General features: G+C 34.6%; 5 protein-coding genes across 9 annotated transcripts; all 5 read left to right on the top strand.

The window, feature by feature from the left end:
- Positions 1-16,614: 16,614 nt before the first annotated feature.
- Positions 16,615-29,150, top strand: LOC142619589 (disease resistance protein Roq1-like). 3 transcript variants are annotated; one of them, XM_075792740.1, is made up of 11 exons: positions 16,615-16,784; positions 18,041-18,300; positions 18,461-18,586; positions 18,865-18,992; positions 23,297-24,392; positions 24,514-24,789; positions 24,885-25,775; positions 25,862-26,483; positions 27,554-27,749; positions 27,878-28,256; positions 28,762-29,150. In XM_075792740.1, exons 3-8 carry the CDS (start codon positions 18,551-18,553, stop codon positions 26,471-26,473), a joined length of 3,039 nt encoding a protein of 1,012 aa, XP_075648855.1. In that variant the 5' UTR covers positions 16,615-16,784; positions 18,041-18,300; positions 18,461-18,550; the 3' UTR covers positions 26,474-26,483; positions 27,554-27,749; positions 27,878-28,256; positions 28,762-29,150. The 3 variants fall into 3 exon arrangements, with proteins under 3 accessions (XP_075648855.1, XP_075648856.1, XP_075648854.1); XM_075792741.1 differs by having other exon boundaries at positions 18,485-18,586; XM_075792739.1 differs by having other exon boundaries at positions 16,617-16,784; positions 18,461-18,992.
- Positions 29,151-31,069: 1,919 nt separating this feature from the next.
- Positions 31,070-103,114, top strand: LOC142619592 (uncharacterized). Of its 3 annotated transcripts, none has more exons than XM_075792743.1 (7): positions 31,070-31,499; positions 32,415-32,525; positions 32,771-32,905; positions 33,039-33,178; positions 101,335-101,453; positions 101,531-101,588; positions 101,671-103,114. In XM_075792743.1, exons 1-7 carry the CDS (start codon positions 31,358-31,360, stop codon positions 102,865-102,867), a joined length of 1,902 nt encoding a protein of 633 aa, XP_075648858.1. In that variant the 5' UTR covers positions 31,070-31,357; the 3' UTR covers positions 102,868-103,114. The 3 variants fall into 3 exon arrangements, with proteins under 3 accessions (XP_075648858.1, XP_075648860.1, XP_075648861.1); XM_075792745.1 differs by having other exon boundaries at positions 101,558-101,588; XM_075792746.1 differs by having other exon boundaries at positions 32,828-32,905.
- Positions 34,199-36,139, top strand: LOC142619593 (uncharacterized). Its single transcript, XM_075792747.1, has 2 exons — positions 34,199-34,661; positions 34,781-36,139. The coding sequence occupies exon 2, from the start codon at positions 34,880-34,882 to the stop codon at positions 35,888-35,890; it is 1,011 nt and encodes a 336-aa protein (XP_075648862.1). The 5' UTR covers positions 34,199-34,661; positions 34,781-34,879; the 3' UTR covers positions 35,891-36,139.
- LOC142619591 (TMV resistance protein N-like) lies at positions 90,658-99,788 on the top strand. Its single transcript, XM_075792742.1, has 7 exons — positions 90,658-90,806; positions 91,838-92,368; positions 96,521-97,616; positions 97,738-98,013; positions 98,109-98,999; positions 99,108-99,515; positions 99,666-99,788. Exons 2-7 carry the CDS (start codon positions 91,866-91,868, stop codon positions 99,708-99,710), a joined length of 3,219 nt encoding a protein of 1,072 aa, XP_075648857.1. The 5' UTR covers positions 90,658-90,806; positions 91,838-91,865; the 3' UTR covers positions 99,711-99,788.
- Positions 103,115-124,492: 21,378 nt separating the features above from the next.
- Positions 124,493-140,272, top strand: LOC142620674 (TMV resistance protein N-like). Its single transcript, XM_075794004.1, has 4 exons — positions 124,493-124,995; positions 137,677-138,769; positions 138,899-139,174; positions 139,274-140,272. The coding sequence occupies exons 1-4, from the start codon at positions 124,493-124,495 to the stop codon at positions 140,270-140,272; spliced, it is 2,871 nt and encodes a 956-aa protein (XP_075650119.1).
- Positions 140,273-144,179: the final 3,907 nt, after the last annotated feature.

Raw genomic sequence — 144,179 nt, forward strand, 5'->3', positions numbered from 1 at the left:
TGTTTTTTGAGACCCATGAAGGAGTTTCGGTTTGGTTGGAGGATCTCCTTTCAAATAAATGTATCAGACGTAAACTCATGATATTATCTCAATCACGTGCCATTTTAGAGAGAGAGAGAGTAGTACATCCTCTCAGCCACGTGCCATTTTGGCGCCCAAAATTTCCCCCTCATACCAAATTTCCAGACCAAAAAAAAAAATCTTCAATTTCTCGGAAAGAAAAACCCCAAACCCATCTATATATATAAAGGGCGTTTTCATTTACGTATCAATGAAACGACGAATTTCCAAAACTACCCATAAAGATCCATCAACGATCATCGGAGCAACTCTACCATAAACAACGGCACCGTGGAGTTCGGAGCTCCGATTTCCGCATTCCAAATCCAACTTCCTAACCAACCATAGGTTTTTCTCCTATTTCATTCATTTTTCTGTTTGTTTCAACTAACTCAAATTGGTTTTTCATTTATGTTCCTTTTGCTTCAAATTTGTTCCAATAAGAAAAGGTACTAATAATAATGGCAATCGTATTATCAATTGTAGTAGATTAATTAACAGGTTCTAATCCTTTTGCTTTTTTCTTTTTTTTTTTTACTAAAAACTTTTTGACACGTTTAATCTTTGGAATCGGAAAATGGATTTTTATATATTTAGGGATTAGAAATTTCGTAGAGAAAAATTAGGAAACTAGAATGTTGGTACGTTAAGAAACAAAGACAAATGCCTATCACTAAGACACTAACTGCTAAGTACTAACTAGGCCATTTCACTTGCTTGCATGTGATACTGATGCATAGCCAATATGACACACCAAAATAATAGTTGTTGTTATTCATACCTTAGTTAGAATACTAATTTAAGCTAGAATTACTCTTTTCGCCTTGAAATACTGATGCATACTTAACAGATTTGACATGGGCATTTTGGCATATACATCGTGATTCTTTTTCTTTTTTCGATTTTATTGCTTGTATGAATTTTTTTTATGGATGTGTTATAGTCATCCCTTGTACAATTTATTTGTTTGAATGAAATATATTACTCTTATAAAATAAAAATATATTTCTTTGCTTTTCTGAATATGCATATTCTTTGGGTTGTCGGTTTTCATAGAGTAAAAATATTTTTTCTCTTTGTGCTAAATGTTACAATATATACAAGCTGTATTGTTGTAATTATGTTGTATTTCTAGTGGTACCAATCAAAAGTCATTGGAACTCAGCCGATGACCCCAAAACTTCTGAATCTGCATTTTTTAAGAAATTGAAGGAAAACTCAGGCTGCAAATACCAATCCCATACATTGCATAAAGAAGAAAACCAGTCAAAGAAGTTCAAAATTAGTGACTGTTCTGGAGGTAAATGTACAAAAATGCATCTCAACTGCAATTTGGGTTTTTTTTTTTTTTTTTTTTTTTTTTTTTTTTCAGTCTTAAAGGCTGTTATGAATTTATTTCTTTTTCTAGAAAAGTTCTATGGATATGAATCAGCCATACTCAAAATATTTAAAGGAAATGCACTTTCCTGGACATGATTATTTACATGCTTTCTCTGTACTATGCAGAAACACCAACAGTGTCAAATTTAGCTGTAAGGACTTTGGTTCCTCATTGCTTGCTGAAAATCTTACACCTAGTAACTTTACCTCACTCCTGTTACCTCTTGGTGGAGCATCAAAGAAATCAGATGTGTGCTATAAAGTGGCCTTTTTTTTGTTCGTTCTTTCTTTTAATGGTATGTTTCTGATTCTTAATTGTTTATTCTATCAATAAAAAGGGAAGAAAATCATGACGACAAATTATTGCTCCCAATTTTGGAATAATGTTATGGTAATCTTCCTTGTAAATAAATGGAGTTTGTTCACTCTAATTTGCACGTGCAATCTAGTTTTTCCTTTTTGTGATTTTATTATAACTTTTTAATATTGTGTGAAAGCTCCTCTTCTGTTCTCCAGAATGCACTGGCTTATCATTTCTAACATCTTTAAAAATGGCGGATATAAATGCAGTTATACTGACTTATAAACTGAAGGGAAAAAAAAAAGGTGAGATTGTACTGTCCTGAGACCAATTTTAGGGATATCTCTTGGTATTCTGAATCCCTAGCAAAAATTATGCCAATGCTGCGTAGGAGGTGAATGCTGCTTCCTTCATTGTTGACCACTTGTTTCTTGATAATTGATTCCTTGTGATACATATCTGTTGCTGCCCATGCACTATGACACTTGTTGGGGGCTATTTGACACAGATAGAATTAGAAAAGCATCTAGGAATGCTCTTTTTGTAGGCTTGGGTTAGACTAATTTGTGATTTTAAAGGTGAGAGAGTTCTTAGGCTTCAACATTCTTAAGTAATGTATTCACCACCACTTTATTTAACCTTATTCTACGTATGGTGTTCTGCTTCATAATCTAATGTTACTTGAAACTGTGACCTATCGGTTTTGGTGGAAGGCATGTGCTACGAACCAAGGCTTGACTTTAATGCCTGAAAAAATCTAGCACCACACATTTTTGCGCCACAACTTGGTCACAACTCTGACGTGGCAAGCTGTGAGTAAAGAAGAAAAAGTGGTGAGTTCATAGGACTGTAAAAAACAATCAGTCACAGTCTATCACAAAGGACAGTTATGGAAAGGGTGTCATTGAAACGCATTCTCTTGCTACTTAACAGATTTGACATGGACTCTTTCACATACATATCATGATTCCTTTTCTTTTTCTTTTTCTTTTTCTTTTTTGGATTTTATTGCTTGTATGAATTTTTATGGATGTGTTATAGTCATCCCTTGTACAATTTATTTGTTTGAATAAAATATAGTACTCCTATAAAATAAAAACTATAGTAGCGGTTGTTGTTAGGCAAATGGTTGGGTCTATTTCCCTAAAATTTTCAAGTGCACTTACTAAATTGTCATTATAGTCATCCCTTGTACAATTTACTATGGCATACTGCTACAGAACAAAATCATTTAAATTAAATTGCCATTTCCTACTAATTTGTTTCATTTTTCATTTCCATATCGATACCAGCTGCAGGAAAAGAGTAAAGCTTACAGATCTTCATGTCAATATTCCCTTAAGTTGCAGAATAAATGCTTCTTCCACAGCTTTAGAAGGAAGACAGAGTCCAAGATGTAAGTTTCTATTGCTGCCCATACATTGCTTTGCTCTTCTGGAGCTGCATATTCTTTGGGTTGTCAGTTTAACTTCTTATTTTCCTTTTCATAAAGTAAAAATATTGTTTCTTTTTGTGCTAAATGTTTAAATATATGCATGCTCTATTATCATAATTATGTTGTATTTCTAGTGGGAACAATCATAAGTAATTGCCACTTGTGTTTGAAAATTTTAATCATTCCATTTGAATGTAAATGCAGCCGATGACCCCAAAACTTCCAAATTTGCATTTTTAAGAAATTAAAGGAAAATGTAGACTGCAAATACAAATTCTACACATTGCATAAACATGAAAACCAGTCAAAAATTCAAAATTAGTGATGGTAAGTGTTCAAAAATGCATCTCAACTACAATTTGGGTCTATTCATATATTTTTTTCTTCTGGTCCTAAAGGCTGGTATAAATTTTTTTTAAGACAAGTTCTATGGATATGAATTAGCCATACTCAAAATATTTAAAAGCAATGCACTGGTCTGGACATGATTATCTGTGTGCTTTCTCTGTACCATGCGAATGGGTTTTGGAGACCTCGTATCCTCATATTGAAGAACTCTGCTCAAAGGGGTTAGACACATAACCTTAATAAGTTCTCTCTCTCTCTTTTTTTCTTTTTCTTTTTTAGCCTCATATCATGGACTTTTAGAAATTTTCTCAGGTATGACTTTGTTTCTTTGCTTCTCAGTCTTCTGTTGGTGTTGGTGATTAAGCTGAAATTACATGTCTCTGCCAGGGTTTAAGCGAAGTAGATATTGATACCAAATCTCAGTTTCTTGCTTTTTGGACTTGCATAGTCAGCTCAAAAAATTAATTCATATGCCTGCAAGGAACTATATGGAACTTGATTATGGTTCACACTTGGATGATGGTCCTTTATCTTGTTGGTTGAATAGATTTCCATAGGTAGCTCTCTCAAAATTTTACACTCCCCCAAGCAATGCTAGTATAGCATGTCTCAAGTATGAAATGATGAAACCCAGATTTGAAGGAGGAGGAAGAAGTCCTACTCTATGTACTCAGTGTGATTCCACATATGTTTTCAATCTAAAAGATATGGGATCTCTTGAATATAATCATCTCAAAGAACTGGATGACTTGCATCCAAAACAATATTTGATTGAAAGTGAGTCACATCCTCTTTTTCTGGGTTGGGCTTTCACAGGAATACAGAGGAAATAACCTTGTCTATTACTTGTCAAAATATAGAGCTGAGTGTTTATTCACCTTCATTATGTTCCTGGGATGATTATTATCAGCACACTCTGGATGGCAGGATAGGTGCAAAAGACTTGAGTGAATTTTCCTTCCTGTCCACATATTCTCCAAATTTTATTTCATTACCATGGTCCCATTCAGCCAGCTATAATGACCTTGATTTTGGAAACCAAGTTGAAGTCAAGAAAGATATAAATGCTGATTTTAACCATTTTCCTTTAGCTCTTACACTTGCACCAAAGTACTTACCTCTGGCTGAAGATTGCAGAAATGACACTAAATGAAAGGATAGCAGCATGTTCCTTTCTCCTTATAATCTCCTTATAATGAGCAAGGTTTTCTGTGAGAGATATCATCATCCTGGTTTAGAAGGTTTCCTCCTTCGCTCTGGACTCGATATTGATTTAGAATGGGATTGTCCATCATAAAGTGGTTCCTCAAGGAAGCATCATATGGTTCAAGTCATAGAGGAACCCTTAGTCTTGCCAATGATATTGTTAACATCCAAGACTTGCCCTTTGCTGCTCGACAAATCAAGCTGGGTTGGAACTTGAGGAAAATGTATTATGATGATAGTGAAGATGCTTCCAAGCACTTTGGACATGCTCGTCTTGATTTCATTATGCTTATCTGTGGCTGCACATCATTGTTAATGTGGCTACTTTGTTTGCTGGAATTTTCCAATGTTTAAAAGTTTTTGGTATAAGGAATACTTGGATGTATGGTGGTGAGTTAGATGGTGTATACGGTCAATCAATTGATTACTTTTGAAATTGACTGTTTATACTCGTGGGAGATAAGATAGTTCTTACTGTTTAAGGGGGGAAAAACTAAGGAAGGAAAACTCAGGTTTTGATTCTGCTACCTCCACTGCATTGAAGCAAGGGCAAGGTGAAAGAATTTACTGTACAAAAAATTATTAGTAACATGCTAACATGCAAATTTAAACAGGGTCTTGATTTTTCTACTTTTAGACCATGTACACTACTTGACATTTTTTGCAATTCAACACGTTCACTAAAAAGACATTGGAGACAACTAAACTGAGAAAGTGGACCTGAACCCGATAACCTGTTCAAATTCGAAACCGTTTCCCTTTCTTATAAGATAAAAGACAAGAGGCAGAAAATAAATTGAAAGCTTTACCATTTTTATTTAATTAATAAATAAATAAATAAAAACTTCACCGATAAAAACATATATAAAATAAAAATTACTACACAAGTCAAATAGGATACTCAAATGTTTTTCATTTTTAACCACCAAGAAAAGAGAAAAAGTTACAAAGCAACATGCTCATAATGGTTTAGAAAAATTCCCATATCAAACTTAACAGTTAACACCCTATGATCAGCTAACGGACAAGAAAAAATGAACCGCTCTTCTCTTTTGTTGTCTAGGTCTACTGTTATTAGTGCTGAGCAAGTTTATTCTCATAAAAGGTGTTAAAAATACTAAAAAATAACATTTAGCATTTTTAACACCTCAAATCATAAAAACATACTTACAATAAAGATGTCATATGCTAAAAAATTTGACATCATGCTGCAGGGAGCTCTCATTTTTTAGAGCGCATTGTAGCAAGATGTAATAATTTTTTAATGTTTTTTTCAATTGTGGGAGAGAGAGAGAGAGACAGGGAGAGAATAAAAAATGAATAAAGAAATAATATTTAAATAAAATGGTAAAAAAAAAATAGAAGTTTTGATGTTAGGGTTATTGTAAAGTGATATATTAAATGCTATAAAGTTAGGTTTTTAGATGCTAACTGCAAAAATTTTACAACTCTTGATGAGAATGCTAGTCTTGTCTTTAATGGCTTTGGCACGCTTCTAGCTTGGTGTAAAACTTATCTGACAGCAGCTAGTGTGGCATTTATTTGGCGGAGATCTGAGAGTGTAGTGATAGTATAGTACAAGTGGTTTTTATTTTGTGAAGCACACAAATACACAAGGGGATTAAACGGTTCAAAACTTCAATTTTTATACTCCCACCCATTGTTTCATGGTATCAATGCCAAATACTTGTTGAAGAAACTGCATACACAAAAGAAGTACTTGTAGTACACAAAAAAAACATTGAAGCAAAGCTCTAGGAATCAATTTTAGCACTCTAGATAACAGAGCCAATACTTTTACTTACTTCCAGCAATAACTGTTCATGTTTAATAGATATTCACCACATGTTCATAGAGACAGATTTGCAAATGAGCTGTGTAGCTCAAATGGGATTTTTCAAATCATAAGACTTGCCCTGCTCATGAGCCTCTGAGAGTTGGCTTGGAACGTCAATTAACAAGGCTAGGCAAATTTGGTTAACAAATACAGGAGAAAAATGTAAGGTGATTTTTATAACGAATCTAGAACATTGCCTTGCACATAAAGTAGAGAAAAAAATATCTTCATCATACTCTGTCATAGTGAAAGGCCCTTCCTTTGTTCAAAAGGTCAAAGATTAATGGAAACATCACTCACAAAGATCAAAAATCAACAAACAATGCCATTACATACATCCTTTGCAGAGAATCACCCAATATTATCCCATATGGTAACATTTTTACTTGCCTCATATATATATAAAAATTGAAGCGTAACATTTATTGTTATTACGCTATTGTTAAGCCACATTAGCGACAACATCATACAGTCATTTTCAACATTTACTCCACCGCTCACCCTTGGTGTGGTGGTCACTTCACAAGTATAAATACTTGTGGGGTGTGGGGAATAAGGGTCGGGGTTCAAGTGTCCAGGAAGGAGTTCTACACACATATATACTTAGATTAAGCTAGAGTAGAAATTTTATCTTGTATAAAAAATAAAAAAAAATCACTCTCTTATTTTTAACTCTCATTTTTCTTATTAATTTCTCAACTTAATATTATACTTTCTCCAACTTTTTCTTTTCCTTTTACCTTTTCATCTCTCTACTACTATCTATCTTAATATCACTTTTCCTCTATCCATTTATCTTCCTTTATTTTTGGCTTTTCTAATTTCCCTCCTCTTACTATAAACTTACAATTCTCTATTTCATTCTAAACATAGTTTTCCTACACACAAAAATTTATTTTTCTCTCTCTCAATCTCTCTAAAAAGAATTTCCATTTTTGGTGGATTTTTTTTCTTGCATCTCTACTTTAAATTGATGAGATTTTTTTATTATTTGGAACCTTACTTTGGATTAATGAATCTCTACAAAAATGGTTACTCTCTCTCTCTCTTATTTTTTATTCTTTCTTGCAACTCTACTTTATATTGATGAATTATTGTGATTTTTAAAACTCTATTTTGGATTTATACGTTTTAGTGTTGAATTTTTTTAGTTCCTCGTTACAAGTAGTATATCTCTCTCTCTCTTATAGTCCATTCATTCTACTGCAGTCCAATTTAGCCCATTATGTCAATTTAGTCCACTTCGATCTATTCGGTCCAATTTGATCCATACGGTACACTTAGGTCTATTCAGTCCAATTCAGTCTTCCTAGATCAATTCGGTCTATTTGGTCCATTTCAGATTACTTCGGTCCAATTCGGTGTACCTACTTAAGAATGACAAAATACAAGTTTGGGTTGAGAGTACTATAAATTATTTGAGTAATATTAATTGTAATTATATGATAAGTTTTGGTTATCATAATAAACTCCTTAAAAGAATGAGATTTGAATAATAACTTTGAAAATTAAAAATTTAATTGTACCAAAAGAAATTAGGAAAATATAATGCATAATAAAAATAGTTAGAAGAATATGACAATTTAATAAAAGAATAATATCAATCAAAAACATCAAAAATGATAAAATTACATATTTGGAAAAATGATGGAAATTATTTTTTGGAAATTATCTGTGGGGGGTAAAAAGACCTTGATGGGAATATGGGCCGTTGGGTCTTGCTAAGGAAGGCCGACCTGCTCTTGGATTTAGGGCTTGTTAGTATTACAGGTCGGCCCATACGCTGAGGATCCGAGGATCCAGCCGAGGATGTTTTTCCCCTCGGACTGACGTCGGAGAACCCGGGACTTCATGGTAAAGGTTAGGGGATGACACGGTCAAGACCAATGGTTAGAGGGAATGAATTCTTGAATGTCCTATAAGCACCGATGTTGGAGAAATATCAAAGATAAAGGCTGCTACCTCCACATTAAAGACCTTGCACCAACTACCCTGGCCGCATTAATGGGGAAGTGACACTTGAACAGTGGAAAGGAAACTTCTAGTTACTGTTCAAAGGCACTAAGAAAAGAAATATCTAGGCTAAGGGAGGAGTTGGGGCAACACGTGTATAAAGTATTAAAAAGAGAAGTATTTAAAGAGGAACCTGGAAGAGAAACGGGGACGGACTATTTTGGTAAGAAAAAAAAGAAACAGAAACAAAAAGAAAGGGATAATTTAAGAACAACATTTGGCTTAAGTCCGAGGAGGTTGATTCATAACATTCCTTGTTGTTTCCAAGTATTACTAGTCTTTGGCTTGTCATTTAATCCTCACATACTTCTAACCTGGGTTTCAAGCCCACACTCTACAAATTCATATTGTTTAAGGCTCATTGGGCCTGAGCCCATAACTGTTCTTGGGGCCAGGTGCAATTGTGCACTTACATTATCTATAATAAAATTTAGAGAATAAATTATGCACTATTGAATCTAATTTATTTTATAAACTGATTGAAAATGATCAGCAAAGAAAGCGAATGGCAAAAATGAAAGTATATATAATTGCAAGTGGATGCTCATTCCAGCCCTGAAGTTATTTTTATTTTATGAGAAGTGTTACGTCTATAATATTTTCACTATGTCATAGTATTTTAATTAACAACAAATTATAGATGATTAATTGTTTTTGATTCTAATTTAAACCTATTACTAAAATTATTTTTTTACCCAACCAATAGCAACCCTTAACAACTTACTATTTAAAATTTATTGTTAAAATAATGTGAAATTATTGTAGAAATAGTATTTCTTTTTATTTTCTCTTCCTATACGCAGAATGTGTAAAGAAGTCTTGTCTTTATTTATTTATTTTATTATTATTATTAGTTATTTATTTATTTATTTTATTATCAATTTGATAGATGACTGGAAGATGCCTGGAAGAAAGAAATGGTATGTTGACAAAAGAAAATGAAAAAGAAAGATTTGTTGACTTGACCCATAACAGTTAGAAGGTGTGATTCGTGATTCCTTAACCCTTTAATCAACCAATTACATGGGGATGAGTTTATCTTTTCAGTTATTAATAATTTCCTCTATGTATATTAAAAAAAATCGTTACCATTGTTACGTCTATAATATAATTGTTGTCGCTGTTTTGCTAGGACAATTCCTGGAAGAAATGGGTGAATTGCACACCTACTTCTGTTTAAAGGAAAATAAAAAGGGGTTCTATTGTAACAGAAAAACAACAGATTGAAATGCCGCGTTATTTCAAGTTGCTTTTGAGTAATTAATTATGTATTGCTTGTACCCTTTATTCAGCTAATTTACGCAATGCTAAACAAAATTAATTAGAGGATGAATTACACATAAAGTTTGCAGATTTCACTAATAAACATTTATACACGATGACGTCTTTATTTTGAATAAACATAAAGAAAACAATTAGAATAGAACTTTACAGTTTGTTAAAGAACAGTATAATCAAGACTTACAGCTGACTACCAGAAAGTCATCTTCATTTTCTTTTTCTCAATGCAGAATGCGTTAAGTGTGCAATTGTCATCAAATTTACACTAATACTTATCCTCAAAGTAATAAAAAGTTTTTTAAAAAGGAACTTACTCTTTCTTCTCTTTTCATTTCTCAGTGAGGAGTAAATTACTTGCGTAAGTTCATCCCATTTGCCACTTTGGTGGGCCTATTCGGTGTTGACACAATGACACATATCCAGCCCACCTGCTATGATCTGAGGAAAATGTAAGAGACTTTAGAATTGATTTACTTGTCCCTATGCGTGACAGATCACGATGACTTGTCCCTATTCTGAATAAACGTAAAGAGTGCAATATGAAATTATCAATACAACTTTTAAGTCGGTCAAAAAGCAATATAAACGTAACTTTATAGCTGGCCACTGCGAAGAAGTAATCTTTCTTTATCTTTTCCTGATGAACACAGAATATGTAAAGTGTTATTTGATTTCCATCTAATTTCCACCAAGGTACTTCTCCTCAAAAAATAAAAAATTTTCAAAAAAAGCAAAATAAAGTGTACACAAAAAAAAACTTTATACCAGTTATCAGGAACTTTCTCTTTTTTCTTTTTCTTTCATATTTTAGTAAATTACTTGGGTATTGCACTTATTAAGTTAGATAATTATTTATAGGTATTAGTGCTTAGGTGTGAGGACAAGAGTTGGGATTCAAGTTTCTAAAAAAAGCTTCACATATATACACTTAGATCAGGCTAAAGTAAATTTTCTATCATATATATAAAAAAAAATTACCTAAACAAACTTATTTATATTCTAAAATTGCAACTTCACTCAATATCTTTTTATTGGATGTAAATTTTGATAAATTCATGGTTGAATTACATTTTTTTTTTTTCTCATATCTTTCATGTTTGCAAAATTCCCAAAAAGATAAAAAAAAAGAGTATATTATTAATCAAATGTTTCAATTTTAAATTTTTATAGTCTAAAATTATACATAAAAAAAAAAAGTTTATAAATCGAATAGTAAATAAAATCCAATTGACTGTTAAAAATTTAAAGAAATACCTGATACAACGGTTAAATTTTCAAAAAATATGGTCATATTAAATTTTTAAATAAAAATTGTAACCTAGGCTACAACTAAGTTTCTAGTCAAACTTTGTCCAATTAAATTATCTCATGTGCTAGGCTTAAAGGACCTAAAAAAGCAAAGTCAAGACTCAAGAGTAATAAAGGCGTTCAAGAATAGTCAGGACTAGTAACCAAAAAAAAAAAAAAAAAACAGTTGGGGTAGTGAGGATAAAAGAAAAAGTTTGTAATCATATTTTGAAAGCATTGCCTAAGAACAAAAACAAATACTAGTATAAAATAAAAAGTTTGTTCTTTAAATTAGAACTGTATCCAGAAGCGTTGTTTTAAGAAGTTATAGAGCTTCACAACAACAAAAGTTCTGCAATTCTCCAAATTTGTAAGTTATTACTTTTCTTGCACACATCCATGTCTTCTACTTCCCTCCTTGAAATAAAATATCCACAACAAAGTTTTTTTTTTTTTGCACCTCTAATTTATTTTACTTCAATTTGAAATTGCAATGGAACTACTTAGTGGTTCAAGATTTATCAAGAATACGCTACGATTTATTCCTTCGCACAGATGGTGGCCACTAGGGTCATTAGGATATTGAACTTGCCTGCATTCTTGTCCTAAGAGTAAGGGAGTAGCAAGTAGCAACACTAATTTAGAGTCTATTTGCTGGACACACTTAAGTTGTTGACATTTTAAAGTTCTAAAAACAAAAAGGAGGTTTGGAGATTGATCCTCATGCTTGATCTGGTTCCTATTGTCAAAAAATAAAAAGGGGTTTTGAATTCGTAAAACACTGTATAAATGATGTCAAAGCTTCTTTCTATGGATGTTTTTAACCCAAAACTAAATAGTTTAACCCAAATATAATAAAATTTCATACTTTTCAACCCAAAAATTAAGAAAAAAAAAATTGAGCTAAACCTAAAAAGAATCAATTTAAGGTTCAATTAATCCAAAATGGGCCGAAAGGGACTGAAATTGACTGAGTGGACCAAATTGGACCAATGTAGACTGAAGTAGACCTAATTGGACTGAATGGGAACAAAGTAGACCTACTTAGACTGAATAGCAATTGTTTAATTTTTAGGGGAGTACAAATTATGTTCAACAAATTATACATTATATTACAATTATAAATAATTATTTATTTCCACATGTCGCATTAGTCTGCAACTAGTAAAAATGTAAAAGCTTTGCTCTAAAAATTGGAAAATCAACAAACAATTCAATGAGAAGGATTGGAACCAATGAAAACTAAAGTAATTATTATGTATTGCTTCTAGCTAATTCACCACTACTTATACAAAATTAATTAGAGGATGAATTACTCATAAAGTTTGCAGATTCCACTAAGCATTTGTGCGTGATACATCACGATGACATCTCGATTCTGAATGGACATAAAAAAGCAATACGAAGAGAACTTTATAATTTTGTCAAAAAGCAATATAAATAGAACTTTAATTTATAGCTAGCCACCAAGAAGCTATCTTTATTTTATGAGAACTGCTACATCTATAATATTTTCACTATTTCATAGTATTTTAACAACAAATTATAGGCAGTTAGTTATTATTGGTTGTAATTTGAACTTACCGCTTAAATTATTTTTTTACCCAACCAATAACAACCCTTAACAACTTACTACTTAAAATTTATTATTAAAATATTATGAAATTATTATAGAAATAGTATTTCTCTTTAATTTTCTCTTCCTGAACGCAAAATGTGTAAAGAGGTCTTCATTGGTCTTTATTTATTTATTTTATTATCAAATTGATAACCTCCAGCCATCCTTTTGACTGGAAGATGCCCGGAAGAAAGAGATGGTATCTTGACAAAAGAAAATGAAAAAGAAAGATTTGTTGACTTGACTCACAATAGTTAGAGCCTAGAAGGTGATTCTTGAATAAATTTTGCGAATTCAATAAATTATTATATCCCACCAATAAGTAATGTAAGATCCTCCATTTAAGAAGATGATGTAATTATGGAGATGTAATTATGGTGATGTGATATATTTTATAATCTTAAATTACGGTAATATTATAAAAAATTAAATGAACTAAACACTTTAATGTCACATTAAGGTAATATGCATCACAAGGACACATCATAACGAACCAAACACCCCTAAAAGTCTTAGTAGGTCTCTTTTATTTAGTATTATTATTATTATTTTAATCAATTTGGTAACTTTTGGTCTTCCTTTTGACTGGTAGATTCCTAGAAGGAGAGGCAACATGGATGAAAATTGATTTCTTTTTAATTTTTCTTTTTATAAATCAATAATTGGCGGAGAAAGGATTTTAATCCTCAACATTTTAATTAAAAAAAAAAATGTCAATCAATTAACTTCGAGTTAAAAGAGTTTATTGCCATATATAAGTAGATATAGTCCTGGTTTTTAGGTTAGGTTCATACCCTTTTGCAGATGGGACATTATTGCTGCGTGGGTGACTTTGGTTGTACATGCCAGGATTATTTTTTAAGCTTAGATGAATTGACACGCTTAAAGATGATGAACAATATATTTTATAAACTAGTAATGGCAGTTGGAGGTTTGTCCAATGCAACTAGGACACCTCAAGGCGATAGTTATTGTATATAAAAAAAACAGAGAGAGAGAGAGAGAGAGAGAGAGATATATATATATATATATATATATATATATATATATATATATATATATATATATAAAATTTAACTACTTGCTTACATTATTGAATCTAATTTATTTTATAAACTGATTGAAAATGAACTGCAAAGAAAGCGAATGGCAAAAATGAAAGTATATATAATTGCAAGTGGATGCTCATTCCATCCCTGAAGTTATTTTTATTTTATGAAAAGTGTTACATTTATAATATTTTCACTATTTTATAGTATTTTAATTAACAATAAATTATATGTGATTAGTTATTATTGGTTCAAATTTAAACATATCACTAAAATTATTTTTTTTACCCAACCAATAACAACTCTTAACAACTTACTACTTAAAATTTATTGTTAAAATATTATAGAAATAATATTTCTTTTTATTTTCTCTTTCTCTGTGCAGAATGTGTAAAGAAGTCTTGTCTTTATTTATTTATTTTATTATTATGATTATTATTAGTTATTTATTTATTTATTTTATTATCAATTTGATAACCTCCAGTCATCCTTTTGACTAGAAGATGCCTGGAAGAAAGAAATGGTCTGTTGACAAAAGAAATTGAAAAAGAAAGATTTGTTGACTTGACCCATAACTGTTAGAGGGTGTGATTCGTGAATCCTTAACCCTTTAATCAACCAATTACATGGGAATGGGTTTATCTTTTCAGTTATTAATAATTTCCTCTATGTATATTAAAAAAAAATCGTTACCATTTAATATAATTGTTGTCGTTGTTTTGCTAGGACAATTCCTGGAAGAAATGGGTGAATTGCACACCTACTTCTGTTTAAAGGAAAATAAAAAGGGGTTCTATTGTAAGAGAAAAACAACAGATTAAAATGCCACGTTATTTCAAGTTGCTTTTGAGTAATTAATTATGTATTGCTTGTACCATTTCTTCAGCTAATTTACGCACTGCTAAACAAAATTAATTAGAGGATGAATTACACATAAAGTTTGCAGATTCTACTAATAAACATTTATAGGTGACGCATCACGATGACGTCTTTATTTTAAATAAACATAAAGAAAACAATTAGAATAGAACGTTATAGTTTGTTAAAGAGCAATATAAACAAGACTTACAGCTGACTACCAAGAAGTCATCTTTATTTTCTTTTTCTCAATGCAGAATGCGTTAAACGTATAATTGTCATCAAACTTACACTAAGAGCACTCACAGCAGTTGTGGTATATTGATATATTGGTATTTTTTAGCTCTTCAAACACCAAAAAGCATGCTCCAGTAGTGGAGTTAAATCTATTTTTTTTTAGCTCTAATGAACAGTGCATATCTATCTATAGATATGCACTGTTCATGAGAGCTAAACAAAAAAAATATTATTTTATTGTAGTTGGTGTTGTGAATGTTTTTTGAGTTGTGGGATATATTATTTTATTGTAGAAGATATATTATTTTATTGTGATGTTTATATTATTTTATTGTGTTGAAAGCTAAAATAGATCCACTGCTGCAGCATGTGTGTAGATATGTATAGATAAAATAGATAAAGTAACTTTTAGTAGAGTTAAAAAGTTAATTTTTTAGCTCCACTGATGTGGAGGTCTAAGGTACTTATCCTCAAAGTAATAAAAAGTTTTTTAAAAAGGAACTTGCTCTTTCTTCTCTTTTCATTTCTCAGTGAGGAGTAAATTACTTGCGTAAGTTCATCCCATTTGCCACTTTGGTGGGCCTACTCGGTGTTGACCCAGTGACACATATCCAGCCCACCTGCTATGATCTGAGGAAAATGTTAGAAACTTTAGAATTGATTTACATGGGTTTCACGTTTTGTGGTTATGCGCGACAGATCACGATGACTTGTCTCTATTCTGAATAAACGTAAAGAGTGAAATATGAAATTATTAATACAACTTTTATGTCGGTCAAAAAGCAATATAAACGAAACTTTATAACTGGCCACTACCAAGAAGTAATCTTTCTTTATCTTTTCCTGATGAACACAGAATGTGTAAAGTGTTATTTGATTTCCATCTAATTTCCACCAAGGTACATCTCCTCAAAAAATTAAAAATAAGAAGTTTTTATAAAAGCAAAATAAAGTGTACACAAAAAAACTTTATACCCGTTGCCAGGAACTTTCTCTTTTTTCTTTTTCTTTCATATTTTAGTAAATTACTTGGGCATTGCGCTAATTAAGTTAGATAATTCTTTATATGTATAAGTGTTTAGGGTGTGAGGACATGAGATGGGATTCAAGTTTCTAAAAGGAAGCTTCACACACATATACACTTAAATCAGTCTAAAGTAGAATTTCTATTATATATAAAAAAATAAAAAAAAATTACCTAAACAAACTTATTTATATTCTAAAACTGCAACTTCACTCAATATTTTTTTATTGGATGTAAATTTTGATAAATTCACGGTTGAATTACATTTTTTTTTTTCTTATATCTTTCATGTTTGCAAAATTTTTAAAAAGATAAAAAATAAATAGGTATGTTATCAATCAAATATTTAAATTTTAAATTTTTAGTCTAAAATTATACATAAAAAAAAATTTATAAATCGAATAGTAAATAAAATCCAATTGGCTGTTAAAAATTTAAAGAACATACATAATACAACGGCTAAATTTTCAAAAAATATAGTCATATTAATTTTATTAAGTAAGAATTGTAACCTAGGCTACAACTAAATTTCTAGTCAAACTTTGTTCAATTAATTAATTTATCTCATGTGCCACGCTTAAGGACCTAAAAAGGCAAAGTCAAGACTCAAGAGTAATAAAGGCGTTCGAGAATAGTCAAGACTAGTAACCAAAAAAAAAAAAAAACAGTTGGGGTAGTGAGGATAAAAGATAAGGTTTGTAATCGTTTTTCGAGAGCATTGCCTAGGAACAAAAACAAATACTAGTATAAAATAAAAAGTTGTTCTTTAAATTAGAACCGTATCCAGAAGTGTTATTTCAAGAGGTTATAGAGGTTCACAACCACAAAAGTTCTGCAATTCTCCAAATTTGTAAGTTATTACTTTTCTTGCACACATCCATGTCTTCTACTTCCCTCCTTGAAATAAAATATCCACAACAAAGTTTTTTTTTTTTTTTTGCACCTCTAATTTATTTTACTTCAATTTGAAATTGCAATGGAACTACTTAGTGGTTCAAGATTTATCAAGAATACGCTACGATTTATTCCTTCGAAACAGATGGTGGCCACTAGGGTCATTAGGATATTGAACTTGCCTGCATTCATGTCCTAAGAGTAAGGGAGTAGCAAGTAGCAACACTAATTTAGAGTCTATTTGCTGGACACACTTAAGTTGTTGACATTTTAAAGTTCTAAAAACAAAAAGGAGGTTTGGAGATTGATCCTCATGCTTGATCTGGTTCCTATTGTCAAAAAACAAAAAGGGGTTTTGAATTCGTAAAACACTGTATAAATGATGTCAAAGCTTCTTTCTATGGATGTTTTTTTCTCCCAGCTCTTATTTTCAAATGCTTTAGTTAAATTTGTAACTCCTCTCAGATCTTTAGTTGTTTGTTGTAATAATATGCGCTCCTTGCCTGATTCTATTTGGGATGTGTGGAGCAAGGAAGAGAGGAATGGCCAATTGTATACCCTACTTTTACCAAAAGACTAAAAGTCTTCGTAGGTCTCTTTTATTTAGTATTATTATTATTATTATTATTATTTTAATAAATTTGATAACTTTCGGTTTTGCTTTTGACTTGGGAGATGCCTAGAAGGAGAGGGCAACGGGAATGAAAAATGATTTCTTTTTAATTTTTCTTTTCATAAATCAATAATTAGGTGAGAAAGGATTTATATCTTAATATTTTAATTGAAAATATTTATTAGGATCTGATTTACCTTTAGTATTTTTTTTAAATGATATTTTTTTTATTTTAAATAACAATGACAAGTAGTAATAGGTTTTAATCTTCATTTTTTATGTAGTTAGTGGGTGATGTGATAATTTTTTATTAAAAAAAATGAGATTTTAATTAAAAAAGTACTGGAAGTAAGTTAGATCTTATAAAAAAATTTTAATTAGTTGAGCTACAATGCTTTTAACAAAAAATTAAAAAAATATAAAGAATTTGTTGATTTAACCCATAACAGTTAGAGGATGTGAATGATCAGCCCTTTAATGAACCAATTACATGGAGAATATCATTTCAATTAAAAATAATTGAGTTAATCCCCGGTGTATATATTTATAATAAAAGAATCACTACATTTAAAAATAATTTTTGATCATTGTTTTGACAGGAAGATTCCTGGAAGCAAAGGACCACTTGCGCACCTACTTTGTTTAAAGGAAATGAAAAGGGGTTCAATTGTTACATGTTAGTGGGAAAGGAAAATGAAAAGGGGTTCAATTGTTACATGTTAGTGGGAAATAAATACTTGCTTTCAAGAACAACTGGTTTAGTTAGTACTTAGTAAGGGAAAAAGAAAAGGTTGGAGAAGGCCGCGTTGTTTCAAGCTGCTTTTGAGCTTTACACCTACTGCTGCAATTCCTTAAATCTGTAAGTTTTCAGACACATCTTATCTCTTTTATTTATCTTTTCTCAAAAAATCCACGTTAAATCATATTCTTCTTCCCTAGTAATTTTACTTTCTACACACATCCTTCAAATTGTTTTTTTAACTTTTTTTTTTTTTTTTTTATCCTTATTGTGGCTCAAGAATTTACCAACATATTTCCATTAGCTTCAATGAGTACCCAAGGAGCCTCACCGTTGACCTCATCATCTTCTTCTTCAAGACGGTGGATATATGACGTTTTCCTTAGTTTCAGAGGCATGGACACACGTAATAATTTTACAGATCATCTATATGCTGCTTTGCAACGCTCGGGTATTTTCACCTTTAGAGATAATGAAAGGCTTGAGAGAGGAAAATTTATTTCAGTAGAGCTCTTGAAAGCAATAGAAGAATCGAGAATTTCTATTGTTGTTCTCTCAAAAAACTATGCATCTTCGACATGGTGCTTGGATGAACTTACAAAGATCATTCAATGTATGAAAGTGATGGGAATGATAGTTTTACCTATATTTTATGATGTGGATCCATCTGATGTACGCAAACAGATTGGAACTATTGCACAAGCCTTTGCTGAGCATGAAGAATGTTTGAAGGACAACATGGAAAAGGTGCAAACTTGGAGGGCTATGTTGAGTGAAGTGGCCAATTTCTCCGGATGGCATTTACAAGATAGGTAATGGAATTTGAAATTTTTGGAATGTTTCAAATGACTTTTGCTATATATACCATGAATTACATCATCAACAATACAATATTTTGACTATAATATATGTTGTGTTAAATCCACCCTTACAATGTGATAGGTAATTTTTATTACTATAAAGTATAAACAGAGTAAGATTCGATGGTTTCATCCTTTACTTTACCAAGAAATACCTCATTACATAGTTTGAAATAAAATGATAGAATTTGAAGTATAGAATATGATAAGGTTAAAATTGTTAAATAAGAAGATTCACAATAAATCTCAAGTGTTGGAAAGTGGGAGAAAAAATAAGAATGATAAAGAGGGTATCGTTTTTTAATTTTTAAAAATTTTTAGAATAATACCAAACATAATTACTAAAAATATGATTTGGAACCAAATAGCGTGAACAATGGATTAATATGTTGACCGTAATCAAATTTCATATAAGTTCAGAGTTAATAATTTGATCTATTGTACAGCCACTACAAGTATCACCAAAATCTAAAAGCAATGAAAACGGTAAAGAGCATACAGATTTGGTTAAAAAATAATAAATAAATAAAAAACAAACCAGCCAATTCAACAAGCGAACTTGTTTCAAATTATCAAAACTTTGATGGTCTAAAGTCTAAAGAACTTTTTGGATGGAAAAACTGATGAACACACTAGTTTGGTTAACAACTTTTGTGGTTTTGCAATAAATCAAATTAGGATCAAGATTGTAAAAGCATAGGGAGGGATTTTTTATTTAGGCTTAATGCAAGAAGGCTCTCTTTAAATAGTTTTCCCAGTATCAAGTCAGGGAGTAGTAACATTGAAAATTTTAAGTTGCTAGACTAGAAAAGAAAGTTGACTTCTTACTGAAATCACAATTGAGCAAACTTACTTAAGTTTGGGCCGATAGAATGTCAGGCGAGAGTTCGTAAACTTTTGTATGAAGTTCGCTCGAGTGAGTCTTCTCAAACTTGATTTCTTCAACGTTACTCCTTGGCTTGATACTAAGAAAACTATTTAAATACAACCCTCTCTGACACTTATCAAAACTTAACACAGGAATTAGCCAACACAAATGTAGAACCTAACAATCAATATATATATAAAAGTAGAGACCTCATGTAGGAGAGCATTGGGTTGTGCCAAGTGGCGCATTCCTTAAAATTCTTTTTATTTAGGCTTCTACTTCAAAGAGATTACATTTATATCAAATTATTAGTTCATTGAATTAGCTAATAGAGTAAATGTATATACTTATTATCTGTAGTTGTGTATTAATTATTTATTTTAAATGAATTTATAAGATTATTTTTATAAACTTTATTTAAGAAATAATTTTTAGTTGGAATAAGAATATTAGATTTACAATATGACATTATTCCTCATGTTTAGTTGATTTGACATTTTTTTTTTTTGAGAAAGTGCTTTGACAAAAATTTAAAAAAAATTAAATATTTGTGAATTCATTAAAAATTAATCTTAACCCTTTAAATTTCCTAATTCCTTTCAGTGACATGTGATATACACACACACACACACACACACACACACACACACACACACACACACACGTGTGTGTGTGTGTAGCTGACATTGTAGTATTTATTTTTGTAATTAGAAAGATAACATTGATTTTTTTTTTTTTTTTTTATGTGAGGAACAATTGATTTGAAATATGGTATTCTTACTAAAATTTTAGTTGTCTTTGCAACTATTGAAACCATGTCCAAAAAAAGGGGAAAAAAAATAAATAACTTTACTAACACAAAATCTAGAATGTAAAAAACATAATTGAAGGATATTTGCATTTTTTGTAGGCATGAAACATGCCTATTTTTATAACCCAATATATCATGCAATTTTAAATTTAAAAACACATATATATACTATGATCAAATCACTACACTATTCTTAGTGTCTTTATAATTTGTGTATAAAAAAACTAAAGATTACCTTTTTTTTTTTTACAAGGAAAGTTATTGAAATTATTTTTATATACATCGATAGTTGAGAGTGAGGGATTTGAATATAAATATCTCTATTAGAAATTGAGATGCCAACCAATTAAATTAAATCTTATTGAAATATTGGAGAAAACTAATAATGAGTTACACCGCACATTGTGCGTGAACTCAGCTAGTTACAAATAAAGTAGCAATAGAATTAAAACCCATTATTACTTATTATAATTAGGCAAAATAAAATTCTATTTAAAAAATAGCTTTAAAATTGAATTATGTAAAATTACAAACATAGTGGTGAGGGCCTTAATTTAGCCAAATAAAATTTCTTTTTTTAAAAAGAAAATAGCCTCTAAGATTTATAAAAATAAAAATAAAAGTCATGTTATACACGCTGTATATGTATCTTGTTGTTCACTACATAAGAGCTTAAATTACTTTAAAATTTAAAAGAATTTCTAGTTAATTTTTTTTTTTTTGATAAACAATTTTCAAGTTACTTTAATCATCTATCATAGTTTTTAAGCTATGTAGTAAACTTAGTCTTGAATAATCAATTATCACAATGTAACTTAAATTACTTTTCATTTTATTTCTATTACCTATTTTCTTATTCAATTTAATGATAAAAGTGAAATATTTATGGGAGAGGAGATTTGAATATTATTTTGAATTGTAAACATCTCTATTAAAAATATCAAGAGATGCTAATTGAACTACAAACCTCTTTAATATATAAGTGAAATATTTTCTTTGATAACATTTATTACTTTTAATGAACTTCAATCAATGCGCACCAATAGTACATATAAAATAGAACATAGTTTACGCATCAATAGTTTGAGATGCACTTGGACTTTGTGGAGCCCTGAAAAGATTAACCATGAAAAGATCAACCAAAATATTTGCTTCATGTACAATTTTTTATTGCGTGATTAATTTGAAATGTACAGTAGCTCAAGCAATTACAAATTCTTGTGGCCGCTCTAGAAAAATTAAGCAAAGCAATACTAGACACAAATGTTAACATAATTTGACAAACTCTATGCTTACATTCAAGGGCAACACTAATAAAAAAAATGAAAGGCTGCATCCACAACAATAATTTCACAATAAATTCTAGGTAACAAGTTATAACTGGTTGCCTTATTTTAGTGGTGGACACAAATTGGAACCAATAATAATTTCTCACTTAGAATTTGTTGTAAAAATATTGTGAACAAAACATTATTTACAAAAAATCTCACTAACAATTATGAGAAAAAAAAAAAAACTGCACTCCCAACTCTCATAAAGATAATGTAATACAAGTTATCATTTCAGCCAAACTATTCTTACAATAAATCAATAACACGCTAGACAAATTAGACAAAAATTTGTCATTTAACTCTCAAATTCACCAAAAATTATAGGTTCAAACTCTTCGCAGTGCTGCTTATATATAAAACTTTAATACCTATTCTTTGGTGAAAGAAAAACATAAAATTATTCTTGTTGACAAATAATAAACTTTTATTCTATTCCAATAAAATTCAAAAAAGCAATCATGTTAAACTAGGAACCTTTAAACTATTCGTGGGTTGGACTTTTCATCATTTTATAAGACATTGATTATTCCTTATGGACAATGTTTAACTCAATTAAATGCAACGGAACACAATGTGACATTTGTTTTTATTTATTTAGTTTTATATAATTTTAACATATGACATCTATTTCTAATGATTTTTTTTTCAATCATCAAACCAAGATATCAATTAATTTTTGAAGTATCTTCTAAAAAAAATTGGTTTTTGGGATAGATGGAGTTCGAGCTCTTAATCTCTTATTCGACGATAAAATACTTTACCAATTAAGTTACGTGGAACTCCAAGTAACTTTTGTTTTAAGATAACATATTGTGCTATAAAAGCAAACCTTGCATTCAAAATATCGTTATTTATTTATTTTATTTTTTGTTAACAGAAGGGAAAAAAATCCTGGTGTTGCTACTTGCTTGTACTATCTAGGTTGAAAACTTATCAGATTCAAAACCCACCCAAACAAGGAAGCATAGGTAGCATGAAATTAGATTAATTTTATTTTAATCTAGCTAATATTCATATTTTAATATAGAGTATATATTGTATATGTCACAAATTAAACCTAGGTTTCTTAAAGAATGAAACTAAATTAAATGATACATTCAGATTTTATATTATAGGTTGTATATACATTTATTTGTTCAGATTTCAGTTTTAATAACTAAATTGCTATATATCTGCAAAAGTTTCTACTTTGGGTCCCTTCATGGAAGGTTCAAACTCACTGCTTATTATTCTCTCTTCATTGCAGGCTGGAGGCAGAAGTTATTGAAGACGTTGTAAAAGTGATATTAAATAAACTAAGTTATACACTTTTCATAGATACCAAGGAACTAGTAGGAATAACTTCCAAAGTTGAGAAATTAATGTCACATTTAGCTATAGAGTCAAATGGTGTTCGCATTATAGGAATTAGGGGGATAGGAGGAATGGGTAAAACAACTCTAGCAAGAGTTGTTTACAAAATGATTTCCAATCAATTTGAAGCATGTAGCTTTATTTCTAATGTCAGAGAAGTTTATGAAAAAGGTGGCATACTTCAGTTACAACAAACACTTTTGAATGATCTTTTAAATCTTGGAGACATAAAAGTAAAAGATGTTGATGATGGAGTTTTCATGATCAAGAATAGGTTACTTCACAAAAAGATTCTTCTTGTTCTTGATGATGTAAATGAATTAGACCAGTTGAATAAATTAGTTGCGAAGCATGATTGGTTAGGCCCAGGTAGTAGAGTTATCATAACAACAAGAGATGCGCATTTGCTAATGTCATATAAAGTAGATGATACATATGAGGTTGAAGGATTGAGTAATGAGGAAGCTCTTATTCTTTTTAATTTGAAAGCTTTTAATGAAGAGCATCCACCTGAAGATTATCTAGAGCTGTGCCAAGCCTTTGTAGATTACGCTAATGGTCTTCCTATAGCCATTGAGGTTTTAGGTTCCTTTTTGTACAAGAGAAGTTCGTATGAATGGAAAAGTGAATTGGATAGGCTTAAAGAATTTCCTGAAAGAAAAATTCTTGATGTACTTCAAATAAGTTTTGATGGACTACAACAAACAGAAAAGGAAATTTTCTTGCATATTGCATGTTTCTTGAATTATAGAAATCAAGAAACTATTATAGCAATATTAGATTGTCTTGAGCTTTACCCCGAAATTGGATTAAGGGTTCTTGCTGATAAATCTCTTATTAAGAATCATGGCAATCAATTGTGGATGCATGATTTAATCCAAGAAATGGGTCGAGATATAGTCCGTAAAGAGTGCCCAAAAGACCAACCTGAGAAGCGTAGTAGATTGTGGTTGTCTAAAGATATTGACAATGTGTTCACAAATAATACGGTAAGAGCTTATTGAAAGAACCCAAGAATATACCTAATTAATTCAACATAGTTTAACATAAAGTAGTTTTGGTAATTATACATTTTACAATTCACTAATCCACTTTGTTCATGATTATTAGGGAACAGAAGCAATTCAAGGCATCGTCTTAACGTTTCTAGGAACAGGAGGGGCACACTGGAATCGTGAATCATTTTCAAAGATGAATCGTTTGAAACTCCTCATAATTGAAGATTCTCACCTCATGTATGATCCCAAATATCTTCCTAATGACTTAAGATTTCTTAATTGGCATGGATACCCTTCAAAAAATTTGCCAACAAGTTTCCTACCAAATAAGTTGATTGAACTTCACCTGTGTTTTAGCAACATTGAACGACTTTGGACAGACACAAAGGTAATAATTACCCTTCTACAATTTTTCTTTCAATAGTTTCATTAAACTATAAGATTTTTGAAGCTAAAAATTATTTTGTTTATGGCTTTTTGCAGTCTTGGGAGATGTTGAAAAAGCTTACTGTTCTTAATCTAAAAGGTTGTAAAAATCTCAAAAGTCTTCCAAGAAAATTTGAGATAGAGTCTCTAAAGATCCTTATTCTTTCTGATTGCTCAAAAATAAAAACAATTCCAGAATTTGGAGAGAATATGGGACGTGTAACAGAGCTTCACTTTGATGGCACTGCTATTACAAAACTACCCACATCAATTGGGAATTTGAGTGGCCTTGCTTCATTGAATGTAAGGGATTGTAAAAATCTTATGTCTCTTCCTAGCACATTTTTTAATATGACGTGGCTTAAAGATCTCAATCTTTGCGGCTGCTCAAAACTACTAGAGAACTTGGGGCGTGGTGAAAGTATTGATGTGAACGGACAGATGCCTTCTTCTAGTGCTATTTTTGAAACTTTTAAAAAAATAGCTTTTGGTGGATTTCAGCTTCTCCCTTTTAATCCAATGTCGAGAAGTTCCGAATCCATGGGCTTGCTATTGTCTTCTCTATTTGGTTTGTCTTCTTTGAGGAAATTGAATTTAAGTAATTGCAATCTCAAGGAAATCCCCAATGATATTGCCTGCTTATTCTCTTTACAACAGTTAGATCTAAGTGGAAATAATTTTGGTTGCCTTCCAGAAAGCATCGCTCAACTATCTATTCTGAAAGATTTGTTCGTAAATAATTGCACAAGTCTTCAATCCTTTCCAAAGCTTCCTTTAAATATAGGTTATATTTTTGGAATTGGTTGCTCCTCATTGGAAACGGTACCAGATCTGTTGAGACCAAATTCTTCATTTGAGGCAAAACTCTTACTTTCAAATTGCAGCAAACTGACTGGCAATCAACGATTCATTGACTTGTTTTTTTCAGTGATTAAAAAGTCCACTCAGGTCTCTCTCTCTCTCTCTCTCTCTCTCTCTCTCTCTCTCTCTCTCTCACTCTCATAGTTCTAAGGGTCATGCTTTGTATGTTTCAGGGACTCTCTCCTAACTATCTTGAGGAAAAATATGATGTTGTTTTTCCTGGAAGTGAAATTCCAGAGTGGTTTAGCCATCAATGTATGGGGAATGAAGTGAATATAATGGAACCTTTTTCTCATTTGTGTAATGATTGGATTGGGATTGCTGTTTGCATTGTATTTTGCCCTCTTCCACATCATCAAATTCGTCACAACCTAGTTTGCTACAACTTGAGTGCCAATGGAAAATATATGGCTGTAAGGAAAAGAAATGATATTTTGAGAGTAGGCATTAGCGATAGATTTGTTGCTTTATCGAATCATATTTGGCTGTCGTATGTGCTTCCTCAATTCTTCTTGGAGAAGGATGAAAAATCATTGTGGGAATATGATGCTAATGGATTCCGTGAGATTGGAATTAAAATTAGCAACTGTGATTTAAGCTTGGTGCAGAAATGCGGGTTGCGTATGGTATACAAGAAAGACATTGAAGATCTCAACCGTAATGTAGTTCAGTGTAGCAACAACAGCATCATTCCTTATGAGGGCTTGAAAGAGTCCCTGAATTTATGGCCCATGTTAAATATTGTGAGGAGTGAAGTCAGTACAAGGAATGTGGTGAAGAGCTAAGCAATTACATGTAAGTCATTGCATTATCATTTTCTCTTCAGTGTACATTTATTAATGGATTGCCCACCTTATGTTTGATTAGAGTTGTCAATGAGACTCCTAGCTGTTTGACTATAATGAACAAAGAATGGCAAGAAATTCCTTTTAAATGCAGAAGAATATATCTGCTTAAAACAAGTAAACATCAAAATTGGTAGGTTTTGGTTGCCAAACATACTACTTTATTGTTCTATCTCATGTTGTTTTCTTCCAAAAAACAAATACTGAATAATAGATAGTATTGAATAGTAATATTTCTAAACGACCTTAGAAAAAACATCTTACACCTGATCATCCCATGTGACGCTTCTGCAAAGGCATGGGTGAGACCTGCATATTATCTGAATCTCATCTAAATTTGACAAATCTTTTTCCTCTGTATTTTGTTGGTTATATTTTTCTTTCTTTTCTTTTGTGTTTCCCCCTGTTACATTTTTATTGAATTGATGCTACACCTTTATAAATATCCAATTATATGCATATGGTTCCAATTTTATTAGATTTCCCCAAAGGGATGTTCAATGAAATTGCTTAGGTTCTCTAAAAGTTGTGGCAATTGTCCTAGTCAAAGATACTTTCGGAGGGAATTCTATATTCATTTGAAAACTCTATAGCCATAATGATGCTGAGAGAATTTTCCTAATTCCTGTTTGTGTTGCTCACAAGCTCATAAAGCCTCATTCCATAAGTATGGGTCTTATTTTGTTGAAAAAGGAAAATGGATGTTGCATACCAGGAATTGTAGAAACCAAGCTGGTAGGTCTTTTATTGATCTTATTGGCACAACCTTAATTGAGAAGGCATCCGAGGACTTATGTCCTTTGTGTCCAAGAAGCTGAAAGCTTAGACCAGATTTTCCTCCCCCTTGTCATGTAGAGAAATCTAGCTTTTTGATCTGTCCATTAGAACGGATTTCATTCAGCATTACTTGATTCAGGCTTGGATGAAGAGCTGTATGAAGGGCATCAGGGGCCATTGTTGGAACTTAAAGTACTTTTTTTTGTCTTTTGTCTCTAATTTATGGTCTATTTGGACTTATAGGAGCGAGGCAACAGTGAATAAAGAACCTTTGTCTGCCACTATTGTGGTCAAAGTATTGTAAAATTACTTTTTGTTGTCATTGGTAACTAACAGTTCAAAAACAAAGAAAAGCCTCCACAGCAGCAGGATAAGCAAGTCCACACCTTTAGAGAGTGTTCCAACTGGCAACCAACCATGTTGGATGAGAGCTACAAGGGTAAGAGAAGGAAAGGCAATCCAGTTTTTTTTTTGTAAAAATAGAGGTCCATATCTGTGGCTGGTTGTTTTAGCTGGGTTGTTAAAGATTCTATTGTGACAACAGCTTTATTGGCTTTTTTTATGAAGGATTGTTGAAGATTCAGCTTTGGGATTTCTCTTTGTTAGTATTCTTAGAAGCAACAAAGAGGTGGCAGAGTTACCTGATAGAGAGGCTGTGGTGATGGACATTCAGCAATTTGCAAATGTTTGGGATTGACAGGTAGACGGACGTTTTGGCAGAGCCTTGATCTCTAGCAACCATTGCCCCTAAGTCTTTATGAACATTAGTTTGGATAACAAACAGAGAACTCCTACTCTTTTCTTATTGTGCTATTTTGACACCTTTGTTTCAATTTACCAAAAAAGGAATGGCAAGAAAAGGTTTTTGTTGGTGTTTTAAAGGCAGTAGAAATCATGTGCTGGAAAGCAAGTAAAGATCAAAACTGGAAAGCTTTTACTGCCTAAGGTATTATTAATTTATTGTTTTGTCCCATGTTTTCAATTCAAAATTATGCATATGGGTTGTCCTTAATTTAGAATTCCATAAGCACAAGCTGATTGGTAAGAAAAGGTATGACAAATTGACAGGTAATTCAAAATGAATAAACTAGAATTCTAATTCTTATATTTTTCCTTGTTTTCCTTTACGTATAATTTGGCTTGCTTTAATTTGAAGTATGAAAAAGGGGTATTATTTGTTTGGAACTATTAAAATGCTTTCTTATTTCTTCTTGTCATCTAGAAATCTAGTTTGGTTAGATCTGTCCATAACTAATGTGGTCGTGTATAGTAATAGTTTGATTTCTGTTAATGTCACATATAAATGCTTGTTGATGTTGATGGTCCTCTTCCTTCATTGGTGGAGCTCCTCCGTCGACGAGTGGTCTCATATTCCATTGCTTTGTGGAGCAGCATTGCTGCCTTTATTTATCAAAAAAAAAAAAAAGTAATCGTTTGGTTTCTATGTGCAGGTTAGCTAACAGTTCAGATTAAAGCCTTGACAGTGGAAAAATAAGTCCAGACGTTTATAGAGGAGTCTTCCAAATGGCAACCAATCCTGAAATGGAGAGGGGATTCAATTTTTTTTTTTTGTAAAAATAGAGATAGATGTATGGTCATGGCTGTTGTTTCAGCTGGGCCGTTAAGGATTCTATATTTCTATGAAAGCAGCTGTTTTGCATTTGTGTGAAGGAGCAAGGATTGTTGAAGCTGCAAGACAAGCCTGCAAGCCTTGGGATTTCTCTCTGTTAGTATTCTTAGAAGTAATGTCTTCTCATAAACTATATTACACTACAAAAATTAGTTGTCATGTTCAAATTGATATAAAAATAAAAATAAAAAAATCGAAGTTTTTTGGAGAGAATTAGTTCCATGTATCTTTTAGAACTTTGCTTGCAGATGTCATATTAGTCAATCAAGATTATCTACCTTTCTAAAAAAAATTAAAAATTCTTATCTAGTTGAATAATTTTCGGCCAAAATTTGAACACTTGAACTCCTACTTTATTTATATAATAATTGAGTTATGAACTTTATTGAAAACACTAAGTTATAATGAACAACTGAATGCTTGCCTCTAACATGATCATGATTATAGAAAACAATGGAAGAATACATGAAAATCATGTAGAAATACTGGATTATCTTGGCCCTTACCATTAGGGGTTCTTATTGATAAATCTCTTGTAAAAGTTAATGACGATGGTTAGTGGATGCATGATTTACAACATGAAATGGCAAGAACATAGTTTATCAAGAGTTCCCTAAAGAGTTTTTTTTTTTTTTTTTGATCCTACCCTAAAGAATTTGGAAAGCATAGTAGATTGTGGTTATATATTTGTAGACATTAATAATGTTCTTACAAAAAATATACTTAGAGGTTATCTTCAAAACTTGAGCAACGTACCATTTTATATAGTTCAATAGACTTGGAACGGTTTTGGTAATCTTAAATTTTGCAATTCATTAATCCTTTTATTCACGACTATGAACAAAAGAAATTAAAGATATAGCCATAAAGTTGCTTGAACTAAAATAGGCATATTAGAATCCTGAGAGTTCTTTTAAAAAAAATATCATCTTAAATTGCTCATAATTGGTAATGTTCACTTATGTGGCGTTTGGTACGGAATAATGTTTTAGGATTCTTAGAAATGTTTAAAGATTCTCATATTTGGTTGCAAATCACGCTAGGGAATCAGATGCCAACGGAATCTGGATTCCCCCCTTAAACCCCTCTCAATAGGAATGTGGATTCTCTTTAAAACAGGTGGGAATTCAGATTCTCAAGTTTAAAGGAAATTGTATTTTTTATAAATTGACAATTCTAACCATTTTTCCCTATTATTTAAGCAATTAAGATACAATATAAAGCAAATTATTATGGATTAAACTCTTTTAAAAATTATTATTAAGAATAAAAACATTTGAGAATTTAAATAGTTATTTTTGTATTATATTTGTCATTTTGAAATGTTAAACTATAATTTTAATGAATTTGCCATAATTAATAGTTTATATTTGGTTTTTCATTATTTATTTAGAGGAATTTTTTTTTTTAAAGACTTGGTAGTTAACATTCAAATCTAAGGATAGAATGAGAAAAATAAATAATTCATTTAAGATTCCTCAGAATAAACAAAATATTATGATCTCATATTCCTATGAATTTTAAGAGATTTCCAATTAAATCAAACATAGGAATAGCTACATTCTTACTAATCTGGATGCCAAGAGTAATGTGGATTTTCCCGTACCAAGTTTCAATCCGATTAAGCAATTTTGAAAAACTTATTGAAATTCGAAACTTCATTGGAATCCTAGTCCTAAGAAATTGGTCCTTAAAGATTGTATAAATTTACCCAGATGCACACATCAATTGGAGCTCATAAAAAAATACAAAAAAAAATAATTAAAAAAAAACTTAAATTTCCTAGTTGTAAACTCTCGATATTATCACAATAAAATTTCTAAACTCTTCACAAAAAAAATTCTAATAACAAAATGTAAAATTGACCTTCTAACTTTCATATTTTTTTTCATTTCAATCCTCCAACTTTGAGTTTTGTCGTTTCAGTCCTCTAACTTTCAGTTTTTGTCAGTGCAGAACTCTGTTACAACTTAGTTAGTAGCTGCCTTTAGAGCTTCTAAAATGACCCTCTTTTTTTAATTCGGAATTAAAAGAAAATAAGAAAAATTTGGAAAAAAATAAATAAATAAATAAAAAAGAAGAAGAAGGAGGAAAACATTAAGGGGAATAGTGACCGGAACAGAGCAACATCCAAAACAAGCAAAACCCAAGAAATTAAACCATGAAATTAAAGTCTCTGATCCATTTTAGTTCAGCTGAGACAGAGAGAGAGAGATCGCAAGAGAGAGATCACGAGATAGAGAGGTCCAAAACTGACCGGAACAGAGCTGGACCTCGCCGTCGGACCTTGTCATTGCTCCTTGCCACAGAAACCTCATAGCCTCATCCTTTCTTTCTGGACCAAGTGCTAGCTGCTCAGATTTTAGGGATTTTAATCCCAAATAGACAACAACTAATCTTTACGTATCTGAAACACAATGAAGCGACGCATTTCCAAAACTACTCGTAAAGATCCGTCACCAATCATCGGAGCAGCTTTACCACAACAACCGCGTCGTCTCCGTGGAGTTCGGAGCTCCGATTTCCGCATTCCAAGTCCAACTTCCCAATCAACCAAAGGTTCTTCTCCTAAATCATTCATTTTTCTATTTCTTTTTTTTCTTCGTGTAATTGGTTCAAATTTGTTCCAGTTGAGATTAATTAACAAGTTCTAAGTTTCAATTAGGTAAGTTTTTTGGCACGGAAAATGGATTTATATATAAATAGGGTTTAGAAATTTCATAGAGAAAAATTAGGAAACTAGTGTAGAATGAGGTGCACTAAGAAACAAAGACAAAAATGCGTATCACTAACTGGCCCATTTCATGTTCTTGCTTGCATTGATATTGATGCATGGCTTAAATGACTCACCAAAATGAAGATTGTTGTTGTTCATGCCCTAGAATACTAGTTTAAATAAATAAATAAAAAAGGTGTATCCCGAGGTAGATTCCTAAACTTGAAACTGTGACTTGTCAATTTTGGTGGAAAGCATGTATGCACCAAGGCTTGAACTTTATGCCTGAAAAAATCTAGTACCACACCCTTTTGTGCTAGAACTTTGCCATAATTCTAATGTAGCAGGATGTGAGTAGTGAAAAAGTGATGGATCCATATGAAAGTGATAGGTAATCAATCACAGTCTTAGAATTACTCTTTATGCCTTGAATACTTATGCATAGTATTATTTTCATATTAGTTATTGAAATGCATTCTCTTACGCTAATCAACAGATTTGACATGGGCTCTTTGGCATATACATCATGATTCTTTTTTTGGATTTTATTTCTTGTATGAATTTTTATGGGTGTGTTATAGTTATTCCTTGTACAATTTATTTGTTTGAATGTTATTAGGCAAATGCTTGGGCCTATTTCTCTAATTTTTTTCCACTGCTCTTACCATTATGCACTATGGCATACTGCTTCACGACAAAATCATTTAAATTAAATTGTTGTTTCCTAATAATTTGTTTCATTTTTCATTTCCATGTAGATATCAGCTGCAGGAAAAGAGTAAAGCTTACAGATCTTGATGTCAATATTCCCTTAAGTTGCAGAAGAAATGCTTCTTCTACTCCATTGGAAGGAAGACTGAGTCCGAGATGTAAGTTTCTACCGCTGCCCATACATTGCTTTGCTTTTCTGGAGCTGCATATTCCTTGGGTTCTTGGTATAACTTGTTGTTTTCCTTTTCTTGAAGTAAAAATGTTGTTTCTCTTTGTGCTAAATGTTTAAATATATACAAGCTCTATTTTCATAATTCTGTTGTATTTCTAGTGGTACCAATCAAAAGTAATTGGAACTCGTGTTTTGAAAATATTAACCATTCCATTTGAATGTGACATGCAGCCGATGACCCCAAAACTTCCGAATTTGCATTTTTTAAGAAATTGAAGGAAAATGCAGGCCACAAATACCAATCCCATACATTACATAAAGAAGAAAACCAGTCAAAGAAGTTCAAAATTAGTGACTGTTCTGGAGGTAAATGTTCAGAAATGCATCTCAACTGCAATTTGGGTTTATTCGTTTTTTTATTTTTTATTTATTTTTTATCCCATTCTTAAAGGCACTTGTCTGGACATGATTATTTACTTGCTTTCTCTATACTATGCAGGAATCCCAAACAGTGTCAAATTTAGCTGTAAGGACTTCAATTCCTCATTGCTTGCTGAAAATGTCACACCTAGTAACTTTAGCTCACACCTGTCACCTCTTGGTGGGGCATCAAAGAAAGCAGGTGTGTGCTGTAAAGTGGTATGCTTCTGATTGGTATTTCTTTCTTGTTTATTCTATCAATAAAAAGGGAAGAAAATTATGACAACAAATTATTGCTCCTAATTTTTGAATAATATTACAGTAATCTTCCTTGTAAATAAATGGAGATTGTTCTCTCTTATTTGAATGTGAAATCTAAACTTTACACCCTTGTTGTGATTTTATTATAACCTCTTAGTGTTGTGTGAAATAGCTCCTCTTCTGATGTCCAAAATGCACTAGCTTATCGTTTCTAACATCTTTAAAAATGGCAGATATAAATGCAGTTATACTGACTTATAAACTGAAAAAAGAAAAAAAGAAAAAAAAAAGGTTATATTGTACTGTCCTGAGACCACTTTTAGGGAAATCACTTGGTATTCTGAAACCCTAGCAAAAATATTAAAATAATGCTAATGCTTTGTAGGAGTTGAATGCTGCTTCCTTCATTGTTGACCACTTGCTTCTTGGTAGTTGATTCCTGGTGATTCATATCTGTTGCTGCCCATGCACTATGACAATTATGGGGGGCTATTTGACATGGATAGAATTAGAAAGCCATCTAGGAATGCTATTTTAGTAGGCTTGGGTTAGACGAATTTGTGATTTTAGTATTTTAAAAGGTGAGAGAACACTATTAGGCTTCAACATTCTTAAGTAAAATATTCACCACCGCTTTATAGTGTTCTGCTTCATAATCTAATGTTACATGATTCGTAGTATCTTTAATCATGATTTTTTGTACATTGTCATAATATCCTCATTAATGTTCTCATTTTGTAAATGACGATGCCAAATTAGAACCACTAATGAACTTGCTCAGTTTGCAATATATCCCGTGCATTTGGAATCCGGAACTTTGAAATGATATTTTGACTTTTTTATTGGTTGGCAGAGGGAAATTCACCGGAAGCTTATACAACCTCAGCAGGTATATGCTGCCTGCATACATGAAAATATTGAGAAATATAGCAATGTGTTGAATACTGGGGTTATGTATGCTTTATTTGTTAGCTAATATCATGGAAGGAAAGGATGAAAAAAATATAGATTTTTTCAACTTATTAAGCATTTTTTTTTTAAATTCCAAAATTTATTTTATCCTTGGCAATCCCATGGAGTTCTATTGCTTGTTTAAGGTAGATTATAACAATCTTTTTCCACTTCCAAATCTCACAACTAGAGATGCTGGTGCAATGCTTTGCTGTATAGTCTTAAATGCTTGCGAGTCTTTATATTTAGGGGGCCAGCATGGGCATGGAGAAATCTTTTCTAAAAAGAGACATAAATTACGCAAATGGGTTGTAGAGACATCATATCCTCATATTGAAGAACTCTGTTCCAAGGGGTTAGACACATGACCATTTAATAAGTTTTCTCATTTTATTTTAGCCTCATTTCATGGACTTGTAGAAATTTTCTCAGGTATGATTTTGTTTCTTTGCTTCTCAGTCGCCTGTTCCCTGAGAGCAACAAAAAAAGCGTATGTTCCTTTTGCTTTCCATATGGATGTCACTTCTTCTGTTGGTGTTGGCGTTAGTGTTGGGTGTGGGTGTGGGTGTTGGTGTTGGTGATTAAGCTGAATAATTATTTCTCTGGCAGGGTTTTAAGAAATCAAAATCAAGGGAAGTTGATATTGATACCAAATCTCAATTTCTCACTTCTTTGGAATTGCATAGTCAGCTCAAAAAATTAAGTCATATGCCTGTGAAGAACTATATGGAACTTGACCTTGTTTCACACTTGGATGATGGTCCTTCATCTTGTTGGTTGAATAGATCACCAGAGTGGGTTCTCTCAAATTTTTACACTCCCCCAATCGATGCCAGTATAGCATGTCTCGAGTATGAAATGAGAGAAACCGATTATGAAGTAGGAGGAAGAAGTCCAGTTCTATGCACTCAGTGTGATTCCACTTATGGCTTTCAATCTAAAAGATATGGATCTCTTGCATATAATCATCTCAAAGAACTGGATGACTTACATTATCCAAAAAAATGTTTGATTAAAAGTGGGTCAAATCCTCTTCTTCTGGGTTGGGACTTTGGCAGGAGTACAGAGGAAAGAAACTCTTCTAATACTTGTCAAAATACAGAGCTGAGTGTGTATTCACCTTCATCAAGTTCCTTGGGTGATTATCATCAGCACATTCTGGATGATAGGATAGGCACAAAAGAGTTGAGTGAATCATCCTTCCTGTCAACATATTCTCCAAATGTTATTTCATTCCCATGGTCCTATTCGGTCAACTATAATGACCTTGATTTTGGAAAACAAGTTAAAGACAAGGAAGATATAAATGCTGACTTTAACCATTTTCCTCTAGCTCTAACACTTGCACCAGACTATCTTACTCTGGCTGAAGATCACAAGAATGACACTAAATGCAAAGATAGCAGCATCTTCTTTTCTCCTCATAATCTCAATATAATGAGCAAGGTTTTTGGTGAGAGATATCATCATACTGGTTTTGAAGGTGTCCTCCTTTCCTCTGGACTTGATTTTGATTTAGAATGGGATTGCCTGTCATTGAGTGGTTCCTCAAGGAGGCATCATCCACCTGTCAATTATGCTTTTCAATCTCCCAGAAATGAAGGAACATATTCATGCTTTTTACTCAAAGACAAGAGTGAAAGTTTCCTAGATGGTTCAAGCTATAGAGGAACCCTGAGTCATGTCAATGATATTGTTAACATCCAAGACTTGTCATAATTTTATTTCCAAATGCCGCTAGAAAAAGACAGGTCATGCCCTTTGCTGCTTGATAAATCAAGCTGGGATGGAACTTGAGGACAAATTTATTATGATGATAGTAAAGATACTTCCAAGCATTTTGGACATGCTCTTCATGCTTTCAATATACTTAGTTGTAGCTGCACATTATTGTTAATGTAGCTACTTTGTTTACTGGAATTTTCCAATGTTTTAAAGATTTTAAGTATACGGGTCTAGTAAGAGATTACTTGTGAATTTGACACTGCCTTGTCTATTGTCATATGTTGGGGGCAAGTTCAATCTCTCTTGTTATCTCTCAAAAGTTGTTTCTTGAGCCACACCCTGGCACAAGAAGCTACACTTGCCACACAATCTCAAAGAGTCCCACCCCTTAAATTGCAGTGACGTGGCAGTTTGTACACTGTTAAATAAAATCTGAACTGTGAGATGGACAAGACTAGGTATGAAGAGGATATCAAAGAGGGTGGTGAAGCTTTTGAAGTAACCTTTAGAATCTTAACTTAGGGGGCAGGTGGACTCTAGCTCACATTTTTTTTTCTTTGAACTACCAAGAAAAGATAAAAAAAAAAAGTTATAAAACATGCTCACAATGGTTTACAAAAGTTCCTGATGCATGTTTAGTCATATAGTTACAAAAAAGGAAGCCCTCTACTCTCTTGTAGTCCATGTCTGCTATTATTAGTGCCAAGCCAGTCCATGGGGTTGTTTGTAGTCTAGTCAACTATTGCTTTGGCATGCTTCTTGTTTGCTAGGATTACTACTCTATCAAATCCCCGGCTTCTAGCTTGGTTATAGAGCTTCTCTGACAGCAGCCAGTTTGGCATTTATTTGTTGGAGATCTGAGAGTATAGCGATAGTACACATGGTTTTTGTTATGTGAAGTTTAAGCTACCAACTAATGTCAGAATAAAACTGTTTAAAACTTCAATTTTATACTCCTACAAAATGTTTGCAGTTTAGAAGGGTTAACTAATCTTCACAATAGCAACACAGGGTTTGAGTTGATTTAGTGCACAAGGATGATATTGCATAAGAAGCTGCTCTCTCTAGACCTCTACCTTGAAAAATTATATTGTTTTAAGATGTATGCAACAAGCTTCTCACAGTCTATGGTTTGTTCATGTTTGGGATCTTGTGTTGATTCACCATGTGTCCAAATTCGATTAGAAATGGGCTCACCGGCAGCTCTATAACAAAAATGAATTGACACCTTGGTTTTTCTGGTTTGCCCTTTGCAGTACCACTAAAATTAAGCCGCTAAAAACGAAGTCAATACCACAAAATAAATAAATACAGAAGACAATTGCATGGTTTATATGGACTTAGACTACGACCCTAATAATAATAATATACTATAAATTTAAAAGTAACATTATTATGATTCCCTAACTATCAACAAACCCTAATACTTGAGTGTGGAAGCTGGGAAATCTAATGGTGAATCCGGTAGCCTCAACAACCAAGAAAGCTAGCGTTAAGGCTTGTGAGAATTGTGTGGAGGGAGTTTGTAAAGCAAGAAAGTGACATGGGTTGTGGGTATTTAGTCCCTACGAGGTAAGTAGCTCATAAACCCAATGATAACACGTTTGAAAACTCGTGAGGACCTACTCAAGTTTGGGCTAGACAATGGTCAAGATAAGAAAATTCCAACTCCAAGTAGACCAAGCCTAAAGAAAGAGGGTGGCAAGAACAAAGAGTCCACTGACATGATAGAAGGTGGCGGAGATGATGGGTTTGTTAATGGAAATGAAAATGTGGTGTTTTTTTTTTTTTGGAATTTTTGCATAAAAAAGTGGGAGAGGCCTCTGAAATTTGGTAAGGGAGACCGGTCCTAAAGGCTAAAAGCACATAATAGAAATTTGGTTTGCCTAAAAATTCAATTGCCCAATTCCATATGCTTAAAAAACTAGTAATTGTGTCAATTACATTTGCGGTTCGAACAACATAATAGATCAAATAAAACAGTGTCCCAATCAGAAATCCTACAACACACTTGCAGTTCGAACAATATAATGGGCGGTGCACTGGTGCCCATGCTAAGGCTTGTTATAAGAACTTTCAGTGTACTCATACTAAACTCATTGCCATGCCTCTATTTTTTTATTTTTGAAATTCACAATTTTTCATTCATCCCAATTTAATGTTTATACATTTATCTGATGAATTTTCTGCTTTTGACAATCATGAAAATAGTAAGAAGTGAGATGAGTCCTAACACAAGAAAATGAACACCTAAATAATATTGAAGTCATTATTAAGTATGGGTATGTTGCAATCATTGTTCAGGAAATTATTCATTCTATGGCCAAGAAGAAAGGAAGAGGGGCTAATGGCAATCAAGTTGGACCTTGAAAAGGCTTACGACCGACTTGAGTGGAGCTTCATTAGAGACACTCTTATGACCGACTCGCCTTATATTTTCATCCTTTGCATGGAGGTTTTGGGAGCTCTTATTGAGGATAAATGCCATGAGAAGCTTTGGAACCCGGTTAAATCATCTCAGGGAGGCCTCGCCTTTTCGCACTTATTTTTTGCGGACGACTTTATGCTCTTTGCTAAGGCTGACCGGAAAAATTGTGTTGCAATAAGAGAGGTTCTTGACTCCTTTTGTACCTTATCAGGGCAAAAAATTAGCGAGGAGAAATCTCGGGTCTATTTTTCTCCAAATGTAGATCAGAACATGAGGGAAGAGCTTTGTGAGGTGTTGGGTTTCCGGTCCACCCCCTCCCTCGGAAAGTACTTGGGTTTTCCCATTGAACACAAGGGTACCCCTCAAGATTTTAGTTTTCTATTTGATCACATTTAGAGCAAACTAGCTGGTTAGAAGGCAAACTTGCTATCTTTTGCGGGCAGAGTTGTTTTGACCCAAACAGTGACCTCTACCATTCCTAATTACACGATGCAATGTGTGGCCTTTCCTCCTAAAATTCTTGAAGGTGTGGATAGAGTGAATAGAAACTTTTTGTGAGGCTCATCGGATAGGAGGAAAAAGCTTCACCTTATAAGATGGTAGAAAGTCACGAGAGAGAAGGAGGCTGGAGGCCTAAGTATTCAAGCAGCTAAACCAAAGAATGATGCATTGTTGGCTAAGCTATATTGGAGGTTCAAAACTAAAAAAATCTTCTTTATGGGTTCGTGTCCTATCCCATAAATACTGAGGATTGAGGAGAAGAACCACCAATCTTCTCAAACCCACTTCCTGCTCTTCCACCTGGTCTGGTACCAAAAAGGGAGAAATCATTGTTAGTAAGGGTGCTAAGTGGGTAGCTGGGAAAGACAGTGAACTATCGCTTTGGTTTGACAAATGGCTGAGCATGGGTACCCTTAGAAGCCGCATCCATGGCCCGCTTAATAGAGGAGAGGAAGAATTCAGATTGAAGGATATAGCTAGCTTCCATGGATGGAATTTGGATGGGATCTCCGTCTCCTTCCCTAAGGATATTCTTATGGAAATGAAAGCCACTCCTATTCCCTATTCTAAGTCAAGAGAGGATAGTTTATCATGGAGCTTATCTCCCAGCGGCGAATTCCAAATTAAGGATGCATATCGGTTAGCCAATGCCTGTGATAATTAGCTAATGGATCGTCCATTCAATGGAGTGTGGGTGTGGAAAATTCCAAGTATTCCTAAAATCAAGTGCTTCCTTTGGCAATGTTGTCATAAAAGTATTCCAATGTGTGGCCTTCTTGCCGAAAGAGGTATGAATATCTCTCTGTTGTGCCCCCTATGTAATTTAGCCCTTGAGACGGTCAGCCATGCTCTTAGGGACTGCTCAAAGGTACAAATTTTCTAGAATTATTTCTCTCCCCCGTTTTCTAGTTCTAGTTTTTATGGCACCCATTTTCTGGACTAGTTGAGGATAAACTGTAAGTCTAAGGAGCAGTGTGGTGTTTCTGAGATAGATTGGGCCATTGTTTTCCCCGTAGCTGTCTGGTGTTTATGGTTGCATCGGAACAGTGTTGTTTTTGGGAAACCAAACATTTGCAAAGACTTAAAGGCTGAGACCTTAGCCAAAGCTACTAAGATGGCCTACCTGGGCATCACCGAGAAGTATAATCAAACAAAAACAAAGATTCAAGTTAGGTGGCTGCCTCCACCCCTCAATTGGTTTAAGTTAAATTCTGATGGTTCGTCCATAGGCAATCCCGGCCTGGCTGGAGGAGGTGGTTTGCTTAGAAATGAAGATAAAGGATATGCAAGAGCTATAGGTTGTGCCACTAGTGTTGCGGTTGAATTATGGGCTTTAAGAGATGGAATTCGCCTATGTATCTCCCTTAAAATCCTAGCGGTGGTTTTTGAGCTTGATGCAAAGCTGGTTGTTGATCTTCTGAAGAAAGACTTGGAGAAAACTAATGGCATTGATGTGCTGGTAGCTAATTGCGGAGAAGAGCTTAAACAAATTCCTTTGGTGCGAATCCAACATTGCTATAGGGAGACAAATACGTGTGCTAATGCTCTAGCGCGTAGGGGAGCGATTATGGCTCAAGATTTTACTATTTTTATGGAACCCCCATCTGATGTTGTTTTTTTGCTTAGCTTAGATTCTGCTGGAACTTTGTATGATCGTTTTGTTTCCTCTGTTGCAGAGGGCTTTTAGTTGTTAATGCAATATCCTCTTTACCTAAAAAAAAAAAGTTCTTTTCTTTTCTTTTTTCCTTCTTCTTTTTTGGGCATGAAGTCTCACTACACTCCCAGATCTTTTGATAATTGCCGAATGTATAAACCTCATAGTTGTGATAAATGAAAATTTGTGAAATTTAAATTAAAATACCAAAAAAAACCCCCTTGAGAATGCATGTAACATGTGTGATGAGGTTAGTATTAAGTATATTTTATATTATTCCAATTGAAATATATTTGAAAATTATCCTTAAAGACTGAAATCATTACAAAAAACTATATTAATAGTAAACCCTTGTGTCAATATTCAAGTGGTGAGTTAATTGTTCTAAACTTGAAGGCTATAGGTTCAATTCATTATACTATTTTTCCATAGGGTGTTAGGAATATCTCATGAGAATGAAGGGAAATAGTCAGATAAAAAAATAGGTCACCAGTTCCTTAATAAAAAATAAAAATAAAAATAAAAAACAATAATTATAATATAAAGGATAGCTAGCTAGTAGGAGGCATGAGCTCTGCTCGTGACCCACTCCTCATTCCGAGAAAGTATTTGGTATCAAATAATATTATGTCAACGATATCAAAGTCCAATAATAGCTCTATTATATATTTGCTATCAATGAGAAGATAGGTAATGTAATTTGACTCTTTCTTTTTTTATTAATGTTTCGAATAGCTCCTATATATACCATGAATTACATTATCAACAATACAATGTTTTGACTATAACATATGTTGTGTTAAACCCGCCCACATCATAAATTACCCATATAATGATAGGTAATTTATGATACTATAAACAGAGTAAGATTCCATGGTTTCATCTTTAATTTATTAAGGAATACCTTATTAAATGGGTTAAAATAAAATTATAGAATTTAAAGTAGAGAATATGATGATAAGGTTAAAATTGTTAAAATAAGAAGATTAAAAAGAAATCTCAAGTGCAGCGAAGTAGGTAAAAAAAAGGGATGATAGATGTTTTTTTTAAAAAGAATAATACCAAACATAATTGATAGGGTACGGATTTTGCCCATCTCCAAGTCGTCCATAATGGTCGTCCGTAACCCGTCTGGAATCGTAAGCACCCATTAGAACCTACCTGCAGCTATCTCGTCCAAGCAAGAAGAGCTCTGGACGAGATAGGCACCACCAGGGAACAGGCGCTCGTCCAGAGCGCAGACAACCTCGTCTTGAAGGAGTTTGTTTGTCAGACGAGATAGCCCCTGCGCAAGTGCCAAAGTGTACTCAACTAAGGAATGCCAGGACGAGAGTAAGATACTTAGGAAAATCTCCGAATATAATGTGATAATTCCTTATCCCACGCATAACTGTCAGGTGTCCGTTGTGAAATAGAAGCGATAACTCCTAAACGGTTATGGGAGTTACATTTGACCCTTGCGCCTCCTTGAATCCAGGGGAGGTTCCAGTTTCGATAACCGTCTATGAAGGCACTATATAAAGACTGATTCAGACAAGGCAAAGGTATGTGAATTTTACTCCCAAAAAGTTGGAACTCCAAAAAAATATAGAGAGAAAAACTAACTTTACCATCGGAGGGGTTTTGGCCGGCAACCCCGGTCACCTTTGATTCGCTTTTCCTTTTTTTCAGGCCGCAGAGAGAGCCAGTGGTCCTTTCAAGTCCGAAGCATCCAGCCTACTGATCTTCTTTGCATCATCAATAATTACAATAAGTTTATTTTGGAGAGATAAACATCTTAGGGAGACTACTTGAATAATTAATATAATATATAAGACACACTTTAACCCAAAAGGCCTAAGCCCAAATGAGTATGTGCTTATTATATTATATTAAGCACTCATTCTTCTCATCATTATTCAATGTGGGACTTTACTCACACTTGTATACCCAACAATCCCCCCCTCTGTGAGTCTCTACCTCTCTGTAGGCTTCAAGACCTCTCCATGGGTCATGAAAAAGTCCTACTCGCTCCCCCTTACCTAATGAGCTTTTTCCTTCACTAGTGCATCATCCATGGGCCTTCATATGTCAACGCCACACGTCTTTTATCCTCCATAGGAACCTCGCACCTTATCGTTGTTTAGCACAATTGGAAATAATACTCATTTGTTGGGTTTTTTTAAAGATCGTTTGTGTGGTCTTTATGGGCTTGCTTGGTGCAATATACCCGGCCTAGTCCATTTGCGAAAGGACTTCAAGTACACACACCTCGTTCCAACTCTAAATTAGGATCAAGGTTGTAAAAGCATAGGGAAGGGTTTTTTGTATAGGCTCAATCAAATAAGTCTCTCTTTAAATAGTTTGCTTAGTATTAGGTCAAGAAGTAACATTAGAGAAATCAAGCTTGAGAAGACTCACTCGAGCGAAATTCTTACAGGCAAACCCTCACTTGACATTCTTTTGACCCAATTTTAAACAAATTTGCTCAATTGTGATTTCAATAAGAAGTTAACTATATTTGCTAGTCTTTGATCTCTTTGATGCTCTAGGTATGGGATCCAGTTTCTTTTTGTAAAAATAGAGGTCCATGTCCGTGGCTGGTTGTTTCAGCTGGGCTGTTAAAGATTATAAAGTTGTAATTTACAACTATTTTGTGTTGACTTTAATTTCGTGCCAAATTTGATTGTAATTTTTCTCAATCTTTTGTACCATGTATTTTTTGTGGGATTTATTTGTAAGGGTTGTGTGTGAGAGAGAGAGTGTGAAGACTCAAGGCATCTATTGAAGACAAAAGGAGTTTTCGCGGGTAACTCGCGACTAGCCATCCCACGAAGTGATGCATGTGCCCAGCACATGACTGGAATGCGAAGGGTCATGACAGATGGTGACAGCTGGTTTTTGCGAGTGTCTCGCGGGTAAGGCCTTCCCACGAGATACCTGCGAAACAGTCTGTTTTGCTATTCTATTCTATCTGCTCCACTACATCCTCATACACACTATATATACCATCATTAACCACATATTGCGTAGAGAGCTTTTTAGAGAGAAAACCCTAGCCTCAAACCCTTGAGAGTGTGAGATTGTTATACCCACAATTCTCTACACCATCCATTGTGGTTTTCCTCTACTCCTACCTCTCCATTTCTAAATTCTTGAGAGGTTGACAGCCCAAATACTTACCACACTCATACTGAGTGTCTAGTGAGGTTTTGGTGCTGCTAGGAAGTATTGGAAGAAGCCAACTTTGGTGGATGCAGTCGGGCACATTGCGGGATCCGGAAAGCTAGACAAGACATGGTTCCGAGAAACCTTGTTGGAGTAGGAGCTTGGAGGGCTTAGGTACACTGGGTAGACTAGGCTTGGAGGGTTTCATGCTATTCGTGTATTCTAACTTATTGTCTAGTGGATTGATTTACCGCTTGGAGGGCGGCAGAGAGGTTTTTTGTCGAGTTCTTCGGTTTCCTCTTCAATAACATATCGACGTGTTATCTTGTGTTTGCATCTCTCTTCCCTACTCTTTTAGCTTTCATTTTACTGTTATGATTTGTTGAATATGGCTTAGAGTAGTTGTTTTGTTCGTTCGCTCGCATTTACTCTATTCCGTACTTAGTTTAAGTTAGAGTAAAATCAATCGAGCCTTAATTTATTAATTTGGGGTCTAAATAGCTCTTGTGTTTTTAACACAAATTCGAGTATTCAAAGATTCTTTGACAACAACTTTATTGGCTTTCTATGAAGGATTGTTGAAGATTCTAGCTTTGGGGTTTCTCTCTGTCAGTATTCTTAGAAGCAACAAAGAGGTGGCAGAGTTACCTAATAGAGAGACGATGGTGAAGGACATTCAGCAGTTTACAATTTTTTGGGATTGACAGGTAGACGCACTTTTTGGCAAAGCCTTGATCTCTAGTAACCATTGCCCCTAAGTCTTTATGAACATTAGCTTGGATAATAGACATAACTCCTAATCTTGTAATCTTTTCTTCTTCCGCTGTTTTGGTTCCTTTGTTTCAATGTACCAAAAAAAGAATGGCAAAAAAATTTATTGTCTTTTCCTATGTTTCCATTTAAAATTGTGCTTCTGGTTTGTCCTCATTTTAGAAGTCCATAAGCGCAAGCTGATTAGTTAAGGCATGACAGATTGACAGGTAATTTAAAATGAATAAACTATAATTCTAGTTCTTATATTTTTCCTTCTTGTCTCGTTTACATATATTTTGATTTGCTTTAATTTAAAGTATGAAAATGGGGTTTTACTTGTTTGGAACTATTAAATTGGCTTTCTTGTTTCTTCTTGGCATCTAGAAATCTAGTTTGATTAGATCTGTCCGTTAGAATTGATTTCATTCAGCCTTACTCGATTCAGGCATGAATCAAGAGCTGGCGGAAGGGTATCAGTGGCAATTTATAAAACCTAAATGTACTTCTCACTGATGCAAGTCTCTATTTTATGGTCTATTTGGACTTGTAGGAACATGGCAACAATGAAGGGAGATCCTTTCCCTACCACTAATGTGGTAATGTATAGTAAAAGTTTGATTTCTGTGTGCAAGGTAGCTAACAGTTCAGAATAAAGGAAAGCCTCAACAGCAGAAAAATAAGTCCAAACCTGTGTAGGATTCTTAGAAGTAACAAAGACATGTAGAGCTGATGAAGGACATTCAGCAATTTATAAATGTTTGGATTCGGATAGGTAGACAGATCTCTTCTGGCAGAGCCTCAATCTCTAGCAACCATTGCTCCTAACTTCTTTATGAACATTTGCTTGGATAGCAGACAGTGGACTCCTAACCTTCTACTCTTTTATTCTAGTGTTGTTTCTTGTTCCTTTTTATCAATATACCCAAAAAAAAAGTTTAATCATATGAATTGAGTGCTTTTGATGGAGAAAAAATCCGACTTACATAAACTATATTGCACAATGAAAATTAGTTGTCATGTTCAAATTGGTATTAAAATTTAAAAAAAAAAAAAAATCAAGCTGTTTGGAGAGAGCTAGTCCCATGTAGCAACTAGCAGTTAGTCCCATGCATCCTTTAGAACTTTGCTCCCAGCTGTCATTTTAGTCCCTCAAGGTTGTCTTCCTCTTTTTTTCTTTTTTCTCTTTTCTTCTTTTAAGATTCTTATGTAGTTGAATAACTTTCTGTCGTTGTTTACACTTTACACACTTTGTACCCCTACTTTGTTTAAATAATTGAGTTGTTGACTTTACTGGAAACACTATGCTAATATTAACAACTGAATGCTTGGCTCTAACATGATCATGATTATCGGGATCAATGAAAATATTCATTAAAATCATGTAGAAATACTAGATTATCTTGGTCTTTATCATGCAGGGTTCTTATTGATAAAACTCTCATAGAAGTTAGTGACAATAGTTTGTGGATGCATGATTTATTACAAAAAATGAGCAAGAACATAATATATCAAGAGTGCGCTATAAGAACCTAGAAAGCATAGTTTACTGTTGTTTGAGGACATTAACAAAATTCTTACAAAAAAATATGGTAAGATGTTATTTTGAAAACTTGAGCACATGCCCTTTTATATTATTCAATAGACTTGGAATGATTTTGGTAATCCTACACTTTGCAACCCGCCAATCCCTTTAGTTCATGATTATGAACATAAGCAATTCAAGGATAGTCTTAAAGCTGCTTGAACCAAAACAGTCTTATTGGAATCCTAAATCCTTTGGAAATATGCATCATCTTAAATTGCTCAAAATTGATAAAATTCACCTTTTGCATGATCCCCAAACATATTCCAAATATCGTAAGATTTCTCAATTGGAGTGGATACTCTTCAAAATCTTTTCCATCAAGTTTCCAACCAAAGTAGTTTAGGTAGCCTTATACAACTTTATTCTTAAGTTTCCTTAAACTACGAGGTTTTGTAGTAGCTAATTGATTTTTTTTTTTTTGGGTTGCTTTTAACAGTCATTTGATAGGCTAAAATCCATTCGATTAAGCAAGTCTCAAAAACTTATTGAAACTCCCAAACTCCACTGGAATCCTAGTTCTTGAGAAATTGGTTTTTGGAGAATGTATAAATTTATCTAGGTGCACCCATCAATCGGATCGAGTTCATAAAAATCTTAAATTTCTTAGTTTAAAAGGCTAGAAAAACCTTATAACTCTTCCAAGCAAGTTTGAAATGTTTCTCTTGAAATTCATAATTTTCCTACTTGCTTGAAAGTTAATAAAAAAAAAAAAAAAATTCCAGAGTTGTAAGGAAAACATGGAACGTGTATCAAAGTTTTTATTGGATGACACTACTATTACAAAAATGCTCACATCAATTGCATGCTTGACTTGCCTTGTTTCATTGAGCTTAAGAGATTGTGAAAATCTCATGTCTCTTCCTATGACTTTTTTTAGTGTCTGTTTGGCTTCAACTTTTTTGTTCAACTTTTAACTTTTAACTTTTATGTATAATTTTTAAGCCCTGATTATTATTATTTTTTTCTAAGTATAAATATACTTTGACACATTTTCAACAAAAAGCATTCAATAACAAGCCAAATAAGCGATTGCAAAATGCACACTTAATATAAAATCACTTAAAAATCTCAATCTTTTGGGATGCTCAAAACTACTAGAGAACATTGGGACGGTTGAAAAGTATATATAGAGTGTTTGGGAGATAAACATCTTGGAGAGCTTTTTTGAATAGTTAATATAATATATAGAGACACACTTTAACCCAAAATACCTAAACTTAATGACTATGTGCTCAGTTTTTCTCATTATTATTCAATGTGAGACTTTACTCACATGTGTAACCCAACGTAGAAAAACTTGATATGAGTGGAACTATTAGACTGATGCCTTCTTCCAATACCCTCTTCAAGACTCTTAAAAAACTAGCTTTCATGTGTCTCATTTAAAGTTTTAAATAAGTCACATTACCCATTAAAAAAATTATATGATTGAAACTATATATAAATGATTTTTTCAATTGTCACATGGTAAGTGTAAGCGCACAATTGCACCTGGACCCAAAGACAATTACGGGCTCAGGCCCAATGAGCCTTAAACAATAAAATTTGTAGAGTGTGGGCGTGAAACCTAGGTTAGAAGTACTGAGAACTTGATAACAAGCTATGAGTTACAAACACATGTAAATAACAAAAGATAATTGTAAATAGGCCTCCTCGGACGTAAGCCGAGGACTACTTCTGTATTATTTCTATTTCTTACTTAAAAGTTACAATTCTTAGTTTCTTTTTTCGTTCCAGAGATCTCTCCTCTCTTTGGCCTTCACCCCCCCTTAAATACTTCCTTCCCTGATACTTTTTGGATAGTGACTAGAAGTTTCAGCCCTACTGTTCAGGGGTCACTTCCCCATTAATGCGGCTAGGGAGATAGATGCAGAGTCTTTAATGCGGAGGTGGCAGCCTTTGCTCTTGATATTTTCTTCAACACTGGTGCATCTAGAAGGTTCAGGGTGTCCCTCTTTAACCATTAGTCTTTCCAGAGTTGTGCCTTGACCTCCATAATGAAGCTTTGAGTTCTCTTGGATCAGTCCGAGGAGAAACTCGCCCTCGGTTGTATCCTCAGATCCTCGGCGTATGAGCCAACTTGTAGAGTTTAATTCTGGAGCAGGTCGGCCCTTCATGCTACAGTTCAAAGGCCCATATGCCCATTTGGGTCCTTTTACTCCCCACAATAGCCCCTCAAAACTCTATTTTTCATCATCCGAGGAGAAAAAATAGGGTTTTGATTCAACGAGGACTTACCCCACATGTTTTGTAAATAACTGCACGTGTGGAAATCGTTTCGCGTTCCAGAGGATGCCACTTGGCGGTTTTATTTTCAAAAACGCGCGCATTTATTACCGTAAGTTACACCTTGTCCCCCACGTTCAACGGTGAGATGAGCATCCAACGGCCCTTGTTACTCCATGAAAATTTGGGCGGGACAAATGTGATTTCGAGGCCGCTTCCCGCACGTCGTGACGCTTCGGGAACCTGCGCCTTCATTTATTTCCCCAGAGGCTAATCCCATCAAAACATCAGTAATCACCTTTTGTCTGCAGAAGTCCGTGGAAATTCGCACAACTTGAAATTTGTAAGTTCTTATTCCTTTTCCTTAACCCTTTCTCCTCGGATCCTGTCCTCGGCCCCCCTTTTAACTGTTCCTTCTCTTAGAACTTAGTCTTTCGTTTCTTTCTGATGAGAAAGTTTAAGTGTTTAGTAGATACCGCTGCTGGGATGGAGGGTTTTAGAGCTAAGTACCTCATTCCCAGCGATGTAGGTTTAAGATACTGCTCGGCGGAAGCCGTGGTCGGTTCTAGGAAAGCCGGAGAGGTCATCATCCCAATGGTTGCCTTCGTAGAAGGTGGGATGACCCTCCCAATGAAACCCGTTACCAGGGAGTATCTCCGCAACCACCGATTGTGCCCCGATCAGTGCGTTCCCAACGTTTTTAGGGTCTTAGGAAGCGTTGATGATCTAAACGAGCAAATGGGTCTGAACCTCACGTGGCATGATGTCGTCTTTATGTACGAATGCCACAAACTCACTGGAGTAGGTTATTACATCAAATCCCGCTCTAGCGTAGTTAGATTGATCTCCTGTTTGCCCAAGTCCAATAAAGGCATGAAGGATGACTACCTCATCGTCTCTGGCAACTGGCACGACGGCCCCCACTACCCAATTGAGTGGGGAGATCCAGGTGCGACACCTTAGGATTTAACTTCCCACTCCATAACTCCCTAAATCATCTAGGCATGTGCATTCGCATTTACTTGAGCGTCTAACTTTAATTTATTATATGTTCTACGAATCTGACCATGTTTGTTTATTTGGTTGTTTTTCTTTACAGATAAGCAAAACGTGCGCCCACGCTTAAGCCACTGCAACGTTGCAGATTTGAATAGAGTGCTACGCTCCGAGGTGTTCGTCAGCAGAGACTTACAACTTAGGGCGGCCCACTTGATTCTGGGGTACGATCCCATCTTCTTGGACTTCCAGGAGATCGAGAACGCAATAATCGCGGGTGACCAAAGGCGTAGGAGAATTCACGTAGCCAGACCCCACTTTTTGGCCGACCACGACATCCCTGACGCCCCACACACAGTGTTGTACACACAACCCATAGCGGCAGTTCCCCTCGCTGTGCACTCTCAGGCAATTGCTGTCCCAGAGGAACGAGTGTCTTCTTCGAACACGTTGGACGAGGAGATAGAACAATTTCAGTTCGAGGACTCCCCATGACCTCGCGGAAACCCGTTCGTTGTTCTTTCCGATGAGGAAGAAGAAGCAGCCGAGGCCTCTGGGATCGAAGGTCTAGTGATAGCGCGTCCAGACGACAGCTCCATTGAAGAAGAAATGGACGAGCTGAAGGGCCTTATGACCGCGAGAGGCGCACGAGTGGCGAAGAAAGGGACGAGGGGGTTCCAGGTTCCCCCGGCTTTACCACCACCTCCTCCTCCTCCAGCCGACCCCAAGCCTCCAGCCGAAGATCCCAAGAAGAAAAGGAAAGCGGAGGCCGAGGGGGCTGGTGGTGAAAAACAAAAGAAGATGAAACAGCCCGCGCCGGCCCAGCAGCAGAAATTGGACAAGGGCAAAGGGCGCGCCCGCTCAGTTGAAAGCGGGGAGATCAGAGACGTGGCCGAGGTGCGCCGAGCACCAGCTGCCTGGTCTCCTGACTTGAGACTGGACGGCGCACCCATTCCCTGTCACTCCAGCATTAGGGCAGTCCAACAAGGCCACGCCCACCATTTGGCCGAGGTGTTGGAGCGTCCTCTTCTGCTGCCCAAGGACATGGAAACTTTGGAGAAGATGGGCTAGCCGCAGTTGTTCCTCTCATTAAAAAGGGGTTTAGCTCTGGTAAGTTCCACCTCACACTCGTACTTTATATTTATTTGTAAACACTTTACCGTATTTAACCTCCTGACTTTTTTGCAGTCCATCCAAGAAGTTTTCGCGGCCGAGAAGTTCGTGGAGGATTCTCGGAAGCGCGCTGGGATGGAGCAAGAGCTAAGGCAAGAGGCAGAAAGGTCCCTAGGCCAGGCCCTAGCAGAGAACGGGAAGATCACGTCACAGCTGGCCAACTTGAAAAGAGAGAGAGATGGTGACAAGGCCAGCTTGAAGACGATGGAGGGCCAAGTGGAGGGGCAGCGTAAGCTTCTCCGCCAAAAGGATGACGAGCTTGCCCAAGTCCAACAGGCACGCTCTGACTTGGAAAAGGAGCTTACGCGGGCGAAGGAGGAGGCTCGCGCCCACAAGCACGCACTGGAGGCCGAGAAGAGGGCCAGCTATCAGGAGGGGGTGACCAGAACGCAAGAACAGCTGACAGAGGCTTTTGCGGCCTTGTGCCGAGAGTACTGTCAGCAGGTCTGGGGAGAGGCCATGAATGCAGCAGGGGTTCCTCAAGCTTCCGAGCTGAGGAAGCCCGAGAACATTTGGCTTCCCCTAGACATACAGGAAATTGAAGACCCTCCTGTTGCTGCCTCTCCTGCCTTTCCTCCTGTGGTGCAAGAACTTGTTCCTGATCCTACAGAACCGGAAGGTTCCTATAAAGAGAAGGACAAGTGTGATGGCGCCGAGAAGGAGCAAGTTCAAGACATGGAGCCCCTCGTCCTTTCAACAGACAAAGGGAAGCAAGTTTTGGCCACCTTTGAACTGGAGCTGAAGAGTACCGAGGCTGGCAGCAGCTCCCTCCAAGACCCCCCTGCACAAGCTTAAGGCCTAGGATAGAACCTTTTGTACTCCTCCCCCTTTTTTGTATATAATTAATGAAGAATATTTTTATTCAACTTTCGTTCATGTTGTCTTTGTTTTACCTTATTCTTTTTGTGCTTGCCATGAAAGTTTTCAATAACAAATAGTTAAAGGGAAAACAGAATAAATAAGTCTAACTCCACCATACAAACAACTATGACTTCAAAACAGCCACATAACTTAGTTTAGATATTAAATGATGCCATAGTTAGACAACTCACATGATGGTTAAACCTTTGTAATCTGACGTATTGCTTTCAGTAGGATGTAAGGTCCAAAGACCATTCCTTATAAAAATTCGTTTAACACTTAAAAATGTAGAACTTGAGATCCAAATTAATGAATGGTGAAATACTGATTTCCACAAAACGTGTGATAAGAATAAGAATAGTGACAAGGCATTAAGAACAGTGACAAGGTTTGTGGTCCGAGGACTATACTTAACCAAGTTTCTGTTTGACTCTTAAGAATAGTAACTCCAAATGTTAATTTTCCCAAAGTAGGAGGTCCAAGGACCCGACATAACTAAGGTTCTGTTTAACAGATGACAAGATATCAATTTCCACGAGGTTTGTGGTCTGAGGACTACACTTAACCAAGTTTCTGTTTAACTCTTAAGAATAGTAACTCCAAATGTTAATTTCCCCAAAGTAGGAGGTCCGAGGACCCGGCATAACTAAGGTTCTATTTAACAGATGACAAGATATCAATTTTCACGAGGTTTGTGGTCTGAGGACTACACTTAACCAAGTTTCTGTTTGATTCTTAAGAATAGTAACTCCAAATGTTAATTTCCCCAAAGTAAGAGGTCCGAGGACCCGGCATAACTAAGGTTCTGTTTAACAGATGACAAGATATCAATTTTCACGAGGTTTGTGGTCCAAGGACTACACTTAACCAAGTTTCTGTTTGATTCTTAAGAATAGTAGCTCCAAATGTTAATTTCCCCAAAGTAGAAGGTCCGAGGACCCGGCATAACTAAGGTTCTGTTTAACAGATGACAAGATATCAATTTTCACGAGGTTTGTGGTCCAAGGACTACACTTAACCAAGTTTCTGTTTGATTCTTAAGAATAGTAGCTCCAAATGTTAATTGCCCCAAAGTAGAAGGTCCGAGGACCCGTCATAACTAAGGTTCTGTTTAACAGATGACAAGATATCAATTTCCACGAGGTTTGTGGTCCGAGGACTACACTTAACCAAGTTTCTGTTTGATTCTTAAGAATAGCAGCTCCAAATGTTAATTTTCCCAAAGTAGGAGGTCCGAGGACCCGGCATAACTAAGATTCTGTTTAACAGATGACAAGATATCAATTTCCACTAGGTTTGTGGTCCGAGGACTACACTTAACCAAGTTTCTGTTTGATTCTTAAGAATAGTAGCTCCAAATGTTAATTTCCCCAAAGTAGGAGGTCCGAGGACCCGGCATAACTAAGGTTCTGTTTAACAGATGACAAGATATCAATTTCCACGAGGTTTGTGGTCCGAGGACTACACTTAACCAAGTTTCTGTTTGATTCTTAAGAATAGTAGCTTCAAATGCCAGAGGTACTTATAACTTTGAAATGTTAACTAACAAAAGCACATTTTATTAATAATAATACCTTCTAAGGTTATTTACATTCCATGGGCGTGGTACAATTCTTTCATCTAGGTCAGCTAGCCGATATGACCCTATGCCTGCTACTGAAACAATGCGATAGGGGCCTTCCCAGTTGGGTCCTAGCTTACCCCAAGCTGGGTTCTTAGAAGTGCCCACAACTTTTCTTAGTACAAGATCACCAGGTGCGAGTAGCCTTAGCTTCATGTGGGCATCATATCCCCGTTTTAGCTTCTGTTGATAATAAGCCATTTGGACCATAGCTGCCTCGCGTCGTTCCTCAAGTAAATCGAGACCTTTCTCTAGGAGTCCATTGTTATTCTCCGAGCTAAAAGAACTTGTCTTCAGGGTGGGAAAACCAGATTCCAGGAGTATAACCGCCTCGGCTCCATAAGTCATAGAGAATGGTGTTTCTCCCGTTGACCTGCGCGGCGTAGTCCGATACGTCCACAGAACATGTGGGAGTTCTTCTACCCATCTGCCTTTCACATCGTCCAACCTTTTCTTGAGCCCACTAACTATGACCTTGTTAACAACCTCGGCTTGCCCATTTCCCTGAGGATAAGCTGGGGTTGAGTATCTATTTATGATGCCCATATCACCACAGTACTTCCTAAAAGCCTTGCTGTCGAATTGAACGCCATTATCTGAGATAAGTGTGTGTGGAATACCAAATCTAGTGGCGATGTTTTTCTAGACAAATTTCTTGGAGTCAACGTCTCTGATATTTGCTAAGGGCTCGGCCTCAACCCATTTAGTGAAATAGTCTATCCCCACAAGAAGCCATCTTTTGTTTCCTACAGCTTTCGAAAATAGCCCCACTATGTCTAATCTCCATTGTACAAAAGGCCAAGGACTGGAAAGAGGGTTGAGAGCCCCTCCAGGCTGATGAATATTAGGGGTGAACCTCTGGCATTGATCACACTTTCGAGCATAATCCTGGGCCTCCCTCTACATATTAGGCCACCAATAACCCTGAGTCAGATCTCTATGGGCTAAGGACCTTCCCCTAGTGTGGCTTCCACAAATCCCCTCATGCAGTTCCTCCAGAAGTGCTTCCGTTGATTCAGGGTACACACACAACAAGTACGGTCCTAAGAAGGATCGTTTGTACAGTTTCTAGTCCTCGGACAACCAGAAACGTGGCGCCTTTTGACGTATCTTATCTGCTTCAAATTTGTCCTCAGGAAGGGTGTCATTCTTAAGAAAAAATATAATCGGGTCGATCCAACTAGGTCCAGGCCTTATCAGATGAATGTGAACTGCGCTGACAATGGTAAGAGTTGGCTCTAACAAATCCTCCACGAGGATAATCCTGGGTAAACCTTGAGCCGAAGACGTTGCCAACGTAGCCAAAGAATCTGCATGAGTATTTCCACTCCTAGAAATGTGAGCTAAGACGAAAGAGTCAAATTCGGCTTGCTGACGCTTGACCTGGGCCAAATATTCCTGCATTCTGGGGTCTCTAGCCTCCATGGTGCCCGTGACTTGGCCGACCACTAACTGAGAGTCCGAGAACGCCTGGACTACCTTTCCACCCATCCTATGCACCATCTTCATGCCCACCAAGACTGCTTCATACTCGGCCTCATTATTAGTAGCCGAGAATGCCAATCGCAAAGATTTTTCGAAGACAATCCCCTCAGGGGACATTAGGACAAGTCCAACACCAGACCCTCTCTGATTAGCTGCCCCATCCACATACACTTTCCAAGTCGGAGGTACTGCAGCTGTGATCACACCAACTAGTTTTTCATCCATGTGTGCCTCTTTCAAGGTTTCTTCTAGCAATGGTTCGGTAAACTCTGCCACCAAGTCAGCGAGGACCTGGCCCTTCACCGAGGTGCGAGGCTTGTATTTAACATCAAAGGCTCCCAAAATGGTTCCCCATTTTGCCACCCTGCCAGAGTAATCGGCACTGCGTAACACCGCCTTAAGAGGCAATTGGGTCAGGACCACCACAGTGTGAGACTGGAAATAATGAGGAAGCTTGCGCGTGGCGTGAACTATGGCCAGAAGCGCTTTCTCCAAGAGCTGATAGCGTATCTCAGCCTCATTCAAAGACTTACTAACGTAGTAGATCGGTCTTTGCACCCCGCTTTCATTCCTTATAAGGACCAGGCTGACCGCGTGGACGGCCACTGCGAGATAAGCGAACAAGACCTCGTCCACCTCGGGGCGAGACAAAATGGGTGGCCGAGAAAGATATTGCTTAAGCTGTTGGAAAGCTAACACGCAGTCCTTGGTCCATTGAAACCCTTTCCACTTATTCAACAATTGGAAGAAAGGACGGCATCGGTCAGCTGAACGAGAGATAAACCTATTCAATGCAGCAATCATTCCAGTCAATTTCTGGATCTCTTTTGGGTTCCGAGGCGGCTGCAAATCCTGAATAGCCTTGACCTGCGTTGGGTTCACCTCTATGCCTCTGTGAGTAATCATGTATCCCAAGAACTTTCCGGACCCCACGCCAAAAGAGCACTTTAAGGCGTTAAGGCGTAGCTTGTACTTTCTTAGCACCTGAAAGGTGTCGGCCAGATCTTTCACGTGTGAAGGTATTGTTTTACTCTTCACCACCATATCATCCACATATACCTCAATGGTCTTCCCTAGTTGCTGTTCAAATATTCTGGTCATCATTCTTTGGTAGGTAGCCCCAGCATTCTTCAACCCAAATGGCATGACCTTATAGTGGTAGTTCCCTGTTGGAGTAATAAAAGCAGTCTTCTCTTGATCCTCCAATGCTAATGGAATCTGATGGTAACCCTGGAAGGCATCCAAAAAACTCATACGAGGATGCCCGACAGTGGCGTCCACAAGCTGGTCAATACGCGGCATTGAGAATGAATCCTTGGGGCAGGCCTTGTTTAAATCCGTAAAGTCCACACATACTCTCCACGTTCCATTCTTCTTTTTAACCACAACCGTATGCGCCAACCACTCGGGGTAGAAAACTTCTTTAATAGCCCCGGCCCTCTTGAGTTTAAGCACCTCTTCCTTCACAGCCTCAGAATGTTCTTTGGAGGAACGCCGAGGTGGCTGCCTTCTCGGGACAATGGCAGGGTTGACGTTTAAACGATGACAAATGAAGCTCGGATCTACACCTGGAGCCTCATAAGGATCCCACGCAAAAACATCGATATTGTCTTTCAGAAATTCCAACAACTCCATCTTCTCCTGGTGCGGCAAGCGTATGCCGACCTGGAAGAACCTCTCTGGGTCATCTGCTATTAAAAACTTCTCTAACTCCTCATAAACAGCCTCATCTCCTGTCACCGCTCCAGGTGCATCCGGAGCTGTTAACTGCTATGACTCTTAGATGGGCAAAGCTGATGACTCGGCTTCTGACTGATGAAGTATTGCGGCCGATATGCATTGCCTAGCCACTGATTGGCTGCCGAGGATTTCCTCAACATACTCCCCTGAGGGAAACTTAACCTTAACATGAAAGGTAGAGGAGACAGCTCCCAGAGCGTGCAGCCATGGCCTGGCGAGGATAGCTGTATATGGGGAGTACGCGTCGACCACAATGAAGTCCACCTCAACCGTTTCTGAGCCGGATTGGACGGGCAAACGAATCTGTCCCTTCGGCATAACGGCCCTTCCTTCGAAGCTTATGAGTGGCAAGTCATAAGGAGTAAGATCTTCCAACTTCAACCTTAGCCCTTTAAATAAATCAGGGTACATGATATCTGCACCGCTGCCCTGATCAATCATAACTCTCTTGACATCATAACTCCCTATCCTGAGAGTGACCACAAGAGCATCGTCATGGGGTTGAATGGTACCAACCTTATCTTCCTCCGAAAATCCCAAGACGGGTAAGGTCACCTTCAACCTCTTCGGCCTGAAGCCTGGTTCCTCGGCCTGAGAATGGGAAACCGCCATCACCCTAGTGGGACTTAAGCCAGTCCTGCCAGGTGCAACGAAGATAACATTAATCGTTCCCAATGCGGGCCGAGATGGATTATTCTTCTGATTGTTCGAGCCAGATTGACTGCCCTGTCCACCAGATTGACATAAGTGCTGCTTTAGTTTCCCTTCACTGACCAGCTGCTCCAAGTGGTTCCAAAGGGTCCGACAGTTCTTAGTAGTGTGGCCCACATCCTGGTGGTACTGACAAAAGAGGTTCTGATTCCTCTTCGCAGGGTCTCCTGCCATCTTACCAGGCCATCTGAAGAAGGGCTCCTTACGAACTTTCTCCAGCAACTAATGTACTGGTTCTCGGAACACAGTGTTCACGGCCTGAGGTGCTGCCAAGCCGGACTGCCCAACATAATCTCTCCTCGGCTTGTTGTTGTGGTACCTGTCCGACCTGAAATCCCTTCTCTCCTGCGGGATAACCTTCTCCTTACCCTTTCCTTGCTGCTGGTCTTCCTCCACTCTCTTGTACTCGTCAATGCGGTCCATAAGGCGACGTACGCTGCGGACGGGCTTTTTAGTCAAAGACTTTCTCAAGTCATGATCAGTAGGAAGGCCTACCTTAAAAGTATTGAGCGCCACCTCATCAAAGTCACCATCTATTTCATTAAACATTTTCCAGTACCGATCAGAATATGCTTTCAACGTCTCCCCTTCCCTCATGGTCATGGATAGCAGCGAGTCCAATGGCCGAGGTACTCTGCTACACGTAATGAACCGTGAAGCGAATGCTCTAGTGAGCTCCCCAAACGAACCTATAGATCCCGATTTAAGGCCGTTAAACCACCTCATAGCAACAGGTCCCAAGCTAGAGGGTAAAACTTTACACATCAAGGTCTCGTTGTGAGAGTGCACCGCCATCCTCTGGTTAAAGTGACTCACGTGCTCCACCAGATCAGTCCGGCCATTGTAGATGGTAAAGGTGGGCTGGGTAAACCTCCTGGGAAGCCTCCCTTTCTCAATCCTCCGTGAAAACGGAGATTTGGAGAGTTGATGCAACGCCCAACTCATAACATCGTTCCCTAAGCCCCTAGAAGGAAGCTTCTTGCGTCTGCGAGATGGCTGGTCGTCCTCCTCACCAGAGGACATTGCACTGGGGGGTGAGCATGACCTTGAGCTGTAGCTACTTCCCCGGACCTCCTCTGAGGAAGGATTAGATGAAGACGGCGAAGACCTACGTCTGGCGCGGCGTAGCTTCCTCTTCAAATGATTAATCTCCTTCTGCATGGCTTTAGCACCATCCTCATGGGTGGTGCCACCCCCACCATGAGTATGGCTAGCCCCTGGGTATTCTGTATGGACACTTCCCTCACAATCCCTTCGACGCTCAAGACGCTCGAAAAGATCCTCCGGTTGTGATCCCTGTGACTCTGCATGATGAGAACCCAGGCCTGCCATAGTGTCCCAACTCCTTCTAGACTAGATTTCCCACAGACGGCGCCAATTGTAAGCGCACAATTGCACCTGGACCCAAAGACAATTACGGGCTCAGGCCCAATGAGCCTTAAACAATAAAATTTGTAGAGTGTGGGCGTGAAACCTAGGTTAGAAGTACTGAGAACTTGATAACAAGCTATGAGTTACAAACACATGTAAATAACAAAAGATAATTGTAAATAGGCCTCCTCGGACGTAAGCTGAGGACTACTTCTGTATTATTTCTATTTCTTACTTAAAAGTTACAATTCTTAGTTTCTTTTTTCGTTCCAGAGATCTCTCCTCTCTTTGGCCTTCACCCCCCTTAAATACTTCCTTCCCTGATACTTTTTGGACAGTGACTAGAAGTTTCAACCCTACTGTTCAGGGGTCACTTCCCCATTAATACGGCCAGGGAGGTAGGTGCAGAGCCTTTAATGCGGAGGTGGCAGCCTTTGCTCTTGATATTTTCTTTAACACTGGTGCATCTAGAAGGTTCAGGGTGTCCCCCTTTAACCATTAGTCTTTCCAGAGTTGTGCCTTGACCTTCATAATGAAGTTTTGAGTTCTCTTGGATCTGTCCGAGGAGAAGCTCGCCCTCGGCTGTATCCTCAGATCCTCGGCGTATGGGCCAATTCGTAGAGTTTAATTCTGGAGCAGATCGGCCCTTCATGCTACAGTTCAAAGGCCCATATGCTCACTTGGGTCCTTTTACTCCCCACAGTAAGTAAACATGTTTAGGACCAAACTTTTTCGTTTTCATAATTGTTGTTTTTAAGTTGGTTGTATTGCTTCAAATTGCATAGCTAATCAATTAGCTTTGTTTTTTGAGACCCATGAAGGAGTTTCGGTTTGGTTGGAGGATCTCCTTTCAAATAAATGTATCAGACGTAAACTCATGATATTATCTCAATCACGTGCCATTTTAGAGAGATAGAGAGTAGTACATCCTCTCAGCCACGTGCCATTTTGGCGCCCAAAATTTCCCCCTCATACCAAATTTCCAGACCAAAAAAAAAATCTTCAATTTCTCGGAAAGAAAAACCCCAAACCCATCTATATATATAAAGGGCGTTTTCATTTACGTATCAATGAAATGACGAATTTCCAAAACTACCCATAAAGATCCATCACCGATCATCGGAGCAACTCTTCCATAAACAACGGCACCGTGGAGTTCGGAGCTCCGATTTCCGCATTCCAAATCCAACTTCCTAACCAACCATAGGTTTTTCTCCTATTTCATTCATTTTTCTGTTTGTTTCAACTAACTCAAATTGGTTTTTCATTTATGTTCCTTTTGCTTCAAATTTGTTCCAATAAGAAAAGGTACTAATAATAATGGCAATCGTATTATCAATTGTAGTAGATTAATTAACAGGTTCTAATCCTTTTGTTTTTTTTCTTTTTTACGAAAAACTTTTAACACGTTTTAATCTTTGGAATCGGAAAATGGATTTTTATATATTTAGGGATTAGAAATTTCGTAGAGAAAAATTAGGAAACTAGAATGTTGGTACGTTAAGAAACAAAGACAAATGCCTATCACTAAGACACTAACTACTAAGTACTAACTAGGCCATTTCATGTTCTTGCTTGCATGTGATACTGATGCATAGCCAATATGACTCACCAAAATAATAGTTGTTGTTATTCATACCTTAGTTAGAATACTAATTTAAGCTAGAATTACTCTTTTCGCCTTGAAATACTGTGCATACTTTACAGATTTGACATGGGCATTTTGGCATATACATCGTGATTCTTTTTCTTTTTTCGATTTTATTGCTTGTATGAATTTTTTTTATGGATGTGTTTTAGTCATCGCTTGTACAATTGATTTGTTTGAATAAAATATATTACTCTTATAAAATTTAAAAATAAAATCCTAGTAGTCATTATTATTAGGCAAATGACTGTTCTGGAGGTAAATGTTCAGAAATGCATCTCAACTGCAATTTGGGTTTATTCGTTTTTTTATTTATTATTTTTTTTTTCTAGAAAAGTTCTATGGATATGAATCAGCCATACTCAAAATATTTAAAGGAAATGCACTTTCCTGGACATGATTATTTACATGCTTTCTCTGTACTATGCAGAAAACACCAGCAGTGTCAAATTTAGCTGTAAGGACTTTGGTTCCTTATTGCTTGCTGAAAATCTTACACCTAGTAACTTTACCTCACTCCTGTCACCTCTTGGTAAAGCATCAAAGAAATCAGGCGTGTGCTATAAAGTGGCCTTTTTTTTTCTTTCTTTCTTTTAAGGGTATGTTTCTGATTCTTAGTTGTTTATTCTATCAATAAAAAGGGAAGAAAATCATGACGACAAATTATTGCTCCCAATTTTGGAATAATGTTATGGTAATCTTCCTTGTAAATAAATGGAGTTTGTTCACTCTAATTTGCACGTGCAATCTAGTTTTTCCTTTTTGTGATTTTATTATAACTTTTTAATATTGTGTGAAAGCTCCTCTTCTGTTCTCCAGAATGCACTGGCTTATCATTTCTAACATCTTTAAAAATGGCGGATATAAATGCAGTTATACTGACTTATAAACTGAAGGGAAAAAAAAAGGTGAGATTGTACTGTCCTGAGACCAATTTTAGGGATATCTCTTGGTATTCTGAATCCCTAGCAAAAATTATGCTAATGCTGTGTAGGAGGTGAATGCTGCTTCCTTCATTGTTGACCACTTGTTTCTTGATAATTGATTCCTTGTGATACATATCTGTTGCTGCCCATGCACTATGACACTTGTTGGGGGCTATTTGACACGGATAGAATTAGAGAGGCATCTAGGAATGCTCTTTTTGTAGGCTTGGGTTAGACTAATTTGTGATTTTAGTATTCCAAAAGGTGATAGAGTTTTCAGGCTTCAACATTCTTAAGTAAAGTATTCGCCACCACTTTAATTAACCTTATTCTCAGTATCGTGTTCTGCTTCATAATCTAATGTTACTTGAAACTGTGACCTATCGGTTTAGGTGGAAGGCATGTGCTACGAACCAAGGCTTGACTTTTATGCCTGAAAAAATCTAGCACCACACATTTTTGTGCCACAACTTTGTCACAACTTTGATGTGGCAGGCTGTGAGTAGAGAAGAAAAGGTGGTGAGTTCATAGGACTGTAAAAAGCAATCAGTCACAGTCTATCACAAAGAACAGTTATGGAAAGGGTGTCATTGAAACGCATTCTCTTGCTACTTAACAGATTTGACATGGGCTCTTTGGCATATATATCATGATTCCTTTTCTTTTTCTTTTTCTTTTTTGGATTTTATTGCTTGTATGAATTTTTATGGATGTGTTATAGTCATCCCTTGTACAATTTATTTGTTTGAATAAAATATAGTACTCCTATAAAATAAAAACTATAGTAGCGGTTGTTATTAGGCAAATAGTTGGGTCTATTTCCCTAAATTTTTCCAGTGCACTTACTAAATTGTCATTATAGTCATCCCTTGTACAATTTACTATGGCATACTGCTACAGAACAAAATCATTTAAATTAAATTGCCATTTCCTACTAATTTGTTTCATTTTTCATTTCCATATAGATACCAGCTGCAGGAAAAGAATAAAGCTTACAGATCTTCATGTCAATATTCCCTTAAGTTGCAGAATAAATGCTTCTTCCACAGCTTTAGAAGGAAGACAGAGTCCAAGATGTAAGTTTCTATTGTTGCCCATACATTGCTTTGCTCTTCTGGAGCTGCATATTCTTTGGGTTGTCAGTTTAACTTCTTATTTTCCTTTTCATAAAGTAAAAATATTGTTTCTCTTTGTGCTAAATGTTTAATTATATGCAAGCTCTATTATCATAATTATGTTGTATTTCTAGTGGGAACAATCATAAGTAATTGCAACTTGTGTTTGAAAATTTTAATCATTCCATTTGAATGTAAATGCAGCCGATGACTACAAAACTTCCAAATTTGCATTTTTAAGAAATTGAAGGAAAATGTAGACTGCAAATACAAATCCTAGACATTGCATAAACAAGAAAACCAGTCAAAAATTCAAAATTAGTGACTGTTCCGTAGGTAAGTGTTCAGAAATGCATCTCAACTACAATATGGGTCTATTTGTATATTTTTTTCTCTTGGTCCTAAAGGCTGGTATATATATATATATATATATATATATATATATATATATATATATATATATATATATATATATATATTTTTTTTTTTTAAGTCAAGTTTTATGGATATGAATTAGCCATACTCAAAATATTTAAAAGCAATGCACTGGTCTGGACATGATTATTTGTGTGCTTTCTCTGTACTATGTGAATGGGTTTTGGAGACCTCTTATCCTCATATTGAAGAACTCTGTTCAAAGGGGTTAGACACATAACATTAATAAGTTCTCTTTCTTTTTTTTTAGCCTCGTATCATGGACCTTTAGAAATTTCTCAGGTATGACTTTGTTTCTTTGCTTCTCAGTCGCCTGTTCCCCGAGACCAAAAAAAACAGTGTAGGCTCCTTTTGCTTTCCATATGGATGTGACTTATTCTGTTGGTGTTGGTGATTAAGCTGAAATTACATGTCTCTGGCAGGATTTAAGGGAAGTAGATATTGATACCAAATCTCAGTTTCTTGCTTTTTTGGACTAGCATAGTCAGCTCAAAAAATTAATTCATATGCCTGCAAGGAACTATATGGAACTTGATTATGGTTCACACTTTTATCTTGTTGGTTGAATAGATAGCCAGAGGTGGTTCTCTCAAAATTTTACACTCCCCCAAGCAATACTAGTATAGCATGTCTCAAGTATGAAATGATGAAACCCAGATTTGAAGTAGGAGGAAGAAGTCCTACATCAGTACTCAGTGTGATTCCACTTCTGTTTTCAATCTAAAAGATATGGGACCTCTTGAATATAATCATCTCAAAGAACTGGATGACTTGCATCCAAAAAAATAATTGATTGAAAGTGAGTCACATCCTCTTCTTCTGGGTTGGGACTTTGACAGGAATACAGAGGAAAGAACCTTGTCTATTACTTGTCAAAATATAGAGCTGAGTGTGTATTCACCTTCATTAAGTTCCTGGGATGATTATTATCAGCACACTCTGGATGACAGGATAGGTGGAAAAGACTTGAGTGAATTTTCCTTCCTGTCCACAAATTCTCCAAATGTTTTTCATTACCATGGTCCCATTTAGCCAGCTATAATGACCTTGATTTTGGAAACCAAGTTGAAGTCAAGAAAGATATAAATGCTGATTTTAACCATTTTCCTTTAGCTCTAACACTTGCACCAGCGTACTTACTCTGGCTGAAGATTGCAGAAATGACACTAAATGCAAAGATAGCAGCATGTTCCTTTCTCCTCATAATCTCCTATAATGAGCAAGGTTTTCTGTGAGAGATATCATCATCCTGGTTTAGAAGGTTCCCTCCTTCACTCTGGACTCAATATTGATTTAGAATGGGATTGTCCATCATTAAGTGGTTCCTCCAGGAAGCATCATTCACCTTTCAATTATGCTCTTCAATCTCCCGGAAATGAACGAACATCTTCATGCTTTCTACTTAAAGACAAAAATGGAAGTTGCCTGGATGGTTCAAGTCATAGAAGAACCTTTAGTCTTGCCAATGATATTGTTAACATCCAAGACCTGCCCTTTGCTGCTCGATAAATCAAGCTGGGTTGGAACTTGAGGAAAATGTATTATGATGATAGTGAAGATGCTTCCAAGCACTTTGGACATGCTCTTCATGATTTCATTATGCTTATCTGTGGCTGCACGTTATTGTTAATGTGGCTACTTTGTTTGCTGGAATTTTTCTATGTCTTAAAAGTTTTAGGTATAAGGAATACTTGGATGTATGGTGGCGAGTTAGATGGTGTCTACGGTCAATCAATAGATCACTTTTGAAATTGACTGTTTATACTCGTGGGAGATATGATATTTCTTACTGTTTAAAGGGGGAAAAACTAAGGAAGGAAAACTCAGATTTTGATTCTGCTACCGCCACTGCATTGAAGCAAGGGCAAGGTGAAAGAATTTAGTAAACAAAAAATTATTAGCAACATACTAACATGCAAATTGAAAAAGGGTCTTGATTTTTCTACTTTTAGACTATGTACCGCTACTTGACATTGTTTGCAATTCAAAATGTTCACTAAAAAGACATTGGAGACAACTGAACTGAGAAAAGTGGACCTGAACCCGATAACCTGTTCAAATCCAAAACCGTTTCCCTATCTTATGAGATAAATGACAAGAGGCTGAAAATAAATTGAAAGCATTATCTTTTTTATTTAAATAAATAAATAAAAACTTCACCGATGAAAACAATATAAAATAAAAATTACTACATAAGTGAAATAGGATACTTAAATACTTTCTCGTATCTTGAGTTGAAAAAAAAAAAAAAAGCTTATATTCGTGCTGGGTGTTTTTTCTCCTGTTTTGGGCTTTTTGGCTCTAGTGTTTTTCGTTTTTTACCACCAAGAAAAGAGAAAAAGTTACAAAACAACACGTTCATAATGGTTTAGAAAAATTTCAAAATCAAACTTGACAGTTAACACCCTATGATCAGCTAACAGACAAGAAAAAATGAACCCCTCTTCTGTCTTGTAGTCTAGGTCTGCTGTTATTAGTGCTGAGCAAGTCTTGGGGTTGTTAGTAGTCTTGTCTTTAATGGCTTTGGCATGCTTCTAGCTTGGTGTAAAACTTCTCTGACAGCAGCCAGTGTGGCATTTATTTGGTGGAGATCTGAGAGTGTAGTGATAGTATAGTACACATGGTTTTTATTTTGTGAAGCACACAAATACACAAGGGGTCAATTTTATACTCCCATCCATTGTTTCATGGTATCAATGCCAAATACTTGTTGAAGAAACTGCATACACAAAAGAAGTACTTGTACTACACTAAAAAACAGTGAAGCAAAGCTCTAGGAGTTAATTTTAGCACTCTAGATAACAGAGCCAATACTTTTACTTCCAGCAATAACTGTTCATGTTTAGTAGATATTCACCACATGTTCCTAGAGACAGATTTGCAAATGAGCTGTGTAGCTCAAATGGCATTTTTCAAATCACAAGGCTTGCCCTGCTCACGAGCCTCTGAGAGTTGGCTTGGAACGTCAATTAACAAGGCTAGGCAAATTTGGTTAACGTATACAGGAGAAAAATGTAAGGTGATTTTTAACGAATCTAGAACATTGCCTTGCACATAAAGCGGAGAAGAAATATATCTTCATCATAGTCTGTCATAGTGAAAGGCCCTACCTTTGTTCAAAAGGGCAAAGATTAATGAAAACATCACTCACAAAGGTCAAAAATCAACAAACAATGCCGTTACATACATACTCTGCAGAGAATCGCCCAATATTATCCCATCTGGTAACATTTTTACTTGTCTCGTCTATATATAAAAGTTAAAGCGTATCGTTTATTATTGCTTTGTTCATGTTAGGCCACATTAGCAACAACATCATCCACTCTTTTTCAACATTCACTCTCTTTTATTTAACTCTCATTTTTCTTATTAATTTCCCAACTTAATATTATACTTTCTCCAACTTTTCCCTTTCATTTTACCTTTTCATCTCCTTACTACTATCTATCTTAATATCACTTTTCCTTTAACCTTTTATCTTCTTTTGTTTTTGGCTTTTCTAATTCCCCTCCTCTTACTATAAATTTACAATTCTCTATTTCATTTTATACATAGTTTTCCTACACACAAAAAATTATTTTTCTCTCTCTCAATCTCTCTAAAAAAGAATTTCCATTTTTAGTGGATTTTTTTTTTCTTGCATCTATACTTTAAGTCGATGAAATTTATTATTATCATTATTATTTGGAACTTTACTTTGGGTTAATGAATCTCTACAAAATTGGTTATTCTCTCTCTCTGTCTCTCTCTCTTCTTTTTTTACTCTTTCTTGCAACTCTACTTTATATTGATGAATCATTGTGATTTTTAAAACTTTATTTTGGGTTCATACATTTTAGTGTTGTATTTTTTAGTTCCTCATTACAAGTAGTATATGTCTCTCTCTTATAGTTTTGGTTGGTTTTATTTTGTTTGAATTAATACTTGATTGTTTTGGAAGTGAGAATTTGAGTTTATATCAAAACACAATCTTCGCTATACTAATCACAAAATGACATTCAGTCCATTCTATTTCAACCCACTTCATCAATTTGGTCTAGTTCAGTTTGCTTTAGTCCACTTCGGTCAATTTTGGTCCAATTCGGTCCACTTCAATTCAATTAGGTCCATTCATTCTACTGTGGTCCAATTTGGTTCATTTAGTCAATTCCGTCCGCTTCGATCTATTCTGCCTAATTTGATCCATATAGTACACTTAGGTATATTTAGTCTAATTTGGTCCACTTCGATCTTGGTCCATTTGGTCCATTTCAGATCACTTCAGTCCAATTTGATGTATCTGCTTAAGAATGGAAAAATACAAGTTGGGTTAAGAGTACTATTAATTATTTGAGTAATATTAATTGTAATTGTAGAGAGGAAAAATTCCCGACCTATCACAAGCTGACACATCATACTACTAAGTCCACAAAGTACGGCCAATTACAAAGTGCTACGTACTACTACTAGGTTTTGCTATCACTATTCAGAAACCAACAGAAATTTGCCAAGTGTCATTGAAATAGAGACATAAAATGCATGCAAAAACCAATCACGCATCAGTGCAAGTAAGCAATGATATAAGCAGCCCGGTTCGTGTAAGCAATGACACAGGCAGTCCAATCGGGTGCTGACATGTGTCACCTTGAAAATCAAAACATTTCGGCCAATCAAAAGATGCCACATGTCTTGGAGAAAAAATCTTAAAGCTCCTCCAATCAGACTGTGACACATGTTACCAATTAAATTTCGCCACATGTCACTCACCCACCTCCAAACTCCTATAAATATAAGCCTTTCTAAGGCATTTGTACACACCAAGACATTCAGAGCACGAGCACCATCAAAGAAGATTCAAAATCACTCAGAAGTATATAAGGTCTAAAGGAATCAAGCCTTTAAAGCCTTCAAAAACTTCAACCTCAAAATCGAAGAACATTCAAAGCAAAACCATCAAACTACCTTCCTAGATCTTAAAGTTTGCTAGAATCAAGCTCAAAAGCCTCGAAAAACTTTAAGAAACTGTAAATCAATGAAGCTTTACGGATTTAAGCCTCAAAAGCCCTGAAAAACTTCCACCACAAAACCTTTGAAGACGAAGAACATGGGAAGAACACGAAGAACATATGAAGAACACGAAGAACAAAGAATCTATAACAAGCTCATAGCTAGAGATCCATTGTAATTCTATTTCAAGGGTGTTTGATCCATCCTTCAACCAAATTGAAAGATATTTGGTGTTCAAGTCAAAATCACATTATTACAATTCCAATCAACAAGTCTTTCAAGGAGATCGAATCAAAGGATCACTCTTTTGTAATTTCAAAGAATTGTATCACATATTCATCAATACAAATCCATATTTGTAAAACTATTTTACTTGTTTAATTTATTTCAAACTAAAAATTTAGTCATCTACAATAATTATACGATAAATTTTTGTTATCATAATAAACTTCTTAAGAGAACGAGATTTGAATAATAACTTTGAAAATTACAAATTTTAAGTGTACCAAAAGATATTAGAGAAATATAATGCATAATAAAAATAGTTAGAAGAATATGACCATTTCATAAAAGAATAATATCAATGAAAAACATCAAAAATGATAAAATTATATATTTGTAAAAATGATGGAGATTATCTTTTGAAAAATTTTAATTTTTAGGGAGAACAAATTATTTACAATAAAATTTAGAGAATAAATTATACATATTCCATATAAGTTTGTTATAAATTTTGATTAACATAATTATCTCTTTTAAGAGAGTGGAGAATTTGAATGATTTATTTAATTAAAAATACATACACACACAAATATATATATATATATATATATATATATATATATATATATATATATATTTATATATTCATTTTGCTTGAAGGTATAACTAATCTCATGCAATTCATTTAAAAGTAATGACGTTAAAATAAATGAGTAACTGCCCTAAAGATTAAATTTGTACATTTATTGCCTTAAGGTTTAGAGAGACTTTTACTTAAATTTAATTGGACCGGAGTGAACTAAAATATTATGTTAATGTGGCTCAACAAAAATATAACAACAATAAATCTTATGCTTAAAATTTTAGATATTACGAGTTTGAGATATATATATATATATATATATATATATATATATATATATATATATATATATATATATATATATATATATATGAATTTAGAATAGGTAGTTTCAACCCAAACATATCTTTTCCTTATATGTAAGTGCATAAAATGGACGGAAGTGGACACAAATGGACCAAATAGACTGAAGTTGACCGAATAAGAACAAATGGACAGATTAGGACCGAAGTGGACTGAATAAGAACAAATGGACAGATTAGGACCGAAGTGAACATATGGACTGAATAGGAACAAATAGGACTGAATATGACCAAAGTGGGCTGAATAGGACCATAGTGGACAGATTAGGACCAATGTTGATTGAATAGGACCTAAGTTGACAGAGTAGACCGAATAGGACAAATTTGAACTGAATAGAACCAATGTGGAATGGACTGAATATGACCAATGTGGACCAAATAGGACTAAAGTAGATAGAATATGACCAATGTAAACGAATGGACCCAATAGGACCAATGTAAACCAAATAGAACCCAAGTGGACCAAAGAGGACAAAATAGACTAATTAGGACCGAAGTAGACCAAATAGGACTTTTGAATATTTATCATAGGGCTCATATTTCTAATTTATAATGTCTATTTTTTTTAAACCCAAAACTAAATAGCTTAACCCAAATATAATAAAATTTTATACTTTTCAACCCAAAAATTAAAAAAAAAAATTTTTTGAGCTAAACCTGAAAAGTTAACCTATAAAAAGAATCAATTTAAGGTCCAATTTATCCAAAATAGGCCGAAGGGGACTGAAATTGACTGAGTGGACCAAAGTAGACTGAAGTAGACCTAATTGGACTGTATGGGAACAAAGTAGACCTAATTAGACCGAATAGCAGTTGTTTATTTTTTAGGGGAAAAAAAATTATGTTCAACAAATTATACATTATATTACAATTATAAAATAATTAGTTATTTCCACATGTCGCATAAGTCTGCGACTAGTAAAAATGTAAAAGCTTTGCTCTAAAAATTGGAAAATCAACCAACAATTCAATGAGAAGGATTGGAACCAATGAAAGCTAAAGTAATTATTATGTACTGCTTTTAGCTAATTCACCCACTACTTATACAAAATTAATTAGAGGATGAATTACTCATAAAGTTTGCAGATTCCACTAAGCATTTATGCGTGATACCTTACGATGATATCTCGATTTTAAATAGACATAAAGAAAACAATACGAAGAGAACTGTGGGGAGTAAAGATACCTTGATGGGAATATGGGCCGTTGGGTCATGCTAAGGAAGGCCGACCTGCTCTTGGGTTTAGGGCTTGTTAGTACTACGGGTCGGCCCATAAGCCGAGGATCCGAAGATCCAGCCGAGGATGTTTTTCCCCTCGGACTAACAACAGAGAACCCGGGACTTCACGGTAAAGGTTAGGGAATGACACGGTCAAGACCAATGGTTAAAGGGGGTGAACCCTTGAATGTCCTAGAAGCACCGATGTTGGAAAAATGTCAAAGGTAAAGGCTGCTACCTCCACATTAAAGACCCTGCACCTACCACCCTGGCCGCATTAATGGGGAAGTGACACTTGAACAGTGGACGGGAAACTTCTAGTTACTGTTCAAAGGCACTAAGAAAAGAAATATCTAGGCTAAGGGAGGAGTTGGGGCAACGCGTGTACAAAGTATTAAAAAGAGAAGTATTTAAAGAGGAACCTAGAACAGAAACGGGACGGACTTTTTGAAACCTAAAAAGAGAAAAGACTAAGAAAAAGGTATAATATAAGAACAGCTCTCGGCTTACATCCGAGGAGGCCTATTTACAATATTTCTTGTTGTTTCCAAGTACTTGCAATCTTTAGTTTGTCATTTAATCCCCACACACTTCTAACCTAGGTTTCAAGCCCACACTCTACAAATTCGTATTGTTTAAGGCTCATTGGGCCTGGACCCATAACTGTTCTTGGGACCAGGTGCACTTGTGCACTTACAATTGGCGCCGTCTGTGGGAATCTAGTCTAGAAGAGGTAGGGATATTATGGCAGGCTTGGGCTCTCACCATGCAGAGTCACAAGGATCACAACCGGAAGATCATTTCGAACGTCTTGAACATCGTAGGGATCGTGAGGGAAGCGTCCATACATAATACCCAGGGGCTAGCCATACTCATGGAGGGGGTAGCACTACCCACGATGAGGGTTCTAAATCCATGCAGAAGGAAATCAATCGTTTGAAGAGGAAGTTACGCCGTGCTAAACGTAAGGTTTCCCCGTCCTCGTCTAGTTCTTCCTCAGAGAAGGATAGGGGACTTGGCTACAGTTCAATGTCATGTTCCCCCACCAGCGCAACATCCTCTGGTGAGGAGGACGACCAGCCAACCCGTAGACGTAAGAAGCTTCGTTCTAGGGGCTTAGGCAACGATACCATGAGTAGGGCGTTGCACCAACTCTCTAAATCTCCGTTTTCACGGAGGATTGAGAGGGGGAGGCTTCCCAGGAGGTTCACCCAGCCCACCTTTACCATCTATAATGGCCGGACTGATCCGGTGGAGCACGTGAGTCACTTTAACCAAAGGATGGCAGTGCACTCTCACAACGAGACTCTGATGTGTAAAGTTTTCCCCTCCAGCTTGGGACCTGTGGCTATGAGATGGTTTAACGGTCTCAAATCAGGATCTGTAGGCTCCTTTGGGGAGCTAACTAGGGCCTTTGCTTCGCGGTTCATTACGTGTAGCAGAGTCCCTCGGCCATTGGACTCGTTGCTATCCATGGTCATGAAGGAAGGGGAGACACTGAAAGCATACTCTGACCGATACTGGGAGATGTTTAATGAAATAGACGGCGACTTTGATGAGGTGGCGCTTAATACCTTTAAGGTGGGTCTTCCTACAGATCACGACCTAAGAAAGTCTTTGACGAAAAAGCCCGTCCGCAGCGTACGCCGTCTTATGGATCGTATTGATGAATACAAAAGGGTAGAGGAAGACCAGCAGCAGGGGAAAGGAAAGGAGAAGGTTATCCCGCAGGAGAGAAGGGATTTCAGGTCGGACAGATATCACAACAACAAGCCGAGGAGGGATTACTTCGGACAATCCGTCTCGGCAGCACCCCAGGCTGTAAATACTGTGTTCCGAGAACCAGTGCATCAGTTATTAGAAAAAGTTCGTAAAGAGCCCTTCTTCAGATGGCCCGGCAAGATGGCAGGGGACCCTGCGATAAGAAATCAAAACCTTTTCTGTCAGTACCATCAGGATGTGGGCCATACTACTGAGAACTGTCGGACCCTGTGGAACCATCTAGAGCAGCTCGTCGGTGAGGGAAAGTTAAAGCAGCACTTGTGTCAACCCACTGGGCAAGTCAGTCAAGTTGGTTCAAACAACCAGAAGAACAGTTCATCTCGGCCAGCATTGGGAACAATTAATGTTATCTTCGCTGCACCTGGTAGGACCGGCTCAGGTCCCACTAGGGTTATGGCGGTTTCCCATCCGCAGGCCGAGGATGTGGGTAGCAGGCCGAAGAGATTAAAGAGCACTTTACCTGTCTTGGGTTTCTCCGAGGAGGATAAAGTAGGGACTATCCAGCCCCATGACGATGCTCTTGTGGTTACCCTCAGGATAGGGAATTATGATGTGAGAAGGGTGATGATAGATCAGGGCAGCGGTGCAGATATCATGTACCCTGATCTATTTAAAGGGCTGAGGTTGGAGTTGGAAGATCTAACTCCTTACGACTCCCCACTTATAAGCTTCGAAGGAAGGGCCGTTGTGCCGAAGGGACAGATCCGTTTACCCGTTCAATCCGGCACAGAAATGGTTGAGGTAGATTTCATTGTGGTTGACGCGTACTCTCCATATACAGCCATCCTCGCCAGGCCATGGCTGCACGCTTTGGGAGCTATCTCTTCTACCTTACATGTTAAAGTGAAATTCCCCTCGGGGGAGCATGTTGAGGAAATCCTCGGCAGCCAGGTAGTGGCTAGGCAATGCATATAGGCTGCGGTGATTCGTCGCCGAAATTGAGTCATCAACCTTGCCCATCCAGGGGTCATAGCAATTAACGGCTCCGGAGGCACCTGGAGCGATGACAGAAGATGAGGCTGTTTGTGAGGAGTTAGAGAAGTTTGTAATAACAGATGATCCAGAGAGGTTCTTCCAAGTTGGCATACGATTGCCACACCAAGAGAAGATGGAGTTGTTGAAATTTCTGAAGGATAATTTAGATGTCTTTGCGTGGGACCCCTATGAGGCTCCAGGTGTAGATCCGAACTTCATGTGTCATCGTTTAAACGTGAATCCTGCCATTGTTCTGAGGAGGCAGCCACCTCGGCGATCTTCCCGAGAACATTCTGAGGCTGTGAAGGAAGAGGTTCTTAAACTCAAAAGGGCGGGGGCTATCAAAGAAGTTTTCTACCCTGAATGGTTGGCTCATACTGTTGTTGTTAAGAAGAAGAACGGCAAGTGGAGAGTATGTGTGGACTTTACTGATCTGAACAAGGCCTGTCCTAAAGATTTGTTCCCAATGCCACGGATTGATCAACTGGTAGATGCTACTGTCGGACATCCTCGGATGAGTTTTTTGGACGCCTTCCAGGGTTACCACCAAATTCCCTTGGCGTTAGAAGATCAGGAGAAGACTGCTTTCATTACTCCAACCGGGAACTATCATTATAAGGTCATGCCATTTGGGTTAAAAAATGTTGGGGCTACTTACCAAAGAATGATGACCCGAATGTTTGAACAGCAACTGGGGAAAACCATAGAAGTATACGTGGATGATATGGTGGTAAAGAGTAAGACGGTACCTTCGCACATGACAGATTTGGCCGACACCTTCCAGATGCTGAGGAAGTATAAGTTGCGCCTTAACGCCTCCAAGTGTTCTTTTGGCGTGGGATCTGGAAAGTTCTTAGGATATATGATCACTCATAGGGGCATAGAGGTAAACCCAGTGCAGGTTAAGGCTATTCAAAATTTGCAGCCGCCTCGGAACCTAAAAGAGATTCAGAAATTGACCGGAATGATTGCTGCGTTGAACAGATTTATTTCTCGGTCAGCTGACCGATGCCGTCCTTTCTTTCAGTTGTTGAACAAGTGGAAAGGGTTTCAATGGACCGAGGACTGTGAGTCAGCTTTCCAACAGCTTAAGCAATATCTTTCTCGGCCACCCATTTTATCTTGCCCTGAGGTGGACGAGGTTTTATTCGCTTATCTGGCCGTGGCTATTCACGCGATGAGCCTAGTCCTTATAAGGAATGAAAATGGAGTGCAGAGACCGATCTACTACGTTAGTAAGTCCTTGAATGAGGCCGAGGTGCGCTATTTGCCCTTGGAAAAAGCGCTTCTGGCTGTAGTCCACGCCACGCGCAAACTTCCTCATTATTTCCAATCTCATACTGTGGTTGTTTTGACCCAGTTGCCTCTCAAGGCTGTGTTGCGTAGTGCTGATTATTCTGGCAGGGTGGCAAAATGGGGAACCATTTTGGGAGCCTTTGATGTTAAATACAAGCCTCGCACTTCGGTAAAGGGACAGGTCCTCGCTGATTTGGTGGCAGAGTTTACTGAACCATTGTTAGAAGAAACTTCAAAAGAAGCACACATGGGTGAAAAATCAGTTGGTGTGATCACAGCCATATCGCCCTCGGCTTGGAGAGTTTATGTAGATGGGGCTGCTAATCAAAAAGGGTCTGGTGTTGGACTTGTTCTAATGTCCCCTGAAGGAATTGTCTTTGAAAAATCTTTGAGATTGGCCTTCTCGGCTACTAATAATGAGGCTGAGTATGAAGCAGTCTTGGTAGGCATGCAAATGGTACATAAGATGGGTGGCAAGGAAATCCATGTGTTCTCGGACTCTCAGTTAGTGGTCGGCCAAGTCATGGGGACCATGGAAGCTAGAGACCCCAGAATGCAGGAATATTTGGCCCAGGTCAAGCATCAGCAGGCTGAATTCGACTCCTTTGCTTTAGCTCATGTCTCTAGGAGTGGAAACACTCATGCAGATTCTTTGGCTACGTTGGCGACATCCTCGGCTCAAGGTCTACCAAGGGTTATTCTCGTTGAGGATCTGGTAGAACCTTCTCTTGTAACTGCTAACGCACCTCGCATCCATCTAATAAGGCCTGGTCCTAGTTGGATGGATTCGATCATATCTTTTCTTTAAAATGACATCCTTCCCGAAGACAAGATTGAAGCAGAAAAGGTACGTCGAAAGGCGCCGCGTTTCTGGTTGTCCGAGGACCAGAAGCTATACAAACGATCCTTTTCAGGACCGTATTTGTTGTGTGTACACCCTGAATCAACAGAATCATTACTGGAGGAATTGCATGAGGGAATTTGTGGGAGTCACACTGGGGGAAGGTCCCTAGCCCATAGAGCCCTGACTCAGGGTTATTGGTGGCCCAATATGCAGAGGGAGGCTCAGGACTATGCCAGAAAATGTGATCAATGTCAGAGGTTCGCCCCTAATATCCACCAACCTGGAGGTGTTCTTAACCCTCTCTCCAGCCCTTGGCCTTTCACACAATGGGGCCTGGACATTGTAGGGCCATTTCCGAGAGCTGCTGGCAACAAAAGATGGCTGCTCGTGGGAACAGACTACTTCACTAAATGGGTTGAAGCTGAGCCTTTAGCCAATATCCGAGATGTTGATTCCAAGAAATTTATATGGAAAAATATTGTTACTAGATTTGGTATACCGCATACACTTATCTCAGACAATGGCGTTCAATTTGACAGCAACGCCTTTAGGCAATATTGTGGTGACATGGGTATCACAAATAGATATTCTACCCCAGCTTATCCTCGAGGGAATGGGCAGGCCGAGGCCGTTAACAAGGTCATAGTCAACGGGCTCAAGAAGAGGTTGGATGATGCGAAAGGCAGATGGGTAGAAGAGCTCCCTCATGTCCTGTGGACGTATCGGACCACTCCGCGCAGGTCCACTGGAGAAACGCCATTCTCTATGACTTATGGAGCCGAGGCGGTGATACCATTGGAATCTGGTTTTCCTACTCTAAAGACAAGTTCTTTTAGCCCAGAGAATAACAAGGAACTTTTAGAGAGAGATCTTGATTTACTTGAGGAACGGCGTGAGGCAGCTATGGTCCAAATGGCTTATTATCAGCAGAAGCTAAAACAAGGATATGATGCCCATGTGAAGCTAAGGCCACTTGCGCCTGGTGATCTTGTATTAAGGAAAGTTGTAGGCACTTCTAAGAACCCAGCTTGGGGTAAGCTAGGACCTAACTGGGAAGGCCCCTATCGCATTGTTTCAATAGCAGGCATAGGGTCGTATAGGCTAGTTGACCTAGACGAACGAATTGTACCACGTCCATGGAATGTAAATAATCTTAGAAGGTATTATTATTAATGAAAATGAGCTTTTGTCAATTAATATTTCAAAGTTATGAGTAGCTCTGATTTTTGAAGTTATCATTTTTAAGAATCAAACAGAAACGTGGTTAAGTGTAGTCCTCGGACCACAAACCTTGTGGAAATTGATGTCTTGTCATTTGTTAAACTGAACCTTAGTTATGCCGGGTCTTCGGACCTCCTACTTTGGAAAAATTAACATTTGAAGTTATAATTTTTAAGAATCAAACAGAAACTTGGTTAAGTGCAGTCCTCGGACCACAAACCTTGTGGAAATTGATGTCTTGTCATTTGTTAAACAGAACCTTAGTTATGCCGGGTCTTCGGACCTCCTACTTTGGGAAAATTAACATTTGAAGTTATAATTTTTAAGAATCAAACAGAAACTTGGTTAAGTGCAGTCCTCGGACCATAAACCTTGTGGAAATTGATGTTTTGTCATTTGTTAAACAGAACCTTAGTTATGCCGGGTCTTCGGACCTCCTACTTTGGGAAAATTAACATTTGAAGTTATAATTTTTAAGAATCAAACAGAAACTTGGTTAAGTGCAGTCCTCGGACCATAAACCTTGTGGAAATTGATGTCTTGTCATTTGTTAAACAGAACCTTAGTTATGCCGGGTCTTCGGACCTCCTACTTTGGAAAAATTAACATTTGAAGTTATAATTTTTAAGAATCAAACAGAAACTTGGTTAAGTGCAGTCCTCGGACCACAAACCTTGTGAAAATTGATGTCTTGTCATTTGTTAAACAGAACCTTAGTTATGCCGGGTCTTCGGACCTCCTACTTTGGGAAAATTAACATTTGAAGTTATAATTTTTAAGAATCAAACAGAAACTTGGTTAAGTGCAGTCCTCGGACCATAAACCTTGTGGAAATTGATGTCTTGTCATTTGTTAAACAGAACCTTAGTTATGCCGGGTCTTCGGACCTCCTACTTTGGGAAAATTAACATTTGAAGTTATAATTTTTAAGAATCAAACAGAAACTTGGTTAAGTGCAGTCCTCGGACCACAAACCTTGTGGAAATTGATGTCTTGTCATTTGTTAAACAGAACCTTAGTTATGCCGGGTCTTCGGACCTCCTACTTTGGGAAAATTAACATTTGAAGTTATAATTTTTAAGAATCAAACAGAAACTTGGTTAAGTGCAGTCCTCGGACCATAAACCTTGTGGAAATTGATGTCTTGTCATTTGTTAAACAGAACCTTAGTTATGTCGGGTCCTTGGACCTCCTACTTTGGAAAAATTAACATTTGAAGTTATAATTTTTAAGAATCAAACGAAAAATTGGTTAAGTCTTATCTTCGGACCACAATTTTGATCAAGGTTATCTCCTTATTATGTCTGGATGTTAATGCGTTACTGTTTATTAAACTCGGACCTTAAGTTTCATATCTTTAAGTGTTAAGCAATTTTGTGTAAGGAATGGTCCTCGGATCTTACATCCTACTAGAAACAGTGTTATGCATTATAAGGGTTTAATCGTTATATGAAGTCCTCTTTTCTTTTTAATCAAGGCATTGTTTAAATATATTAACCATGTCACCTTTTATTAAATCTTTAATAATGTGAATAAGATTAGGTGAAAGTTATGATTGTGCAATCCTTGGAGTTAGATTTGTTTACTCTGAGAAATTTTGGTTATGTGCTAATGGCAATCTTTATAACAAATACAAAAAAAAAATAAAGTAAAGTATAACAGATACAACCCAAGTGAAAAGCAAATGAAATTGTTCTTCATTAATCAGTTAAATATGCATTACATAGATAATTCAAAAATGGAAAAAGAGAAGCCCTAAGCTAAGTCCTAAGCTTTTGGAGGAGGCTCTTGCTGAGAGGTACTGGTGCCCTCGGTCTTTCTCAACTCCAGCTCAAAGGGAGTCAAGATCTGCTTTCCCTTATCTGCTGTCTTCGTTGGAGGGACGTTGGGTTCAACTGTTTGGCTTAAGTCCTTCTCTGCATCCCCTCCTCCTTCCTTCTCTTTGTTGGAACCAGAAGGTTCGTAGGATCAGGAATTTGCCGTGGGACCATCGGAGGTAGGGCGGGAAGAGTTGTCTCGGGGGTAGGAGTAGCAGCAGGAGCCTCTTCAATCTCCTCGTATTTCTAGGGGAAGCCAAACGTTCTCGGACTTCCTCAAATCCGAAGATTGGGGAACTCCTGCTACGTTTAAAGCTTCCCCCATACTTTTTGACGGTATTCGCGGCATAAAGCCGCGAACTCCTCTGTCACCGCTCCTCGGTGGTTGCTACCCCTTCATCGAAACTTGCCCGCTTGGCGGCTTGAAGAGAGAGTTGGAAGGAGCCGGCTTCTTCCTTCATCGCCGCCGTTGCTTCTTCGGATCCGAGCACTCCCTTTGAGCTTGGGAGAGCTCTTCATCTCTTTCACGAAGGAGCTTGCGCTGTCCTTCTATCTGGGTCTTCATAGTCTTCAAGTTTGACTCGACCCCATTTTTCTCTCTCCTCAGATCTGCCACCTCCGAGGTCAGCTTCTCGTTCTCAGCAAGGGCTGTACCCAAGGACTTCTCAGTCTCCAGCCTAATTTCGAGCTCAGTTCTGGCTACTTTCCGAGTGTCTTCAATAAACTTTTCAGCTACAAAGACCTCCTGAATAGCCTGTAACAAAGTATGATGGAGTTAGGAATAATAAAAAACAAACTTGCCTATAAATATTGTTAAAAGTGGAATCTTCCTAAAAAGGGAGAAAAACTTACCAGCACTAAGTCTCTTTTTAGTGAGAGGAATAGTTGTGGCTGGCCCATTTTTTCCAAGGTCTCCATGTCCTTGGGCAGCAGGAGAGGGCGTTCCAAGACCTCGGCCAGGTGATGGGCGTGGCCTTGTTGAACCGCCCTTATACTGGACTGGCAGGAGATGGGTGCGCCGTCCAGCCTTAGATCGGGGGACCAGGTGGTCGGTGCTCGGCGCACTTTAGCCTCGTCCCTGAATTCCCCGATTTCAATCGAGCGGGCCCTACCCTTGCCCTTGTCCAGCTTCTGCTGCTGGGCTGGTGGGAGTTGTTGTCGTGGTTTCTTGGGGTCTTTATTAATCGTCCCCTCGTTATCCCCCTTCCTCTTCTTCTTGGGATCCTCGGCTGGCAGTTTTGGCTCAGCTGGAGGAGGAGGAGGTGGTAGAGCTGGGGGAACTTGGGACGTCCCCGTCTTTTTCTCTGCCACCTTGGCAGCTCTGTTAGTGAGGAGACCCGCCATTCTTCCCATGTCTTCTTCGAATCCGTCCTCGGGTAAGGCAACCACAAACCCTGCAATTCCAGAGGTTTCGGCGGCTTCTTCCTCCTCGTCGGAAAGTACCACAAATTGGTTCCCGCGAGGTCTCTCGGTGTCTTCGAGACGGAATTGATCTATCTCGTCGTCAAGTGTGTGCGAAGAAGACACCTGCTCTTCTGGAATAACAGTTGCTTGTGAATGCACAGCAAGGGGAATTGCTGCTATAGGCTGGTTGTATAAAACGGTGTTAGGAGCGTCCGGGAGGTCGCGGTCGTCTAAAAAATTGGGCCGGGCTACGTTTATTTTTCTTCGTCTCCGGTCACCCGCGATTATGGCGTTTTCTATTTCTTGGAAGTCTGAAGAGATGGGATCGTATCCTAAAATCAGGTGAGCGGCTCTAAGTTGTAGGTCCTCGCTGACGAACACCTCGGAGCGAAGTACTCGGTTTAAATCCGCAACGTTACAGTGACTCAAACGAGGACGCACTTGTCTCTTATCTGCAAAAAAGACATCAAAACAAACAGACTTGGTTAGATTCATACAGATATTTAACAAGTTTCAGTAAGTATAAATACGCATTTCTGTGTGTGTTAGAAGAAGTTGTGTTGTGGGGAGATTAATCCTACGGCATCGCACCTGGATCCCCCCACTCAACTGGGCAGTGGAGGCCGTCGTGCCAGTTCCCAGACACGATCAAGTAGTCGTCCTTCATGCCTTTGTTGGATTTGGGCAGACAGGAGATTAGCCTAACGGTGCTGGACCGAGACTTAATATAACAACCTACCTTAGAAAGTTTATGGGACTCATATAGGAACACGACATCGTGCCATGTGAGGTTTAAACCCATCTGCTCGTTTAGAGCATCTACACTACCCAAAACTCTAAAAACGTTTGGGAGGCACTGATCGGGACACAACCGGTGGTTGCGAAGGTACTCCCTAGTTACAGGTCTCATTGGGAGGGTCATCCCACCCTCTATAAAGGCTATCATTGGGATGATAACCTCTCCCTCTTTTCTAGAACCGGCCACGGCTTCTGCCGGGCAGTATTTTAGTCCTACATCGCTGGGAATACGGTATTTGGCCCTAAAGCCTTCCATCCCAGCGGCGGTATCCACTAGACACTTAAGCCTACCCATTAGAAAGGAACGAAAGGCTAAACTCTAGAAGGGAGAATATTTACGAAGACAGCCGAGGACTGTATCCGAGGAGAAAAGGCTAAGAATAGAGAGAGCAAGAACTTACAAAAGTTGAAGGTACAAGTTTCCACGGTTTTCTGCTGGTAAAGAATGATTGTAGGTGTTTTGATGGGATTGATCCCTGATGAATTAAATGAAGGCGCAGGTTCCCGAAGCGTCACGACGTGCGAAAGGGCGGCCTCGAAATTATATTTGTCCCGCCTAAAATTTCGTGGAGTAACGAGGACCGTTGGATGCCCATCTCACCGTTGAACATGGGAGACAAAGAGTAACTTACAGTAATAAATGCGCGCGTTTTTGAAAATAAACCCACCAAGTGGCATTTTCTGGGACGCGAAACGATTTCCGCACGTGCCATCACTTATAAAGTAGTGAGAGTGGATCCTCGTTAGATCAAAACCCTATTTTTCTCCTTGGATGTCGAAAATTAGAGTTTTGAGGGGCTATTGTGGGGAGTAAAGATACCTTGATGGGAATATGGGCCGTTGGGTCATGCTAAGGAAGGCCGACCTGCTCTTGGGTTTAGGGCTTGTTAGTACTACGGGTCGGCCCATAAGCCGAGGATCCGAAGATCCAGCCGAGGATGTTTTTCCCCTCGGACTGACACCAGAGAACCCAGGACTTCATGGTAAAGGTTAGGGAATGACACGGTCAAGACCAATGGTTAAAGGGGGTGAACCCTTGAATGTCCTAGAAGCACTGATGTTGGAAAAATGTCAAAGGTAAAGGCTACTACCTCCACATTAAAGACCCTGCACCTACCACCCTGGCCGCATTAATGGGGAAGTGACACTTGAACAGTGGAAGGGAAACTTCTAGTTACTGTTCAAAGGCACTAAGAAAATAAATATCTAGGCTAAGGGAGGAATTGGGGCAACACGTGTATAAAGTATTAAAAAGAGGAGTATTTAAGGAGGGACCTAGAACAGAAACGGGACGGACTTTTTGTAACCTAAAAAAGGAAAAAAGACAAAGAGAAAGATATAATATAAGAACAGCTCTCGGCTTACGTCCGAGGAGGCCTATTTACAATATTCCTTGTTGTTTCCAAGTACTGGCAATCTTTGGTTTGTCATTTAATTCCCACACACTTCTAACCTAGGTTTCAAGCCCACACTCTACAAATTCGTATTGTTTAAGGCTCATTGGGCCTGAGCCCATAACTGTTCTTGGGTCCAGGTGCAATTGTGCACTTACAAGAACTTTATAATTTTGTCAAAAAGCAATATAACAAGACTTTAATTTATAGTTGGCCACCAAGAAGCTATATTTTATGAGAAGTGCTACTTCTATAATATTTTCATTATTTCATAGTATTTCAACAACAAATTATAGGCAATTAGTTGTTATTGGTTGTAATTTAAACTTACCACTTTTTGTTGACTTGACTCACAATAGTTAGAGCCTAGAGGGTGTGATTCTTGAATAAATTTTGTGAATTCAATAAATTATTACATCCCACCAATAAGTAATATAAGATCACCCCATTTAAAAAGGTGATATAATTATGGTAATACGATATATTTTGTAATCTTAGATTACGATAATGTTAGAAAAAATTAAATAAACCAAACACCTTAACATTAAGGTAATATGTATCCGATTCTAAAAAAAAAAAAAAGTAATATATATCACATCAAGGACATATCACAACGAACCATACGTCCCTAAAAATCTTTGTAGGTCTCTTTTATTTAGTATTATTATTATTATTTTTAAATCAATTTGATAACTTTCTGTTTTATTTAGTATGATTATTATTTTTTTAATCAATTTGATAACTTTCGGTCTTCCTTTTGACTGGTAGATTCCTAGAAGGAGAGGCAACATGGATGAAAATTGATTTCTTTCTAATATTTCTTTTTATAAATCAATAATTGGCGGAGGAAGGATTTTAATCCTCAATATTTTAATTAAAAATATAAAAAAATGTCAGTCCATTAACTTCGAGTTAAAAGAGTTTATTGCCATATATAAGTAGACATAGTCCTTGTTTTTAGGTTTGGTTCATACCCTTTTGCAGATGGGACATTATTGCTGTGTGGGTGACTTTGGTTGTGCATGCTAGGATTATTTTTTATGCTTAGATGAATTGACACGCTTAAAGATGATGAACAATATATTTTATAAACTAGTAATGGCAGTTGGAGGTCTGTCCAATGCAACTAGGACACCTCAAGGTGATAGTTATTGTATATTAAAAAAACAGATATATAATTTAACTACTTGCTTACATTATTGAATCTAATTTATTTTATAAACTGATTGAAAATGATCTGCAAAGAAAGCGAATGGCAAAAATAAAAGTATATATAATTGCAAGTGGATGCTCATTCCAACCCAGAAGTTATTTTTATTTTATGAGAAGTATTATGTCTATAATATTTTCACTATTTCTTAGTATTTTAATTAACAATAAATTATAGGTGGTTAATTTTTATTAGTTCCAATTTAAATCTACTACTAAAATTATTTTTTTACCCAACCAATTACAACCCTTAACAACTTACCACTTAAAATTTATTATTAAAATATTGTGAAATTATTGTAAAAATGATATTTCTTTTTATTTTCTCTTCGTGTACGCAAAATGTGTAAAGAAGTTTTGTCTTTATTTATTACTAGTCACTAACTCGTGCTATGCACAGGAACCTACCTATTTGTGAGGTAGATTAAAATAATTTTATAAAATTTTAAATTGATTGAGAAACTACACCATTGCATGATCTGTTTTTGTATGACTTCAATTTGTGTTACAATTTGATGAAGAAGTCATTACTTGAACGTGCAATAGCTTACAAAAAATTTATCTGACAGTTTTAGATACTGCAAAAAAATAACTTAAAAATTCAAATATTAAAACTTCTGAAAGACAAAAAAATATTAAAGAATTAGATGATTCATTACTTAGAAATTATTGAAATAAAACAATATATATATAACTAAACAATAGAGAAATATAAGAAAAATATGAGTTACATTCAAAAGAATAATCCATGGTTATAACTATCGAAAGGAATCAAAAGATTTAAAGCCTACAAATTATGGATAATATATATATATACACACACACACACACAACAAAGAAATATAAGAGAAATATGTGTTACCATCAAAAGAATAATTCAGATGTTAAAACTTTTAAAAGACCAAAAAATATTAAATAATCATAAGATTTGCTTTCCTATAAATTTTTTAAACAAAACAAAATGTAAATGGTTACACAGTAGAGAAATATAAAAGAAAAATTGATTACCTTCAAAAGAATAATACATGGTATAGTCATTGAAATCTGTTAAAGATGTTCAAATATACACAAATTCAGAACTTTCAAAATACCAAAAAAGATATATAATTAAAGAATAAGTTATTGAAACAATTCAAAAAAATATAGGACTATTCAAAAGAGAAATATAAGAAAAATAAAAAAGTACACAAACCCATAAAGGAATAAGTTTTAGATTTTAACGGGTCTAAACTTTAAACAATAAAAAAAAAATTATATACAGTTATAGGCGTAGGGTTTGGTGGTTCATGTACGAAAATTACTTTTTAAAAATATATGAAAAACCATAAAATAAATCTTTTTTAACAAAGTAGAGGAGAAGAAAATAACAGAAGAAGAGTTCATAGGGTTTGCACTGCTTTTATAGTGTTCAAGATTAACCTATGTATTTGTGTGTAAACAAATACACAAATTTGTATAATTCAGGGAAATGATGTAAATTACAAATGAAGTATCAAAATATTCTCACAAAACCCAAAGTCCAAATACACACCCAAAAGAGCTCTCTCACCACAAGGAGAAACCTTAATTTCCTCGAAGTAAATTGCCTCAGCTTGAACTCTATTACAAAACCAATGTTGAGGCACAAAACATGCATGTCTATATATATATATATATATATATATATATATATATATATATATATATATATATATATATAGCAAAGGCTAGTTTGTGCTGTGGAGCATAAGTAGGACTCTTTTGATAAGCATCCAAGTAGGAGTTGGATTGCTTAAGTCGGCAAAAGTATTTTATGAGGTTTTCTTGTAACTTTGATTCAAAAGGATTTTAGTAAGTAATGAAATTTTAGTATGTGTGTGTGTGTGATAATAATGAGTTTGAGTTGAATTTGGACTTGTTAGAGAGATAGAGTTTCACCCCTTGTTAAATTTGAACTAAACAAAAATAATTTTATTTAAATTAAATAATAATTTTATTTAAATATTGTGCTGATGTAAAAAATTGTAAGAGTTTCAGAGGTTTCGGTTTTATATATATTACTAGTCACTAACCCGTGCTATGCACGGGAACTTACTTATTTGTGAGATTAACTAAAATAATTTTATAAAATCTTAAATTGATTAAAAAACTGCACTATTACATGATTTGCTCTTGCATGACTTCCATTTGTGTTACAATTTGATGAAGAAGTCATTACTTGAACTTGTAATTGCTTACAAAAAATTTGTTAGACAGTTTCAGATACTGCAAAAAAATAACTTAAATTGAGTTTAAGTTGAATTTGTTTGAGAGACAAAATTTCACTCCTTGTTAAGTTTAGATTAAACAAAAATAAATTTTTTTTTTTAAAATGATAATGATGAGTTTGAGTTTAAGATGGACTTGTTAGAGAGATAGAGTTTTACTCCTTGTTAAGTTTGAACTAAACAAAAATAATTTTATTTAAAAAATTGATAATGATGAGTTTGAGTTTAAGATGGACTTGTTAGAGAGATAGAGTTTTAATCCTTGTTAAATTTATATTAAAAAAAGTAATTTTGTTTTAAAAAATAATTTTATTTAAATTGTGCTGAGGTGAAAAATTGTGAGAGCTTTAGAGGCTTCGGTAGAGTTTTACTCCTTATTAAATTTAGATTAAAAAAAAATAATTTTGGTTTAAAAAAATGATAATGAAGAGTTTGAGTTTAAGAAAAACTTGTTAGAGAGATAGAGTTTTACTCTTTATTAAGTTTGGACTAAACAAAAATAATTTTATTTAAAAATTGATAATGATAAGTTTGAGTTTAAGATCGACTTGTTCAAGAGATAGAGTTTTACTCCTTGTTAAGTTTGGACTAAACAAAAATAATTTTATTTAAATAAAATAATAATTTTATTTAAATATTGTGCTAACGTGAAAAATTGTAGAAGTTTCAAAGGCTTCGATTATATATATATATATATATATATATATATGTCAATTAGTTAGCAACATCATAGTTAGAAATAAGTCAAATAACGATTGGACATCATTGAAACCATAACAATTCTAAACCAATCAATTAAATAGCTATACAAATTCATTAGGGAAAAAAACCATATACAAATTGTGAGCAGAAAAAGAAAAGATGAATCAAAGAGCACTAACAAAGCATTAATTAAGATACTTCTCAAATTCCATCTCTAACTCTTTGTTTAATAATTAACAGCGGCTAAATTTCAGAAAACTAAAAATCAGAACCTAGAGTAGAATCACTCACTCACCAAAATCAAAAGCGAAATTCATTACTCAATCTGTGTGGAGTATGATCAGCTTACGGGTACATGATTCAAGGATACAATTTCTCTATTTATACAGAAATGCATAATGTGCTATTTGAATTTGATTAATTATTTACTTGTAAGCTCTAGACGTTGTTAAGATAAATGTCTTTGATAATTGATCTACAGCTCACGTTGCCTCTACAGATCATGTTGCAAATCAAAATTCCAATTCAAATGCTACTACAACTTTCAGATAAACTTGCAATGGATTTGGTTCCAACTATTGTATTTTATTTAAATTCAAATGTCTCATCATTATGTTTTATCCTTAGCTTCTATCTAATAATTTAATAGTTTTCTTTTGTTTGTTTATATATAATTTCAATACAACTCATGGGTTGGTAATTTAGCCAACACCAATTATTTGGATTTTGATTCAACCAACTATTCTTTGAAAGTAGACAGGAGTACAAATCATCTCCGCCACTACCAGCCCAAATTTGGTTGGTTTTATTTTATTAATAGTCTCTTAGATGTTGAGTCGCTCCACCATAATTTTGTGGTGCCTTGCTTGACTACATATGACCCCATATTCACGTGTCCACAATTCTTTTCAATATACATTCAAAAACACTAACAACAGTAGCACTACCTATAAATCCCAAATTTCCAATAAAAAACTTCCTAACAGGCCAAAAAATAAAAAATAAAAACGCTTAACAACAGTAGCACTGACAATACCAATTATATGCCAACAACACTGGTAAAAGAACTGACAGAAATTGGATACAGAGCATCTCACCTGTGTAAACTGGGGCTAGAGTTTGAAACATTGGAAACTGCTGCTTGTTATGACAATTAATGGAGATCTTGTGATGGCTTTGATGGGTAACAGCAGCTATGGCTCCGTCATGGGTGTTTGTCCTCTCTCTGTGCCTTTGAGTAGACTTTCGCATTTGGAATGTATTTTCAGACACTATCGGGGATATAGAGAGAAGAAGAGCTTAGAGAGGTAGAGAGAATTATTAGTTTTAGAGAGTCTGTCACGTTAGTTTTAGAGAAGTAGGGTTTTGTTTTTGAGTGAAATAGAGTTTTTAATTTTTATTTTTATTTTGAATCTATCACGTTAGTTTTAGAGAGGTAGGGTTTTGTTTTTGAGTGAAATAGAGTTTTTAATTTTAATTTTAATTTTTTAAATATTGTGCTGACGTGGAAAATTGTGGGAGTTTTAAAGATTTTGGTTTTATTTTAAATAGTTTTTAAATATCATTTCTCTTTTAAATATTGTGCTAACGTGAAAAATTGTAAGAGCATCAAAAGCTTCGGTTTTATATATATATATATATATATATATATATATATAGATAGATTATTATTATTATTATTACTATTATTATTATTATCATCAATTTGATAACCTCCAGTCATCCTTGACTGGAAGATGGTTGGAAGAAAGAAATGGTATGTTCACAAAAAAAAAATGAAAAAAAAATATTTGTTGACTTGACCCAGAACAGTTAGAGGGTGTGATTCGTGAATCCTTAACCCTTTAATCAACCAATTACATGGGAATGGGTTTATCTTTTCAGTTATAAATAATTTCCTCTATGTATATTAAAGTAAAATCGTTACCATTTAAAAATAATTGTTGTCGTTGTTTTGTTAGGACGATTCCTGGAAGAAAAGGGGGAATTGCACACCTACTTCTGTTTGAAGGAAAATAAAAAGGGGTTCTATTATAAGAGGAAAAAAAAAAAAAGATTGGAATGCTGTGTTATTTCAAGCTGCTTTTGAGTAATTAATTATGTACAGTTTGCACCCTTTCTTTAGCTAATTTACACACTGTTTAAACAAAATTAATTAAAGGATGAATTACACAGTTTTTGCAAATTTCACTGATAAGCATTTATGTGTGACACATTATGATGACATCTCTATTTTGAATAAACATAAAGAAAACAATTGGAATAAAACTTTATAATTTGTCAAAAAAACAATATAAACAAGAGTTATAGCTGCCTACCAAGAAGTTCATCTTTATTTTCTTTTCCTCAATGCAGAATGTGTAATTGTTATCAAACTTCCACTAAAGTACTTATCCACAAAGTAATAAAAAGTTTTTTAAAAAGGAACTTACTATTTCTTCTCTTTTCATTTCTTGCATAAGTTCATCTCATGTGCCACTTTGGTGGGCCTATTCGGTGTTGACCCAGTGACACATATCCAGCCCACCTGCTATGATCTGAGGAAAATGTTATGCGTGACAGATCACGATGACTTGTTTCTATTCTTTTTTTTTTTTTTTTGAGAAATTGACTTGTCTCTATTCTAAAAAAACATAAAGAAAGCCATATGAATACAACTTTTAAGTCGGTCAAAAAGCAATATAAACGGAACTTTATTGCAAGCCACCAACAAGAAGTAATCTTTCTTTCTCTTTTCCTGATGAACGCAGAATGTGTAAAGTGTTATTTGATTTCCATCTAATTTCCACCAAAGTACTTCTACCCAAAATAAAAAATAAAAAATTTTTCAAAAAAGCAAAATGAAGTATATACAAAAAAAAAAAAAAAAAACTTTATACCGGTTACTAGGAACTTTCTCTTTTTTCTTTTTCTTTTATATATTAGTAAATTACTTGGGTATTGCACTAATTAAGTTAGATAATACTTTATATGTATTGTAAAAGTTAGGATTCAAGTCTCTAAAAGAAAGTTTTATATACATATACACTTAGATTAGGTTAGAGTATAATTTCTATCTTATATATAAAAAAAAATTACATAACAAACTTATTTATATTCTAAAACTGCAACTTCACTCAATATTTTTTTATTGGATGTAAATTTTAATAAAAAAAACTTTATACCAGTTACCAAGAACTTTCTTTTTTTTCTTTTTCTTTTATATTTTAGTAAATTACTTGGCTATAAGACGTTACCATTTAAAAATAATTGTTGTCGTTGTTTTGCTTTTGCTAGGACAATTCCTGGAAGAAAAGGGTGACTTGCACACCTACTTTAAAGGAAAATAAAAAGGGGTTCTATTGTTAGTGGGAAAATAAATAGTTAGTCTAGTAAGAGAAAAATAACAGATTAGAATGCCCCGTTGTTTCAAGTTGCTTTTGAGTAATTATGTACTGCTTGTACCCTTTCTTCAGCTAATTTGCACATTGCCTAAACAAAATTAATTAAAGGATGAATTACTCATAAAGTTTGCATATTCCACTAATAAGAATTTATGCATGACACATCAAGGTGACATCTCTATTTTGAATAGACAAAAAGGAAAGCAATATAAAGTTGTATTTTTTAGTCTATCAAAAAGCAATATAAACATGCATTAAAATATATATATATATATAAACAGGACCAATAGCTGGTCACCAAAAAGTTAGTCTTTATTTTCTTTTCCTCAACGCTGAATGTCTAAAGTATAATTGTCATCAAACTTTAACTAAAGTACTTATTCTCAAAGAAATAAAAAGTTTTTTAAAAAGGAACATTACTCTTTCTTCTCTTTTCTTTTCTTAATGAGGAGTAAATTACTTGCGTAAGTTCATCCCATGTGCCACGTTAGAGAACCTAAAACAGCAAAGTAAGAGGAAAGGCATTCAAAAATAACTAGTCTAGCTAGGTCCTCTCAGCCAAGGGTTTATAACTAAGTATTTGGTATTTTACGGTGTTTTCAATGAAAATTTCAATGATTTCAATATTGATCAATTACAGTACCCAACACACATTACCCTTTACATTTAATTATTTATGATTGTTTTCTTGATATCAATTTTGTATAGGCCGGATTTTTGATTTGTTATGTTGGCCTTTTGGTTTGTTTAAAGCCCCAAGAATTAGAGAATCCTTTAGACAAACCAAAAAAATAAACAAACAAAAATCACAAATCCAGAAAGCAAAAGGGATATCAAAATTTTGTTTTGGTGTTTCTCAGGTCAATTTATAAATTTTTTGGAGAGGAGGGGTCCAGAATAAAATTCTCTGCTCAATTGCAAAACTTTTGTGTTTGTATTTATATATAGTAGTGATTTTTTTTTTTATAAAAATTGGGAGTGAGGAGGAATGGGGACAAGGTTCACCCTAGTCCACACATGGTTCCGTCTCTAGTTAGGGTTGAATTATGACGCATCACAAACAAGACCCACTAACATAAATTGCCACCCTACTTTGACTTCAAAGGACAAAGAATGGGTATTAAAAAAAAAAAACAAAAGGCTTTGTTGGTGTTTTAAAAAGCAGAAGAAATCATCTGCTTGAAAGCAAGTAAACTATTCAAAATTTCATATTTTTCCTTTAGATGTCCTTCCCATATAATTTGGTATGGTTTAATTTAAAGCATGCAAAGGGGTTTCATTTGTTTGGAACTATTAAATGACTTCCTTGTTTTTCCATTGGCTACAAGTTATTTCTTTTACCTTGCGCATCTACCAAAGTTCTTCCATGATTACAGATCCGAATCCAATATATACAATCCTATCCGTTAAAAATCTAGAAGCTTAGCTCTAAAGATTGGGAAATCAACAAACGATAACAGGTGAAGAATCGGAACCCATAAACTTATTAATTCTTGAGAAGGCAAGACAACAACTAAGTTGGAATTACAAAGAGTCAATTTGCTGGGCACACTTAATTAAGTTGACATATTCAAATGTTTAAAAAACAAAAGTGGGTTTGGAAACTGATCCCCTCTCGTGCTTCATCTGATACCTACAGTTAAAAGAGAGGAATGGCCGCTTGCGTACCCTATTTTGCCAAAAGAAAAGAAGTCTTCGTGGGTCTTTTTTTATTTTTATTTTTTAATCAAGTTGAGAACTTCCAGTCATCCTTTTGACTGGAGGATGCCTAGAGGAAAGAGAGAGCATCTTGACAAAGGAAAAAGAAAAAGAAAGATTAAAAATAATTGTTGTCGTTGTTGTTTTGCAAGGACAATTCCGCGAAAGAAAGGGCCACTTGCACAACTACTCTGGTTAAAGCTACTTTTGAGCATAAGTAAAGATAAAAGAAAAGATTGGAATAATTTTTTTGAGAGCATTGCCTAAGAACAAAAACAAATTCTAGTATAAAGCAAAAAGTTGTTCTATAAATTAGAACTGTATCCAAAAGCGTTGTTTCCAGAGGTTATTATAGAACTTCACAACAACCAATTTCTGCAATTCTCCAAATTTGTAAGTTATTACTTTTCTTGCACACATCCATGTCTTCTACTTCCCTCCTAGAAAAAAAAATTATTCACAACGAAGGTTTTTTTTTTTTTTGCCCTTTTAATTTATTTTACTTCAATTTGAAATTGCAATGGAACTACTTAGTGGTTCAAGATTTATCAACATATGCTACGATTTATTCCTTTCAAACAGATGGTAGCCACTAGGGTCATTAGGATATTGAACTTCCTGCATTCTTGTACTAAGAGTAAGGGAGTAGCAACACTAATTAAGAGTCTATTTGCTGAACACACTTAAGTTCTTCACATATTAAAGTTCAAAAAACAAAAGGGGTTTTGAGACTGATCCCCTCATGCTTGATCTGGTAACTCCTACAGTTAAAAGAGACATGGTAGATAGTTTGAATTGGTAAAAACATTTTATAATTGATGTCAAAGCTTCTTTTTATAAATGTTCTTTTCTCCCAACTCTCATTTTTAGGGAAGCAAATGCTTTTGCTAAATTTGCTGCCTCTCTCAGATCCTTTAATTTGTTTGTTGTAATAAGAACTCCCTACCTGATTCTATTCAGGATGTGTGGAGGAAGGATGTAGTCTTATCATTTCAGTTAAAAATAATTGAGTTTATCCTGTGTGTATATATTTATATTACAAATAATCATTACATTTAAAAATATTTTTTGGTCATTGTTTTGCCAGGAAGATTTCTCGAAGAAAAGACCAAGGTAAATAAAAAGGGGTTCAGGAAATAAATACTTGCTTTCAAGAATAATCAATTTAGTTAGTAAGTGAAAAAGAAAAGGTTAGAGAAGGCCGCTTTATTTCAAGCTAGCTTTTGAGCTTTATAACCACTGCTGCAACTCCTTAAATTTGTAAATTTTCACTTTTCAGACACATCTATCTCTTTTATTTTTCTTTTCTCAAAAAATCCACTTTAAATCATATTCTTCTTTCCTAGCTAGTTATTTTACTTTCCACACACATCCTTCAAATTGTTTTTTTACTAATTTATTTTTTATCCTTATTGTGGTTCAAGATTTACCAACATATTTCCATTGGATTCAATGAGTACTCAAGGCGCCTCACTGTTGTCATCATCATCTTCTTCTTCAAGACGGTGGATATATGACGTTTTCCTTAGTTTTAGAGGTGAGGACACGCGCAATAGTTTTACTGACCATCTATATGCTTCTTTGCAACGTTCGGGTATTTCTACCTTTAGAGACAATGAAAAACTAGAGAGAGGAAAATCTATTGCACTAGAACTATTGAAAGCAATGAAAGAATCGAGATTTGCTATTGTTATTCTCTCAAGAAACTATGCATCTTCGACATGGTGTTTGGATGAACTTGTAGAAATCATTCGATGCATGAAGGAGATGGAAATGACCGTTTTACCTATATTTTATAAAGTGAACCCATCTGATGTACGAAATCAGAAGGGAACTTTTGCACAAGCTTTTGCTAAGCATGAAAAACGTTTGAAGGGGAACACAGAGAGGGTGCAAACTTGGCGAGCCGCTTTGAGTGAAGTGGCCAATCTCTCCGGGTGGCATTCACAAGATAGGTAAAGTAGTTTGACTTTTTAAAAAATGTTTCAAATAGCTCTTCCTATATATATATATACCATGAATTACATCATACAATATGATGTTTTGACTATAATATATTTTATGTTAAATCCGCCCACATTATACATGATAGGTAATTTATATTACTTTGAACAGAGTAAGATTTGATTTTTTTTTTTTTTTAGGAAATAAGATTTGATGATTTGATCCTTTAATTTATCAAGAAATATCTCATTAAATAGTTTTAAATTTAAAGTATAGAATATGATAAGGTTAAAATTGTTAAATACGAAGATTCAAAATAAATCTCAATCTTTGGAAGGTGGGAGAAAAAAAATAAGAATAATAAAAGAGTTTTTTTTTTTTTAATTTATAGAATAATACTAAACATAATTACTAAACAATATGATTTTAGAACCCAATAGCGTAAACAATGGACAATGGATTAACATGTTGACCGTGATCAAATTTCATATAAGTTCACAGTTAAAAAATTGATCTGTTGCAAAGATGTAAAAAGTAAAAACACTTATTTGATGTGAATATTTTTATTAATGTAAGAAAATATCTTATGTTAAATCAAAATTACAAACATTTCATGTATAAGCAATAAATAAATAAATGTGTGTGTATGTTATTATTTGGATTTTTTATTATTATTATTATTATTATTATTATTATTATTATTATTATTATTATTATTATTATTATTATTATTTAGCTTAGCCCCCTTGAAAAAATTTTCTGACTCTGCTACTGTGTTCAACCGCTACAAGTATCACCAAAATCTAAAAGCAATGAAAATGGTAAAAATCACACAAATTTGATGATTAAGTAAAAATAAAATAAAATAAATAAAAAGCCAATTCACCTCCCATTGTCGTTGCTGCAAAACTCTAGAATTCCTCTAAAAAACTTCTCAACGAATGAACTTGTTTTCAATTATCAGAACTTTGATGCTCTAAAGAAGCATTTGGATGGAAAAACTAATGAACACACTAGTATGCTTAACAACTTTTGTGGTTTTGCAATAAATCAAATTAGGCTAAAGGTTGTAAAAGCATGGGGAAGGATTTTTTGTATAGGCTTAGTGAAAGAAGGCTCCCTTTAAATAGTTTTCTAGGTCAAGGAGTAACATTATATTGAAAAATTAGGTTAAGTTGTTAGACTAGAAAAGATAGTTAACTTCTTACTAAAATCACAATTGAGAAAACTTGTTTAAGTTTGGGTCAATAGAATGTCAAGCTGAGGGTTTGTAAACTTTTTGTATGAAGTTTACTCGAACGAGTCTTCTCATGCTTGATTTCTTCTATGTTACTCCTTCACTTGATACTAAGCAAACTATTTAAATACAACTCTCTCTAACACTTATTAAACTTAACACGGGAATTAGCCAACACAAATGTAAAACCTAACCATTACAAATAAAGTAGCAATAGAATTAAACTCCGTTATTATAATTAGTCAAAATAAAATTCTATTTAAAAAAGAGCTTTAAATTTGAATTGATTAAAATTATAAACATAGTTGTGAGGGCCTTAATTTAGCCAAATAAAATTTCTTTAATAAAATAGCCACATTATGAAAAATAAAATAGCCACAGATTTTTTCTTTTTTTTAAGTTGTGTTAATTATTATACGCATTGTATATGTTCCTTGTGGCTCACTACATAAGAGCCTAATATGTCGCACAAAGTGCTTATGTTATATGACTTTCTATAATAAGTATATTAAAGTTATTCATAAATATTGGTTTAAAATAAACTTTAATATCAAATCTTCAACACGTTTAAATACTATTTTAAATTATACTATTAAAAGTTCAAAGAATTTCAAGTTACTTTAATCATCTATATATCATAGTTTTTAAGTTTATGTCGTAAACTTTCTCTCAAAAAAAAAGTTTGTGTCGTTAAGGCCTCATTTGGGAGAAGGGAATAAAATGAAAAGGAATGAAAAAAAATAATTTTAGAATATTGTTTCATTCCCTTATTTGGGAGTTTTAATTTGATAAAGGGAATGAACTTCCATTCCGTTGTTTGAAAGTTTAAGAAGGAGGGAATAGAATAAATAGGAGGGAATTGAATAAGTAGGAGGGAACACTCATTCTTCTCTAGTTCCTTAAAACCTCAAATTTTCATTCCCCTCGAAATTGGGAGAAATGGGAGGGAATAGAATTAGATTTAATAATTTTTTTATTAAAACTCTCAAAATACCCCTATATATTCAACCCTTTATTTTAAAATTGGAGGTCTAATAGTAATATTGTCATAAAATGATTTCATTCTATTCCCTTCATGTTACCCCCAAACAAGATTACTTACGTTCCATTCATTTTCATTCTTTTCCATTTCTTTATTTTAAAACATCCAATTAAGGTTACTTAATTCCATTCCATTTCATTTTTTTCCATTCCTTTCTCTTACTTAAATACATTCAATTTTCACAATGTAATTTAAATTTCTTTTATCTTATTTTTGTTACCTATTTATTATTCAATTTGATGATAAAAGTGAAATGTTTGTGTTTTCATAGTTCAAAAGTTACTGTGGTAGAGAGGAGATTTGAACCCTAAATGTTTTTATTGGAAACATCAAGAGTTGTTGATTGAGCTACAAAACTCTTTTAACACATAAGTGAAATATTTTCCTCCATAACATTTATAACTTTTAATGAACTTCTGCTAGTGCGCACCAATAGTATATGTAAAACTGAACATATTTTATGCATCAATAATTTGAGATGCACTTGGACTTTGTGGAGCCCTGAAAAGATGAACCATGAAAAGATTAACCAAAATTCTTGCTTCATGTACAATTTTTTATTGCATGAATAATTTGAAATGTACAGTTGCTCAAGCAATTACAAATTCTTGTGGCTGCTCTACTTAATATCATATTCTCAGAGAGAGAGAGAGAGAGAAAAAATATTGTCAAACTTATATGTGGAAACAGAGCTGTCAAAAAAAAATTCTGGGTAAACTCATTATAAGTTACTTGTTGTAATAGTAGAAGTTCTACTTCGAATGCTAATTTGTTGTGAAAAACATGTAAATAAAAAGGTAAGCAATACTAGACACAAATGTTAACATAATTTGATAAAATCTATGCCTACATTCAAGGGCAATACTAACCAAAAGAAAATGAAATGTTACATTCACAACAACAATTTCACAATATATCCTAGGCAACAAGTTGCAACTAGTTGCCTTTATTTTAGTGGTGGGCTTAGATTAGAACGAGTAATAACTTCCCACCTAAAATTTGTTATGAAATATTGTGAACATAGCATTACTCACAAAAAATCCCACTAACAATTATGAGAAAAAAATAGCTACACTCCCAAGTCCCAATTGTCATAAAGATAAAGAAATACAAGTTATCATTTTAGCCAAAGTTGTTCTTCACCTTTTCAACATTTTATAAGACATTTATTATTTCCGTATGGGCAATATTTAACTCAATTAAATGCAATGGAACACAAAGAGACCTTTGTTTTTATTTATTTATTTATTTGTATATATTTTTAATATATGACATTTGCTCCTAATGATTTTTTTTTTATCATCATACTAAGACACCATTTGGTTTTGGGGGTAAACAGGGAGCAAACCCAAGATCTCTTATTTGACGATAGTAAACTTTACCAATTAAACTAAGTAGAACCCTGAGTAACTTTTGTTTTAAGAGAACACATTGTGTTATAAAAGCAAATCTTACATTCAAAATTTCTCTTTCTTTCTTCTTCTTCTTCTTCTTTTTTTTTTTTTTTCTGTTGACAATGGGGAAAATTCCTGGTGTTGCTTATACTATCCTAGGTCAAAAACTTATCAGATTCCAAACCCATCCGAACATGGAAACATAGGTAGCATGAAATAAGATTTTTTTTTTTTTTAATCCAGCTAATATTCAGATTTATAATATTGAGTATATAGTGCATATGTCTCAAATTAAACCTAGGTTTCATAAGGAATGAAACTAAACTAAAATGATACATTCAGATTTTGCATTAAGTTGTATATACATTTATTTGTTGGGATTTCAATATTAATCAACTATACTAAATGCTATATATCTGCAAAATTTTCTAATTTGGGTTTTTTCATGGGAGGTTCAAACTCACTATTTATTATTCCCTCCTCATTGTAGGCCCGAAGCAGAAGTTATTGACAATATTGTGAAAGTGATAATAAATAAACCGAGTTATACATTCTTTGTAGCTACCGAGGGACTAGTAGGAACAAGTTCCAGAGTTGAGAAATTGATGTCACATTTAGCTCTAGAGTCAAATGGTGTTCGCATTATAGGAATTAGGGGAACAGGAGGAATGGGTAAAACAACTCTAGCAAGAGTTGTTTACAGTATGATTTCTAATCAATTTGAAGCATGTAGTTTTGTTGCTGATGTCAGGGAAGTTTGCGAAAAATATGGCATACTTCAGTTACAACAAAAACTTTTGAATGATCTTTTGATTCTAAGAGACGTGAATGTGAAAGATGTTGATAATGGAGTTTACATGATCAAGAATAGGTTACGTCACAAAAAGATTCTTCTCATTATTGATGATGTAAATGAATTAAACCAGTTGAACAAATTAGGTGCAAAGCGTGATTGGTTAGGCCCAGGTAGTAGAGTTATCATAACAACAAGAGATGCGCATTTGCTAATGTCATATAAAGTAGATGATACATATGAGGTTGAAGGATTGAGTAATGAGGAAGCTCTTATTCTTTTTAATTCGAAAGCTTTTAATGAAGAGCATCCACCTGAAGATTATCTAGAGCTGTCTCAAGCCTTTGTACATTATGCTAGTGGCCTTCCTTTAGCCATTGAGGTTTTAGGTTCCTTTTTGTACAAGAGAAGTTCGTATGAATGGAAAAGTGAATTGGATAGGCTTAAAGAATTTCCTGAAAGAAAAATTCTTGATGTACTTCAAATAAGTTTTGATGGACTACAACAAACAGAAAAGGAAATTTTCTTGCATATTGCATGTTTCTTGAATTATAGAAATCAAGAAACTATTATAGCAATATTAGATTGTCTTGAGCTTTACCCCGAAATTGGATTAAGGGTTCTTGCTGATAAATCTCTTATTAAGTATCAAGACAATCAATTGTGGATGCATGATTTAATCCAAGAAATGGGTCGAGATATAGTCCGTAAAGAGTGCCCAAAAGACCAACCTGAGAAGCGTAGTAGATTGTGGTTGTCTAAAGATATTGACAATGTGTTCACAAATAATACGGTAAGAGCTTATTGAAAGAACCCAAGAATATACCTAATTAATTCAACATAGTTTAACATAAAGTAGTTTTGGTAATTATACATTTTACAATTCACTAATCCACTTTGTTCATGATTATTAGGGAACAGAAGCAATTCAAGGCATCATCTTAACGTTTCTAGGAACAGAAGGAACACACTGGAATCGTGAATCATTTTCAAAGATGAATCGTTTGAAACTCCTCATAATTGAAGATTCTCACCTCATGTATGATCCCAAATATCTTCCTAATGACTTAAGATTTCTTAATTGGCGTGGATACCCTTCAAAAAATTTGCCAACAAGTTTCCTACCAAATAAGTTGATTGAACTTCACTTGTGTTTTAGCAACATTGAACGACTTTGGACGGACACAAAGGTAATAATTACCCTTCTACAATTTTTCTTTCAATAGTTTCATTAAACTATAAGATTTTTAAAGCTAAAAATTATTTTGTTTATGGCTTTCTGCAGTCTTGGGAGATGTTGAAAAAGCTTACTGTTCTTAATCTAGAAGGTTGTAAAAATCTCAAAAGTCTTCCAAGAAAATTTGAGATAGAGTCTCTAAAGATCCTTATTCTTTCTGATTGCTCAAAAATAAAAACAATTCCAGAATTTGGAGAGAATATGGGACGTGTAACAGAGCTTCACTTTGATGGCACTGCTATTACAAAACTACCCACATCAATTGGGAATTTGAGTGGCCTTGCTTCATTGAATGTAAGGGATTGTAAAAATCTTATGTCTCTTCCTAGCACATTTTTTAATATGACGTGGCTTAAACATCTCAATCTTTGCGGCTGCTCAAAACTACTAGAGAACTTGGGGCGTGGTGAAAGTGTTGATGTGAACGGACAGATGCCTTCTTCTAGTGCTATTTTTGAAACTTTAAAAAAAATAGCTTTTGGTGGATTCCAGCTTCTCCCTTTTAATCCAATGTCGAGAAGTTCCGAATCCATGGGCTTGCTATTGTCTTCTCTATTTGGTTTGTCTTCTTTGAGGGAATTGAATTTAAGTAATTGCAATCTCAAGGAAATCCCCAATGATATTGCCTGCTTATTCTCTTTAAAAGACTTAGATCTAAGTGGAAATAATTTTAGTTGCCTTCCGGAAAGCATCGCCCAACTATCTAATCTAAAATATTTGAGTGTGGATAATTGCGCGAGTCTTCAATCCTTTCCAAAGCTTCCTTTAAATATAGGTTATATTGATGGATTTGGTTGCTCCTCATTGGAAACGGTACCAGATCTATTGAGACCAAATTCTTCATTTGAGCCAAGTCTCTTCCTTTCAGATTGTAGCAAACTGACTGGCAATCAAGGATTCATTGACTGGTTTTTTTCAGTGATTAAAAAGTCCACTCAGGTCTCTCTCTCTCTCTCTCTCTCTCTCTCTCTCTCTCTCTCTCTCTCTCTCTCTCTCTCTCTCTCTCTCTCTCACATAGTTCTAAGCGTCATGCTTTGTATGTTTCAGGGACTCTCTCCTAACTATCATGGGGAAAGATATGATGTTGTTTTTCCTGGAAGTGAAATTCCAGAGTGGTTTAGCCATCAATGTATGGGGAATGAAGTGAATATAATGGAACCTTTTTCTCATTTGTGTAATGATTGGATTGGGATTGCTGTTTGCATTGTATTTTGTACTCTTCCACATCATCAAATTCGTGACAAACTAGTTTTGTACAATTTGAGTGCCAATGGAAAAGATATGCCTTGTTGTCTAGGCATACGCATTACCGATAGATTTGTTGCTGTATCGAATCATATTTGGCTGTCATATGTGCTTCCTCAATTCTTCTTGGAGAAGGGTGAAAAATCATTGTGGGAATATGATGCTAATGGATTCCGTGGGATTGGAATTACAAGTATCAACATTGGTCAAGTAAATATGTTGTTTCTCTTTGTGCTAAATGTTTAAATATATACAAGCTCTATTTTCATAATTATGTTGTATTTCTAGTGGTACCAATCAAAAGTAATTGGAACTCGTGTTTTGAAAATATTAATCATTCCATTTGAATGTAACTTGCAGTCGATGACCCCAAAACTTCCGAATTTGCATTTTTTAAGAAGTTGAAGGAAAATGCAGGCCACAAATACCAATCCCATACATTACATAAAGAAGAAAACCAGTCAAAGAAGTTCAAAATCAGTGATCGTTACGGAGGTAAATGTTGATTTGCATCTCAAGCGCAATTTGGGTTTATTCTTTTTTTATTTATTTTTTATCCTAGTCTTAAAGGCACTTGTCTGGACATGATTATTTACTTGCTTTCTCTATACTATGCAGGAAACCCAAACAGTGTCAAATTTAGCTGTAAGGACTTCAGTTCCTCATTGCTTGCTGAAAATGTCACACCTAGTAACTTTAGCTCACACCTGTCACCTCTTGGTGGGGCATCAAAGAAATCAGGTGTGCGCTGTAAAGTGGCTTTTTATTTTCTTTTTTCTTTCAATGGTATGCTTCTGATTAGTATTTCTTTCTTGTTTATTCTATCAATAAAAAGGGAAGAAAATCATGACAACAAATGATTGCTCCTAATTTTTGAATAATGTTACAGTAATCTTCCTTGTAAATAAATGGAGATTGTTCTCTCTTATTTGAACATGAAACCTAATTTTTACACCCTTTTTGTGATATTATTATAACCTCTTAGTATTGTGTGAAATAGCTCCTCTTCTGATGTCCAGAATGCACTGGCTTATTGTTACTAACATCTTTAAAAATGGCAGATATAAATGCAGTTATACTGACGTATAAACCGTAAAGAAAAAGAAAAAAAAAAGGTTATATTGTACTGTCCTGAGACCACTTTTAGGGATGTCACTTGGTATTCTGAATCCCTAGCAAAAATATTAAAATAATGTTAATGCTTTGTAGGAGGTGAATGCTGCTTCCTTCGTTGTTGACCACTTGCTTCTTGGTAGTTGATTCCTGGTGATTCATATCTGTTGCTGCCCATGCACTATGACACTTTTGGGGGGCTATTTGACATGGATAGAATTAGAAAGCCATCTAGGAAGCTCTTTTAGTAGGCTTGGGTTAGAATAATTTGTGATTTTAGTATTCCAAAAGGTGAGAGAACGCTATTAGGCTTCAAAATTCTTAAGTAAAATATTCACCACCACTTTATTTAACCTCATTCCCAGTATGGTATTCTGCTTCATGATCTAATGTTACATGATTCGCAGTATCTTTAATCATGATTTTTTGTACATTGTCTTAATATCCTCATTAATGTTCTTATTTTGTAAATGACGATGCCAAATTAGAACCACAATGAACTTGCTCAGTTTGCAATATATCCTGTGGATTTGGAATCCAGAACTTTGATATGATATTTTGACTTTTTTATTGGTTGGCAGAGGGAAATTCACCAGAAGCTTGTACAACCTCAGCAGGTATATGCTGCCTGCATACATGAAAATATTGAGAAATATAGCAATGTGTTGAATCCTGGGGTTATGTATGCTTTGTTTGGTAGCTAATATCGTGGAAGGAAAGGAAGAAAAAAAATATGGATTTTTACAAGTTATTAAGCATTTTGTTTTTAGATTCCCAAATTTATTTTATCCTTGGCAAGCCCGTGGAGTTCTATTGTTTGTTTAAGGTAGATTTTAACAATCTTTTTCCACTTCCAAATCTTACAACCATAGATGCTGGTGGAATGCTTTGCTGAATAGTCTTAAATGCTTGCAAGTCTTTATGTTTAGGGGGCCAGCACAGCCATGGAGAAATTTTTTCTAGGAAGAGACAGAAATTACGCAAATGGGTTGTAGAGACATCGTATCCTCATATTGAAGAACTCTGTTCAAAGGGGTTAGACACATGACCTTTTAATAAGTTTTCTCATTTTATTTTAGCCTCATGTCATGGACTCGTAGAAATTTTCTCAGGTATGATTTTGTTTCTTTGCTTCTCAGTCGCCTGTTCCCCGAGAGCAATGAAAACAGCGTATGTTCCTTTTGCTTTCCATATGGATGTCACTTATTCTGTTGGTGTTGGTGATTAAGCTGAATAATCATTTCTCTGGTAGGGTTTTAAGAAATCAAAATCAAGGGACATTGATATTGATACCAAATCTCAGTTTCTCAATTCTTTGGAGTCACATAGTCAGCTCAAAAAATTAAGTCATATACCTGCAAGTAACTATATGGAACCTGACCATGCTTCACACTTGGATGATGGTCCTTCATCTTGTTGGTTGAATAGATCACCAGAGGGGGTTCTCTCAACTTTTTACACTCCCCCTAGCGATGCCAGTATAGCATGTCTCAAGTATGAAATGAGAGAAACCGGTTATGAAGTAGGAAGAAGAAGTCCAGTTCTATGCTCTCAGTGTGATTCCACTTATGGCTTTCAATCTAAAAGATATGGATCTCTTGCATATAATCATCTCAAAGAACTGGATGACTTACATTATCCAAAAAAATGTTTGATTAACAGTGGGTCACATCCTCTTCTTCTGGGTTGGGACTTTGACAGGAGTACAGAGGAAAGAAACTCGTATATTACTTGTCAAAATACAGAGCCGAGTGTGTATTCACCTTCATCAAGTTCCTTGGGTGGTTATTATCAGCACATTCTGGATGATAGGATAGGTGCAAAAGAGTTGAGTGAATCATCCTTCCTGTCCACATATTCTCCAAATGTTATTTCATTCCCATGGTCCTATTCAGCCAGCGATAATGACCTTGATTTTGGAAAACAAGTAGAAGACAAGGAAGATATAAATGCTGACTTTAACCATTTTCCTCTAGCTCTAACACTTGCACCAGACTATCTTACTCTGGCCGAAGATCACAAGAATGACACTAAATGCAAAGATAGCAGCATCTTCTTTTCTCCTCATAATCTCAATATAATGAGCAAGGTTTTCAGTGAGAGATATCATCATCCTGGTTACGAAGGTGTCCTCCTTTCGGACCTTTCCTCTGGACTTGACTTTGATTTAGAATGGGATTGCCCATCATTAAATGGTTCTTCAAGGAAGCATCATTCACCTTTTAACTATGCTTTTCAGTCTCCCAGAAATGAAGGAACATATTCATGCTTTTTACTCAAAGACAAGAGTGAAAGTTTGCTAGATGGTTCAAGTCATAGAGGAACCCTGAGTCATGTCAGTGATATTGTTAACATCCAAGACTTGTCATCATTTTATTTCCAAATGCCACTAGAAAAAGACATGTCATGCCCGTTGCTGCTCGATAAATCAAGCTGGGATGGAAAATGAGGACAAATGTATTGTGATGATAGTAAAGCTGCTTCCAAGCATTTTGGACATCCTCTTCACGCTTTCATTATGCTTAGCTGTGGCTGCACATTATTGTTAATGTAGCTACTTTGTTTACTGGAATTTTCCAATGTTTTAAAGATCTTAGGTATACGGGTCTATCAAGAGATTACTTATGAATTTGACACTGCCTTGTCTATTGTCATCTGTCGAGGATATGTTCAATCTCACTTGTCATCTCTCAAAAGTTGTTTCTTGAGCCACACCCTAGCACAAGAATCTACACTTGCCACACAATCTCATATCCCACCCCTTAAATTACAGTGACGTGGCAATTTGTACACTATTAGATCCTAAAAATAAAATCTGAACTGTGAGATGGACAAGACTAAGAACGAAGAGGATATCAAAGACGGTGGTGAAGCTTTGGAAGTAACCTTCAGAATCTTAACTTAGGGGGCAGGTGGACTCTAGCTCACATATTTTTTTTCTTTTAACTACCAAGAAAAGATAAAAAGTTATAAAACATGTTCACAATGGTTTACAAAAGTTCTGGATGCATGTTTAGTCATATACTCGCGAAAAATGAACCCCTCTACTCTATTGTAGTCCAGGTCTGCCATTATTAGTGCTAAGCAAGTCCATGGGCTTAGTAGTCTATCATTGCTTTGGCATGCTTCTTGTATGCTAGGATTACTTCTCTATCAAATCCCCGGCTTCTAGCTTGGTTATAGAGCTTCTCTGAGAGCAGCCAGTCTGGCATTTATTTGTTGGAGATCTGAGAGTATAGCGATAGTACACATGGTTTTTGTTATGTGAAGTTTAAGCTACCAACTCATGTCAGAATAAAACTGTTTAAAACTTCAATTTTATACTCCTACCAAATGTTTGAAGTTTAGAAGGGTTAACTAATCTTCACAATAGCAACACAGGGTTTGAGTTGATTTAGTGCACAAGGATGATATTGCATAAGAAGCTGCTCTCTCTAGACCTCTACCTTGAAAAATTGTTGTGTTCAGACGTATGCAACAAGCTTCTCTCAGTCTATGGTTTATTCATATTTGGGATCTTTTGTTGATTCACCATGTGTCCAAATTCGATTAGAAATGGGCTCACCGGCAGCTCTATAACAAAAATGAAATGACACCTTAGTTTTTCTGGTTTGCCCTTTTCAGTACCACTAAAACTAAGCCCGCTAAAAACGAAGTCAATACCACAAAATAAATAAATACAGAAGACAATTGCATGGTTCATATAGAATTTAGACTACGACCCTAATAATAATAATAATAATAATAATAATAATAATAATATACTAGAAATTAAAAGTAACATTATAATGAATCCCTAACTGTCAAAGGCCACTATCAACAAACCCTAATACTTGGGAGTGTGGAAATTGGGAAATCTAATGGTGAATCTGGTAGCCTCTACAACCAAGAAAGCTAGCATTAAGGCTTGTGCGAATTGTCTGGAGGGAGTTTGTAAAGCAAGAAATTGAGGTAAGTAGGTATTTATAGTCCCTACGAGGTAAGTAGCTCATAAACCCAATGATAACACTTTTGAAGAATCGTGAGTACCTACTCAAGTTTGGGCTAGACAATGGTCAAGATAAGAAAATTCCAACTCCAAGTAGACCAAGCCCAAAGAAAGAGGGTGGCAAGAACAAAGAGTCCACTGACATGATAGAAGGTGGCGGAAATGATGGGTTTGTGATGCGGTGTTTTTTTTTTTTTTTTGAATTTTGAATTTTTGCATAAAAAAAAGTGGGAGAAGCCTCTGAAATTTGGTAAGGGAGACCAATCCTAAAAGCACGTCAAATGGTTTGCCTAAAAATTCAATTGCCCAATTCCATATGCCTAAAAAGCTAGTAATTGCGCCAGTTACATTTGCGGTTCGAACAACATAATAGATCAAATAAAACAGTGTCCCAATCAGAAATCCTACAACACGCTTGCAGTTCCAACAAGATAATGGGCGGTGCACTGGTACCCATGCTAAGGCTTGTTATAAGAATTTTCAGTGTACTTATACTGAACTCATTGCCAGCCTCTATTATTTAATTTTGAAATTCACAATTTTTCATTTGTTCCAATTTAATGTTTATATATTTGTCTGATGAATTTTCTGCTTTTATCAATTACGAAAATTGTCAGAAGTGAGATGTGTCCTAACACAAGAAAATGAACACCAAAATAATATTGAAGTCATTATCAAGTATGGGTATGTTCTTTTTTTCTTTCTTCTTTTGAGCACGGAGTCTCATCATATTCCCAGTTCTTTTGATGATTGGTGAACGTATAATCTCATAGTTGTAATAAATAAAAATTCTTGAAATTTAAATTAAGATACCAAAAAAAAAAAAAAAACCCTTGAGAATGCATGTAACTTGTGTGATGTGGTTAGTATTAAGTATATTTTACATTATTCCAATTGAAATATATTTGGAAATTATTCCTTAAAGAATGAAATCATTATGAAAAACTATACTAATAGTAATCCCTTGTGTCAATATCCAAATGGTGAGTTAATTGTTTTGAAATAGCGTAAAATGACTTGAAGGCTATAGGTTCAATTCATTATACTATTTTTCCATACGGTTTTAGGGATATCTCATGAGAATGAAGTGAAATAGTCAGATAATAAAATAGGACACCAATTCCTTAAGAAAAAATTAAAAATAAAACTATAAACAATAATTATAATATAAAGGATAGCTAGCTAGTAGAAGGCATGAGCTCTACTTGTGACCCACTTGTCATTCCAAGAAAGTATTTGGTATCAAATAATATTATTAGAGTGATACCAAAATTCAATAAATAAAAGACATGTCTGCAAAAAATAATTACCCTACTAACAAATAAAATACATGTATTAATGGATAATTATTTTTGCACACATGTCTTTTGTTTATTGAATTTTATTATAAATGATGTGATATCATTTAATACAAAAGATTCCCCCGACTTTGTAGGTATAGGGCAGGGAACACTGAGTTTATGGTCGAACTTCGCCACGTCATTTGTTCCCACTTTGTCTCTCTACGTCATTTGTGTGTGTGTGTATTCCTCAAAAAAAAAGGTGCCGAATAAAAATTATAAAATAAAAAAAATAAAAAAATTTAAGGTCTGTTTGTTTCTTTTTCTTTTCTTTTTTAACCTTTTCATTTATTTTCTTTTAAAGTTGCACTTTTTAAAGTACAAAATAAAACTGGATTCTTATATTTCATTTAAAAAGATATAATTTTTTATAATATTTATGTCAAATGTGTGATAAAACACTAAAAGTTAGTTTATTTTTAAAAAGTAAAAAAACTAAGACAAAAGCAAAAAAAAAAAAAAAATTAGCAATAAGCAAAAAAAAAAAAGTTACTAACAATATATTTTCTAATAGTAATACACAGAAGGATGGCATTAACAATTAAAGATAGCAAACTCAAAGGACTAAATTAGCAAAACCACAATTTAAATAATTGAAATGACAATTAATCCAAGGTTTAAGAATGTAAAATGAGTTTTAGTCCTATTTTTATTATTTTATAAAATACAATTTATTCCTTGTATTTTGGTTAATCCATTTTACCTTTAGTGCTTTTTTCAATATTATAGTTTATCCCTTGTGCTTTAGGGTCAAGTAAAAAAATTTAATATTTTTGTTGTTATTCTTGTAATTACTCACATGAGACATAAGAATGTTCTTTCTCTTTCTTTATGAGAGATGTTTGTATCTTATGAGGTGGATAAGTGGATTTATAGAACACCTCCTCATAATATGTGGATACCACAAGTGTGAACTCACCCAATGTGAGAGAACGGTTGCACAAATCTGTGTTATAAGATATTGACTCTTGTTTGGACTAGGAGTCCCAAGCAAGAACACACATTCAACCAATATGATGAAACAGTGAATGCTGTAGCTTCAATACTTCCTAACTTTAATTTAGAACCTATAGTCCAACAAAGGGGAATATGGAATCAAAGAGTTGAACATGAACTAAAGAGCCTTGGAAGGATCAGACTCTTGAGTTTGGAAGTAGTGATTAGTGAATTAGTGATGGAAGTATAGCGTATGAAAACACGTTAGGGATGAGGCATATGGAGTACATGTGTGCTATAAGTGAGATTGAAGGATCTTGGCCTATGAGTATTAGTAGCTTATTTATGAACATTAATGGGATAGATATTGGGATACAAACTAGAATAAGAGAAAATGTCAGTGTAAATATAAATTCCTAGCTTTTGATATTGCTCTGCCCCATAGGCTTGTCCGCATAATGTCTCTAAAGCACCAGTCATCCCACCCTGATTTGCAATCTCAAAAATTCACTTGTCAATTAGAGCTTATCTGTTAGCTTAAGCTTTTATGTTAAGTAGTTTCTCCATATGTTGTATTAACTACTTAATTCGAGGCTACCTAAAGTGTTATCTCACCAACAAAATAAAAGGAAAACGAATTAGGGAAGAAGAAAATGAGTTGATGGTGATTTTTTTTTTTAAGGAGTGAGTGAAAAGGAGAAGAAATTAAAGATATTTATGTGAGCATGAAAATGAGAAGAAATAAATTTTTATAGATAGATTTGACTGTATACACGGTGTCATGTTATATAAAATTTTAAATGATATAACACTAGATATATTTTTAAATATATAACTCTTTATATGAATCATAAAATGGATTCATTTCAAATTAAGTGCACTATAATGCAAACAAGATAAGCAACTAAGATCCTAAGAATGATAATCTTCAACAACAACAAAAAAAAGTCCTAAGAATGATGAATTTTAAGGCTGTAAAAGATTATTGTGAAGACAAATATTTAATCCATTTTCAATCCAACAATAATACAAACAGAACAAAAAAAAATTCATAAGATTTGAGGTGAGAGATTATAATTGGTATGACATCGCATTCACAAATGAACACTTTTAGCCTCAATTTTATTATACATGAATTATACTTGTTAACTCATTAGTTGTGAATAAAATTGTAAAATTTGACTTGTATTTAAACTTAATCTTTAATTTCAGTCAACTCAAAGCCCAAGTAGTCAACAAATAAGCAAGTAAGCGAATCAACAGCATGCTTATATTTCTCTCAAAGAAAAAGCAGCATGCTTATATAAAAGCACACTTTTTTTTTATTCCATAAAAATGCGCACTTTTAGAATACAATATTTTGTTTTTATGAGAAAAAGAATACAATGTTTAGAATTGAAATGTCCTGATTCTAAAAAAAATAAAAAGAACTGATATGTCCCACAAGAATGTAAAGTACTTATTACTACTTATATTTAGAGGTGGTAAAATCTGACACGACTTGTGAATCCAACATAGCTAAACTTTTTATAAATAGGTCATGGATTAAGACTAAATAAGTTTAGGTCATATTCGAGTTGACATGGCTAACCTGTATAATAAACGGGTCGTGTTCGTGTTCAATATGTGAACTCGTATGATCCGTTTAACTCGTTTAGGTTATAAAAGTATTAAATTTTATTATTATTATTTTGTTATTATTGCTTAATTTTTTGTTGTAATTATATGCTTATTACTATATTTATGGTTGTAGTTGTATTTTAATTTTAGATATATAGAAATTGATTATAGGTTATTCAGGTCGGGTATGACCTATTAATCAAATAGGTTATTAAACGAGTCATTTGCATAGACATTTACATAACTTGTTAATTTAATGAGCTAAACGTATCATTTCGAGTTGACCCGTTTAATAAATAAATCAGGTTAGGATTAAGAATTCTTAACACGTTTACTAAACAGATTAAGTTCTGGTCAACCCATATAGCTAAGTACTTATAACTCGACACGACAAAAATCTAACTTGCGAACACAAATTGCCATGCCTACTTATATCTTTCTTTATGCACTGTTGGCCTTTTTTTCATTTATATTTTTCCCCCGAATTAAAGGGTTAGACCTTTTAAACTTTAAACAGAAATCAATAGTTATGTTAATCATTATTTTTTTGGCCACTTTAGACCACATTGCATTGCATGTAGCTAATGGTGAGTGGTGACAAAGAACAAAGAAAAGTGACTTTTTCTTCGTTTGCCACTCAAATTCGGGATTAATGGCCTGTTTGGATGTTTAAAAAAGGAGGAGGAGTAGAGTAGAGGGAAGGGGAGTGATTCAATTACCTTGTTTGGGAGTTTTTTAAGGAAGGAGGGGGAGGGATTTGGAGGGGTTTGAAGGGGTTTCAACTACCTCCAACCCCCTCATTTTTAATTCCTCCAAATTGGAGAGATTTGGAGGGAGAGTAGAGCACATAAAATTATTGATAAAGTAAATTACCTAATTTACCCTTATTATATTTATAAAATTACAATGTTAAAAACAAGGGGAAGGGCTAATTACTCCCTTCCCCCTTACTAATTATAAAAACATCCAAACAAGGTGGAGGGTAATCATTCTCCTCTACTCTCCTCCCCACTACTCCCCTCCCCTATACTCCCCTCTACTCTCCTCCCTCTCTAAACTCCCAAACAGGCCATAAGTGTGACCTGCTCTTTATGTCTAACTTTCAAATTTCAACAAAATTACATCATTTTTCTGAGTATTTTATGTTGATAAGAGAGTTAAAAGGTCAAAATGGCCAGTGTCTGTTGAAAACAACATTGGGAGTCATTTTCACTTGCATGTGCAATCGTACACTCGACATGACCCAATTGGTATAGATAAAGGATTTGTGGCCCCTTGCAGATTTTTTTGCCGTGATTGAGTTAGAAAGCTCAACTGTTCATTTGTTATGAGAATCACGGTTCTAATAGGAGATTTGCTTCATGATCATGGTAAGCGTAAATGGATTAACAAGTCAATAAAAACTCAGGAAAAAGATAATAATAATAATAATAATAATAATAATAATAATAAAAATAAAAGTAAAAGGACTTGATTTTCTCTCCATAGTATAGTTTTGTTTGACCTAAGTCCAAAAAAAGAAAAAAAACAGGGAAGAAGAAGAGAAGGTTCAACATAATCCTAATTGTACGTGAGAATTAAAGCATAAAGTTTTAGAGAATTTGTGCCAAAGCTCATAGAAAATTTAATTAGGATCTAAATTAGATTTTAATTGTAGGCTACTTTTGTATCATGTGTCCACTTAAGTTTTTTAATTGATGTGTCAGGTGAGGTAATAAGTGTAAAATACTAAAAGTCCAATATTAATGAACTATAAAAAAAAACAATTATATATCAATTCAACAAAAATCACCACATATTCTATCTTATTAAAAATTAGAATAAAAATAATTATAAGTAGTATTAAATTTAGAAATGAATTTTAATATGCATCTAATTACATTTATTTTTTCTAATAATTTGATTAATTATGTATATTTTTATGATAGAAATGTGTTTATTTTCAAATACATTCATGCGTATACATGAATTATAAGCTAGTTTTTTTTTTTTGATCCATAAGCTAGTTATTTTAATGATTAGGAAAAGAGAGATTTTTTTCCTAAATATTATTTTGCAGCAAAAGGATACTCCCATGAGTCATGACAGGAAAATAGAAATAAAAATGGTGGATAGTGTCAATTAGGTGTCCAAGAATTGTTTGCAAGTATCGGAACACTCAACCATGGCTTTTGAGTAGAGTTTATGGTATGTCCTTGTGTTAGAACCTATTTTCCTCTCTCTTGTATGTGTGTCTGTTTCTCTCAAACAAAATCATAATTAATTGTCTATCAGAAAACTACTTGTCCTCTCTTGCTTCATTTCTCTATTTATTTTTATTTTTATTATTATTTTATTAAGTAATAACCAAGAAGAACTCAACCCTTGGAGAAAATGGGCTTTTATCCCTTTTGCCCAAAACAAGTAGCAAAATGCCCATGTTTTGAAACTCGATTTTTAGAAAATTGAGTTTCAATAAAAAACTCAATTTGGTGAAAATCAAGTTACTTGAAAAAAACTACATTGAACTCGAGTTCCATGTAGTTTTTTTTTTTTTTTTTAAGTTTGATTTCCTATAACTCGATTTTCGCCAAATCGATTTTTTTACTGAAACTCGATTTTTAGAAAATCGAGTTCAAAAAAAGGGCATTTTGCTAGATAGTTTCAGAAATATGGGCATTTTACTACATGTTTTGCACGAAAGGGGTATATCCCCATTTTGTTCCTCAACCCTCTATAGACTATTACAAGTAGAATTGATGTCCAAGATTATTATTGAAGAAAAATAACAAAATTGATGTGCTAGACGTTGTAAACAATACTAGTCTCTTCATACCCAACAGGTACTTGTTTAGAGACTTTATTTTTTAAATAAAATTATAATATTTTTATATTCTTATATTATATTCAAGTAATTATATTTTAATTAGAAAATATATGTCATATATTTTAAGAAATTTCAAATTTAAAAATTTTGAATTTACCTTTATACCCTTAATTTGTCTTATCATTAAATCATTTTTACTTAGATAATAAAATTATTTTTGGAAGTATAGAAAAAGGACATTAAATTAAAAATTGTATTCCAAAAAATATATATAAATATATCATGAAATATGTAGATCAAAAGATCATTTTATAAGTTAAAACTATCTCCACTCTATCTCCTATCTCCTAAGTCTAGTTTTCTTTTTTTTCCTCAAAAAAAAAAAAAAAGTATAGTTTTTGATGATGCTGAAATCGTCAATTGAGATGATCATCCAATAGGAGAGCAGATCAAGATTGTCCAAAGCCTTGCAAGAACGAATGACTAAGGGAAAAGGAAGGAACACAGGTGTGGTGTCTGCCACAGAACCTCCAATAGTGAAGTCAGATAATTGAGAGAGAAAAAAGATACTTGATACCAAAATATCAGAGTGTCTAGATTAGAATTTTGTACCTCCTTAGGTCCTGAGGTGATTGTATATATACACCTGCTTCCTTTTCCTAGCCGTTGGAGGTGCTTTAATGGTGGCTTCAATGTGGTATCTATAACGCCTCCATGAGGTGTTAATGAGAGGATATTCGCCTCTCCAACGGTAAGGGGATTTATTGTAGTTGTATAACGCCTTGCCATTATTTGTGAAGTGATGGCTTTTCCTTTGTCCAATGGATATGGATAAGGAGATTGATGGGATGGTTCTTTCGTCCGTTGGCCCCTCTTCTGGACGAGGAGGTTGCTTGAAGGAGTTGTGCCGAGTCCATCAGTTTTCATTAATCTTATAAATACTACTAAAGCTTTTAATCTTATATATAAAACTTGACTTAATATTTTGTTTGATTTAAGTTTGCTTCTGATTAAAAAAAAAGACTTAAGTTATTTGCTATTTTTCTTTTTAAGAAATGAGTTATTCTTTCTCGGTTGTTTGACTAAGAAATCAAAGTACTAAATATATAGAATAAACAAGGAGCCAGAGACCCGGTTTGGTTTTGAATATCTAGACCCAACGTACCATATAATAAACTGACTATAAATGAAAATTAAAGCCCCACCCATCTCCCACCTTAATTTTGGGAAGAATAAGATCTTGATACGCAAAGTCATACTGGTTGGTGATTAGTCTCATGCACCCATCTCCCAACTTATTAAACAATGTCATGAGTTTAATGTGATTTCATTGATCAAGCCTCAACCTTCATATGCATTTCTATAATTTAGAACTACTCAGGGAAAAAATAAATACAAATTTAACTATGATACTTATAATATAATATTGAAGTCAGTTCTTTATCTTAAGGGTAATTCTAAACTTCTCAAAAAATATAAAAAACTTTGACAAACTTTTTTTATTTAATTAGCAATTCATTGTGGATTCTAGTAACTCAACTAGTAAAACTTCAATTTCTATCTATACCAATTAATTTTTGGTGTCTATCTCATGATAAAGAACAATTATAATGGAATGAATGTAATAAAATTTGAAATATCATCCTATCAAAAAATTAAAAAATTTCTCTAATTTGTCTTGTCCTACTTTATCCCATATGAGATTTCCTTATCCCGAAAAATTGATAAAGTAACAAAGTAAGGATAAGTTTTGCTCACTTTATCTTGTCATGTCTTGCTTGCCCTTTGTATATTTATTTTTATATATTTATATGATATATATAACTTAATCTCTTTTTACACATATTCTATTATTTTAATTTTTTTTTATATACATGATGGGTAACGGTCGTTTACCTTTGCTCAGTTAAAGTTAAAGGATGAGGTCTAGTATTAGTCATCCATTAAAAGTGGGTGAAGTAAAAAAGGATGAGGTCTCATTATTCAGAATGGCACAATCTCTGATCAAGAGCACGAGATCCTCACCCCATTAACTCATGATAAAGAATGTTAGCATAAACCCCAAGATTCCCACCTATGATTGAAGTCATTGCTTGTTTCACTCCCCATTATGGAAAATGAAGACAATTGTGGAGATGATGGTCAAATCGGATCTTTATATAACAAATCACACCATTTCAAGGCATGAGAGAAAAACCCTAATTGTTATATACTTTATATTTTGAGCATGTGAGTTTGAACTTAAGCAACAAAGAAACTTTGACAAACATCACACACAAGTGCTACTCCGATTGAGTGTTCTTGTATATTACATCTCTTCCAATACTCTTCTTGGATGAGTGGCCCACTGAAATCCTTTGCATCATCAATACATATTTTATTATCTTCCTCCGCAATGCTTCTCTCTCTCTCTCTCTCTCTCTCTCTCTCTCTCTCAGTTGTCCTTATGCTTATTTTCCGTTAATTTTTATCTCATCAAAGGACAAAATATTTCTAATTTGTCATGCTCCTAACCTGCCCCACTCCTAATCTACATAAGTTTCCTTTGTTCCATTTCATTGCCATCCCTACAATTTTAATTGCCAATTACAAATTCTCATCTGGTATCGTTAAGAGACACAGAGAGCGAGGAAAAAGAGTGTTAAAATTTGTCAATTTTATTATGAGTAAGATTATAGATATAACAATTTTCACAATAGTTGAGTTGGTGACTTTTTTTTCCCCTCATTTTGGTGTTCTTGTGGCTCCTATCTTCCAATAGTTTATTTATGCTTAAGAATTGTGAAATATTTTGTCAAAAATATTATAATTATAGGATTATTGTTTTGGAAAATTAAGGGCCCGTTAGATAATATTGTTTTAATAACGTTGTTTGTATTTTTTGGAAATATATGTGGGTGAAAAAATATGTGAAAATACGTGTAATATTGTTTAAAAATTGATAACATGTGTTTAAACACATGTACCAACCCTAAAAGTCTTGTAAGAGCAGAGACGGAGTTAGGAATTTTTTGTTTAGGGGGGGCCAAGTTACGACACTAATATATTTATCAAGACAACCTCCCATGCACACACACATATATATATACACACAATTTTTTATTATATACACACTTTTTTATTTGGTAAGTTATATATATACACACACCCAACAAAAAAAAAAGAAAAAACTTAGTATTTTCAATCAAAATTATTTTTGATGGCGATCTTTCATAAAAAAATAAAATTCATTTTTCCATTTTCATAATAAAATTCTTTAAAAGTTTCATTTTAAATACAAATTATCAAATTTTATACTAAAGTAAGTAAAAAATCTTTCAATTGAACTAATGAAATTTTCAAAAACATGAATGATCCAAAACTTGGAGAAATAAGTTAAGCTCCTTGCTCTAACCCATTATGTGGCAACTAAGAGCAACTGCATTAGTTAGTGTAAAACTTTTCTTCTATTTTACACCAAAAACCTACTTTTTTTATTTCACACACTTATTTTTACAAAACACCCACATCATTTTGTCTATTCTACCATCTATTTTATTTAAAAAATCATTTTTCTCACTTTTTTATTATTTTATCTCAAACTTTCTCTCTCCACTCACAAGACTCTCTCTGTATTCCAAACTCCTCTCTGAAACTCCGATCCAAGCACGACGCTGATCTATTCCATCTGAAACTCTGATCCAAGCATGGCGAGAAGTACTCTGATCCAAGCATGATGAGAAGAACGCCAATCCAAGCACAGTGAGAAACTCTTCTCTCTGAAACTCTAATTCGAGCACAGCGAGAAGAACTCCGATCCAAGCACTGATACTTACCAATCCACAAGCATCGATCCGCCACAAGCACCGATCTGTCACAAGCGCTGATCCACTCTCTCTATCTCTATTGGTGTGTCCGTGTGTGGGTGTGTTTGGTTTTGTGGTGTTTGTGGTTGATTTTTGGTTTTTATGGTTGATTTTTGGTTTTTGTGGTTGATTTTTTATTTTGTGTCTGTGGGAGTGTCTGTATCAAAGGAAGAAGCAGATGATGAAGGTGTTGAATTTGCAGATGGAGAAGAGAGAGAAAAAAATGAGCAAAATTAGAAATTATTAAAATAATGTATAGAAGAGCTACAGTAATCGTGCATATATGCACGATTATTATAGCTCTTGTGCATTTGTGCACAATTTTAAACCCATTGATATGGATTTTTTTTTTTTTTTGTCAAAATGTGTAAAATGAGCTGCTTTTTGTATTTTGCAAGATTATCCATGGACTGATGAGGTTGCTCTAAAGACACATTTCGTGTGTAGTTTTAGTAATAAATTTTTTTAATGAGTCAATGACTTGTTAATCACCATATAACAGGTTAAAAAAGATAGATTCAAACATGTTTGATATCAAACTTTATCAAATATTTAACAGATATAAGAGCATATTTTACAATAAAAAATAGAATTGCGAAAAATAAAGTCATATTTCTATAACTATTCGACCAATTATTTTTTTTAAGAGTATTATTAGACTAATTCAAATATTTGGAAGGGGCCAATTTTTATTTTTGTAGACTAAATTTTAAAAATATTAAAATAATTGTATATATATTTTTAAAAATTTTCAAAATTTTGGGCCCTTTATACGTACCTCCGCCCCTGGTAAGAGGGCTCTTTGTGTCCTAAAAAACTCGGTAAACATTTGCACCGTCCAAGTCGCGTGGTTGAGTTTTCACAGACAATGACGAAACTTCGAGTGAAGTAATTACACCTAAAAGGCTGATTTTAAGCCGAAAGCTAATGCCTAAATGAGCTAATCATATAACGCAAGTCATACTCATATGACCTCACCAAGTTTCCGTTTTTTTTTTTTTTTTTTTTGGGTGTGTGTGTGTAGACGTATCTTATAATATATTACAAGTTTTATTATCAAAAAATATATATATTAGTTTTGCATATATTATGAAATTATTATATTAGTTTTGCATTGATTATTCGGTGTTGTTCTACGTACCTTAATATATTACAAGTTTTATTATCAATAAAAAAAATATTACAAGTTTGTTTTTATTATCAAAAAATATGACAAGTTTATTTTAACTTGCAATATTAATATAAATGGGGTGCTTCCGTTTTGTCTTAGCCAATAGCCATCGCTTAAAATAAGAACATGGAGAATCTTCTCGACCTGACGTACAGATTTATTAGCTAAAAAATGTCCTGAGTTTCTAACTTATTATTAAGAAAAAGAAAATGAGCAACTTGAAAATGTGTGGCAATAAAAAATTCTATCCATGAGGGGTTGGTGGGTGCAGTTGAAATAAAATAAATAAATCCTCCATGATGGGTAGGTGTGACTGTCTGATTGGCCTACACAAATATTTATTTAACAATCTCCTGCGAATCCTTATGGGTTGGGTCAGGACTCAGGATGGTGTACTAATTTAAAGAAAGAAAAAAAAAACATAAAAATTTTTGAAATAAGTGTCGTGCATAAATATGATATTACAAAAATATTGAAGATAGATATAGAGAGGGGACATTTTTCCACTTCTCCGGTGAGTGTTGACGTTGCTGCCTGTTCGGTTTTACTGGGAGCCATTCTATTTTCTATAATTTTATTATGTCATGAAGAATCAGGGAATTGCAATATATAATAATAATAATAATAATAATAATAATAATAATAATAATAGTAGATGAAGTTGAGAAAAATTCAAATTAGAGTTTTAATTTGCACTATGTGCCATAAATTATTTATTCTTAAAGAATTTTATTTTTTAATTTTAGAATCAAATGTGAGGCCACATCATAAATATTTATCCAAGTGAGTTATTAAGCATAAAAACCAAAGAATTTAGAATAAATGAATCGTAATAAAAAAAAAGTCTTTCACAATAAAAAAAACATGAATAATTTACATTTTATACCTAATAATATCATAATAAAATTTTTAAAGAGTTAACAAAATATAAAAATGACTATTAATAGTATTTAAATTATATATATAGGAATTATATTATACATCTTATTGCATATTTTTAAGTGTATCCACGTATATGTATAGGGTTACAAACTAATAACTACAATTATAGTAGTTTTCATAGGAAAAAAAAGGGTATGAATAGTTTTAACAGTAATTATAATTTAATTGCAAGTTGACTTGTTGCCTTTACTCTCGCAACAATTTTGACGTTGTACATTGTGACTAGTTGTCTATAACTTTTATATATATCCACAATTTTTTATACATTACTCAAGTCTCACAATCAGCTATATAGAATAATGTTTCTATTAAAAAAAAGCTATATAGGATAATAATGAAAAATTGTGTGGCAAAAGTTGTGGTTGTAAGATTATTGGGACAATAATAATTTAAGGTTATGAATTTCATGAGCATGGTGCAACCAAGATAATATCATATTTTTACTTCGTTAAGCAAAACAATACCCTTCTAAATAAAATAAAAAAGCATAACTATTGCCCAGTAGTAAGAGAAAAGTTAACTCCCATAAAAATAAAAATTAAATCAGAGAAAAAAAAAAAGTTAACTAAGAAATATTTTTAAAAATATTTTTATGAAAAAAAAAGTAATCAATTTTTGACAATTTTTTTTTTATATTTTTCATAAAAGTAAATTCAAAATTTTTCTAGAAATAGTTCAAAAACAAATGCCATATGTGATAAAAGAAAATTTTTTAAAAAAAAACTTAGGAGGTGTAGTGGACATATATGATATATCTATTCCTATTTTCTCTTCCTCTTAGTCTTTTTCTCTTACCGGTATCATTTCAACATTATTCTAAACATCATTACGATGTTTTCGTACTGGAAACTCCAAAGAGTATTAATTGCCTAATTGGCATATATGGTATATGGTCCCAATTCCCAAACGACATTATACTATAGTTGGACAAATCCTGATGTTAGACCCACCTTAAAGGAATATATTATATATTTTAGATCTTTAACTTAGTTTAAAATTTTCCATAAAAAAATAAATAATTTTTTAAGTTACTTAAAAGGATGTATTATGTGTAGTATAGCTTACTCTACATTTTTTTAAAAATTACTTAAGAGAGTGTAGTGCATGTAGTATACTTTGTTCCACATTCTCTTAAAAAGTACCATAATTTATGAGTGGAGTTTGTGATATACATTCATATTAAAGTCCTTTTCACTTTCCTTCGTATGAAAATTTACTTTTCAAAAAAAAAACTTTCTCCCTTATTTTCTGTTTAGTTGATATTCATCACGTGTTTATTATATAGACAGATTTGCAGATGAGCTGTGTAAGAGCATCCACAGCGTAGAGGGCAAATGGCAAATGCAAACCCAATTTCCCCTTTAAGCCCAAAAACATCACTCCATTGATTATTGTAAAAGTCAACAATTGCAAATTTTTTTTGCAATTCAGCTTCCAAAACTCACTCTCTCTCTCTCTCTCTCTCTCTCTCTCGTTATTTCTCTGCTCTCTTCATTCTCTTTATAGACCCAAAACCCATAGCCACCACACCACGGTAGATCGGCCTGGCTGATGGCGGCGACCTGGCTTGGTTTCTCTCTCTCTCTGGTTGACGGCGGCAACATGGATCAGTGTTGGTTTGTGTTGATTGTGTTGGGTTTTGGAGTAGCGATTGGGTGGTTGAACGAAATCAGGGTGTGCTCGCCGTGGGTCTGAGTTTGCCGGCATAAATCTGGGATTTGCTCACCGTGGGTTTGCCGCCATGGGTTTGGGCTTTGCTTGCCGTGGGTCTGTTTTTTTTTTTTTTGGGTGGTGGGTTTTGCTCACAGTCATGCTCTTCAGTGGTGGTGGTGGTGGCAATGGGTTGTGGTTAAGGTTTGTGTTCACGGTGGTTGCTAGGTATGTGGTGTGGGTTGGTTTCAAGTTCAATGGTTCATTGTGATTTGGGTTTCTTGTTTTGATCGGCGAGTGATTTGGGTTTCTTGTTTTGATTTTGGATTTTGATTTTGATTTTGATTTGGATTGGAGATCGGCGAGTGATTGGCTGAATTTTGCTCAGCAGAAATGGGTGGTGTGACTGAGAAGGTGGACGGTGGTGGTGGTGTGACTGAGAAGGTGGACGGTAGTGGTGGTGTGACTAAGAAGGTTGACAGAGGAAGAGAAATAGAGATCAGAGAGAGAATTGAGAAATATTTTTATATTATTTTAATGTGTAGTATGGTAAAATAGAAGTTTGGATGTTGGTGTATTGAAAAATGGTATTGTATAATTGATAAAATGGTTTTTAAGATAATAAAATAGAATAGAATTAGGAAAAATGAATGTGGATGCTCTAACCCACCCAAATGGCATTTTCCTAATCACAAGGCTTGTGCTGCTCAATCTATAATTAGATTACATTTTCTTCTTATATTTTCTATACTTGCAAAATTTTCAGAATATAAAAGATAAATAGCTATGTCAACAATCAATTATTTAAATTGCAAATTTTTGTAATCTAAAATTGTGTATAAAAAATAATTTTTAGATTATATAGTATATAACATCCGATTGACGCAAAATTTGACAAGTGTATTAAGAGCGTAAAGAACATGCAATCTAATGGTTAGATTTTCAAAATATGTAGCAATGCTAACTTTTTTTTAAAGAAAGTTTTAGCCTCAGGCTACAACCAATTTTATAACTAAACTTTGTCTTTTTTTTATTTGCTCAAAATATATGTTTATAATTATCTTTGATTAAGAAGTATCAAGTATCTTAAACATAAGGATGATTATATATATTAAATCTCAATTTTAGTAATAGACATCAAAAAAATAAATTGACAACTAATACAAAAAAGTAAGTTATATCTTTACATTATTAATTTTTTTAGTTTAACTTGTTAAATATTTTTTTTAGTTATATTAATATCTTTTTGGGAATTTAATTTATCTTCAACTTTTTTGTGTTTTGCCTGAAATCTTAACAGCGAGCTAAAGTTGTGTGGGCCTTGCCTTGCTTGAGAAAGTCCAGTCACATTGGTGGCCTATTCGGTGTTGACCCAGTGACATTCATATCCAGCAGGTGTGACATTCATATCCAGCCCACCTGCTATGATCTGAGGAAAATGTTAGAAACTTTAGAAATGATCGGGTTTTGACGTTTTGTGGTTGTGCACTTATGCGTGACAGATCACGATGACTTCTCTCGATTCTGAATAAAAACATAAAGATAGAAATATGAACACAACTTTATATAATCTGTAAAAAGCAATATAAACATGACTCGAGTAATAAAGGCGTTCAAGAATAGTCAGTCGGGACCGGTAACTAAAAAAAAAAACAGTTGGGGTAGTAAGGATAAAAGAAAAGGTTTGGAATCATTTTTTGAACAAAAACAAATACTGGTATAAAATAACAAGTTGTTCTTTAAATTAGAACTGTATCCAGAGGCATTATTTCAAGAGGTTATATAGCTTCACAATAACAGAAGTTTTGCAATTCTCCAAATTTGTAAGTTATTGCTTTTCTTGCACACATCCATGTCTTCTACTTCCCTCCTAGAAATAATATATCCACAACAAAGTTTTTTTTTTTTTAATTTTTTTTATATGAAAATTTACTAAAGAAAAATGATTTTATTGATCTGAGTGAAACTGAGATAGTTACAAGTATTTATATCATCACTAAGTAACTAAACCAAGCCCAAAACTAACTTAACTGATCTAACAAACTTCCTAACTAACCAACAGATATTTACAATTAAGTCAATCACGTGTAAGTCACATGCCCACTAACTAAAATTGTACTACATGTAGTTTTTATACTTAAGCTACTTGTCGTTGATCTCTGCTTCATCTCTACTGCTGCCTGGACTTCTGGATTCATGAAATTCATTCAGCTTCTCTAATTTCTTTGACTTCTGATATTTGCTCCTCTAATTTATTTTACTTCAATTTGAAATTGCAATGGAACTACTTGGTGTTTCAAGATTTATCAAGATATGCTACGATTTATTCCTTTGAAACAGATGGTGGCCTCTAGGGTCATTAGGATATTGAACTTGCACGCATTCTTGTCCTAAGAGTTAGAGTCTATTTGCTAGACACACTTAAGTTGTTGACATATTATAGTTTAAAAAAACAAAAAGGTGGTTTGGAGACTAATGCCCTCGTGCTTGATCTGGTTCCTACAGTTAAAGGGACGTGGTAGTTAGTTTGAATTGGTAAAAACATTGTATAATTGATGTCAAAGCTTCTTTCTATGAATGTCCTTTTCTCCCACCTCTCATTTTTAAGGAAGTAAATGCTTTAGCTAAATTTGTTGCTCCTCTTAGATCCTTTGTCTATTGTAATAAAAACTACCTGCCTGATTCTATTCGGGATGTGTGGAGGAAGGATGTAGTCTTTGTTGGTGCTTAATGAATTTGGTACTTTAAAAAAAAATGAAATAAAAAATTTCAATAGTTTTTCCAAGAAGATACTAGAAAGAGACAAATGGCCAGTTGCAAACCCTAATTTTGCCAAAAGACTCAAAATCTTCGTGGGTCTCTTTTATCTAATAATATTATTATTTTTTTCAATCAATGTGATAACTCTCGGTCTTGCTTTTGACTAGGAGATGCCTAGAAGGAGAGCCCAACGTGGGTGAAAAATGTTTTCTTTTTAATTTTTCTTTTCATAAATCAATAATTGTCAAAGGAAGGATTTAAATCCTTAATATTTCAATTGAAAATATTAAGAAATGTTAATCAGTTGAGTTACAAGGTTTTGATAAAATAAAAAAAATTTAAAAAAAATTTGTTGACCTGAGGATGTAAATGATCGACCCTTTAATGAACCAATTACATGGAAAACAATTTTTCATTGAGGGTATGTTTGGATTTTATTTATTTTGTTGAAATTAAAAATATTTTGCTTAGAGGTAAAAATTAGCTGAAATACTACAATGGGACCATGAATAATAAGAAAAATAAGCTAAATAATAAAATAAGTTGGCAAAAATAATTTTTGCCAAACTCACTGATTCATTTCAATTAAAAATATCTAAGCGTGCATTTGTGTGCAAATTATTTTGCGTTTGCATTTTTGGTTGGGTCCCACGTGAAAAACGTGCATAACCATGTATTTTTGGGTCCTACACGGCACTATTCATATTTAAAAATTATTTTGTTATAGTGTTTTCAATAATAAATTTTTAATTTTTAACAAAATATGCGATATCTAAACAGGCCCTATCTATTCTTCCTGTATATATTTATATTAAAAAATTATTATACTAAAAAATAATTTTTGGTTGTTGTTTTGCCAGGAAGATTCCTAGAAGAAAATGACTATTAAACTATGTACATAGCTGTCTAAGCTACAAGTAGTTTACAAAATACTTTAGATTAGAAATGTTTAAACTATGTACATGGCGTAGTTTGTTATCGGCAAGGGAACTTATTCGTAAAGGGACCAGATGGAAAATAGGCAATGGGCAGAGTATTATGGTGAGGTCTAGTGGGTGGTTACCCCACCCCCCACTTTTCAAACCAGGTGTGGACACCTCAATAAAAGTGGGGGACCTAATTGACCAACGAGCCATGCAATGGAACTTGAGAATGATACAAGACACGTTCTTGCAGTCCACCCAAGAAGAAGTCCTTCGTATCCAACTCCGTAACACACGTGATCGGGATCAGATTTATTGGAAGGAAAACAAAGCACGTCAATTCACCGTAAGATCAGCATATCAGGTTGCTCGGCGAATGAACCAAGTGGATGAGGCAGTTTTGTATATAACATTTAGTTAGCATTTAGTTAGTTTCTATTTTTGACAACTGTAATTAGTTAGATCAGAACATTACCTACAGCTGTTGTATTTTCCCACCTCTGATCCTAATATATAAAGGCAGAGCATCAGATATTTTATATATACAAGAAGAATACAATTCTCTCATTTTTTTCTCTCTCGTTCTTTGGTTGCTTTCTCCGTTGATAAACTGTATGAGAGCTTGGATTCTAACAAGGACCACACCTACTTTGTTTAAAGGAAAATGAAAAGGGGTTCAATTGTTACTTGTTAGTGGGAAATAAATACTTGCTTTCAAGAAAGTGAGGGAAAAAGAGAAGGTAGGAGAAGGCCGCGTTGTAGCTGTGAACCAGAACACTGTAACAACCACTGTTGCAATTCCTTAAATCTGTAAGTTTTCACCTTTCAGACACATCTTATCTCTTTTATTTCTCTTTTCTCAGAAAATCCATGTTAAATCATCTTCTTCTTTCCCTAGTTATTTTACTTAATTTCCACACACATCCTTCAAATTGTTTTTTTAACTAATTTTTCTTTATCCTTATTGTGGTTCAAGATTTAAGGAAACCCCTAGATAATAGACCCATACTTTTAGTTACTTCCAGCAATAACTGTTCATGTTTAGTTGGTGTTCCCCAATTGTTTATAGAGACAGATTTGTGGATGAGCTGTGTAGCCCAATCGAATGCAATCCTATCCATTATGACGTTTTAACCTCATAAAAATCTAGAAGCTTAGCTCTAAAGATTGAGAAATCAACAAACGATAACAGGTGAAGAATCGAACCGATAAACTTATTAATTCTTGAGAAGGCAAGGCAACAACTAAGTTGGAATTACAAGAGTCTATTTGGTGGACACACTTAATTCAGTTGACATATTCAAATGTTCAGAAAAGAAAAGTGGGTTTGGAGACTAATCCCCTTGTGCTTGCATACCCTGTTTTGCAAAAGAAAAGAAGTCTTCATGGGTCTTTTTTTTATAATTTTTTTTTTTATCAATTTGATAACTTCCAATCATCCTTATGAGTTATGACTGGAAGATTGACAAAAAAAAAAAAAAAAAAAAAAAAAAAAAAGACAAGAAGAAAGATTTGTTGACTTGACCCACAACAGTTAGAGGATGTCATCCGTGAATGCTCAGCCAATTTAATCAACCAATTACATGGGATGGGTTTAGCTTTCCAGTTATAAATAATTGTGTTTATCCTCTGCATATATATTATAAATAAAATTGTTACATGTAAAAATAATTGTTGTCGTTGTTTTGCTACGACGATTCCTGGAAGAAAAAGGCCACTTGCACACCTACTTCAGTTTAAAGGAAAATAAAAAGGGGTTCTATTGTTAGTGGGAAATACCTGCGTTCAAGAATAATCAATCAGTCTAGTAAGAGAGAGTAAAAAAAAGTTGGAAAGCCACGTTGTTTCAAGCTGCCTTTGAGCTTTAAAAATTACAACCACTGCTGCAATTTCTTAAATCTGTAAGTTTTCACTTTTCAGACACATTTATCTTTTTTATTTCTCTTTACTTAAAAATTCCACGTTAAATCATATTCTTCTTCCCTAGTTAATTTACTTTCCAGACACATCTTTCAAATTGTTTTTCACTTTTTTTTTTTTTTTAATATCCTTATTGTAGTTCAAGATATACCAAAATATTTCCATTGGCTTCAATGAGTACACAAGAAGCATCTCTGTTGTCATCATCATCTTCTTCTTCAAGACGGTGGATATATGAGGTTTTCCTTAGTTTTAGAGGCGAGGACACACGCAATAGTTTTACAGACCATCTATATGCTGCTTTACAACGTTCAGGTATTTTCGCCTTTAGAGACAATGAAAGGCTTGAGAGAGGAAAATCTATTTCACCAGAGCTCTTCAAAGCAATAGAAGAATCGAGAATTTCTGTTGTTGTTCTCTCAAAAAACTATACATCCTCAACATGGTGCTTGGATGAACTTGCAAAGATCATTCAATGCAAGAAAGAGAGGGAAATGATAGTTCTACCCATATTTTATGATCTAGAACCGTCTGATGTACGAAAACAGATGGGAACTTTTGCACAAGCCTTTGTTGAGCATGGAGAACTTTTGCAAGAGAACACAGATAGGATGCAAACTTGGCGAGGTGCTTTGAGTGAAGTGGCGAATCTCTCTGGGTGGCATTTACAAGATAGGTAATGTAATTTGACTCTTTTTTTTTCTTTTTTTTTTAATGTTTCGAATAGCTCTTATATATACCATGAATTACATTATCAACAATACAATGTTTTGACTATAACATATGTTGTTTTAAACCCGCCCACATTATAAATGATAGGTAATATAAATATATAATGATAGGTAATTTATGATACTATAAATAGAGTAAGATTCCATGGTTTCATCTTTAATTTATTAAGGAATACCTTATTAAATGGGTTAAAATAAAATTATAGAATTTAAAGTATAGAATATGATGATAAGGTTAAAATTGTTAAAATAAGAAGATTAAAAAGAAATCTCAAGTGCTGAAAAGTAGGAGAAAAAAAACGGATGATAAAGAGGTTTTTAAAAAAAAGAATAATAACAAACATAATGACTGAAAAATATGATTTAGAACCCAATAGTGCAACACTAGATTAACATGTTGCTATGACCAAATTAAAAATTTCATCTATTGCACAACCACTACAAATATCACCAAAATCTAAAAGCAATGAAAATAGTAAAGCGCACGTAGATTTGGTGAAGTAGACTTCACGTGAGAGAGCACGAAATTTTGCCAAGTGGCACTCTCTTTGAAAAGATAATTGATTTTTTTTTGAAATAAAATACATCATTTTTAATTTATTACACTTATTAGATGTCACATCAGTTATTTAATTATTCAATAGATTTTAATTAGTAATAAATAAGACTAATGGATAAGATAAATGGGTGTTAATCATCAAAAACTCTTTGTTTTCCTTATTCTTCCATCCTAAGGTTTTCTTATGTTTATGCCTACTCCTCTTCCCTTATAACTAAATGCCTACTCTTCCAAAACCACTACATGCCTTCTCCTATGCCTATGTTGCTAAATTACCGATTTTATGTTCTATAATTTGCACAAATTGAAATAACATTTAGATTATTTAAAAACACATGAAATCATATAAAAATCACCAAATTAGAGTTTAAAATTATAACTAAATTTTTAAAAGAAATTTAGGCACATTTGCACAAAAATTCCATGTAACTAAGTCACACTTAGGAATATTGGATCATTTTTCCTTTGTATAAATAGAAGGGTTTCAATGGGATGAGGGGGCTAACAATTTTCTCTCCAAAACATTTGTTGTAGGAACACAAAAGTTTTCCATTGTAGACTTTTTACGATTAAAGAACATGAATTGCCAACTAATCAAACTAGAGTTTTTAGTACCTACAACAATTTCACAATGTCAAGAACAAATCACAGTGTATACAATGTCAAATTTCATAGTCTCCTGTTACATCAAATGAGTGTTTAATTTTTCTCGCAAAGTATTGAATAGTAAAGCTTTTGGGCCTTAGTCTCAATTACAACTCTCAGTCATGTTGGACTTGGATGATACCTATCAACAACGTATCAATATGAGATACAGAAAAAATTTGGAGTGTACACAACGTTTAGTGTGAATGGGAAGAAATTTCATCCAATTCCAATTGGTTAGGTTAGTTAGAGACATATTCCAATTTAATGTTTCTAGAATTTTGTATACAAGTAATAATCAAGGAAACTTCCACCTAAAATAAGTTGGACTTTTGGCAAGAGAGAAAATTGATGTCTAGACAAATCAAGCTAAGGCTGACCAAAATGGATCATATTCTTAATTTCTTATCTCTATTTGTTCCATGTACAAGACTTAAAGTCAATGCTTGGCGTATAAAAGTTGAACATCTTATCTAAAGTCCATCCTCTGAAAGCTTGAGAAAAAATTCATTTAAACTAACACAATATATAAATTATAAAGGAATCAAAGAAAAATTGTCAAAAATAATGAAAATTTAATCTATGCTTAAATTCTTATAAGGATGAACACAATAGCAATATCCTTTTTTCAAAAAATAAAGGTTAAAAAAAAAAAACTATACTTATTTTGTACGTATGATAAAGTCTTGTCACAAAGTTTTTTGAGACTTATGTTGATTAGTGATTAGAAATTATAAAGGAATAATCATGAATATATATAAGTAGAGATCTCATGTGGGAGTGCGTGAGGTCTTGCCAAGTAACGCTCTAATTTTGCATTTAGCATTTTTTTTTTTTACCTCTTTCATTAAGTGTTTTTTACTATTACCCAAAAGTTTACATTAACTTATTTTACTGTTATCTCATTAGTCCCTCATTAATTGCCTAAGCTTACATCATACATTTCTCTTTTTCTCATGTCTTTTAGCATCCCCACCGTTTTAATATTTTTAAAAAAAGTAAAAAAATAATAGTTAAGGACTAATAATAATAACTTACTAGATAAGGCCTTGGAGAGAGATAGAGAAACAAAAAAATGTTGTGGATTGTTAAATAAAACGCATTGTTTCACTATAAAAGACCTGAGACTAACAAAACATTTGAAAGAGAGAGAAAGACAAATCTGAGGGGACGTCACCTCCGTCATATTGGCCTCCCACCACCATCAAGACCTTAAACCTATACGAGTATTTTTTTTTCTTTTTAAATTAGGAGATTAAATATGATTTAGGTTTGGGTAATTTGGTTGGATAGTTTTTGTTTTGGGTATATAAGTAGAGAAAATATTTGGTACGCAATGTAAAGCCATTTTCTACCATGGTTTGAAATTATCTATAAGACACGTGCATACACACTTGCCCACACAATGTTTTAATGTTTTACTATCAATGAGTGGAAGATAGTGAGAGAGTTGGACATACTTTTATTTCATAGTATTAAATATGTGAACACAACACAAGTTATTTGATTTTCACGGTCCTGTTACTCTTTTGCATTTATTTTTTGTTTCATGATTTTAAAAAAACTTAATCTTACCTTTTTTTTAGGGTGAAAAATTAATCTTACCTTGAGAATGCTATAAATATGCAATGAAACAACAGTTATAAATTGCACACACATAACCATTATAATTATTCAGTTCAAGGAATGAGTGTATATATATATATATATATATATATATATATATATATATATATATATAAAAGCAGAGACCTCATGTGGGAAAGCACGAAGTTTTGCCAAGTGGCACTCTATTTGAAAAGATAACTGAATTTTTTTTTGAAATAAAATACTTTATTTTTAATTTATTACACTTATTAGATGCCACATCAGTTATTTACTAACTCAACAGATTTTAATTAGTAATAAATAAGACTAATGGATAAGATAGAGGGATGTTAATCATCAAAAACTCTTTGTTTTCCTTATTCCTCCATCCTAAGGTTTTCTTATATTTATGCCTACTCCTCTTCCCTTATAACTAAATGCCTACTCTTCCTAAACCACTACATGCCTTCTCCTATGCCTATGTTGCTAAATTACCGATTCTATGTTGTATAATTTGCACAAACTGAAATAACATTTAGATTATTTATAAACATATGAAATCATATAAAAATCGCCAAATTAGTGTTTAAAATTATAACTAAATTTTTAAAAGAAATCTAGAGACATTTGCACAAAAATTCCATGTAACTAAGTCACACTTAGGAATATTGAACCATTTTTTCTTTGTATAAATAGAAGGGTTCCAATGGGATGAGGGGGCTAACAATTTTCTCTCTAAAACATTTGTTGTAGGAATACAAAAGTTTTCCATTGTAGACTTTTTACGATTAAAGAACATGAATTGTCAACTAATCAAACTAAAGATTTTAGTACCTACAACAATTTCACAACATCAAGAACAAACCCCAGTGTATACAATGTCAAATTTTATAGTCTCCTATTACATCAAATGAGTGTTTAATTTTTCTCGCAAAGTATTGAATAGTAAAGCTTTTGGGCCATAGTCTCAATTACAACTCTCAATCATGTTGGACTTGGATGATACCTGTCAACAACATATCATTATGAGATGCAGAAAAAATTTGGAGTGTACACAACGTTTAGTATGAATGAGAAGAAATTTCATCCAATTCCAATTAGTTAGGTTAGTAAGGGACCTATTCCAATTTAATGTTTTTGGAATTTTGTATACAAGCAATAATCAAGGAAAATTGATGTCAACCAAAATGGACCATATTCTTAATTTCTTATCTCTATTTGTTCCATGTACAAGACTTATAATCAATGCTTGGCATATAAAAGTTGAACATCTTATCTAAAGTCCATCCTCTGAAAACTTGAGAAAAAATTCATTAAAACTAACACAATATATAAATTATAAAAAAATCAAAGAAAAATTGTCAAAAATAATGAAAATTCAATCTATGCTTAAATTCTTATAAGGATGAACACAATAGCAATATCCTCTTTTTAAAAAATAAAGATAAAAAAATCTATTCTTATTTTGTAAGTATGATAAAGTCCTATCACAAAGTTTTTTGAGACTCATGTTAATTAGTGATTAGAAATTATAAAGGAATAATCATGAATATATATATATATATATATATATATATATATATATATATATATATATATATATATATATATAAGTAAAGATCTCATGTGGGAGTGCGTGAGGTCTTACCAAGTAACGTTCTAATTTTGCATTTAACATTTTTTTTTTGCCTCTTTCATTAATCTCTATGGGTATTTTTTTTTTCTTTTTAAATTAGGAGATTAAATATGATTTAGGTTTGGGTAATTTGGTTGGATAGTTTTTGTTTTGGGTATATAAGTAGAGAGAATATTTGGTATGCAATGTAAAGCCATATTCTACCATGGTTTAAAATCATCTATAAGACATGTGCATACACACTTGCCCATACCATATTTTAATGTTTCATTATCAATGAGTGGAAGACAGTGAGAGAGTTGGACATACTTTTATTTCATAGTATTAAATATGTGAACACAACACAAATTATTTGATTTTCACGGTCCTGTTACTCTTTTGCATTTATTTTTTGTTTCATGATTTAAAAAAAAGCTTAATCTTATCTTTTTTTTTTTTTTAGGTTGAAAAATTAATCTCACCTTGAGAAGGCTATAAATATGTAGTGAAACAACAGTTATAAATTGCACACACACAACCATTATAATTATTCGATTCAAGGAATGAGTAAAAAAAAATTTTGGAGGAATATTGTAGAATAAAAGTTGTTACAAAATGTCTTTCTCTCAGATACCTCATGCAAGAGTTCATGAGGTCCTGCCAAGTGACACTTTAATTTTGCATTTAGCCTTTTTTTACCTCTTTCATTAATTTTTTTTTTATTGTTACCCAAAAGTTCACATTATCTAATTTTACTGTTATTTCATTAATATCTCATTAATTGCCTAAGCTTATACCACACATTTCACTATTCTTCATGTCTTTTAGCATACCCACTGTTTTAGTGTTTAAAAAACAATAAATAAATAAATAAGGGTGGGCTAATAGTAATAGCAACAAGATAAGACTCTAAAGAGAGACAAAGAGACACAAAAATGTTGTGAATTGTTAAATAAAATGCACTATTTCACTATATATTACCAAATTAAAAGACCTGAGACTAACAAAACATTTGAAAGAGAGAGAAAGAGAAATCTAAGGGGTCACCACCTCCGTTATACTGACCTCCCACCACCATCAAGACACCGAAACCCTTACGAGTAATCTTTTTTTCTTTTTAAATTAGGGGCTTAAATATGATTTAGGTTAGGTAATTTGGTTAGTTAGTTTTTGTTTTGGGTATATAAGTAGAGAGAATATTAGGTGCGCAATGTAAAGTCATATTCTACCATGGTTTAATTTTAAATCATCTATAAGACACATGCATACACACTTGCTCACATCATGTCTTAATGTCGCACTATCGATGAGTGAAAGATTGTCAGAGAGTTGGTATACTTTTATTTCATAGTATGAAATATATAAATACAACACAAATTAGTTTATTTCATGGTCCCATTACTCTTTTGCATTTTTTTTTGGTTTCATGATTTTAAAAAAAAAAAAATCTTACCTTAAGAAGACTACAAATATGCAATGAAGCTACTAAACCAATTTTTAATATCTCAAAATGTATATGTTTCTTTACTCTAATTTAATTTACTTTTTCTTTATAATTTATGTATAACATTATTTAAAAGTGTTTTACATAAAATATCATAACATTATCTGTGCATCGCACGGACAACTTACTAGTAATAATAATAATAATAACCATTGTGGGAAAACCATTCACGCAGGAAAATTCTACAAGAAGAAACAATTACAATAAGTTTATGTTGGAGAGATAAACGTCTTAGGGAGACTACTTAAATAATTAATATAACATATAATGACACACTTTAACCCAAAATGCCTAAGCTCCAATGAGTATGTGTTCAATTATGTTATATTTAGCACTCATTCTTTTCATCATTATTCAATGTGGGACTTCACTCACACTTGTATACCCAACAATCTCCCCCCCTCCCTCATGTGTGAGTCTCTACCTCTCTATGGGCTTCAAGACCTCTCCATGGGTCATGAAAAAGTCCTACTCACTCCCCCTTACCTAGTGAGCTTTTTCCTTCACTAGTGCATTATCCATGGGCCTCCGCGTGTCAACGCCACACATCTTTTATCCTTTATAGGAACCTCGCACCTTATCGTTGTTTAGCACAATTGACAATAATACTCATTTGTTGGGATGTTTTTTTTTAAGATCGTTTGTGTGGTCTTTATGGGCTTGCTTGGTGCAATATACCCGCCCTGTTCCATTTGCGAAAGGATTTCAAGTACACACACTCCGTTCCCACTCTAAATTAGGATCAAGGTTGTAAAAGTATAGGGAAGAATTTTTTGTATAGGCTCAATGAAAGAAGTCTCTCTTTAAATAGTTAGCTTAGTATTAGGTCAAGGAGTAACATTAAAGAAAGCAAGCCTGAGAAGACTCACTCAAGCGAAATTCTTACAGAAAGTTTACAAACCCTCCCTTGACATTCTTTTGACCCAATTTTAAACAAGTTTGCTCAATTGTGATTTCAATAAGAAGTTAACTATATTTGCTAGTCTTTGATCTCTTTGATGCTCTAGGTATGGCAGCTTTTCTCCCTTCAAAATTGTGAAAAAAATGGCTCTCTTTTTATATGGTAAAATTAGGGCAAGTCGTTAGACTAGCAAAGATAGTTTACTTCTTACTGAAATCACAATTGAGCAAGCTTGTTTCAGTTTGGGTCCATCAAAAGTCAAGCGAGGGTTTGTAAATTTTTTGTATGAAGTTCGCTCAAGCAAGTCTTCTCAAACTTGTTTTCTTCAATGTTACTCTTTAACACTTATTAATCTTAACACAGGAATTAGCCAACACAATATGAAACCTAACAATTACAAATAAAGAAGCAATAAAGTTCAAGGCCGTTATTACAACCGGGCAAAATAAAATTTAGTAAAAAAAAAGCTTTAAAATTGAATTATGTAAAATTATAAACATAGCGGTGAGGGCCTTAATTTAGCCAAATAGACATTCTTTTAAAAAAATTAGATACTATTGTATCCAAAAAAAAAAAAATTAGATACTATAAATATATGACTTATGTGATATGACTTACTATAAATATAATAAAGGTTTTTAACTTTATTTTTTTTTTTAAGATGGTTGTAATATAAGCCTTTCTTTCTAGACCCCAATGTACTTTGTGCATGAGAATGTACCAATTAAGCTACAAAGCTCTTGACATATTAAAGGTTTTAAGCTAAACTTTATTCTCAAAGCTTCAAGACATTTAAATACTATTTCAAACTATACTATTAAAAGTTAAAACAATATAATAAAAAAAAAGCATCTATCATAAACTTAGTCTTGAATAATCGAATTTCAGAATGTAACTTAAATTTCTTTTATTATATTGTTTTATTACCTATTTTATTTTTCAATTTAATGATAAAAGTGAAATATTTATTTTTAAATAGTTCAAAAGTTACAATGGTGCAAAGGAGATTTGAACCTTGTACATCTATTCTAAAAACACCAAAAGATGCTAATTGAGGTACACAAATCTAAGTAAAATATTTTCTTAATTAACGTTTATAACTTTTAATGAACTTTTGCGAATTGGCACCATTAGTATATATAAAATAGAACACATTTTATGCATCAATAGTTTGACATGCACTTGGACTTTGTGGAGCCTTGAAAAGATCAACCAAAATACTTGCTTCATGTACAATTTTGTATCGCATCATTAATTTGAAACGTACATTAGCTCAAGCAATTACAAATTTCTATGGCCGCTCTACTTAATATACTATTGTATTTTTTGTTCCGAAGAAAGAAATATTATTAGTTGCTGAGTTGTCAAACAGTCAAACTTAGAGCACTAGCATTGGGGGGCCAAAATTGGGAATTAATATTGATTTCCAAACAATATAATTAGTAGGCACTATTATAAAACAATATTTTTTACTAACATCTCGAGTCTAAAATACTCGATTTTGAGCTTATAAATCGAGTCTCAAAGACTCGATTTCATTGTTCTGATTTGACATTTCTTCCACGTGGCGTCCACCTGGAAATCGAGTATCTAAGACTCGATTTATAAGCTGACCCTTAAAATGTGCCTGCATCTTCAGTCTTCATTTGTTTTAAGCCTCTCTCTCTCTCTCTCTCTCTCTCTCTCTCTCTCTCTCTCTCTCTCTCTCTCTCTCTCTCTCTCTCTCTCGGTGAAGCCTCCCTGGTTGATCGGCCTCCATGACAGTGGGTTCCCCTCAAGTCTAACTTTTAGGGTTGTGGGTTTTTGGACCACATGGCCGATAGCAACGCCGGACGAGTTCGACCCCGTCCCACGTATCTGTCACATAATCCTCGCCGTCTATGAATCAGACCTCTAAAACCCGCAGTGGGAGCCCTCGGGCTGGTACAGGCTCAACCCGGACTAGGTCATCAAGTGCATCACCTACGAGCAAACCCAGGGTCACGCGCTGCCGTACCTTATCTACTACGACCAAGAGCACCGTCGTACCTGATCTATTGAATGATGGGTTTTGGGGTTTTTATTTTTTTAATCTGGATTTTAGGTGGTTGTTGGGGGTGGATTTGGTTGGATTTATGTTGAGTTGTTGGATTAATGCTCAAATTTGTGGGTTGTATTTGATAGTGGCTGGTCTGTGCTTCTAGATGGTGGCTGATCAGTGTTTGTGTTTTGTACTCCAACACTTGCGAAAATCTCTTCAGTGTGTTTTACAGATACAAATCGAGGATTTAAGCATCGATATATAAATCGAGTTTCTAAGACTTGATTTCCAGGTGGATGAAGTGCCAACTCATACCTGATCAGAACATGAAAACTGACCCTCAAAGAATCGATTTATAGCCCAAAATCAAGCCTCTTAGACTCGACATGTTAGTAAAATATACACATTTGAAACCATGCCTACTAACTATATAGTTGGGAAAATGGGCTTAATTCCCAATTTTGGCCAGCATTGGGGTCTAATAACCCCCCAGTTGCTATTTTAGCCACCAAACCCATAAAACCATGCTTCAGCTAGGTTGCTATATCTAAACAAATTTGCATCCCAACTACAATAAATTAGTACATTCATAACCTCACTGTGGCTTGTTGCAAGATTTGTTTAATATATTTATTCCTCTCTGGACCCACAAACCACATCTCTCTTTCCCCTAGACTCTCTTCTCCCATATCTCAGCCTCCCTCTCTCTCTCTCTTTCTTTTCTCATCTCATCCTCTCTCCCCACTCTCTATTTTGTTCTCTCCTTTCTTTGTCTTGGTCCATCTCTCTCAGATAGGCGTCGAGAGCGTGGAGCAGCATTTGTGGTGGACATTAGCATCTGGGATGGAGCAGTGGAGGTTTTGGGTTGTGGTTGAGGTAGTGTGTTACGGTGGTTGTTGGGTATGTAGCTGGTTTTGCTAGGTAGGATTGTGGTGGTGTCAATTGTGGTGGTTCCTGTGATGGGTTGGTCAGTTGTGAAGTAGTGTTTTGGTGATGGTGGTGTGGGTTTAATGGGTTTGATAGGCGTGGGTTATGGGTTTGATGAGTTTTGCTTTGATTTTTTGTTGTGGGTATCAGTGCATCTGCAGGTTCATGGTGGTGGTGGTGGTGGTGGGGATGGGTTCGTTGTGGTGAAGGTGGCTACGGTTTGGGTTTGGATGGCATTTGGGTCAAATTTGGGTGGTGTTTGGGTCAAATTTGGTGGCGTCTGGGTAGCTGAGTGTGGCTGAGTTTTGGTGGAAGCTTTTGTGTGTGTTTGCTAGAGAGAGAGACGAAAAGGTAGAGAGGAAAGAGAGATGGAAGAGAAGAGAGAAAAACTAAATTTTTTATATTATTTGTTGGTATAGTTTATATTATTTTAATAAGTTGTATGAAAAATAGAAACTGGAATGTTGAGTGAGTTGTAAAATGGGATGGTAAAATAAATAAAGTGGGTTTTAAGGATGCAAAATAGACACTATTTTACATCCATGGATGCTAGTGCTCTTATATGTGGAAACAAAGCTATCCAAAATAAATAAATAAATAATCTGGTAAACTCATCATAAATCTCTTGGTGTAATAGTAGAAGCTCTAATACTAATTTTAATTTGTTATGTAAAACATGTAAACAAAAAGGTAAGCAATACTAGACACAAATGTTAACATAATTTGAGAAACTATATGCCTACATTTAAGGACAACACTAACAAAAAAGAGAAGGCTACATCTAAAACATATTCACAATAAATTCTACGTTGTAAGTTTGACACCTTGTTTTACTACCATGCGATTCGGGGTACTCCGAATTCTTTGTTTCCTTGGAAGGGTGTTTGGAAACCAAAGGTTCCTAAGCGAGTGGCTTTCTTTTGTGGACAGCTGCTCATGATTGGATTCTCACTTTAGATAATCTCATGCTTAGGGGTCGCCCTTTGGTAAATCAGTGTTCTATGTGTTGTTGTGATGGGGGTCAGTAGACCACCTTCTTCTTCATTGTCCTGTTATACATGCCTTATGGACTTTTATGCTTCAGGCTTTTGGTATACATTAGGTTATGCCAGGATCGGTAGCGGGAATGTTATCTTGTTGTCATTAGTGGCTTGGGAAGCATGATTCGAACATTTGAAATTCGATTTCAAGGTGCTTAATGTGGATTGTTTGGTTGGAACAAAATCGTCGCTCCTTTGAGGACAATGAGAAGACATTGGATGAGTTAAAGATTTTATGTCAGCGTAGTGTTTTTAAGCAGTCTCGTTGTTGGGGTTTTATTGATTATTCTTCTGTCTCTGAGTTTATGTTGTCCCTTAGATTAGTTTCCTGATTGCCTTCTTTTTTTTGTTTGTTTTTATCTTTTTCTTGTTGTTCATCATCATGAACAACTTGTACTCTTTCTTATTTACTCATTAATAATAGTTCTCTGATTACCTATAAGAAAAAAAGTTGTAATTGTTTGTCAAAAATGTTATTTAAGTGGTGGGTTTATATTAAAACCAATAACAATTTGTCATCTAAGATTTTTATGAAAATATTATAGACCTAAAAATAGTAACAATAAAAATAAAAACTCATTAACAATTATGAGAAAAAAAAAATCACTGCACTCAGTAACTCTCATAAAGATAAACTAATATAAGTTTGTAGTGCTCCTTCTGTATCAAACTTTAATATCTTTTTTTTTTTATATAAAAATTTTAGAGATCTTTAATATCTATTCTTTGGTGAAAGAAAAACATAAAATTAATGTTGTTGACAAAATAACCACTGCACACTCTTGGTGCGATGGTCACTTCACAAGTGTAAGTGCTTGTGGGGTGTGAGGGGCAAGGGCCGGGGTTCAAGTCTCTAGGAAGGAGATTCACACACATATACACTTAGATTAGGCTAGAGTAGAAATTTTATCTTGTATAAAAAAAATATTGTTGACAAATAATAAACTTTTATTCTTTCCCAATAATATTCAAATAAGTAATTAAGTCAAACTAGGAACCTCCAGAGTCCAAACTATTAGAGGGTTGGACTTAATAACACTTCAACTTTTCATTTTATAAGACATTTATTATTTCGGGTTCCAGCTAATTAGCTTAATTGGTAAAGTCTCTGATGGTTGAATAAAAGATCTGGGGTTCAATCTTCACCTACACCAAAAACTAATTGATATCTTGGTCTGATGATAAAGAGCTTTCATCAAGAGTAAACACTATAAGTTGAAACTTTCTCTCATAAAAAAAAAACATTTTTTTTTCCATATGAGCAGTATTTAACTCAATTAAATGCAATGGAACACAAAGTGACCCTTATTTTAAAATTCTTTTTAAAGATATTTTGAATGCAAGATTTGCTTTTATAACACACAATGTGTTTTCTTAAAACAAAGGTCACTTGTGGGTTCAATTAGCTTAAGTGACAAAGTGACATTTTTATCTTTAATTTTTTGTTAACAAAAGGGGGGAAAATCCTGGTGTTTTTTATACTATCCTAGGTCAAAAAGTTTTTGAAGAAAACTTATCATACTCAAAATCCACCCGAACATGGAAACATTATTAGCAATGAAATTAGTTTGATTTTATTATTTTTTAAATCCAACCAATATTCAGATTTTTAATATAGGGTATAAAATGCATGTTAAACCTGGTTTTCTTAGGGAATGAAACTAAACTAAATGCTACATTCAGATTTTATATTATAGGTTGTATATACATTTATTAGTTGGACTTTCGGTTTTAATCAACTAAATCAAATCCTATTTATCTACAAAAATTTATAACTTAGATCCTGGGGGTTTTAGACTCACTACTTATTGTTCTCTCTTTATTGCAGGCCAGAGGCAAAAGTTATTGATGACATTGTCAAATTGATATTAAATAAATTGATTTATGCATGCATAGTAGATACTGAGAGGCTAGTAGGAATAACTTCCAAAGTTGAGAAATTGATGTCACATTTAGCTATAGACTCAAACAGTGTTCGAATTATAGGAATTAGGGGGATTGGAGGAATGGGTAAAACAACTCTAGCGAAAGTTGTTTATAGTATGATTTTGAATCAATTTGAAGCATGTTGTTTCATTGCTAATGTTCGGGAAGTTTACAAAAAAAAAGGCATACTTCACTTACAACAAACACTTTTGGAAGATCTTTTGATTCTTAGAGATATGAATGTAAAAGATGTAGATAATGGAGTTCTCATGATCAAGAATAGGTTACGTCACAAAAAGATTCTTCTCGTTCTTGATGATGTAAACGATTTAGACCAATTGAACAAATTAGTCGCGGAGCACAATTGGTTTGGTCCAGGTAGTAGGGTTATCATAACAACAAGAGATGTGCATTTGCTAAGGACACATAAAGTAGATAAAATATATGAGATTGAAGGATTGAGTTATGATGAAGCTTTTCATCTTTTTAATTCTAAAGCTTTTGACAAAGAGCATCCCACTGAAAATTATCAAGAGCTATCTCAAGCTTTTATACGTTATGCTAATGGCCTTCCTTTAGCTATTGAGATTCTGGGTTCCTTTTTGTACAATAAAAGTACATATGAATGGAAAAGTGAATTAGATAGGCTTAAGGAATTTCCTGAAAGAAAAATTCTCAATGTACTTCAAACAAGTTTTGATGGACTACAAGAAACAGAGAAAGAAATCTTCCTACATATTGCATGTTTCTTGAATCATAAAAAACAAGACACTATTGAAGCAATATTAGATAGTCTTGAGCTTTACCCCAAAATTGGATTAAGGGTTCTTATTGATAAATCTCTCATCAAATTGCAATACAATCAATTGTGGATGCATGATTTACTCCAAGAAATGGGTCGGGATATAGTTCGTCAAGAGTTTCCTAAAGACCCTGGGAAGCGTAGTAGATTGTGGTTGGATAAAGATATTGACAATGTGTTGACAAATAATACGGTAAGAGCTTATTGAAAGAGCCCTAAAATATACCTTATTAATCATATTATTTAACATAATTTAACCTAAAGTAGTTTTAGTAAATATACATTTTACAATTCACTAATCCCTTTTTTTCATGATTATTAGGGAACAGAAGCAATTCAAGGCATCTTTTTAACGCTTCTTGGAACAGATGGGGCACATTGGAATCGTGAATCATTTTCAAAGATGAATCATTTGAAATTCCTCATAATTGAAAATTCTCACCTTATGTATGATCCCAAGCTTCTTCCTAATGACTTAAGATTTCTTGATTGGAGTGGGTACCCTTCAAAATCTTTGCCAACAAATTTCCAACCAAATGAGTTGATTGAACTTCACATGTGTTGTAGCAACATTGAACAACTTTGGACAGAAACAAAGGTAATAGATACCCTTCTATAACTTTTCTTTTAATAGTTTCATTAAACTATAAGGTTTTTAGAAGCTAAAAATTGTTTATGTCTTTTTGGCTTTTTACAGTCTTGGGAGATGTTGAAAAAGCTTACTGTTCTTAATCTAAAAGGTTGTAAAAATCTCAAAAGTCTTGCGAGAAAATTTGAGATGAAGTCTCTAAAGATCCTTATTCTTTCCGATTGCTCAAAAATAAAAACAATTCCAGAATTTGGGGAAAATATGGGATGTGTAACAGAGCTTCACTTGGATGGCACTGCTATTACAAAACTACCTACATCAATTGAGAATTTGAGTGGCCTTGCTTCATTGAATGTAAAGGATTGCAAAAATCTTATGTCTCTTCCTAGCACCTTATTTTATATGACATGGCTTAAAGATCTGGATCTTTCCGGATGCTCAAAACTACTAGAGAACTTGGAGAGTGGTGAAAGTGTTGAAGTGAACGGACAGATGGCTTCTTCTAATGCTATTTTTGAAACTTTAAAAAAAATAGCTTTTGGTGGATTTCAGCTTCTCCCTTTTAATCCAATGTTGAGAAGTTCCGAATCCATGGGCTTGCAATTGTCTTCTCTATTTGGTTTGTCTTCTTTGAGGGAATTGAATATAAGCAATTGCAATCTCAAGGAAATCCCCAATGATATTGGCTGCTTATTCTCTTTACAACAATTAGATCTAAGTGGAAATAATTTTGGTTGCCTTCCGGAAAGCATTGCTCAACTAGCTATTCTGAAAAGATTGATCGTGGATAATTGCACGAGTCTTCAATCCTTTCCAGAGCTTCCTTTAAATATAGGTTATATTTTTGGATTTGGTTGCTCCTCATTGGAAACGGTACCAGATCTATTGAGACCAAATTCTTCATTTGAGCCAAAACTCATGCTTTCAAATTGCAGCAAACTAACTGGCAATCAAGGATTCATTGACTTGTTTTTTGCAGTGATAAAAAAGTCTCCTCAGGTCTCACAGTCTATTGTTTTAAGATGTATGCAACAAGCTTCTCACAGTCTATGGTTTGTTCATGTTTGGGATCTTGTGTTGATTCACCATGTGTCCAAATTCAATTAGAAATGGGCTCACCAGCAGCTCTATAACAAAAATGAATTGACACCTTGGTTTTCCTGGTTTGCCCTTTGCAGTACCACTAAAATTAAGCCGCTAAAAACGAAGTCAATACCACAAAATAAGTAAATACAGAAGACAATTGCATGGTTTATATGGACTTAGACTACGACCCCAATAATAATAATATACTATAAATTTAAAAGCAACATTATTATGATTCCCTAACTATCAACAAACCCTAATACTTGAGTGTGGAAACTGGAAAATCTAATGGTGAATCCGGTAGCCTCAACAACCAAGAAAGCTAGCGTTAAGGCTTGTGAGAATTGTGTGGAGGGAGTTTGTAAAGCAAGAAAGTGACATGGGTTGTGGGTATTTAGTCCCTACGAGGTAAGTAGCTCATAAACCCATTGATAACACGTTTGAAAACTCGTGAGGACCTACTCAAGTTTGGGCTAGACAATGGTCATTATAAGAAAATTCCAACTCCAAGTAGACCAAGCCTAAAGAAAGAGGGTGGCAAGAACAAAGAGTCCACTGACATGATAGAAGGTGGCGGAGATGATGGGTTTGTTAATGGAAATGAAAATGCGGTGTTTTTTTTTTTTTTTTGGAATTTTTGCATAAAAAAGTGGGAGAGGCCTCTGAAATTTGGTAAGGGAGACCGGTCCTAAAGGCTAAAAGCACATAATAGAAATTTGGTTTGACTAAAAATTCAATTGCCTAATTCCATATGCTTAAAAAACTAGTAATTGCGTCAATTACATTTGCGGTTCGAACAACATAATAGATCAAATAAAACAGTTTCCCAATCAGAAATCCTACAACACACTTGTAGTTCGAACAATATAATGGGCGGTGCACTGGTGCCCATGCTAAAGCTTGTTATAAGAACTTTCAGTGTACTCATACTAAACTCATTGCCATGCCTCTTTTTTATTTTTGAAATTCACAATTTTTCATTCATCCTAATTTAATGTTTATACATTTATCTGATGAATTTTCTGCTTTTGACAATCATGAAAATAGTAAGAAGTGAGATGAGTCCTAACACAAGAAAATGAACACCTAAATAATATTGAAGTCATTATTAAGTATGGGTATGTTGCAATCATTGTTCAGGAAATTATTCATTCTATGGCCAAGAGGAAAGGAAGAAGGGGGGTAATGGCAATCAAGTTGGACCTTGAAAAGGCTTACGACTGACTTGAGTGGAGCTTCATTAGAGACACTCTTACGACCGACTTGCCTTATATTTTCATCATTTGCATGGAGGTTTTGGGAGCTCTTATTGAGGATAAATGCCATGAGAATCTTTGGAACCCGGTTAAATCATCTCAGGGAGGCCCCGCCTTTTCGCACTTATTTTTTGTAGACGACTTTATGCTCTTTGCTAAGGCTGACCGGAAAAATTGTGTTGCAATAAGAGAGGTTCTTGACTCCTTTTGTACCTTATCAGGGAAAAAAAATTAGCGAGGAGAAATCTTGGGTCTATTTTTCTCCAAATGTAGATCAGAACATGAGGGAAAAGCTTTAAGAGGTGTTGGGTTTCCGGTCCACCCCCTCCCTCGGAAAGTACTTGGGTTTTCCCATTGAACACAAGGGTACCCCTCAAGATTTTAGTTTTCTAAGTGATCGCATTCAGAGCAAACTAGCTGGTTAGAAGGCAAACTTGCTATCTTTTGCGGGCAGAGTTGTTTTGACCCAAACAGTGACCTCTACCATTCCTAATTACACGATGCAATGTGTCGCCTTTCCTCCTAAAATTCTTGAAGGTGTGGACAGATTGAATAGAAACTTTTTGTGAGGCTCATCGAATAGGAAGAAAAAGCTTCACCTTATAAGATGGTAGAAAGTCACACGAGAGAAGGAGGCTGGAGGCCTAAGTATTCAAGCGGCTAAACCCAAGAATGATGCATTGTTGGCTAAGCTAAATTGGAGGTTCAAAACTAAAAAAATCTTCTTTATGGGTTCATGTCCTATCCCATAAATACCGAGGATTGAAGAGAAGAACCACCAATCTTCTCAAACCCACTTCCTGCTCTTCCACCTGGTCTGGTATCAAAAAGGGAGAAATCATTGTTAGTAAGGGTGCTAAGTGGGTAGCTGGGAAAGACAGTAAACTATCGCTTTGGTTTGACAAATGGCTGAGCATGGGTACCCTTAGAAGCCGCATCCAAGGCCCATTTAATAGAGCAGAGGAAGAATTCAAATTGAAGGATATAGCTAGCTTCCATGGATGGAATTTGGATGGGAACTCCGTCTCCTTCCCTAAGGATATTCTTATGGAAATGAAAGCCACTCATATTCCCTATTCTAAGTCAAGAGAGGATAGTTTATCATGGAGCTTATCTCCTAGCGGCGAATTCCAAATTAAGGATGCATATCGGTTAGCCAATGCCTGTGATAATTATCCAATGGATTGTCCATTCAATGGAGTGTGGGTGTGGAAAATTCCAAGTATTCCTAAAATCAAGTGCTTCCTTTGGCAATGATGTCATAAAAGTATTCCAGTGCATGGCCTCCTCGCTGAAAGAGGTATGAATATCTCTCCGTTGTGCCCCCTATGTAATTCAACCCTTGAGACGGTCAACCATGCTCTTAGGGACTGCTCAAAGGTACAAATTTTCTGGAATTATTTCTCTCCCCCGTTTTCTAGTTCTAGTTTTTATGGCACCCATTTTGTGGACTGGTTGAGGATAAATTGTAGGTCTAAGCAGCAGTGTGGTGTTTCTGAGATAGATTAGGCCATTTTTTTCCCCATAGCTATCTGGTGTTTATGGTTGCATCGGAACAGTGTTGTTTTTGGGAAACCAAACATTTGCAAAGACTTAAAGGCTGAGACCTTAGCTAAAGCTACTGAGATGGCCTACCTGGGCATCACCGAGAAGTATAATCAAACAAAAACAAAGATTCAAGTTAGGTGGTTGCCTCCACCCTTCAATTGGTTTAAGTTAAATTCTGATGATTCGTCCATAGGCAATCCTGGCCTGGTTGGAGGAGGTGATTTGCTTAGAAATGAAGATGGAAAATGGGTGAAAGGATATGCAAGAGCTATAGGTTGTGCCACTAGTGTTGCAGCTAAATTATGGGCTTTAAGAGATGGAATTCGCCTATGTATCTCCCTTAAAATCCTAGCGGTGGTTTTTGAGCTTGATGCAAAGCTGGTTGTTGATCTTCTGAAGAAAGACTTGGAGAAAACTAATGGCATTGATGTGCTGGTAGCTAATTGCAAAGAAGAGCTTAAACAAATTCCTTTGGTGCGAATCCAACATTGCTATAGGGAGGCAAATACGTGTGCTGATGCTCTAGTGCGTAGGGGAGCGATTATGGCTCAAGATTTTACTATTTTTATGGAACCCCCATCTGATGTTTTTTTTTGCTTAGCTTAGATTCTGCAGTAACTTTGTATGATCGTTTTGTTTCCTCTGTTGCAGAGGGCTTTTAGTTGTTAATGAAATATCCTCTTTACCCAAAAAAAAAGTTATTTTCTTTTCTTTTTTCTTTCTTTTTTTTTTGGGCACAAAGTCTCACTACACTCCCAAATCTTTTGATAATTGCCGAACGTATAAACCTCATAGTTGTGATAAATGAAAATTTGTGAAATTTAAATTAAAATACCAAAAAAAACCCCTTGAGAATGCATGTAACATGTGTGATGAGGTTAGTATTGAGTATATTTTATATTATTCCAATTGAAATATATTTGAAAATTATCCTTAAAGAATGAAATCATTACGAAAAACTATATTAATAGTAAACCCTTGTGTCAATATTCGAGTGGTGAGTTAATTGTTCTAAACTTGAAGGCTATAGGTTCAATTCATTATACTATTTTTCCATAGGGTTTTAGGAATATCTCATGAGAATGAAGTGAAATAGTCAGATAAAAAAATAGGTCACCAGTTCC

Source organism: Castanea sativa, chromosome 12 (genome assembly GCF_040712315.1).
Source record: "Castanea sativa cultivar Marrone di Chiusa Pesio chromosome 12, ASM4071231v1".
NCBI classification, from domain to species: domain Eukaryota; kingdom Viridiplantae; phylum Streptophyta; class Magnoliopsida; order Fagales; family Fagaceae; genus Castanea; species Castanea sativa.

Excerpts from the sequence above, each read along its gene's own strand:
- LOC142619591 (XM_075792742.1), top strand. The coding sequence starts at position 91,866 with ATGAGTACTCAAGGCGCCTCACTGTTGTCATCATCATCTTCTTCTTCA. Across the intron at positions 92,369-96,520 it reads GGGTGGCATTCACAAGATAG|GCCCGAAGCAGAAGTTATTG; the intron begins GTAAAGTAGTTT and ends TCCTCATTGTAG. Across the intron at positions 97,617-97,737 it reads ATGTGTTCACAAATAATACG|GGAACAGAAGCAATTCAAGG; the intron begins GTAAGAGCTTAT and ends CATGATTATTAG.
- LOC142619592 (XM_075792743.1), top strand. The coding sequence starts at position 31,358 with ATGAAGCGACGCATTTCCAAAACTACTCGTAAAGATCCGTCACCAATC. Across the intron at positions 33,179-101,334 it reads CAGGTGTGTGCTGTAAAGTG|TCTTTATGTTTAGGGGGCCA; the intron begins GTATGCTTCTGA and ends AATGCTTGCAAG. Across the intron at positions 101,589-101,670 it reads CCGAGAGCAATGAAAACAGC|GGTTTTAAGAAATCAAAATC; the intron begins GTATGTTCCTTT and ends TTTCTCTGGTAG.
- LOC142619593 (XM_075792747.1), top strand. The coding sequence starts at position 34,880 with ATGCCTGTGAAGAACTATATGGAACTTGACCTTGTTTCACACTTGGAT.
- LOC142620674 (XM_075794004.1), top strand. The coding sequence starts at position 124,493 with ATGAGTACACAAGAAGCATCTCTGTTGTCATCATCATCTTCTTCTTCA. Across the intron at positions 124,996-137,676 it reads GGGTGGCATTTACAAGATAG|GCCAGAGGCAAAAGTTATTG; the intron begins GTAATGTAATTT and ends TCTTTATTGCAG. Across the intron at positions 139,175-139,273 it reads AACTTTGGACAGAAACAAAG|TCTTGGGAGATGTTGAAAAA; the intron begins GTAATAGATACC and ends GGCTTTTTACAG.
- LOC142619589 (XM_075792739.1), top strand. The coding sequence starts at position 18,490 with ATGAGTACCCAAGGAGCCTCACCGTTGACCTCATCATCTTCTTCTTCA. Across the intron at positions 24,393-24,513 it reads ATGTGTTCACAAATAATACG|GGAACAGAAGCAATTCAAGG; the intron begins GTAAGAGCTTAT and ends CATGATTATTAG. Across the intron at positions 25,776-25,861 it reads TGATTAAAAAGTCCACTCAG|GGACTCTCTCCTAACTATCT; the intron begins GTCTCTCTCTCT and ends TGTATGTTTCAG.